We start from the raw sequence: 134577 nt of genomic DNA, 5'->3' as shown, positions 1-134577 counted from the left end.
CCCTGATAGGTGGAAAGACAAAGTGTAATTAAAGCAAAAAAGAAATAAAATAAAATAAAATAAAACAAAATATCTTGTCCTTAAAATGATCTGAAAGCTCTACACTCCCCCTAGTGGTAAAGGTTCATTTTGTAGCTAGGAACAAACAGATGTACCTAGAGAATGGAGAAGCAGCATTAGGGAACAGGAGCTGCCCAAATCCCATCAGATAGAAAGCATCAGATTGCACATCTGGAAAGTCATCTTTCATAGTTTAAATCTTTCACTTTAGAAATTATGTAATTTAAGCCTCAGAAATTAAGTGATATGTCCATGGTCCCAAAAGATTTTTTCTGGAATTTGTACCCAGGTCCTCTGAATCCAAATCCAACAATATTATGACTATATTATGCTACCCCCTCCCATTACCCAACAAACCTTTATTAGGTATCTATTATGTGTAAGGCACTTTGTTTGTTCTAGAGATACAAAGGTGAAAGATGCCTCTGCCCTTTATTTTTTTTATCCTTCTTGACTTTTCTGTTGCATTTTGACATTAGTCCTAGATGGACTTACCTGGATTTTTGTAAAATTGCTGTCTCCTGTTTTTCCTCCTTCCTGTAAGATTAATTCTTTTAAATCTTCTTTGATGATCATCATCTTTTTCCAATTCAATGTTTGGATATCCCCAAAAGACTCAGCTCGTGACCCTCTTCTCTCTTCATACAATTCCCCTTGGTGATTTCATCAATTCCCATGCAGGTAGCTCTTAGATCTATATGTACAGACTCAGTGTCTCTTCTGAATTATATTCCCCCAACACAAAGTCGAAAATAATTGTTTCAACATCAATAAATCAAAAAAAAAAAAAGAAATCCAAAAAATTTTCTACCCCCTCAAAAAAAAATCACTTCCTAATTTTGCCTATTTCTAAGAGCAGCACAATCTATCTAATTACTCAGGCTCATAACCCACATACTTATTCTCAGGTTTTCAAATCTACCTCCCCAATATTTCTCATATCTGTTCCCTTATCTCCATTCATATGATCATGTTCCCAATTCATACTCTTATCATGTCTTCCCTAGAATATGACAACAGCTTCATATTTGAACTTCCTACATTCACCCTTTCCCTAACCAATTCATCTTCCATATAGCTACCAAAATATTATGTTTATCATATCACTTTCTGCTCAAGAAACTCCAATGACTCAGTCTTGTTTCTACAGTAAAGATAAAACCTCCCTTTTTTGGCATTTAAACCCTTCATGATCTTGCTCCACACTACCTTTCCAGGGTTATTGTGTATTACTCTCCCTCATACACTCTTTGTTCCAGTCAAACTGACTTAATTGCCTTCCCTTTTACAAGGACATTTCCATCCTTCTTAGAGCATAGTCCTTCCTCACAGCCACCTTGTAAAAACCTTACTTTCACAACTCAATTCCAGTACTTCCTACCAGAAGCCTATCCTAATCCTTCCCAGCTGCCAGAGAAATATCCTTGTATTTACTTTTTTCCCCAAATATTTTGCATTTACTTTATATGCACAGTGAGAAATGGTACAATGTGGAGGGTACCACTGATTCTGGAATCAATCATTTCGACCAGGGTCCAAATCCTGCTTCTAATATTTACTGCCTACATAGCCTCAGCCTGACAACTCCCTGAGCCTCAAAAATTAAAGAGGTTGGGATAAATACTCCCTGAAGTTCCTTCTCTACTTAAAGTTTCCAATCGTAAAAGCCTTTGTGATTTTCTATCCCTCCCAAAGAAAAATAATACAGCCTCCTTCAAGGCAGACATGAACTGATTTTTTTGTCTTTGATATCCAACACCGAAGAAAATAACTAGCACACAGTAGCTACTTAACATATACTAGTCTAATAAGGTCTGAAGCATTCAGTACATCTAATGGCATTTCTCCATGGAGAGAGAGGTTTCACAGCCTCTATCCAGCAGAGCAGTGACAATGTGTCAAAGGAAGTTTTAGAGAGACTCTGGAGCATGTGTAAATACTCTGTAACTGATTCCAAGATGGTGACTAAGTGGATGGGAAAAACCTTTTTGATTGCCTGCAGTTGTGGAACTAGAATTGGGGGTAACATCAAATTCTTTCATTGGCTTCAACCATTCTTTTCAATTATGCTCCCTTGGTTTGATCTTTAATCAATAGAAGTTATTAAATGGAACTGGGACATTAGTCACTGATGGCTGACAGTAAGGAAAACACAAATGGATGAGAATCAAGTGAATGATAGTGGAAAAAAGACACTCCCAGCCTTTCAAGAGGACACAAAGAATCTAGAGGGCCAGAAATAGGCTTCCTGACCCTGGATGAGTGAGTCCAGTTCTTAGACACTTGATAAATATGCAAGTAAAGCAAGCAAGCCCTTTGATCCCAAGAATGTTCCCCCAAAATTCATCTCATGTCCAATGAGAATAATCCCATCTCCTGCTGTTCAGGATGAAAATTGGGACAAAGTTAAGAATTACATTCCTTACTCCCTTATCCAGACAGGAAGGAGAAAGAAGAGAAAGTTTTTTGGCTTTGGTTGCCAAATTTTAAAAGTAAAAGTAGCACTTTATATTATTTATCAGCTTTGTCTTTTTGGAGGATTCTGTGGCAGAGTCATAGAGGCAGCTGCCACCAGTGTTTTTCATTTGCTTTCTTGCCTGCTCCTATAGTGATAAACTGGTGACAATATGAATTTTTTTAATTTTTTAATTAATTTTATAAGTATAACTTTTTTTGACAGTACATATGCATAGGTAATTTTTTTTACAACATTATCCCTTGTACTCCCTTCTGTTCCAAATTTTTCCCCTCCTTCCCTCCACCGCCTCCCCTAGATGGCAGGTATTCCCATACATATTAAATATCTTATAGTATATCCTAGGTACAATATATATGTGCAGAACCGAATTTTGTTGTTGTTGCAAAGGAAGAATTGTATTCGGAAGGTAAAAATAATTTGGGAAGAAAAACAAGAAAAAATGCTAACAATTTACACTCATTTCCCAGTGTTCCTTTTCTGGGTGTAGCTGATTCTGTCCATCATTGATCAATTGGAATTGGATTAGCTCTTCTCTATGTTGAAGATATCCACTTCCATCAGCATACATCCTCGTACAGTATCATTGTTGAAGTGTATAATGATCCCCTAGTTCTGCTCATTTCACTCAGCATCAGTTGATGTAAGTCTCTCCAAGCCTCTCTGTATTCCTCCTGTTGGTCATTTCTTACAGAACAATAATATTCCATAACATTCATATACCATAATTTACCCAGTTATTCTCCAATTGATGGGCATCCGTTCATTTTCCAGTTTCTAGCCACTATGAAAAGAGCTACCACAAACATTTTGGCACATACAGGTCCCTTTCCCCTCCTCAGTATTTCTTTGGGATATAAGCCCAGTAGTAGCACTGCTGGCTCAAAGGGTATGCACAGCTTGATAACATTTTGGGCATAATTCTAGATTGCTCTCCAGAATGGTTGGATTCTTTCACAACTCCACCAACAATGTATTAGTGTCCCAGTTTTCCCACATTCCCTCCAACATTCATCATTATTTGTTCCTATCATCTTTGCCAATCTGACAGGTGTATAGTGGTATCTCAGAGTTGTCTTAATTTACATTTCTCTGATCAGTAGTGATTTGGAACACTCTTTCATATGAGTGGAAATAGTTTCAATTTCATCATCTGAAAATTGTCTGTTTATATCCTTTGATCATTTATCAATTGGAGAATGGCTTGATTTCTTATAAATTAAAGTCAATTCTCTGTATAATTTGGAGATGAGGCCTTTATCAGAACCTTTAACTGTAAAAATGCTTTCCCAATTTGTTACTTCCCTTCTAATATTGTTTGCATTAGTTTTGTTTGTGCAAAAGCTTTTTAATTTGATGTAATCAAAATTTTCTATTTTGTGATCAATAATGATCTCTAGTTCTCCTTTAGACACAAATTCCTTCCTCCTCTACAAGTCTGAGAGGTAAACTATCTTATGTTCCTCTAATTTATTTATGATCTCGTTCTTTATGCCTAAATCTTGGACCCATTTTGATCTTATCTTAATATGTGGTGTTAAGTGTGGGTCCATGCCTAGTTTCTGCCATACTAATTTCCAGTTTTCCCAGCAGTTTTGTCAAATAATGAATTCTTATCACAAAAGTTGGGATCTTTGGGTTTGTCAAACACTAGATTGCTATCTTGCCCTGTGAACCTGACCTATTCCACTGATCAACTAGTCTATTTCTTAGCCAATACCAAATGGTTTTGGTGACTGCTGCTTTATAATATAGTTCTAGATCAGGTACAGCTAGACCACCTTCATTTAATTTTTTTTTTATTACTTCCCTTGAAATTCTCGACCTTTTGTTCTTCTATATGAATTTTGTTGTTATTTTTTCTAGGTCATTAAAATAGTTTCTTGGGAATCTGATTGGTATAGCACTAAATAAATAGATTAGTTTAGGGAGTATTGTCCTCTTAATTATATTCGCTTGGCCCATCCAAGAGCACTTAATGTCTTTCCAATTGTTTAAATCTGACTTTATTTTTGTGGCAAGTGTTTTGTAATTTTGCTCATATAATTCCTGACTTTCCTTTGATAGATATATTCCCAAATATTTTATACTATCGACAGTTATTTTGAATGGAATTTCTCTTTCTATCTCTTGCTGTTGGATTGCATTGGTAATGTATAAAAATGCTGAGGATTTATGTGACAATATGAAATTTGAATGAAAATTTTTTCTCCCCTTTCTCAGTTGCCCTTTAGTAAGTGGCACTTGGCTCATGGTTAGGCCAAGCAAATATAATGAAGATGACAATATTCCCCAAACTAATCTATTTATTTAGTGCTATACCAATCAGACTCCCAAGAAACTATTTTAATGACCTAGAAAAAATAACAAAAAAGTTCATATGAAGAATAAAAGTTCCAGAATCTCAAGGGAATTAATGAAAAAAAAGTCCAATGAAGGTGGTCTAGGTGTACCAGATTTAAAGCTATATTATATAGCAGCAGTCACCAAAACCATTTGGTATTGGCTAAGAAATAGACCAGTCAATCAGTGGAACAGATTAGGTACAAAGGACAAAAAAGGGTACATTTATAGCAATCTAGTGTTTGACAAACCCAAAGATACCAACATTTGGGATAAAAATTCATTATTTGAAAAAAACTGTTGGGAAAACTGGAAATTAGTATGGCAGAAATTAGATATGGATCCACACTTAACACCATATACCAAGATAAAATCAAAATGGGTCCATAAAGAATGAGACCATAAATAGATTAGAGGAACAGATGATAATCTACCTCTCAGACCTGTGGAGGAGGAAGGAATTTATGACCAGAGGAGAACTAGAGATCATTATTGATCACAAAATAGAAGATTTTTATTATATCAAACTAAAAAGTTTCTGTACAAACAATACTAATGAAAACAAGATTAGAAGGGAAGTAACAAATTGGGAAAATATTTTTACAGTTTACATTGTTGGTAGAGTTGTGAAAGAATCCGGCCATTCTGGAGAACAATCTGGAATTATGCCCAAAATGTTATCAAGCTGTGCATACCCTTTGAGCCAGCAGTGCTACTACTGGGCTTATAGCCCAAAGAAATACTAAAGAGGGGAAAGGGACCTGTATGAACCAGGAGATCATTATACACTTCAACAACAATACTGTATGAAGATGTATTCTGATGGAAGTGGATATCTTCAACATAAAGAAGATCCAACTCACTTCCAGTTGATCAATGATGGACAGAAACAACTACATCCAGAGAAGGAACACTGGGAATTAAACTGTTAGCACTACTGTCTTTCTACCCAGGTTACTTATACCTTCGGAATCCAATTCTTAACGTGCAACAAAAAAAATTGGATTTACACACATATATTGTATCTAGGTTATACTGTAACACATGTATGGAATTGCCTGTCATCTAGGGGAGAGAGTAGAGGGAGGGAGGGGAAAATTTGGAAAAATGAATATAAGGGATAATGTTATAAAAAAATTACTCATGCATATGTACTGTCAAAAAAAAATTTATAATTATTAAAAAAAAATACAGGAGGTTTCTTACTGGAAGTGGTCCAGGGGTGACTGAGTATTACAGAAAGAGAACAATATGTGTGTGTGTGTGTGTGTGTGTGTGTGTGTGTGTGTGTGTGTGTGTATACATGGAAACAGAGATATAGAGACAGAGTGAAAAGAAAGACACGGAGAGAGAAATGAAGAGACACACTGAGAGAGACACAGAGAGAGAGAGAAACAGAGAGAGAAAAGGAGGGAGGGAAAGACAGGACAGGAAGAGAAAAAGAAAGGGAAAGGGAGTGGGATAGGAAGACACACAGGAAAAGACAGAATCACAGCCAGAAAGAGAGAGTCTGAGAGAGAGAGAGAGAGAGAGAGAGAGAGAGAGAGAGAGAGAGACTGAGAGAGAGAGAAGAGAGTGATGTGTGTGTGTGAGAGAGAGAGAGAGAAAGAGAAAGAAAGAAAGAGACATAGAAATGTGTTGCTATATTCAATTGTTACCTTTATATATATTAGGCTAATGTATCATAGGTTGCAGAACTCCAAAAAAGCAGTGACATTTGTGTAATAAAAAATGTAAATTAATGGCCAAATTTGTGACAAAGTTGAGAAGTTATGAGTATAAAATAAAATATTTATTGATCTTTGAAAAAAAAAAAAGTAAGTGGCACTTGGGAATAAGAGCTTTCAAACCAGGGTCTAACTCAAAAGACAAAGTTATAGCACTTTCTCATGAAAAATAGTCTATTGTCTGCAATCTCCCTGACCTGCTTCTTGTCTCAGAAATATGATAGTCCCTTTTCCCCTCTTTGGAAAAAATGTATAAGGACTTAAGAGGGAAATTTTAGTTTTTATTTTCTTCTGATCCATTATTACCTCCAATTTTTTTTAAAGTTAAGTAGGAGCAAAGGGAAGGAATTCTTATCATGGGATTCTTTGCTCAGTGTTAAGAAAAGAAATTCAGAACTTCAACCAAAAGGAACAGCACCTTATTTATAAGCTTGCAATCAAAGTTATATGATAGACAATTCCTGGTAAGAGTTAAGAAAGAATGATTAAATTATGTCTATCTTGCTGGACACATACCAGTATGCAACATTTTGAATTATTCAATAGGGATATCATAGTTCATGCACTAGAAAGGACTTTAGAGGTCATTTAGTCTAATCCCATCACTTTAAAGATGAAGAAACTAAGGCCAAAACAAGACAACAAATAAGGTTCATATTATATTTACATTTATTTATTATATTTATTATTTTTATTTATTATATTTATATTATATTATACATGGATATATTTAACATAACCAGAATTCAAGCCCAGTTCTTTAATCCAAAGAGAGTGCTCATCTCATCATACCATGTGTGCAAGGTAGTACAAATGGGAAAAGAGAATTATAGGAGCTAAATCCCTGTGCCCTTAAAGCTACAGATTTGGAGTTAGCACAAATGGGTTTTTTGTTTGTTTGTTTGTTTGTTTTTCACTCCAGCTATCTGCTGGGTTGCTGCTCCTGCTGCTATTACTGCTGCTGCTGCTACTACTACTGTTACTGCTGCTACTGCTGCTACAGCTGCTTGTTCCAAAATGGAATTCTTGCCCTAGAACTGATTGATGGGAGCTTTATCTATCTGGCCCAAGAAAAAACCACATTTCTTTATCTAGTTCATCTTCTAATCTGCTGCCTGGCAAATATGTCCCACTCCCTTTCAATTCCTTGCAGTAGAAACTGTAATCACACAACACAACCAGAGCTTCCAGAAAGGATGTGTCATTCAACTGCTATTACTCAACTCTCCATTCCTCTGACATCCCAGAATAAAATGCCATGCCCTCCCCATGACTTCCTTATATGTATTGCTTATCCTGTTAGAATGTAGGTTTCCTCAAGGAAGGAGCTATCTCTATTTTGTGTTTTTCCCTAGCACTTGGGACAATGAGTTCCACACAGTATATGGTTATTAATGCCTTTTCATTTATTAATTCATTTGTCATAATTCTAATTGAGAATAGGTATGGTCAGAATTAATCCTATTCAGGACAAATTATAATTTATCCTTGAGAAAATCTTTTCATCCCTGGTTATTCTAAAATAAGACTAGGACATAGTTACAAGATTATCACATCTGAGACCAGAACATTAAAGCAGACAGGGAAATTACTGAGGCATTCTGGGAATAAACCACTTGGGATTTCTTGTTTGAGATCAGCATACTGAATTGCAACTCAAAGTTATTCCAGGCATTTCAATGAAGACAAGGAAAGAACAGATTTTCTTAGCTAGTCAATTATACACACCACTGCACTCTCTACCAGGAAAATGTTTAAGGTAGCCTTCAACATTTGGTACAGTGGGCTAATAATTTCATCTCTCTTAATCTCAGATCCTCATGTGTGAAATGAGGAGGTTGGGCTAGGTTTTCTCTAAGGTCTCTTTCAGTTCTAAATCTCTTTTTCTTAGGATTAAGGATCAAAGAGTATGTAGGTGATTACTGCAATGATCTAGCCTAGACATCAAAAGAGCAGTTTTATGACAAAATCAACTCCAGGGAAGTTGGAGGCACAATATAGATTCATTTCTACAGTTGAGCAAACTGAGGTAGTAAGAAGCAGAATCAAGATTCAACCTCAAGATTTCAGTATTCAAACTCACTGCTTTTTCCATCATGAGTCATTGTCTCCATTTCAAATGCTAGTGCCTTCTTGATGGCAATTGACTTCAGCACAGTCAATCAAAATACAAAGTCAATTTTGGAAACTAGGACAGTAGTTGTCAGCCTTTGTTTTCCCCCAACAGACTCTTGGGGACATGCCTAGACTCTCTCCTAGTCCAATGAGATAATGTTTATAAGGCATTTTTCAACTTTAAAGAGTTATATAAATGTCAGCTACTGTCACCACCATCATCATCCTAATCACACTGGCACCTATTTACCAGAAACTATATTTCTCAAATGTTGTACCTTAAATATCAACAAAAATAGAAGGGAGCTCCCAAAGCTCTATCAGATTGAGATGAGTCATGGCTAATATTTCACCCTCTCTTCCATATTATATACATTGTTCCTTCACTACCTCCCATGAATGCTTCCCTTTATGACCCATTGAAGCTCTAAAAATAGGGTTTCTTAACGTTTTGTGTATCATGGACTCCTTTAATGCTAAAACCTATGGACCTGCAGAATAATGTTTTAAAATACATAAAATAAAACACGTGGGATGACAAAGGAACCCAATTAATTCTATTAAAGTATCCAATACTCCCAGATTAAAAAGTCCTAACAAAACAATGGTGCTTTCTGATGGACAAAACCCCTTAAATAGGAGCCAAAGCCTAAGGTTCTAATATCCACAATCTGAGTGACTTTAGCCAAGTTGTTTAACCTGTGTCTTCTTACTTCCTACATATAAAATGTAAATACTGACAGCTGGCCTCTACCTACCTACATCACAAGGATACTGAAACATAAACGAATTTAACTTGGCAAGTATTTTTGGAACATTTTGTAAAAGTATGTTTAATTCCTTCATGAGGAAGAATTTTTTTTTCTTTTCCTTAGAAATAAGGATAGGAACTGGTCCTATGATTTCACTGGCATAGATCTAGAGAGGTGCTCAAAATGTCTTTTGCATAAAATTTGGCAATGATTGGTTCCTCCATTCCCAGCTCTTGGGGCAAAATTGATGAGACCTTGGGAGAGAGTCCTTCTTAAAGGAGGAAGGTAGAAGACCAGGGATTTCTCTTCTCCCAAACTCTCAACAACTCTACTTCCTAGAAGGCCTGGATGGAAAACTCTTCACCATATATTAATGATGAAGCTTTGAGATCTTAGTTACATAGGAAAATCTCAGGTGAGGAAAATCCTTTCTCTAACAATATAGATGTGCACCTGCTTTACAATGTGCAGTCTTTGAGAGCTTCCATGCTCTAGAGTATTGAGAAGTTAAGTGCTTTGCCCACTGATTCCCTGTGGGAATCAGAGGTGACACTTCCTGACTTTGAGACTAGTTCTCTATCCTCTATAGCAGGGTTTCTTAAATTTTTTCCATTCAAGACCTCTTTTTTGCCTGAGAAATTTTTGCATGACCCCAGGTATATAGATATATAAAATTCATATACAAATCAAACATTTGTTGATAATAAATTATAATGTCAAATGTCAGGACCCCCACATTCAGTTACAGGACCATCTTGACCAACACTTTAAGAAGCTTTGCTCTAAATCAGTGAGGATCAAACTCAAGTAGAAGCAAGGGCTTCTGATTCATACAAAAGGATCCCTGTGAGTTGCATGTTGACTTGGTTTTTAAATGCAGTGTTATCTATGTTTTACCACATTTTTTACTAATTAAAAAAAACTTTCCCAATTTACATTTTAATCTGATTCATACCATACTCAAGAGTCCTCACACTGCATATTTGAGGTTTTCTTTATATTATTTAGTTAGAGAACATAAGTACTTTATACCTGTTAGTCTTGGTGAAACAAGAGTCCTGATGATTTCAACAAAACAAATTCAAATTTCCTTATTCAAAAAAGTCTGATTTCTTCAAGATGCCCCAATGATATTAGATTTCAGGTTCAGAGAACTTGAAAGGGAGATACTATAGGCCAATGTCTGGAGATCTGATTGGATAGGATATTATCGTATAGAGAAGTTCTATAGGAATCTCTACTTTTAAGAAAGACCCATCCCTGATACTCCGGACTTAACCACCATGGCCCAGGATGAGTTTCTCTCTCTCTCTCTGTTTCTCTCTCTCTCTCTCTCTCTCTCTCTCTCTCTCTCTCTCTCTCTCTCTCTCTCTCTCTCTCTCTCTCTCTCTCTCTCTCTCTCTCTCTCTCTCTCTCTCTCTCTCTCTCTCATCAGTTTTCAGCAATATTTTATGTGTTATCTTCCCTCATTAGCATGCTTTTCTTTTTTGCTTGCATTTGTGTACTCAGAACTTAAAATATGCTCCACATAGTAAGTACTCAACAAATAATTGTAGATTTTATCTACTTCTGTCAGTTAATCAGCAAGCATTAAATATGTGCCAGGCATGGAGGCAACAGGATAAAACAATATGAGTCTGAAAAAAGAAAGCAAAAGCTAAGTTATAACTGAATCAAAAAAGATCCATGAAGATCATCAATCTCCTAAAGATTCAAGGTGGAACTACATTAGTACCCACTTCTTCAAAAACTGAGGGAAGTTCAATAATTTTTTTCTAAAAGTCTGTTCTTTCCCCTGTAAATCCTCTGCTCACTTATTTTGCCTAATCTTTCCTATATCCTGAATTTTGCCTCAAATATAATTTTGTCTGGTTAGTTAGAGATAAGCATAATTTAAGTTACAGCAAAGAACCGAACAGCTTTACTGAATGTTAAAGCTATTTCTAACAGGATATCCTGGCATATATTGATCGGATTCTTAACTTTTTACCTGATTAAAAACTCTATAAAGCAGCTAAGAAGAAGACTATTTGGACTTGAAGACCATTATGTTATTCCTAGCTTTTAAAAAAGAGGTTATTATAACATGGTATAGCAAATGAAATCTCCAGAGATAAATGAGCTTAGGGAAGATAAAGCAGAACCTATACTAGCTGGCCAACTGTCTCTCCACAACAATATCCATAATTATTAACATTATAGATATTTACAAAATTGACATAAGGTAATATTGAGTGGGAATGCACTGCTAAAAGTTGTTGGGAGGAATCAGCAAAGTACTTCAATAAGAAAAAGGTAATATTTGAGCTCAGACTTGAAGGAGAAGAGGAATTCCTAAAGACAGAAATGAAGAATGAATACATTTCAAGCATCTGGCACAATGGATGCAAAAGCATAGATGCTGAAAACAGAGAGCCATGTGGGAATGGCAAGGAAATGAATGAGCTGGACAGAACTAATATTGAATAAGGCCCCAAGGCAGTGCACTCTCTTGAGTCAAGAACACCGGGTTTCAGATCCAGAATCAAATACTTACTAGCTGAGTGATCCTAGTCAAGTAATTTCATCTCTTATAGACTGTTGCCTCATCTATAAAATGGGTATAAAAATAGCATCTACTTCCTAGAGCTGTCATGAGCATGAAATATTTATTTGTAAGGTTCTCTGCAACCCTTAAAATACTCTAGAAATGCTAGCTGCTGTATTGTTATTGCTTGAAAGGAAGGTTATTCCAGCTTCATCAGAGATGTAACACAGAAATCTTGAAGCTTGTGAGGAGAACGTGGGGCCCTCTCTCTCTCTCCTCTCTCTCTCTCTCTCTCTCTCTCTCTCTCTCTCTCTCTCTCTCTCTCTCTCTCTCTCTCTCTGTCTGTCTTTCTCTCTCTCTCTCTCTCTCTCTCTCTCTCTCTCTGTCTCTCTCTCTCTGTCTCTCTCTCTGTCTCTCTCTCTCTGTCTCTCTCTCTGTCTCTCTCTCTGTGTCTCTGTCTCTCTCTCTGTGTCTCTGTGTCTCTGTCTCTGTCTCTCTCTCTCTCTCTCTCTGTCTCTCTGTCTCTCTCTGTCTCTCTCTATCTCTCTGTCTCTCTGTCTCTCTTTCTCTCTCTGTCTCTCCCTTTCTCTCTCTCTCTCTCTCTCTCTCTCTCTCTCTCTCTCTCTCTCTCTCTCTCTGTCTCTCTCTCTCTGTCTCTCTCTCTCTCTGTCTCTCTGTGTCTCTCTGTCACTGTCTATTTCTCTGTCTCTGTGTCTCTCTGTTTCTCTCTCTCTGTCTCTCTCTCTGTCTCTCTCTGTCTCTGTCTCTCTCTGTGTCTCTGTCTCTATCTCTGTCTCTGTCTCTCTCTCTGTGTCTCTGTCTCTGTCTCTCTGTGTCTCTCTCTGTGTCTCTGTCTCTCTGTCTCTCTCTCTGTCTCTCTCTCTGTCTCTCTCTCTCTGTCTCTCTCTGTCTCTGTCTCTCTCTGTGTCTCTGTCTCTATCTCTGTCTCTGTCTCTCTCTCTGTGTCTCTGTCTCTGTCTCTGTCTCTCTCTCTCTCTCTCTCTCTCTCTCCTCTCTCTCTCTCTCTCTCTCTCTCTCTCTCTCTCTCTCTCTCTCTCTCTCTCACACACACACACACACACACACACACACACACACCACACACACATCTGGGTTACATGGGGTCGAACGACAAAGCGAGAGCTTTGGAGACGCCGCTGCCTCCGACACCGCCCTTCCGAGCTGTCCCTGGAGCCGACCTTAGGAGCTGTCCGCGGGCCCTGAACTGCCTCCATGAGTCAGAGAAGTCCCGTGGACACAGAAAGAATAAGATGGATGGTATCTCTGATTGTGATTGTGGTGAGCTGGAGCCACCTGATCACTAACAAAAGCATCTTCCGTAAATCAACAGCTGCTAGAGCTTCCTAGTGAAATACACAGTAAACAAAGGAAGAAAAGAAACAAAACCAGCCTAGTGCCTACTGGCCCCCTAGAAATGATGCTGCTCAGGACCAATCCAACACTGAATGAATCTGCTCTGTGAGGAGAATGTTCAGAAAGGCCTATTGTGTGCTTATTTATTCACTTTTTTGTTCAATGTGCATTCGTTTAGCCCAGGAAAGCTGAGTGCCTAGTATGTCATTTCGTTCCCTTTGAATTTCTTGAGTGTTTTCTTTAAATGTCTGCAGAGTTGCTGCCCCTATCTCGAGCTATGGATACTGCAATCTTTCTAATTCTCAGGATGAGTTAGGGCTTACAAGCTGTAAATTTGAAGGTTCCCTTCATACACATGAGATGAGTATCAAGAAACCATCTTGCAGCAGAAGCAGAATTATTTTTCTCCCTTTTTGAAAGAGCTTTTTTTTGAGGCCAGTTTCCTCCTGTGTTTACACAATTTCACCAGTTTGAAAGGAAAAAAGTATATTAAATATTTCAAAATGGCAGAAAAGTCTGAAAGTCTCATGCTCATTCATGCTTTGATCTAGACTCTCACTTAAAACTTTTAGGTTGTGGTGGCAATGGTTTGGTTTTTCTTCTGTGACAAAAAAAAAAAAAATAGTGGATGTGAAGAAAATTGTTCTTACAGATCCCCAGAGTGTTAAATATGCTTTACAAGAAATCAAAATTATTAGAAGACTCCATTATGACAACACTGTGAAAGTTTTTGAATTCTTGGGCCAGTGAGAAGAATGGGGGAGGGGAGCAGAACATGTACTTTAGGGGAAGATAGTTTAGAAAGCAGAGATAACTTGAAGCTGGGAGACTGAGATGTAGTCTAAGATTACAGATTTAGAGCTGAAAGGAATTACAAGTCATCTAGTACACTCACCCCTTCTTTTTACAGATAAGCAAATAAGACCCCGGCATATAGATGACCCAGAGTCAACCCAGTATCACAATTAGGTCCTAAACTAACATGAGCAGCCTTCCTGAGCCAGAGAGGATCTTCCCCCTCCCCCAAAGTTGACCTTAGGTATAGGTAAAGGGGACATGGGAAGCTATCTGGAGGTGTGGGGCCTCTCCAAAGAATATAAAGGATGTGACTTCCTGGCAGCTTTTCAGAGAGCTTCTTATGCTAGATGGAAAGAATAATTCTGGAGAAGCTTTTGCTGAGTATTGGAGAAGAGAGCAGGGACATCCAGTTTGAAATGCCCAGCAGGCAGATGGGGATTCCAAATTCTCTAAGGCATAAGATAGATAGCTCTTGATGTATTCTGCACAGCTATAATTAAATGCATGTAAGTGAGAAGTTCAACAATGAAAAAATATGAAGCAGAGAAGGGGTCCCAGGACAGAGCAATGGAGTACATCCATAGTTAGGAGACAAAATATGAATGATGATTCACTCAGAGACAAATACACAGAGAGAGAGAAAAGAATAGAGAGACAAAGAGAAAGACACAGAGAGAATCCAAGTGAGCATTAGTATCAAATGCTACATAGAGGTCAAAAAAGGATAAAGATTAAGAAAAGAAAAATGGATCTGTTAACTAAGAAGTCTTTTGTTACATAAATTATGTCATATTGCTTACTGTCACAGGGAGCGGGGGGAATAGGGAAGTAGAAAGGGATAGAATTTGGAACTCAAAAAATTTTAATATTTAAAAATTGTTTTAAGAAGCATTTGGGGGAAAATAAAATACTATATTCAAAAAAAGCCATATGTAACTTTGGAGAGACCACCTTCAGTTGAGCAATGATATCAAAAGTCAGATTGCAAATGGTTAAAAGGAAAGGAAGTAGGGAAGATACAGCTTTCTAGGAGTCTGGGAAAGAGGCATTGGACAATCCCTAGAGAGAATGGGGGTGGGATGTCTCTGTAAAGGTTTTTAAAGATTTGCTTTGTAGCAGCAGAAATCGAGCAATCAATAGAAAGGAGAAAATTGAAGATTATGGAGAGAAGGGGGATGGTTGTAGAGTAAATATGCTAGGAAAAAATGTGGATGGAGACAGAATCAGTAGGACATATTTCACAGATGATTTCAGAGTTATGAAGGTGTAGTCCCACGTTCTATCCCTGACATAGTTGCTATATACCCTCTTAAGGCCCTGAATCGACTTCTGATTATAAATTACAGTATATAGATGATCTGTGTTAGTGAATTGAATTTCTTCACCAAAAGTTCCCTCCCACACAGAAATCAGATCTGAAAGTACATCCACACATACAGGGTTCAAAAGTGGATAGAAACAACAAATTTTGCTAGAACTACAAAAACAGATATTGCAAAGAATCCAAATGAAGCAATTCTTGCCAATTTTCCCAGTAAGCTATTGATCCAATGGCCTATCTAAATTATATTCAGGTAATCCAGCATATGTCTGTGTATAGAGAAGTCTAATGAGATTCCTCATCAAGTGCATTTGCATACATTAACATTATCAGTCATACAAAATGGAAGCTTTATTGTGGAAGCAGCCTCATTTTGAATGGGTTGTCAGTCAACTGCCTCCAGGTTTGGCAAAGTGAAGTTTGTTGGCAGAGAAAATATTCCAACCTGCTTTCCACTGTCATATATTTGACAAACACGATCATATAGCCAGGTGCCTTTTTAAGCTGTCACTGTGTCCCTAGCATCTGGTGTATCAATTAAGCAAAGCAGCCATTAAGAAAATGGGCACATTATTTCAACAGCTAATTAAACTAAGTTTATATTATATTTTATGCATATATGCATAATATATATATATGGTTCAATCCAATTTTTCATTCAGTTTTCCAGACACTAATAGAAGGAATCACATCAGTAATCTGCCATGAATGGATGATGTGCACAGATATGTCCTATTAAAATCTGCACATCCAGGTAGATTTTATAATAACCAATTTTAAGAAACGGTTGCTGCTTTTTAAAAATTCTACAATTCAAAATAAAGAATTTTCTCAACATTCTGAGACTGAGAAATGTATCCTGGATATTGGAAGCCAAATCTTTTAAATATTTATAAAATGGATTTTTGTGACTGTAGTCATACTACAAAGAGAAGTCAACTTTAATGGCAACTAGTATAAATTTCAATTTCTGAAAATGATGCCATTCTCATGTACCCCAAAAGATATCTCAGGGAAGCTAGATAGTACAGTGGATAGAGTGCTGGAGAAACAAAGTCCTAAATTAAAAACTAGCTTCAGACACTTATTGGGATCCTACTTAAGACGCATAACTTCTGTTTGCCTCAGTTTCCTCACCTGTAAAATAGGATTTGTTGTGAGAATCAAATGAGATCATCGTAAAGCACTTAGCACAGTGCCTGATAGATAGTAAGAGCTATATAAACATTAGCTATTATTTATTGTAGAAGGTGAATAAAATGGAACACACACATGCACACAGAATTATCTAGTCCAATTTCTTTTTGCTTCATTGATTATAAAGAACATCAACTGTTCTGCAATTTGTATTCCTAATGGGGGAAGAATTGTTTCTGGGACAGAAATTAAGCAATTTACCCAGAGCTGAGGAAGGCACTCCTCCTAAAACCAAATAAAGTCTGTCTAATCCTCTACCACCTGACAATCTTTAAATCCTTGAAGAAGAACATTACCATGTTCCCCATGATTTTTCTCTTGTCCACTACACAGCCCTAGTTCTTTCTACCACTTCTCACATAGCATAATCTTCATCATCCAGCTATCCTCTCTAACTACTCAATATTCTTCCTTCACATGGTACCTGGCACATAGGAAGAACCTAATAAATGCTTGTTGACTGATGTCCCAAACTACAGGACCACAACTTCACCATATATAGTCTGAATACCGACAATACCCACAAATTCTCACTTCCTTTTTCCTGAACAGTTTGCTTCTCAATGCAGCCCAAGAAGATCTCATTAGCATTTTTGGCTGCCACATCACAATTCTTACTCATATTAAACTTGTAATGCGCTAATCTCGCCCTAGATCTTTTTCAAATTAATATTTGAATTTTTCAAAAATTATGTGCTAAAATGAATAGGAAATTTATACTTGTAATAAAATTTCTTTTTAATATTCTTTCTTCCTACCCCAAGCAAATGTTATTCAGCCTTTAACAGTATGCTTGGTGTAAAGGAAAGATAAAGAATCAAAGAGCCTAGGTTCGAATCTTGCATCCACCCCATACTACAATATGACCTTGGGCAGATTGTTTCCCCTCTTAGAACATGGGTTCCCGTCTGTACAAGAAGAGGTTGGACTAGATGCTCTTCAAGACCCCCTTCCAGTTCTAAATCACATGACCCTATGGAGAGCCAAAAGGAGTTTGCATGGATGAAGAGGATTATAGACAGGTGTCTTGCATGCAATGCAAGCAAACAGAAAATCCTTCAGGGAGTGGGAGCTGCTGATCATTAGAATGGACTCTAGTGAAGAGGTTAGTAAGTGACAGCTCCAAGGGGAAGAGAGGACTTCTGAAAGAATCCTGATCTCCCTTTCCCAACAAGGAAAGATGACTATTGCTCCTCCGGTGTGTGACAAGTTCTTTGAAAGATGAGGGCAAGACAGTGCAGCGCTGGGTTTATCCTTGCGGACGGAACTGGTGATGTGGAAAAGACCCGGCAGGGCAGTGATGTTTCTGTCAAAGCAAGAGCCGAGTGTCATTTGTGAGGCAGCCTGCCTGCATCCAGCCAGCATTCACATAAGGTACAGTATGCAAAGTAGGCAGGAGATGGACAGTTTGGCAGCCACTCAAGTTTCTTAGATCCTGCGGATTCCTGCCAACTTCTCTGCTGAAGAAGAATTGTGTTAATTAATGGGAAATGTGTGTGAATAAGGTGAAAGCCACATGACAAATGCAACACGTCCCCTACAGAAGAATTTTATCTTGCCTGATGGGGAGGGGCAAAAGCACCAGTCAACAAAACTCTTGTCATTGCTGTTGCTGCTCTCCCTCTGCAGTACTGGCCAGGATTTCTTTTGCCCATAACAATGATGCATTGCTCCTAATTTGTCCACGCTCTCAATTTAATTCCATTCAAGCCAACGGATATTTAATAAAGTTTTTACTAAGTGCCCAGAAGAACACTGACTAGCCCTGTGTGGCTTGGGATCAAGGGCACATTCTGCTCTACAAGGGCATCTGGCTGGGGTTAGAGGGCAGTCTACAATTGTCTATAGTTTTTTTCTTCTTTGTAAATGACCCCTTTGGGTATGGAAGCTGTGACTTCCACTCTGACAGAGCATTGGACTAACTATCCCCACTATTACAAGTAATAGATGTAGCAATTTATTTCTACCCTGACCTAAGGTGGCATTATGTAAGGGTGAAGTGGTATAAAACTCAAATTCCAGCCTCTTATTTTATACCTGAATGAATTCAGGCAAATTACTTCACCTTTCTGGACTTCATTTTCTTCAACTATAAAAGGTTGGACTAGATCACCTGAGAAATTGTTACTAGACCCTAAATATTTAAGTGTATAAAGTAGATATATAATTCAAATATTTACTGGTAACAAATTATAATTTTGCAATCTCCACATTCTGTTATGCAATCTCTTGTGAGGTTCCTATCCACAGTTTAAGAAGCTTTGGATAAAATGATCTCTCAACACCAACTCCATGATGCTGAACATAAAAGAAATGGGCTCAAATCTTGACTTTAACAATTATCACTTTTGGTCAATCAACAATTTGATTGAATAAAGGTTGTGGCTTTGATCAATTAACAATTCTTCAAAAAACACTTGCAGAGTGCCAGACAGAGTATTAAGTACTTTGGATACTGGGCCAAACAGTCCTTACCCTCAGGGGGATTACAGTCTAAAGAAGGAGACAATAGTGTAAATAACTAGGTATATTCTGGATACACACCACCTAGAAAGCTAATCTCAGAGGGCAAGACATTAGGAGCTGGAGGATTTCTGCCCAGAATGTTTATTTTAGGGAAGAGTCCAGAGCAGCCATCCCCAATTATCCACCTAATCTATGCTCAGGAGCCTTTTCATTTTTTCAGCTCCTCTGTTTTGTTTGGATCTCTAACACCCCACCCAACCCCCAGGGTTAGAATGAAAGCTTCCTAAGAAAGGGTAGAAGAAAGGAAAGGGAATTAACATTTATATAACGTTTATATATATGTATATATATATATATATATATATATGGCTTACTTTGTTCTAGGCCATGTACTAAGCACTTTTTTTTTTAAACAGCTTTTACTTCATTTGATCCACACAACAATCCAGTGAGTTAAGTTTTACAAATGAGGCAACTGAAGGAGATGGATTAAGTGACTTGCCCAGTGTCACATAGTATGGGACTAGTTTTGAATTCAATTCCTTGAATCTACTGCACCACCAATTGCCTCTAAGTCAGGGATTCCTTTTTTTGTTTTTGTATTTATCCAGAATGCTTAGCACAGTGCCTGGCACAGATTGGATGCTTAACAAATCATTACCAACTGACAGACTTACGTGTCCTAGTAAGTAATAAATAAATAAAGAGTGAGTCAGACATTGTTGGACACAATCAGTATGTTGGTTTGTTTTTCTTGACCACTTATCTATTACAAAGATGAGAAAGACTGACTTTAAAAAAATATATATATTTTCTTTTAAAAATCTAAACCCTGGCTTCAAAGCTCAGGTATTTACAATCCTCAATACATGATGCTTCTTAACTAGCTTGCTCACTGATTCACAACTACAAATGGGGGGGGAGGGAGATCTGCCTTTAGCTCCCTACTATTGGCCAAGTTAAACTAACAGATAGGCCTAAGGCAAAGTAGAATCTAAAAAATGTTTCTGTCTTCCTGTTTCACAGTGCTGAGTCATTGGATCTGCACAGATCCCTCCCTCCTGTAAAATCATCCACACAACTAGGTGTTTTTCCCTCACAAGCAAAAAATGAGAATTCATGGCTTAATCTCTAGATCAGCCTAGATCAGGTTTCTACATAATTATTTGGTTGATGAAAGCTCATTGATTTGAGATGGGGGTAGAAAAGGTATGGACACTATGATTCCTTGGTATTAGGATCTCCCAGGTGAATAAACTCTCTTCGAATGGGATGGGTTACTCAGGCAACTTAAGGATCTTAGAGAACTGTATACCCCTAGTGCAGCTAGAGGTTAAGTGATTTGCTTAGAATCCTACAGCTAATGTGTGTCAGGGGCAAAATTTAAATACAGATCTTTTGAATTTTGAGGCTGACTCTCTGTGCTGCTTTTATTTTAGGTGATCATCAAAAAAAAAAAAAAAAAAAAAAAAAAAAGTCCCACAACAGAAAGGGAGCTCCTGCCTCCAAATAGAGTTATTCTTAGAGACAAGAATATTATTTCAGTCTGGCATTAAGCTGACGTGTTTGGAGTTCAAGATCCTGTCCTGTTATATTACATGTTTGTGGATCTTGAGCAAAACATTAATTTTTTTTTTGATCTGAGTAGTTTCTTCATCTGTAAAATGGTGATCTTTTGATGTTAGATGATCTTTCCAGTCTGTTCTTGCATTCAGTTCTATGAATATTTTCCTTTTTCCTTAAAAACCAAGGTGGGAGGAGGGAGAAAGCATTTACAGAAATTCAACGGGTCTTGAAAGAGCTCCATTTTTCAACATCACTTTATACATGAATATTTTTCCTAATTCTCACAGGTATTAGTGCCCCCTCTTCCCCCCCAAAAAATATTTTACATATTCTTCCTACAACAATGACAATAACAACAACAATAATAATGATAGCTAACTTATTGTGCTTTAAAGTTTACAAAATGCTTTTACTTATGCTATTTCATCTAATCCCCACATCAACTCTGTTCTGTAATATTATTATTTTTCCCCTTTTGTAAATGGGGAAAGTGAGGCTTAAAAGGTCATTCAGCCAATAAGTGACCTAACATCAAATGTCACTGTGGAGCACAAGGGAGGTCTTAACCTTTCTTAATCTCTCTTCAATTCTCTCTGGAATCCAGAAAGGGACAAAGAAAAATCCTCATAGATCAGCCCTGCACAAAGGCAGGACTTTCCCTTCTAGTATAGATAATTTTTCAACATTGATCCTTGCATAGCCTTGTACTCCAAATTTTCCCCTCCTTCCCCCCATCCCCTCCTCTAGATGGCAAATAATCCAATATATGTTATACATGTTAAAATGTATGTATATATGTTATGGAAATAAAAAGCTTTAATACAATTAAAAAAAAAAAAAAAGAATTTAAGATGCTGACTAAAGAGAAAGTCACAGTGAAAGCAAAAAGTAGAGGAAGATTATCAGTACCCATACAAGGGTAGAGGCCAGAAAGAGGGAGTAACTAGCTTCCTCCTTACCAACATAACAGCACTTTACATACCCAACTACTAAAGAAGAAAATGATTTAAAAAGATAATATGAATTAAACAACATAATAAAATTTATATTATGATGATACTAAAATGGGTATTAAAATATAAATTTATGTCCCTAAATGCTCATATTAACCCAAAATAAGGAAAGGAAAGGAAATTGACAGACTTTGTAGTTTAAAAATTAGAAAACCAACAAATTAATACTTCTAAAATAAGCAGAAGAGATCACTAGGATCAAAGCAGAAACTAATAAAAATGAAAACAACTTTTAAAAATTAATACTGAAAACAAAGTTTTCATATTCATAATCATTAGCTAAATTAACCAAACTATAATAGCCATCCTTTTTTTTAATCACTGAAAAATATGAGAGTGGAAGTTTTTTTTTTTCTTTAACCTAATAGAAATTATTTATTTGAATATACCCATTTATGTACATAAATATGCATGCCTATATGTATATATATACATACACACACACACACACACACACACACACAAACATACATACATGCTTATAGTTAGTTATGTAAAGGGGAAATCTTGGCATTCTTCCCACTAAAAAAGAGTTAGGAGCAGGGAGGAAATTAAGCAAAGCTTCCTATTCTCATCATTATTATTCAAAATAGTTCCATAAATGACAGCTATTAGACAAGAAAAATAAGATAAAGAAATAAGCATTGTTAAAGAGGAAGTTAAGCTTATCTCTATTTATAGTATGTGATAAGAAAATTTCTGAGGATCAACAAAATACTTAAAGAAAAATAGTAACCAAATATAACTAAATAGTGTGCTATAATATAAACCCACAAAATCATTTTTCATTACTAATGAAAAAAGTGATAGAAAATTAAATATAATTTTAAATAATGATGAAATATATAAACCATATGGAAATTAACTTACCAAAACATACAAAAATGCATATTAACTATACAACATTTTTGGCAGAAATCATGGAAAAACTAAAAAATTACAGAGATAATTAGCATTTGGGGTAAAGCCAAGTTGATGTAAGCAATATAACAATGCTTTCCAAATTCATTTATAGATTTAACACTATACCAATCAAAATGTCAGTGGCATAGAATTAGATAAAATTAGAACAGAATTAAAAAAAATAAGCTGTCATAGGAAATAATGAAAACCAAAAAAATAAAAAAGGGGACTAATAGCCACAGATCTCAAATTATACCATCATTTGTCCATTGTTTCTGATGACCAATAAATACTCTAGTTGGAATTGCAGGGCATAGCAAATGACTTGTCCTGTGATTTAGCAAGATTTTGGATTATGAAATGGGATAGGATTTATTTCAAGGATACTGGTGATTGCACATGTATCATCTTCCCTTCTGATATGGACAAGGACATCGATCATTTAGTTCAACACAGACCAGTTCCCTGTTCCAGGGTATGGAGTATAGCTCATGTTTCTAGAAGTCAATCTAGTCCCACAGGATGAGTTTTAATATTCTTCCATGGCAATCATGGGATATATCAATCAAAGCCCAAAAATATACTGGAGTTTCAGGATTCAGTTACAAGGCACTTCAAAAGAATTTGTAAGCTTGGACCATCTCCAAATCAAGCAGCACAAATTTTATTATGCTATTAACAATGGATTAAATTCCAAAAAGGAGTTAATCTCACCATTACCAAGGGAGAAAACAGAAATAACCTCAAGCTATAAGACACGGAAAATTCCTCATGAACTAACTGTGCTGTAAGTCAGTCAGAAAAGGAAAAATGGGAATAATTACCTAATGCCATAAAGAAGGCTAAATTCCTAATGACCTAGCAAATAGCAGGGAGGAGGGGAGAGCATTATATAGTCAAAGATAACCTCTGAGGTTGCAATGCAAAGAATTCAGCAAGATCCCCCTTTAACAAAGATCTACTTAAAGTCCACTTAAATTTGACTTAAAATTCAACAGAGGCCTTCTCCTGTCAATGCTCCTCTCTATGACCCATTTGGCTATCAAGAACCAAAGATTCCATCAACTATATGGAAAACTATTATATATCTGGGTCTCTTCCATTAGGGTTCTTGGTAAGGAAACTTAGAGATTAAATAGTAATATACCTGATATTCCCATAAATTTAGAAAAAAATCATCAAAATTATCTCATACAAAATAAAAAACTGCTCTATGGAATTGATTAGGTAACAAGTTAAAATCAAATGTGTAGTGCAGCATTCAATACAGTTAGAATCACCACCAAAAAAAAAACATTCAACAAAAAAAACTATGAGAATTAAATTATAGTTTGCTGAAAAATGAGAACAGAACAACACCTCCTCCATATTTCACAAATTCCAAACAGATCAATGATCCATTTTTAAATTAAGAAAAACAGTCTTACACTTTGAAAATAATAAGAAAGTGATAAATTCTAATAAGTCATGACTTAGAGAAACTTGTGAGACAAAATAGCTTTATCTATGTAAAAATAAAAAGAATGTATCAAGAATTTAAAAGGGGGAGGGAGGAACTGGGAAAAGTTTCTTGCAAACATTTTTGGTAAAAATCTGACTTCCCAAACTTTTATCAATCCAAAAAAGCCATTTTTTCAAATGAAAAGTGAAAAAGTAGTCAAAGCATATAAATAGGAAAATCTTAGGGAAAATACAAGTTATCTTTTTTTAAGTCACCTTAAAAAGTTTTTTAAAGTTCTCTTTTTGAGAAATGTAGATTAAAGTTACTCTGAACATCTGACCAGTGCCTATCAAGTTGGCAGAGATAACAAAATTCAATAATAGAAGGGCTGTGTTAGGAGAGGTACATTATTAACTGCCAAAGGCACTGAAAATTTGTCCAATATTTTCAGAAAAGAATATAGAATTATGCAATAAAAATTACCAAAATGTGCATGTCCTTTGACATCAAGAAAAGAACCATATTTGCATTATATATATATATATATGTGTGTGTGTATATATATATATATATATAGTATATTATCATTGTTTGTTATAGCAGGAAAAATTAAGTTAAATGGATATCCATCAGTAGGACTAAACATTATGTAATATCACTATATAGAATATTATGGGGAAAATAATTTTGAGAATTCACAAAAATGTATGGCCATATAAAGTAATGTAGAGTGTTTTCCTGTTTTGTTTTCTCTTATAGATTCACTAGTTTTATTTTTTACATTTATATATATGAATATCTATTTGTCACTGTACTTGTCTATGAGAATTTCAATTAGTCAAGAAAGGTGACCAAAGAGGTATTATGAAAAAGAGAAAATAGAATCTCTATCTGATTATTTACCCTCCTCTAATCGTCCTTTCTTTCTGAGTCAAAAGTCATACAGGACCAGGCATAAAATCAACAAATCCCCTACTGTTACAGTCAGTGGCTAATTAGTAGAACATGTTCATCCCTGTTATCCCCTGGTCAGCTAATTTCATCTCAGTATTCTCTTGAGATAGCCTGGCACCATGGTTTCATATTTTATTTCCATTTTAAACCTTCCTCTGCTCCGCTTTCACCTCCAAAGCCACTACCAACACCATTTTTTAAAAGTAAATAAACCCTCCAGATTGGAGAAAAATAAATCAAACTAGCCCAGCCTTTCTCTTTGCCTTACATCATTTTTTTTTTTGCCTCGTGCCAGCCAGCATCAATCCTCTGTGTCATATACAAGAGCTTCAAAGTAATCCCTTGAGAGTGTGTCATAGAGTGAGAATCTGTGCCAGAGTCCACCCTTAGAGGCTACTCATTATGCAAAGCAGGTTCTAGAACGACAGCTTGGCAAGAATTCAGATGCCTCTGATCCTGCAGACGCCTGCCAACTTCTATGAAGAGAAAGTATTGTGTTAATTAATAGGAAATTCCTGGGCAGTAGGTGTCTAATACATACCTAGTACAAAATACTACCTAAGAAATAAAACTACAGATCTCTTGAATACATAGTCCACATATATATATATATATATATATATATATATATATATATATATATATATATATATATATATATATATATATATATAAAATGATTATGATGTGTCAAGCATTCTGTTTGGGAATACCAAAAATAATAATAATAATAAAAAGAAGAAGATTAAGCCACTCTCTGAATAGATCCACAGTAACTTATGCAAGTCCAAGGAAAAGGATAGATTGCTCTTCTGCTCTTCCTCTAGGACATGGATTTTTATTCATGAACCCCTTTGGTAAAGTCAGTTAAAACCTAAGGATCCCTTCTCAGTATATTGTTTTTAAATAATTGGAGGAAATATTACATTTCAGTTGAAGATCAATGAGAATAAAGATTTTTCCCCATCCAAATTCATAAATTCCCCAAAATCTCTCAATCAACCCCCTTCCATGGACCCTAGTTAAGAAACTCTGCTTTAACTACAGAAAATCATCCCAGGATAATATACCATAATCAAGTAGGATTTATACCAGGAATGCAGGGCTGGTTCAATATCAGGAAAACTATTAGTATAATTGACCATATTAATAACCAAATTTAAAAAAAAACATATAATCATCTCAATAGATGCAGAAAAAGCATTTTATAAAATTCAATATCCATTCCTATTAAAATCACTTGAGAATATAGGAATAAATGGACTTTTCCTTAAAATAATCAGTACCATCTATTTAAAACCATCAGTAAGCATCATATGTAATGGGGATAAACTGGAACCATTCCCAATAAGATCAGGAGTGAAACAAGGTTGCCCACTGTCACCATTACTATTCAATATTGTATTAGAAATGTTAGCTTTGGCAATAAGAGTTGAGAAAGAGATTAAAGGAATTAGAGTAGGTAATGAGGAAACCAATCCATCATTCTTTGCTGATGATATGATGGTATACTTAGAGAACCCCAGAGATTCTACTAAAAAGCTATTAGAAATAATTCACATCTTTAGCAAAGTTGCAGGACACAAAATAAACTCACATAAGTCATCAGCATTCTTATATATCACTAACAAAATCCAACAGTTACAGTTGCAAAGAGAAATTCCATTTAAAGATATACTTTAACTAACGATAATATAAAATATTTAGGAATCTATGTGCCAAGGGAAAATCAGGAACTATATGAGCAAAACTACAAAACACTTTCCACACAAATAATGTCAGATCTAACCAATTGGAAAAATATTAAATGCTCTTGGATAGGGCAAGCAAATATAATAAAGATAGCAATACTACTTAAACTAATCTGTTTATTTAGCGCCAGTCAGATTCCCCAAAAACTATTTTAATGACCTAGAAAAAATAACAACAAAGTTCATATGGAAAAACAAAAGGTCAAGAATTTCAAGGGAACTAATGAAAAAAAAATCAAATGAAGGTGACCTAGCTGTACCAGATCTAAAATTATATTATAAAGCAGCAGTTACCAAAATCATTTGGTATTAGCTAAGAAATAGATTAGTTGATCAGCAGAATAGGTTAAGTTCAAAGGACAAAACAATCAATAACTTTAATAATCTGGTGTTTGACAAACCCAAAGACCCCAGCTTTTGGGATAAGAACTCACTGTTTGACAAAAACTGTTGGGAAAATTGGAAATTAGTATGGCAGAAACTAGGCATTAACCCAAACCTAACACTGTATACTAAGATAAGGTCAAAATGGATTCATGACCTACGTATAAAGAATGAGATTATAAATAAATTTGAAGAACATAGGATAGTTTACCTCTCAGAACTGTGCAAGAAGAAGGAATTTATGACCAAAGAAGAACTAGAGATCATTATTGATCACAAAATAGAAAATTTTGATTATGTCAAATTGAAAAATTTTTGTACAAACAAAACTAAGGCAGATAAGATTAGAAGGAAAGCAATAAACTGGGGAAAATTCTACAGTCAAAAGTTCTGATAAAGGCCTCATTTCCAAAATATATAGAGAATTGACTCTAATTTATAAGAAATCAAGCCATTCTCCAATTGATAAATGGTCAAAGGATATGAACAGACAATTCTCAGACAAAGAAATTGAAACTATTTCTAGCCATATGAAAAGATGCTCCAAGTCATTATAAATCAGAGAAATGCAAATTAAGACAACTCTGAGATATCACTACACACCTGACAGATTGGCTAGAATGACAGGGAAATATGCGGGATGTGGGAAAACTGGGACACTAATACATTGTTGATGGAATTGTGAATATATCCAGCCATTCTGAAGAGTGATTTGGAACTATGCTCAAAGAGTTATCAAACTGTGCATACCTTTTGATCCAGCAGTGTTACTACTGGGCTTATATCCCAAAGAGATCTTAAAGAAGGGAAAGGGACCTATATGTGCAAGAATGTTTGTGGCAACTCTCTTTGTAGTAGCCAGAAACTGGAAACGGAGTGGATGCCCATCAGTTGGAGAATGGCTGCATAAATTGTGGTATGTGAATATTATGGAATATTATTGTTCAGTAAGAAATGACTAGCAGAATGATTTCAGAAAGGCCTGGAGAGACTCACATGAACTGATGTTGAGTGAAATGAGCAGGACCAGGAGATCATTATATACTTCAACAACAATACTATATGATGATCAATTCTGATGAGATGAACAATGAGATGAATCAAATCAGTTCCAATAGAGCAGTAACGAACTAAACCAGCTATACTCAGAGAAAGAACTCTGGGAAATGACTATGAACCACTATATAGAATTCCTAATCCCTCTATTTTTGTCTGTCTGCATTTTTTATTTCCTTCATAGGTTAATTGTACACTATTTCAAAATTTGATTCTTTTTGTACAGCAAAATAACTGTATGGACACGTATACATATATTGTATTTAACTTATACTTTAACTTACTTAACATGTATCAGTCAACCTGCCATTGGGGGTGGGGGTGGGGAGAAGGGGAAAAATTGGAACAAAAGGTTTTGCAATTGTCAATGCTGAAAATTACCCATGCATATATCTTGCAAATAAAAAGCTATAATAATAATAAAAAAGAAACTCTGCTTTAGGAATTCTCCCTCTTCCTCTATTTCCTGTGTCTTCTCATCTTCTCCTTTCTTCTCTCCTACACCCCCACCCTTTTTCTCTTCCTTTCCATCTTTCTTTCTCTTTTCCTTTCCTTTATGAGTTCTTTCAGACTGGACATTGCCAAAACAGGGCTTTTGACTATAAATTCAGCAATAAAAATCACATGTTCTAATGAAGCCTCTTACCTAGATATGAGGAACTGCCTCACTGAAAAACTGGGAGGCAATTTTGTCAATACTGCTCCTGGATCTCAACTTCTTGGATCCATTTCTCTCCTCAATAATCAACTAGCAACTTCTCTATCAACTCTATGAAACTCCCAGGACCCCTCATTCCTTACCTTCTCTTAGAAAAGGACTAGACCATGGAAATATCTAAAAAGGTTTAACCATATTATCTGATGAAAAGATTTAGCATTTTTAAAGGAGGTAAAGTTTCTGCCAAAAGAATGAATCTCTATCAGCTAAATTTTAAGTTTCAGTGAGCATGAACTATGACTCAACATGACTTTCAACAATAAAAGAATCTAGGTGTTATGGTGGGATGGAGCACCCGTTATATAGTCAGGTAGCTCTAAAGCTTGAATGCTACCACATGCACTTAATAGTTGTACCATCCTGAACAAGTCACAACTTCTTTTTATCCTCAGTTTCTCATCTCTAAAATGGCATGCACTTCATGTTGTTTTGTTACATTTTCAATGCATTTCATTGTTATGAGGATCAAATGAACTTCAAAGCATTACTGGATTATTATTATCATTGTTGTTGTTATTATTGATTAGAGCCAATGACTAAGAACAAAGAGGTTTAGGAATAATTGCTACTAGGGAACCCATTGGCTCTAGACTTTGCCTGTTCTATTCAGTACATCCAATAAGGAGACATTGTCCCAAAGCATTCTATGGGTTAAAATGAGTTGAAAAACAAATAAACTTAAGTTTTATGATAAGACCATATGCAGAGGTCCTAAAAACCTGGTAGAGTCCTTTCCATAATTACCTCAACCAATTTCAGTCAAAAGATTAGGTATTCCCAGACAGTTTAAAAATATTCTATGGATCTGTACTCTTAACATTACAGAGCTCACAAGCCCTTATCAATGGGCTCACATTTAATAATTAGCCAATAGAAACAATTAGCTTACAGCAAAGACATTGATTTAGTAAATACAGTAAAAAAAAAAAGTATCTATAAAACATCCCCATGAACCACATACTTTCTACAAATAGTGTCAGAAGTAAGAGAAGTCACAGAGTATATATATATATATATATATATATATATATATATATATATATATAGGCACTGATAAAGGGCACACTTCAAAGAAAGAAGTGGAAAGGGGGGCTCCTTGAGTTTTCAGAACCAGGAAAAGTGGAGAATCAGGTGATGGTGAAAACTCCAGTAGAGTTCACCAGCTAGAAGGTTCTGGGCTACCTATGGGGGATTACATTGACTAATTTTCTTAATTCTCCTAATGGCAGATTTGAAGACATGAAGGCTCAAATCGTATCACATAATCACCTACTTGGTGTTAGTAATGAGGAAAGTACATGATTGAAGTTACAAAACTTAGGTTCAATTCCTGCCTGTGTAATCTTGGGCAACTGAACTCTCTATACCACAGTTTTCTTTCCTATAAAAGGAGATGCTTCAATTGGATGGCCTTTGAGGTCCTTTCACAAGAACTTTATGCTTCTGTGCCTGGGATGGCCACCCAATTGAATTGCAAAGTCTTCCTCTCTGAATTAGGAAAGACTCATTGCTCAGACCTTGTTATTTCATTCCATTCTCCTATATGAGGAGAATCTCTTCCTTCAGAACACTGTAGCTCATTTTGAATACCAGGACTTGCTCTAGCCCAGTATTAGAACAACAGTGTCAAAACAAAGGTCTAGAGAAGGGGAACAATTAATTCTGAGTTCCCAGAAATCAATTCTTGCTTCAACCAAGCTTTAAAGGATATCTAATCATCCCATTCAGCTGATTCCCAGAAAGCTGATCAAAGTTTTCTAAGAAAACTTATGGCTCCACTCCATTCAGATCTAGATGACTGATCAAATTACTGCAGAACTCTTGAAAGGTGCTGACACATACTGTAGGCTGCTGCTGAAGCAGCTCAGACCAAATCAGGGGGCCAAGTTGAGCAGCACACCCTTCTGGGATCTCACTACTGTTTTCCTCTTATCACTGCTTAGTCACCCAGCGTTAATGAGGTGTTTCCCTCAAAGGCACGGAAACTTAGGAAAGAACCTACATCCTGAGCAGCCTCGCCAAGAATCAAAAAGCAGAAGACAACATGAAATTACAGAATACCAGGGGAAAAAATAATAAATTTTAGCCATTGTTGTTGGGTTTCTTTTTTTAATCATTCAGCAGATCCAGGCAAGTTTTGCTGGAATGAACTATCCTTCCATCTCCACCTCTAGTAAAATTCTCTTTCTTCCTTTAAAGTACAGTTCAAGTACCATTATCTGCATAAAATTTATGGGGGGTTTTCTGATATATTGAAATACCAATGACATCCCTCTCAAATCTCCTTGCACTTATCTACTTCATATAGATTTACAATGATTAGTTTTAGTCATATGCACCTGTTGCTTTCTTCATTAGGACATACTCCTTAGGAGTCTGAGTTGTTTTTTATTCTTTGTATTTGTATTTCTAATACCTATCACAAGTACTTAAGAAATACTTTTTGATTGATTGAAGAGTATGATAGCTATGAAATGTACCATACATATGATCCCACCCAATGGTTAGTCTAAATCCTGAAAGACAAAAACAGTCCCTATCATCAAAGATCTGACCTTCTCTCTTTTGATAGGCAAGAGGGGAGTTGGTAATTATGAACAGAAACAATTTTTTAAAAAGCATATATAAAATACAAAGTAATTTGCACCAGGAAGGAGGGCACTAGCACTTGTGGGGCTCAGGGTAAATGTCATATAGGAGTTGTCACTTGAACTAAACCTTGAAGGAAGCTAGGAATTCTAGGAGATGGCTTGATGGAAAGTTGTGGGTCAAGAATGGGGATAAGGGAGGTCATACAAGACTCCTTCCGCTTAGTTCTGCCTTTCAGGGCCCAGCTGTGACTTTGTATAAGCCAATCCTAGGACAGAACAAAGCTAATCACAGTCTTATAGGAACTTTGGGCCAATTTGAGTTAAAAGAATCAGAACTAATTCTTGATGTGATCACAGATTGGGAGTTGGGATGCCTGCTATAACTATGTTATTTGGCATAAATCACATAACCACTCTGTGCCTCAGTTTCACCATATGAGAAAATATGTTTTTTAGGCTTCATGATTTTTTAAGTTTTTTCTAGCCCTAAAATTCTATGAAATCTATGTGATTTGCTAACTCATTTTAGAGAAGATCAGGCTTCTCTTTTACTAAATCTTCTATTAAGTAATCACATGAGCTGATTTGATTATTTTTTTCTTCTATCCAGGCCTTCAGAGAGAAACCACCTACTTAAATGTGGGCAGCAAAAAGACAAGGGCAAGTAGTTTAAAGTCCATCATTCATTATGATTCCTGTTTTTGAAGTTCTAACCCTACATTTTCTCTGATTCACTTAGACATCACCCTAGTTCCCATCTTACTTATCACCTTTTTCCTGACTCTTGATATAGCCTCCTAATTAGTCTCCTTTCATCAAGTCTCTCCTGACTTCAATTTATCCACTCCAACAGAAGTCAAAGTTATTCTCCTAATGCACATTTCTGACACCATTACCTTCCTCAATAAACTCCTGGAGCTCCCTATTACCTGTGGGATGAAATCTCTGATTGACATTTAAAACTTTTCACAACCTGATTTTTTCCAACTTTTCCAGCCTTCTTCTTCTTCTTCTTCAATCAGCAAAATTGGCTTTATTGTTATAGAAACATAAAACTCTGCACATCTCATGTTTCTGTGCCCTGAACCATCAATAAGCATTTATCAAAAACATGCCAACATGTCAACAATATATATTTATTAAGGACTTATATGTCAGATACTGATACAAAGTAAAGGAAAAATAGTTCCTGCTCTCAAAGAGTTTACATTGTAAATAACATGTATACAATTGTGGACCTATAAGAGGTAGATAGGGTAAAAAAAGAAAATTAGCTCAGAGGGAAGGCACTGGGAGCTGGAGAGGAAAGCTTGGAGGTACTTAGAAAAGCTCCTATAAAATTAAGACACAAAGGGACATCCTCACAGCGCACCAGGGCTTAGGCATCAGGACCTGATGTGGGCTCCCTCAGAGCCCCTCAGGCCTCTACTTTAACAGCACACATGTGATGGGTGGTAGAAGGTGAAGGGTTAACACACAGTTTAGACTCCCCTCTGTAAAACCCAGTATTCAGTCAAGGACATCCTTTAAATTCCTTTCCTCCAGCACATTGTTTGTGAGCCCATAAATAGCTCCTCTTCAAACACAATGCTGAAAAGCCCAAAGTAATAAAAGAAACAAAACTGTTTCAGGCCCAAAATGCTTATTGTATTTGCCCAAGCTTTAGGGTTCAGTCAGTTCTCAGCTTAAATAAAAGGCCAAAGTATTCAACTAAAGCAATCCCATTCTTGAGATTCCAATGAAATGGGACATTCTCCTGGAGATGTTGCAATTGCACTTTAAGTGCTAGTGAGCTGCTTCTTGATAAATAGAGATTGTCATGCTAAAATATCCCAATTATATCGGGCATATTTAGGGAAGGCTCGGACTAGAGGCAAGAAAGGAGTTCTGTTCTGTTTTGTTGTTTGAACAAGCTTCATATCTGTGAAAATGTCTAACTAGTAGTTTGTGAGAAAATAAAAGGAAAAACTACAAGAAATCTTCCACTTGGGGTCTTAATGAATCATTTGCTTTCTTAGAGCCTTAACCTCCCTGTGTGTAAAGGGAAAGAGCTAGAGTAGAGACCCCAAAGGCCTCCTCCCGTTCTAATATACTAGGTACCTATGAATATATATATATATATATATATATATATATATATATATATATATATATATATATATATATATATATATATTTCATGCCACAAGCTTCAATAGGGAGGACCTTGTGTTTATTATGAATTATAGACTTGGATAGATTAATATTACAAAATATGCCACATGACTATCTCATCTATCATTAAAATATCATCCAGTGTATAATGATGTAATCTTCTGATTCTAGATTAATGACATTAAGGTTTGAATGGAATTCAGAGATCATTTTGTAGGATTTAAAGTTAAGAGATGCTTAAATGATTATCTAGGGCAAGATTTTTGTGGCACCCTGATGTTATCTGATAAAGCCTATAGATCCATTTCAGAATGTTATTTATAAATGTATAAAATAAAATGCATAGAATTACAAAGAAAATCAAAGATTAGGAAATATGCAGATGCATTTTTTTCTTCCCTCCAAGTTCATATTACCCTGAAGTCTATTTATGGACCACTTGAGGGTTAATATCCTCTAATCTCTTCCAATCTCCCACCTGAGGCAGTTATGTGATACAGTGCTGTCCCAGTGACCCCATGAATGCTGGTTCCAGAGTCAGAAAGACAAGAATTCAAAACTAGCCTCAGACATTTACTAGCTGTGTGGCTATTTAACCCTCAGTTTCCTCAAAAACAAAATGGTTTTAATAATAAATAAAATAATAAGAGAAATTTGTAAAGTGTTTACTACATAATAAGAGTTTAATGAATACTGGTTTCCTTCCTTACTTCTTATCTTGTGGGTGATATCACTGAGGCCCAGAGATGTTCAAAATTACACAGGGGAACTCAGTTTTTCCGACTCCAAAGGCAATGTTCTTTTCCCAAAGCCAAGTTTCCCCTAGATCCTAGCCTCTTCATTTTACAGATGAAAAAAATGAGACCCAAGGAAGTTGCATGTACAAGGTGTGTGTATGTGTGTATATACATACACACATACAATATAATCATATACAAACATATATACACACATATAAAACATATGTGTATGTTTTGTGTGTGTGCATTGCCTATGTGTGTGCGTGATGGTATATGTATATGTGCATGCATGTGTGTACAGCATGTATATGTATATGCCCATTTGTGTACATATCTATATCCATCTGTGTGTATACATGTACACATCTTTTTTTGTTTTTTTTTTAATATATATGGATGGATGGATGTGTACATATATGCATGTATGGGTACATATATATTTATATTTAATGGAGGGAGGACTACTTAGCACACCTTTGGATTTGCATCACAATCTTCCCATTAAGTCTCAACCAAATAGAACAAGAAAAGAATTGCCATGTGACCCTACAGTCCCAGTGTAACAGCTCTCTGTAAACAGAAAAGAGTTTCATCAAAACTAGAACAAAGAGACTTCCATAAAATAGTCTGAGCATTCACCAAAATGGAAATTCCTCATTTGGAAGAAACATGTCAAATCATGGACAGCTGAAGAAATGGATCTTAGAGACTAAGACTTGTACCATGTCCAAGGTCGCACAGAGAGTAGACAGCAAAATTGGGATGAGGATCCAGGTCCTGAGAATACAGGTCACTGCTGCCAGTAAAAACAGTGGCAACTTAGTAGACTTAGTAGATCCAATGAAATGGAAAAAAAGTTTTTCATTTTTTTCCTTGATGTTGCTCAGAATAAGGGGGGGTGGGGGGGCAACGAATTCCTGTGATGACTTGGGCGATGACAGCCGGCGATGCAGATGGCATGTAAAGGCACTCCCCATGTCTGGGGAGTGGGAGGATCCTCCTTCAAAAACAGCCTCAAGTATTTCACAAGGGCACTTCAGGATGCCTATTGCATGGGAAATTTTCTTGACAATTCAGGATTGTTCTCACTGCCTAGAAGTCTTAACCACCAGAGGGAGCCTGGGCCCTTCCAGAGAAGTAGGCTGCCTTCAAAAATTTATGATTACCCTGAGATACAAAGAGAGCAATTCAGACCCTTAGGAGGGCTAAGATTTTCCTTCTTCCTAACTCAAGCATTTTCTTCCATGGAATGAGAGATACCATCCGGGGATCAGCAAGGAATGCGCTTCCCCTTAGGAGAAGAATGGGCCCCAATCAATCACAGATGGACTAATTGTGCTGGTGGTTCAGCAAGGACACAGGAAGGGAAAAGCTGCAAGAGTTTGTGGTCTGTGTTCCCACACTAGAAAAAATGGTCAGAATCCTGCCCATTTCCCTTGTATCTAAATAGATCTTCTTAAGAACCCAAGTCACTCATAGTCATTGATAACATGATTGGGGGGTGGGGAGGAAGGAAGTAAATACCCACTTTTGCATAGCATTGTACTGGTTGTAGAAGTCTTGCAGTGCTAGACAATCTAAAGGGTATGCTATGTATGTCTCCCTACCTCTCCACATGCATGCATGCATGTATATCTCTGTGCATACATATACACATATGTACATGTGTGTATGCGTATATATATGTATATATACACACACACACATGTATGCACACACACACTCACAAAGGTAGTGCATAGGATACCAGCTCTAGGAATCAGGAGGATCTGAATTCAGACGTCACCTCAGTTACTAACTACCTGGGTGATCTTGATCAACTTACTTAATCCTATTTGCCTCAGTTTCCTCATCTGTAAAGTGAGAAGGAATTGGCAAACCACTCCAGTATCTTTACTAGGAAAATCTCAGATGGGGTCACAAAAAAGATGGACATAAATGAAATAAGACAATAACAAGCAACTGCATATATACATATATTTTGCCTGGGGTCTTGCCTGATGCTAGGCAAAGATGGATAATATAAACCCATGTAAATTAATGAGCAAATGTATAAATTAAGAACTTATTGGGCAGCTAGAGTGTCGGGTCTGGAGTCAGGAAGACTTAATTTCCTGAGTTCAAAACTAGCAAACCAGATTGATTCGAGGAAACAGCAATGACAACAAGGACTTATTATGACCCAGGCTAAACAATATGGACACAAATACAAAAGTGGGAACCTGAACTCCAGGAGATTGCAGTGCATGTGTATGTGTTGGGGGGGGAGAGTTCCAAAGTGGGGGACAACAAAAATTGGGGGGAGATCCTAGGTGGTCTAGGATTGAGAGTGAAATCAAAACATAAAGAATTATACACCTTATGTACATGGTATGGTATTATTAATTTGATTACTGCTCCAAGAACAAGAAATAGAAAGTATGGCAACAATGGCTGTGGGGGGGGGGGGGAGAGGGAGACAGTAAGGGTGGCAGAAAGTGCTCAAGTCATCAGACAGCAAAAAGATTGCAAGGTGGGAGACTGGGCAGAATGGGAAGCATGGCCTCCCATGAGTGAGTTTAGATAGAGAGAGAATGTTATACCTTTGTGTTCACTCATTAGTCTGGACAGCTCAGCCCCAGGGTTGAAGTAGATTAACTGCCCCAAGGCAGCAGCAGAATGAATCATCCTAAGAAAATCATCCTAAGGAATTATGGGATAGAATGTGAAACTTCTCATGAGCAAAAACCAGCAGTGAACAATCAAAAGAATGATGGACTTGGAGTCGAAGGATCCTGATTATTTAACCTGAGTAGACCTCTGTTTCCTCATCTGTAAAATAACTGGATTGGATTCAATTGCTACAAAGTCTCTAAATCTATGAACAGGTCAGTTTCCTCATCTGTAAAATGAGAATCCCTGTAGAACCTGTCTCAGTAGGTGGTTGAGGATCATATAAGAAAATGTTAAAAAAAAAAAATCTTTTGCAAATCTTCAAATAGAATACTTTATCAACTATTCCTAAAGATAAAATTATATGGATAGATTCATAAAATAAAATTCAGACTTGAGGTCCACAGTAATAAAAATAGCCAGCATTTATATAGTGTTTTAAGATTTGCAAAGCACTTTACAAATACAGTATCATTTGATCTTCACAACAACCTTCAACCCTGTGAGGTGGCTGCTATTAAAGGTAATGAAAATGTCCAGCTGCCTCTGGCTTGAGCCAATCAGGCCTGCCCTTTTCTAGCTAGAGTGACCCTTACAGCTGTGTAGCCTGGGCAAGTTACTTAATTTTCCACATGAAAACTAGTCCCCCACATTTAGCATGATTATGTTCTATTCAGTTTAATTCAAATCAGAGTTAGTGGCCCTAATAGTTCTGAATGGTTATAAATATGCTTCTGCACTTGACGGGATTCTTGCTGTAAATGAACAAATGTCTATATATGGGAATAGGGTATGAAAGAGGCAGTATTTGCATTTATGTACAATAGATCATGTGTATTTTTGTGGTGGGAAACAAAGAATGAATCATGAGGATGATTTATTAAGACACAGGATGAGATTAGCAGGAAATCCCTGTTTCATTTCCAGTTAGGAAAGACCTCATTAGAGGCGATGCATTTCAAGAGTTGATTGAATAGCAGCTGATATTTTGTACAGTGTTTACAAAGCACTTTGCATACATTCTACCATTTGACCCTCACAACTATCCTGTGAGGTGGCTAGTAGAAATATTATTATCTCCACTTGACAGATAAGAAAACTGAAAATGAGAGAGATTAAGTGATTTGTCCAACTAAAGGACAGAGTCAGGATTTATATCCCCAGCTTTTTTCATTAAAACAGAGCTCCTTCCCAGCTGGTCAAATGCTACAAGAGAGAATTTGGTAAACTAGGAGGTTTGAAGCATTCCAGGCACAACATAATTCCCAAAAGAAGGCTTAGAGAAAAATTGGGATGATCAAATTAAAGAGACAGTATCTGGAAGGAACAGAAACTGTGGTCTGGGTCGAAAGTATGTCTGCAATTCTGATTTAAGAATGGGATAAGTGATAATAAGGGTGATAAGGCTGAACAAAGATACTAGTAAAAACACCTTGAAACTTGTGGTAAATTTGTGAGTCCTGAATTCTGAAGCTGGTAAAAAAGAAAGATACATGGAAAGATACTAAGCTATTAGCATGACCAGGGACAGGGAGGGAGGGAAGGAGGGAGGGGGGAAATCTATAGAAGGAAGAGGAAATGTGGCAAGAATTCATAAAGGATTGCATAGAGCTAAAAGCAATGACAAGTAGTAAAAAAAAAAAAAAAAATCCAAAGCTTCCTGCTCAAGAGATGAGAGATACTCTAAGGATGCCTTGTGTGAGGGGAACCTAGAGCACAGGAAAGAACCCAAATAGCTCTGTCTTTGTTAAATATGATGCTGTTTTTAATAATTTGGTGATAATGAACCTTGAAGTCAGCCCAGATATCATCCTTCTATGACCTTCCTGTCCTCTCCCTGTCTTACACAGGGAGAAGAAAAGGGGAAATATTTGCCCAGAATTCACTGGCCTGCTAGAACTTGGTTCTCTGGATCTGGAACAAATAGAATTACTCTACTGCTTTCTGATTCTCTTTGTCCCATTTATCTGTCCAGACTTCAGGCAGAAAAGAAAACAGTCTCTAATCCTGACTTCGAATTTTCTGAAACAGCAGTTGCTTTCCTGAACATTCACTTTCAAGCCTATTTGAGTATAACATAAGGAGCTCCCCTTCCAAGTGTACCATTGGAGCAAGGTGGGTTACAAGGGTACCCAGAAACCCACAGGTTCATCACATGGTGAGGGACTCCCTTTTGTTGTTTTAAGGCACTGGTAAAGCAACAGAATGTTTGGTTCATTCATGTAAGGCAAGCCCCTTATCATTTATATGTAGCTTCCAGGCTCTATGAATAGTTATTTCTCTGCAGGCTGATCTATCCCTCTCTAAGAGAAACTTGAGAGAGGTTAAAGTGGGACTGAGACTGCCGAATATTTGCTCTTTCCTCCCTTATCTTCGTGGGGCACAAAACTAGAACAACATCCACTAAACGTTATGGATCTATGGAGACGTTAGATTTCAAACAAAATCTGCTTCTGTGGTTATTGGTCCGTAGCTTATACTCTATCTCAGCTCTCTCCCAACACACGCTGGTTACACAATAAACCATCACAGATAATAAGTAGCAAAGCCATTTAGCCAAACAAACAGAAGTTATAGAGATTAAAATATGCCAGAAAATACATGAAAGAAAGATAGGACCCAATTTTATCTGAGAAAATCTCTCTCTGAAGTCACTAAAGAATAGGGATATGTCGAACAGCTGGTTTCCCCAACATGTCTGTAGCTTCCAACATTTCTGACCCAAAGATTGTGTCTAAACACTCACTTCTCTCTCCCAAGTGTTTCTCTACCAGCTCCACTCCTTATGAGGCATTCAGCATTCTCTTCACCACACAGGAATCATATCTCCTCCTGTAGAAAAATACAAATCACTTGTACACAAGCCAAGTTACACAAAGAAGCTCGGAGCTGGATCCCTCCTGTTGTTGTTTTTTGTTGTTGTTGTTGTTGTTTTTTAATATGCCCTCATAGGCAAAAGGGTACCCTCAAGAATGGGCCATATGTGTAATAAAATCCCTAAGGAGGTGTATGTAATGTGGTGCTCAGTTTATGGAAACATTTACCTAGCCCCTTGATAAGGTCTGGTTTAAAATAGCATTTTGTCTTGGCACCTGGGGTGCCACTTCTCTGGCCACTCTCCATATGGGAGATTTATTCTCTCTTCAGAATCCTAAGATGATCCAAAGATTTTTATTATTATTTGGTTCTGGTTCACTTTCTCTCCATTGTGAGAATCCAGTGCAGAATCATCAGCTCCATTTAAAAGGAAATGTCTTTGTCTCCTAGAGAAACAAAAGTATCTTCCTCTCCCCAAAATGGAGACATTTGTGTCATTAGTCAAAGCAGATACATTTAAAGGAAAAATAGATGCATTGTTATTATTATTATTATTATTAGTGATATTAAAAACAATACAACAACAACAAAAATAAGCCATTGAGAAATGAATTGCATCTAAGGAAGCAGCTTCCTAAACTGTCTGCAATGGCGATCAGGATCAATTGAAATCCAGAGAAGAAAAGCATATGTCCAAGATGATATAGTATAGTCTGTGTCTGACAAAACTACCAGACTTCAGAACGAGAAGAGTAAGATCCTTCAGTCCCACTCTTTTGGTGGGAAAACTGAGGTCTAGAGAAATTAAGTGACACAGGAACATCATCTTGTAATATTTGAGAATGTTTTAGCTGGGAGGTTTTTGTATAATCACAAACCTAGAGCTGGAAGGCAAATCCTCCTCACAGCAAGCCAGGAGAGGAAAGAAGCGGCAAACATCTAAAGCCACATTGCACCAAACTAACATGTCCCAAAGGATCAGTTTCCACTGATGTTTTCCAAGACTTTCTCCTATGGAAAAAGAAACAGTCAACCTGGAGCAGCAGAACAGCAACTGAGAGAAGCCATTTAGAGTGACCCCTTCCTTAGGAAGGAAGACCCCCAACAGGTCATTTGCATAATTAACATTAATGGAGTCAAACATTTCAAATAGAAATGGGAGTCATTTATATGTATGTAAGGATTCCTTGAGAGACTGACAGTTTTAAAATGTAATCATATCTAGGTTTTATTACATTTTATTGATTTTTAATAATATTTAATAATTTAAATTTTTGAAGAATTAATAAATTTAAGAATATTTCCCACTTACTTTTTAATCTGGTTCAGAATGTACTCAGGAGTACCGGGAACTGCATGCAGCTCACAAGCCACAAGTTTGACATCTCTAGTCTGATTGGCTGGACTTGTTCAGTCATATACAACCCTTGATGATGCCATCTGCAGTTTTCTTGGCAAAAATTCTGGAGTGGTTTGCTATTTCCTTCTCCATCTAATTTTACAGGCAATGAAACTGACTTGTTCATGGTCACACAGTAAGTGTCTGAGACTGGATCTGAACTCAGGAACATGCGCCTTCTTAACTCTTGGCTAGGTAGTCTATCCTAACTGCCCTTATCATGTCTATATAAGTGCACAAGAAGCACCTTAGCTAGAAATATAACTCAACTTGACAAAATATACCAATTGGAAATACATTTTTTCCTGACACATTAGTTTGTATTAGGACCCCCTTTCTATATTATTATTTTTGCCCCAATATTGCTTTATCTTCACATAAGTGCAACCTATGAGTCACTGAATCAATGGAGGATCACACATTTAAGGCTGGCAAGGATCTTAAAAGATACGGAATCCAACTCAGGCTGATAAAATTGAGACTCAGAAAGGTTCTAAGCAACAGAGTCGAGATTCAAATTCACACCTTCTTACACCGTAGAAATGGCTTTTTTCTGCTGTAATAAGTTTATCTCTTGAAAATAAACTCAAGTAAGTAGTTATTTCTTTTTTAAGTTATAACAGTATTTATAACTATGAGAAGAGAGAAGGAATTCGGACATTTCCTTCTGGCTTAGCTGCCCACATTTTATATTTTTCAAAGTTACCTAGATCATTTACTTTATGGCAATATAATAGGCTCCTAAAATTACCCTTCTGAAGGTCATTAAAATCGCAATGATTTAACATGATATGGGTCCTATGGAGAATTCATCTATTGAAGGACTTTGAACTTTAGCAATCCCAGGCACTCCAAAGGCCTATTAATCTTTTTTCAATAGAAAATCTTAGATTGTCATAGGAATTGTTTAACATGAGGACAGTTAGATGGTGAAGGGATAGAGATTTGGATCTGTAAGAAGCAAGACCTGAGATAAAATTTGCCTCAGATAGTTACTGGCAATGTGAGCTTTGTCAAATCACTTTATACCTCTAGCGTCTACCTCCAGGATTGTGGTAAAGATCAAATGAAATTAAATAAAGCTCTTTCTAAACCTGAAAGCATTATAGAAACTTTACCAGATCTTATTGTCATCATCTTCATTATTATTTAAATCAGCATAAATGAGATAATATTTTAAAAGTGCTTATTACAGTGCCTGGAACATAGTAGGTGCTTCATAAATACTTTCCCCCTTTATTCCCTCATTAAATTAGTCAAGAATGGATACTACCATGATAAAGGAAAAAAGCAACATCTGTTGTATACCCCTAGTTGGGAACATGGTGAACCAGATGTCCCCTTAGGAGTCCCTAAATGCATGTCATTAAGAAAAGATAATGACTTACTGTTATGAGCTGGACACCCTCATTAGATTAATTCCACTATCCAGCTGTCAGGCTGCTGAATGTCATTTCATTCACTCTCTTTTGACAGGGTATATTAAGAGAAAAAAGATTTTCTTTTAAATGCCTTCCCTTACTGCACTAGGGTTCATTATCTTACTGGTCTTCTGCAATGTTTTCCAGGCAACCTAACAAGAACTATCGTAAGCTTGCCATGACTGTGCACCATATGGTGCTTATTTTCAAATGATGAGATACCTGCTAGATGACTTAATGGCATTGTTTGACTCTATGGCTATGAAGCCTTTCCATAGTTTAGAAGCTTGGGCTAACCTCTCCAATTTCCCTAAAGAAAGTCTCTAAGTAAAATCAGCAACTCCATGAACTTGTGAAGACTAGATTCCATTTCCCTTTGGACCTTAGAGATGTTAATTTCTAGTCTCAAAGAAATTTTGTCGAAAGGACCACAAATAAAATGTAGGTATGATCATTTCATATTTATTGTTCAATTCAATTCACTTAGTATTATTAAACCCACTATGTTTAGTCCAAAACATATGCTGAGAATACAAAGAAAAAACCCAATAGTGGTCACCCTTTCACTTCACTTGGGGACATATGGATATAAGAATGACCTGAAGATTTAGTTTTATTTGTCATTAATGCACTAGATACATGGAAGACATTACTAAGCAAAAGATAACATTGCACCAAAAAATAACCTTTAAAAGATTTAGCATTTCTGATGTCATATAACAAAGATGGAAATATCTTAGCTCTTTCTTAAAATGTCCTAATACTATGCTATGCAATTAAAGGGTGCTTTAAAAATAACAACCCTAACTAAATATAGATGAATGGTTGAGACAACATAATGCAATGGAAAATCAGTCTAAAGTAAAAAAAAACCTGCGGTTCAAATCCTGCCTCTTTCTCTTCCTCTATGACCTTGGACAAGCTACTTCATTTTTCCCTCAGTGGCTTTCTTCATTTGTAAAATAAGAGGATTAGACTACATGGCCTGAGCCCCTTCCTGCTCTAAATCTATATCTGTATAAGACTGTATTCTTTTCTTTGAAAAGCAAAGCAGCTTTAATGAGCTAGTTTAGTGTATTTTTCCTGTTAAAAGTAGTAAATATAACTTTTTCAAGATAGTTTTTTTTTTCTTTTTCTACTCTTTTGGCTATTAATTTGTTCACAAACTAAACAAATCCTTTCTCTGAATAGAAAACCAACCCCTGAGTTCTTCAGTGAGCAGAGGGTCTGTGTCCCAAAGTCAAGCATGAATAATTGCCTGGTTATTTTAAGTCTCCCAGCCTGTTTTGTCAGGAGGATATTCCCAATGCAATGATTAATTAGCTATTGCCAGTGGAAGAGGCAGCTTGGGCCTTACTCTTTATTTTGGTTTAACTATTCAAATTTAGCTCCCTAGAGGAAGGTCTAAATTTCCATACATTCCCACTTCTTCCACAAATCATTGTTTCAAGGTCCATAGAATAACTTAGTGGGAAGATTAACAAGTCCCAAATTTGACTACCAGATACCATTATTCTAGTTCTGGAGCCCCGGTCGATGTGACAGCCTTGCACAGACCAATCCCAACATAACTATTTGCTAGTAAGACAAAATGAGCATCTTGCAGAAACCTACCCATTTTACCAAGGAAGCAGCCTTCGTAGTTGGCTACATACACATGTAGGCAGTGGAAAACCAATGGTGATAACTTGGAAAAATGATTCATTAAGCATTCTTAAGAATTAAACAATCAAAATACAAAAATGTCCCATTTTCCCAGGACAATGGGAAATGAGTTTTGTTTTTCACATAGTTGAGTTTTCCATGGAATTACACAATGCTAAAATGGAAAGAAACTTAAAGTTCAGCTAATCCTCTAATACCAAAACACTGTTTTTATTTTAACTATGATGAGGAAAATCTTTCTAAAATGTATCACTTTTTCCTCCCTTCTTAACCAAAAGCTACTGAACATACTTAAAACTTTTTATGATGATCAAGGTCATCATTTAATTTATTGATTATTCTGTATGTGTCTATGTCAGTCAATTAGTATGATGGGGGGGTAATTGGGGGGAAAGGAGAAAAGCAGAGCAGAATATTGTCATAGAGTTCAAAAGACCTGGATTAAAGCCCCTGGGTCTACTACTTCTAATTTGTTGGTAGAGAATTAATCTGACCACTTTATTCCTCAGAGTCCTCATCTGTAAGAGGGGTACATGCACTATTTATTAGTTAGTTGTATAAACTAGCACTCCTTTTTTGAGGGGAAAGAGGCCAGTCTTGCATTCCCCACTAATAGTAGCTTCCCTGTAAAAATCCTGTATGTACAGAGTTATCTGCATGGTGTCTCCTTTATTAGAATATGAGTTCCTAGACAGCAGGGACCTATTTTTGCCTTTGTTTCTCTTCCCAGCCCTTAGCTCTTTCTATTCCCAGTGCATAGCACACATAGCAAATTAATTCTAACTTTTTTCCATTGCAGATTGTCATTTTCTGTCTGCCATTATTGTGCCTTACCTCCAGTGACCCCTATCTCCCTTCTGGATGTCTGCTTCTAATCTGCTGTGGACTGGGAGATTCCATAAATGAGCTGATTCTAACAACTGAAAGTATATAAGAATAGATAAACTCTTGAGTGAGAGCTTACAAGTCTTGCCCTGCAGAGTCAAGTGTGTAATGTTTGTCCTGACATTCTATTACAATTCTTTTGGATGCTCCATCAGTGACTGGTTTCCTCCACAACTGACAAGAGACTATGGTTCTTATTGGAAAGACTCTCAGTAATCTCAATCGTGGCTATATGATTGTGACCATATAGCAAAAAGCTCAAAAGGCGGGGAGGAGGGGGGGGGAGATCCAGCCTGAATCCCCAGCACTGCTGAGATATCGTTATGATGTAAAATTTTAAATTCTTAAAGACTTAGGCAGCAGTCTCACACATGCATCAATATTAGCTTTTCTAGATCCAAGCAAGTCCTCTCTTTTATACTCTTATTTCAACCTGTCCAGAGAATCCTGTATAGAGTTCCCCCCCACCAAAATAGGAGAACTATGGCCACCACAAGCCTATTTCATTTGCCAAGAGAAAACTCACCAGTAGTGAGGCTTGTTCAGTAATTTTCAGTTATGTCCAATTCTTCATAACTCCATTTGGATTTTTCTTGGCAAAGATACTAGAATGGTTTGCCCTTTCCTTTTCCAGCTCATTTTACAAATCAGGAAACTGAGGTTAAGTGACATGCCCAGGATCACACAGCTAGTACATGTCTGAGGCTAGAATTGAATTCTGGAAGATGAATCATCCTGACTTCAAGCCCACTGTGCCTCTTAGCTGCCCTTGTGAGATCTGTTGCTGAATCCACTTATACGAGTTCTTGGCTCTGAATTTATAAATTAGCATTCTTGGCTGTTATTTATAAGTTCCAAAGTCATATGTAAGGAGGTCAGTATTAAATCAGACAGACAACAATTCACTGCCATATTTTGAATATTGCCACCTGCCAAAAATGAGTAGTGGTATTAACAATCTATAAGTTCACTGTTCATTGTCAGGCAAGGAAAATCAACAAGAATGAATATGTCCAATTCTAAGGTTTCATGTCATAGTAAAACACTAGAGTTTCTCATGGAAGGTGTTCAGGTGATTTGAGGAATTGGGAAATTAATAGATTTTTTAATGGCTGCTTTTAGCCATAATGTTAGTGGAATTGGGCTAATTTGAGTTAGTTTTACACCTTTGAACAACTGTTGATGTAGCAAGATTTTTTGGAAAATACGTGGAGTAGAAGTCATTTTGCCCTACCCCTCACTCTGCACCCAGGTAGATTGACATTGAACCCAAGGGCACTAAATATATAAAGACAGTTGTAAGTCTGGCAGAGTCCCTGAGACTCCAGGCAGCTTTTTTCAAATTACTTTTCTCTCCTTACCAATAGCTTTTATCTCCTTTTATCTTCCTGGAGGATTCCTTTTATTATTATTTTATTATCTTATGGATTGCTTTTACCTTGAGGTTATTCAATGTGTTTTTATTAAAGTAATTATTTATTTGAGCCCTCAGGCTTTGAGCAGACATTACATTAGATGTAGGCGTGGCCCCATGACTAGGACAATAGCCTAGATAGGAATCTGGCAGTTCCTACAAAGGATGCTCTAAGAGCAAATGTGAATGTTATATTGTATCCAAGCCTCCTAGCCTGTTTTGCAGTGAATGGAGGCAAGATCATCTGTAGAATGGAAAGTTTACAAGAAGGAATACAGGCCAGGATAAGGCAATAGGACCTCAAACTCAAATTAAGTCCCCAGAATGTCACTTTCCATTGGGAGAGTGGTAAAAGTTGGAACCATAAATTAGAATATGGTAGTGGACCATAAGAAGCCACGAGTTCATAGTATCTAAGAACCACTGCTCCCTAACAATAAAAACATTCCATGATGGTTTTGTACACTTGGATCGAGACAGCATGCAGGTTCCAAGAGAGAAACAGGTGCATTTAAAAACTGAGACGTGGGCACCTGAAGGTCCAAATACCTAGAACCATTTATCTGAAAAGCAAAAGAAAAGCTCTGGGATTTGTACACAGACATCCAGAAAATGTCTGGAGAGAACAAGAATGTAACCCACTAAATAGACCACTTTACTCACTATATACAGGTCTGCCCAACCAAAGAAACTGAGCAGATATTGAGGACCAGGTAGATTAACTTACTTGCCCTAGGTCATATGGGCAAAATAGATTGTAACCTAAATTCTCCAAGTCCAAATACAATATTTCCCCATAATATCCAGAGGATCTCAGAGTCATAATTTTAGCATCAAATGGCACCATAATTATTCTTCTAAGCCCATTATCTTCTCAACCTGAAGGAGTTCCATGGCCATCTTTTTAATTGCATAATACTAAGAGGGCTAGAGATCCCAACTCCTTCCTGGGTAGAAGGCTGAGCTTGAGACTTCATGACAAGATTAGATGAGGACCCCAGAATAGATTGAGAACAAAAGTAGTACTTTGTAGCTTCTGAATCTCTTAAAAGTTTCAGCACTGATGAGCCCAGTGACACTACAATTTAAGATCCTAGAGCAGTATCATTGACAAGTGAAAGGACTGGCATACATGACCATCACCTAAAATTTGGAACAAAAGAACTTGGGTGATCTCAAAGTACATGCGATGGCCCCTGCCATAGGAGCTGGTCATCCTCACGTCTTAAGAGAGGATAAAGGCTGTCTTTTTCCTCCTCCAACTGAGATTGGTACTCATACAATCATAGTCATCATCTAGTTAAATCCCTTCATTAACAGAAAAGAAAAACTGAAGTGCAGGAATTAAATAACTTGTCTAAAGTCACTTCAGTAATAATGAAGCAAGGATTGTAATGGGATCAAGAACTCTTCTACTATCTTACTTTTTACTCTGTTGCTTCCATAAAGTCCTACCGCTGATTTGCCCTTTTAAGTCTCATATAATGAACTGACCTCCTGATGTGCTCTCTCCCAGATTACCTTCTTCTATAAAATGGAATAATACTCACACCTTTCTCACAGGGTTATTGGGAAGAAAGGGCTACCTATATATCTTTGTGACCTTGGTGAGAGGACCATGACTGAAATCTAGTTGTGAATTCTAGTGCATTGCATCCCTCACCTTCTTACATAAAGCTAGAGAATTCTGAAAAGAAGTCAAAATTTAATTTAAAACCTTAATCAATGAACAAATGTAATCTATATCAAATCTCAGGGAGAAAGGAGAGAAAGGTGGAACTTAAATTTTTAAATGAATATTAAAAATTGTTTTTACATGTGATTGTAAAATATAAAATATTATTTAAAAACCTTACTCTGCAGCAAAATTGTTAATCATACAGCCATAATTCAATATCTCTTTCAAATAACTCAATAAAACCATTTCCCAAGCCTCCCATTATAGTCAAGCTACTTCTTATATGAGATTGAATAACATGGAATATTAAAGCATTTGCCAAAGCCTGGAACGCCCAGCATCCCAAACCAGAAAGTGACTACATTGCCTCTAGAGTTCTTTCAGGTTCTACTTGCTAATTGGGATAACTCAGAATGCTATATAATTTCCAAGAGCTTCATTTTTCATCATTTTTTGATTAGGGACTACAAGCATCAGCTCACGACTTTAAGCAAAATATAAACATAAGATATTATTATAATATTTAAAATTAATCTTTTTATAAGAAATTCAGAGAGCAGCATGACGTAGTGGTTGAAGAGTTGGCATTTAAGTCAGGAAGGCCTCTGGCACATACACTCTGATCATGTCACTGAATTTTTCAGGGCTCCAGCCAACACGTATTTTGGAGATGGGGTCAACCTGTATTGATAGAGAAGCAGTTTCCTTATCTCTGTATTCACAGTACTAATGAAATCCCAGATCTAGTTCCTATCCCAAAAATAAATGCAGGGAATTCGAATGCCTCAATTTCTCCCTTGAACTCTCATGCTTTAAAGAGAGTTAAACATTTCTTCAGTGTTTTGTTCTGGGGGAGGGAGGCCGTTTCAAACCTTTCTGGAGGATGCTGTCTCAGTCATCTCCCTTCCTAGAAGAGATGCTCAGATGATGAGTTAGTAATGGGGAAATCCATGCACGACTTCGCCCCAAATCTCTCCTAACCAACTTTTGTTCCATCAACATGACTGTTACTCCTCTGAATGTCTCTTTAATGGGGAAGCAGTGACGTCGGAGCCCAGACAGTCTGACGTGGGTGAGAAATGAGACCAATTTGTAGAACAAAGGCCCCAGATGGCATCATGTTCCACATGACTGGCCCTGAGATGGATTACCCCTCCACCGAGTTCTGCTTGGAGGAGAATGACGAATTCTGGGCAGACAAAAAGAGCAGAGGCATCTCTTAGTCGGGGGCCAAAATATATTCTGGACAGGATTTGTCCAAGTTCCTAGAACCCAAAGCACCAAAAAACTCATCTGAGTTCCAGAATGTTGGGAGATATTTGGAAGAACACAATCTATTTCTCTTTTCCAGTCCCCCATAATATTAGTGCCTCCCCTCTGTGATTATCTCCAATTTATCCTGTTCATACCTTGCTTGTATCTAATTGTTAGTATGTCCTTTTCTCTGTTAAACATTGAGCTCTCCGAGAGTCAAAATTGCTTTTCCCTTTCTTTGTAAGCCCAGTACATAGTACGTGTCTAATAAATGCTCGTTGATATGGATAATTATTATCTTAGGACTGTACTAGGAAAAGAATAAATATAATGCTTCTTTGATTGAGAGAGTGGGTTTGGGGCACAGTGATAAGGGGACCAGCCGATAAGTGTAGAACTGTCCCTCTATATGACAAGGGCATTTCTGGAAATGGTGCACTCACTGAAACACTTAATTCAGAAACCGCATGTTAATTCATTGTCCCACCTCTGAGTTTTCAGGATTCCTCACTTATTTCTTCCTATCACCACATTTTTTAAATGAATTTCAGCAACTTTCCAAAACAGAATTTTTAAGCATTAAACTTAAGCATTTTTACATAATATTATTGATAATAAATTTGAATTTCCTTGTAAGTGAATATTTACATTTCCCAGGTATGTTATCAGTGGAGACACATCTTGCATTCTGATTTTTTTTACTTATTACACACACACACACACACATTCACATACTCACTCCTCCATATATTTGCTTAATGACACATGGAGGCCAAGGAAAAAAAAGACTGGGTCTGGGCAGGGAACCTGGCTCTGCTACTGGCCAAGCTGCCTCACTTGTACAAGTCTTACATTCCTCATCTGCAAAATGAGAATTTATAGAGTTAGAACTGGCAGGGATGATAACAAGTCATCAAGGCCAACTCCTTCATTTTTACAGACACAGAAACTGAGAGAGAAATGAGGTCATCTGCCTAGATTCATACAATTAAAGACTTTCTGAGGGAGGCTTTGAACCGAAGCATTAACATACTCTTGCCACAATTCCAATTAAGGTCCTAAATGTAAAATCAGTACTCACCCATCTCATATCCTTGGAGTATTCAAAGAATGTCATTTTAACAGCATAATATTGTTCTTTTTTGTTAATATATTATTGCTTGCTCTACAATTTTCCTGTTATTGGATATTTGGGTTATTTCCAATTGTCCCCCATTCTATCATGAATGAATCTCTGTGAAAAACTACTCTTTTTTTCTTTAGGAATCGTTTTGTAAGTGATACATCCATTCCTTCCTCCTCTACCACTCCAAACAAAGAGCAAAACAAACGTTAAGATTCATGTGGTAAACCACATTTTGTATTGCTAAATTTCTCTGCTGGGATTACTAGTGCCACTAGTAACGTGTAATGTACCTGTCTCTCCATAGCACCACTGACCATGGGCTTTGTCATCGTTATCTAGTTTTTCTAGTTTAATTTACATTTAATGTCATCGGCAAGGGGCCTTTCTATATCAGAGGAGTCCCAGCTCCTGGCCTGCCTTTGAGGGAAATAGTGTGACTCATCAGCAGGTCTGCAAAATACTATCCATTGACTGACTAGGTAGAACAAGAAATAATTTTAAGTCAATATGTGTTTGTGAATCTCCTGTAATTTAGTATTTCTTTTGGGGATAAGGAAAAAATGACCATCACCTGATTCATAGCCTACATTAAGTACCTTTCTTTGTCCCCTTTTAGGGAAATCCTAAATGTGAGCTAAGCATTAAATAATCTGTCACTAAGATACCAAGGTGATGCTCTAATAAGCCAGGCAGTGGTCCTCAAACTTTTTTAAATAGGAGACCAGTTCACTGTCCCTCAGACTGTTGGAGGGCTAGACTATAGTAAAAACAAAAGCTCACACTCTATCTCTGTCCCTCAGCTCATTTGCCAGAACCAGGAGAGCTGCATAAATGTCCTCAGCGGTCCCATCTGGCCCACGGGCCGTAGTTTGAGAACCCCTGAGCCAGAGAGTGTGTGGAAAAGGTGTCTGACCTGATCAACTATGAAAGACTTAGCTACTGTGCCCAATGCAAGAAAGACAATTCCAAAGGACTCATGCTATCCAACTTCAGAGAGAGAAATGATGAACTCTAAGTGACAATTTCTTTTTCATAAACTTTTAAAATAAAGCGTCATATATTTTTAAATAAAGAAAAAAGTTTCATGTTCTTTATTTTTCTTGCTCTTTTGCTCTATGGATAAAATGGAAATATGTTTTGCATAATTTCACATGTATAATTAATATATTGTTTGCTTTCTTAGTGAGTACAGGAAAGGCTAGAAGGAGGGAGAGAATTGAGAACTCAAAAATTTTTAACAATGTTAAAAAGAAAAAAAAATACACTTTTTAGAAAAAGAAAATGAGTCTGATCCTTCTCCTCGAGGACAGTTTCTCTTAGAACTGGACCCAGATTGGACTTCATTCCTGGGTCCAGAGCAGAGAGCAGATACCTTAGGGAGCTCCCTAAGCCCAGGAATAGTTTTTAAACAACTTTCCTAGGAGCTGGCACTTGTTTTCCCATCTCTGTTTCTGATAGAGCTCAGTGCAATGTGCCTCCTTCCAAGAACAGCTGGTCTTTTCACTATTATGTGATTCACTTCTTGCTTCTCGGTCCTTAGAGTGGCTGTGATCAAGGTGCGTGCTGTTACTAACACACTTCTCTGTACACAAGTCGTCAACAATTAGTAATCAACCAGAGCAGAGCAGCTGGGGCACCAGCTGCCAGAAACTCAGTTCCAGAGGTGCCATTAGCCCTCTAAGTATTTTCCCAGTTCTATCCCCTCTTCCGTATCGCCCCGTCTACAGACAGCCTCCTGCTTTAGGAGATGGGCTAGCATATTCAATAAGAACACACGAAGTGGGAAAAGGGGGAAATTGTTTTCCCTGAAAACCTGATGAGAGACTGACCTGAGACTTTTCAGAACAGGAACGTTTCCAGGACACCCAAACATTCCAGATCAGTCCATTAAAAACAACAAAACACCTTTGTTTCTTCTTTAAAGAGCTCATTTATGGTGAGAGTCTCAGGGAAGAGTAAAAAGGATCACTTATTAAAGAGGAAGATCACATAAAGAACTGTGCTTCTGCATAAGATACAAGAAATGATGATTTATTGATGTGATTTATTAGGTGTCAAAAGTCCCTCTACCCAACCCACAATGAAAAACATAGTCCAGTGTGGGCTATCATAATATTTGGATTTCAAGCATTACAGATTAATTAATTTTGAGTATAAAGTAACTTTTTTTAAAATATAAAGAATCCTAGGAAGATTAACAGAAGACTTAACTGTTAGTCATTAATATCTTAGTAATGATTTACTCAATATTTTCAGAGTTGTTATCCCTTTTATGAAAGAATAGAAGTTTTAATAAGTAGAAAATGAAAAGGTCTAGAGGCAAGAATGGACTTGGTAGTTAGAAGTTGCTAGTGCTTTGGGGAGGGACATAGGGGAGACATATCAGAGGGTAAAAGAGAAGGGGAGAGGTAGGAAGAAGAACAGAAATAAGCTTTATTTACTAAATAAAATAAACATTTACTAAAATGTCCCTCCTCCATGACTTTGATCACACAGTGGTGTACTAGTAGTAGTAGGTGATATCTAAGGCTCTCTCCAATTTGAAATCCCATTAAAACCACTTTCAAATTTTATTCAGTAGATAAAGAAACACTCAGGTCAACTCAGACTATTGGAATTAGAAGGGACTTCATCGGTCATTAGTCAACAAGTCAGTCAACAAACATTTATTAAGCATCTACTAGATGTCAGGAACTATGTTAAACTCTGAGCACGCAAAGATACAAAAACAGTCTTGCCTTCAAAGAGCTCGCTATCCAATGGAGACAGACAATATGCAAACAATTGCACCAACAAGATGTATACAGCAAAGCTCCGAGATGATCTCAGATAAAAAAGTATTCAACTTTAAAGGGATCTGGCAAAGACTTCTGGCAGAAAGTAGGATTTTAGCCAAAACATGAAGGAAGTCAGCAAAAGAAGGAGGCAAAGATAAAGCAAAAGAGTATTCCAGACATGAGGTATATATAGATAGTGAAAATGCCTGGAATTGTGTCAGGTGGAATATTTTGTGTGAAGAACGGCAATTTGGCCAATGTTACTGAGTCATCCTGAGTCATAGTTTTACAAGGAAGGGAGGAGACAGGTCAGGAAGTGCTTTAGAAGCCAAACAGAGGATGTAACATTCGATTCTGGAGGTAAGGGAATTACTGGAGGGTGTTTGCTTTGATTGGCTTTTTGAATAAGGAAGCGCCATTCCTTATTGCTTTTTAGACTTGCATTTTAGGAAGTTCAATTTGACAGCTGAGTGGAGAGTGGACTAGCATGGGATGCAGGGAAATCAACCAGTGGGATATCCCACTAATGCAAACATCAGGTGATAGGAGCATGCACCAGGATGGTAGCCATGTCAAAGGAGAGAATAGGGAATATACAAGAAATGCTGTGAAGGTAGAAATGTCAAGAGTCCGCAAGTGACTGAATATGGGGGATGAGAATGAGGAGTCAAGGAAAATACTCAGGTTGTGGGCCCAAGGCTCTAAACAGTAACAGTAAAGGGGGGATGAATGAGAGGGTTGGGGGAAAGATAGATAATGAGCTCAGTTTTGGACATTTGAATTTAAAATATCTACAGGAAATTCAATTCCAGATGTTCAATGGGCAGTTAGAGACCCAAGAAGAGTTCAAAGAAAGGTTAGGGCTGCCTAAATAGGTCTGAGAATCACCTCACAGAGATGAATATTGAGTTTATAGGAGCTGATGAGGGCACCAAGTGAAATGTTTGAGAGGGAGAAGAGGAGCTTTGGGTGGATGGACACTGGGTATTACCTGGATGGAGATCCAGCAAAGGGAACTGAAAGGCTGAGCTAGACAGCAAGAAGGAGAACCAGGAGAGAGCAGCAGCATGAAACAGAGAGGAGAGAGTCACGGCACTGAGGGTGAGTGACAGTGGCAAATGCCTTCTCAAGGAGCTTAGCCTCAAAGGGACGAAAGATACAGGAAAATAGCTGAGGACAGGGGAGGGACTGCTGGCAGACCAAGTGGGGATTTTTTGAGAACTTGAGAGACATAGACATGAATCTCATTTTATAGATAAGGACAATGAGACCCAGGGAGTTAAATAATCTGCTAAAAATTACACAACTAGCCAGCAGTAGTCTTAGGATCACTTTCAAATCTGGTATTCTGTCTACTATATTACATTACAGTGTCTCCCCAATCTAGAAACTTAAGGATGAAGACTATTGTTTTCTCTTCCAATTTCCCGTTCCAGCCCTGAACCTAAAGGTCCCAGAAATCTTCCTCAGCACTTAGAGCCTCCTCTTCTTGAAACATCAATCCCTCAAAAAAGCTTACCCCCTTCTGCCATTGGTGACCTTCTTCTGGAGCCTCTATTTTACACAGAGAACAAAGCTGACCTTCATCCCTGCCCTCTCTGCACCTAGTTCCTAAGTCCTAAGTCTATGTCCCTCATACTGGGCACCTTCCAGTTATTAATTATTAATAGCACTTCTCATTAGTCCCATCCTTGTTTTTTAACACCTTTTTTGTATAGTCTCTCCATGTTAGAATGTAAGCTCCTTGAGGGCTGTCTTTCCTTTTCTTTATATATATTTACATCCCCAGCACTTAGCATAGTTATTATTATTATTCCTTTCTATTTCTATCCTTCTCTTTCTATTTTTTCCATCAAGAGGAAACTAAAAGAATAAAAAGTGGCTTACTTTTCTTCTTATTAGAATTGTCACTGATATTGATGAGACTGTGTGGTACATTAAAAAGAATGCTGGGTTGGGAGCAAGGGTTTCACTTCAAATCCTAGTCTCCTCACTAACACCTGTATGACACCTGTATGACATATGGGCCAAGGCACTTCAGTGCAATGGGACTCAGTTTCCTCATCAGTAAAGTAACCTCCATCATCCCTTCCAGCTCTTAAATCTAAGAAAACATGATTTTGGACTCAATTATGTTTCTAGATTATTGCACAACACCAGCATGGCTTACAAGATGGCCTCAAACAACACTGAAAAAAATCTGATTGATGTGAATTCAGAGAAGGTGAAACATGTCTTCTGCCTTTTGGTAGAGTGTGGAATGGGACATACACTTTCAATTATGGTGAAAATGGATTTGTTTTGCTCAACTGTATTTTATGTGATGAGAGATTCTCATGGTGAAGAGGGGGAGGTCACTAGGAAATGATGCTGACATTTTTTAAAAAGAGGGGGGAAGTGCCGGCTGATATAAATTAGGAATAACACTGGTGACATCTAGGCTCTAGATAGTAAAAGCTGCACAAAGTTCCTTTGGGGGAAATTATCCCAGAAGGCATTGAGTGTGTGTGTGTGTGTGTGTGTGTGTGTGTGTGTGTGTGTGTGTGTGTGTGTGTGTGTGTGAGAGAGAGAGAGAGAGAGAGACAGAGAGAGAGAGAGACAGAGACAGAGAGAGAGACAGAGACAGAGACAGAGACAGAGAGAGAGAGAGAGAGATACAGAGAGAGAGAGAGAGAGAGAGAGAGAGAGAGAGAGAGAGAGAGAGAGAGAGAGACAGAGAGAGAGAGAGAAAGAGAGAGAGAGAGAAACAGAGAAACAGAGAAAAAGAGAGAGAAAGAGAAAGAGAGAGAGAGAGAAAGAGACAGAGACAGAGAGAGAGAGTGAGAGAGAGAGAGAGAAAGAGAAAGAGAGAGACAGAGACAGAGAGAGACAGAGAGAGTGAGAGAGAGAGGAGAGAGAGAGAAACAGAGAAAAAGAGAGAGAGAGAAAGAGACAGAGACAGAGAGAGACACAGAGAGAGAGAAAAACAGAGAAAAAGAGAGAGAGAAAGAGAAAGAGAGAGAGAGAAAGAGACAGAGACAGAGAGAGACAGAGAGAGAGAGAGAGAGAGAGAGAGAGAGAGAGAGAGAGAGAGAGAGAGAGAGAGAGAGAGAGAGAGAGAAACAGAGAAAAAGAGACAGAGGAAAAGAGACAGAGGAAAAACAGAGACACAGAGAAAGACAGAGACGGAGACAAAAAGAGACAAAGATAAAACAGAGACAGAGATAAGGACAGACACACAGATACAGAAACAAAAAGAGACATACAGAGAGACAGAGACAGACACACACAGACAGAGACACAGACAGACAGAGATATATGGACAGATGGACAGATGGACAGATGGCCAGAGAGACTTCATTGTGATTTGGCTTGACCCAATCTCCCAAGGTCCTTCTCCTCCACTGGACAGCAAACCTCTGGGGATTAGGGTTACCCCTCTCTTGATGCTCTGCTTGAGGAAAATAGAGCGGTCAGCCTGGACCCGTTTTTGGTGGGGAGTGGATGGGATTCCTTCCTGCAGAACTTTGTATTATGAGAACAAGAGCCAAATTCCTCCTCCGAGGCCTATCCCAGGCCACATTACTAGGAGGTGATCAGCATCTCCCTGGCACCCAGTCTGTTTGCTCAATGCATTTTTAGACTCTGAGTCACCACCTAGAGACTCTCGTCCCTGGTATCTCTCTCAATTAAACTCAGTTTAACGTTACCGGGGCTGCTCCACCCTCCAGATGAGCTTTGTCATCCAGGCTCCTAGGTTCTGCAAGTCAGTCAGGGAGCAGAAAAGAATAAAGAAATGGTTGTAAGGAGCTGGCCACTCACTCATGGTGAGCTCCAGAGCGTCTCCCCAGGAGGGTCCTAGATGTCTCACAAATCCCTCAGTGTGCTCAGGCACAGATGGGCCCAAGCAAAGTGAAGAAGGGTTGAGTTTGTTTTGAGATCTCCAGTGTCTTTTCTCTTTTTTTTCTCTCCTCCCCCTCCCCTTTGCCTTCTTGTTCTCTTCACCCTATAATGTCTTGGATCCCTCGATCACAATCTCCTATGAATGGCTGGTGAAAGTTTCAGACAGGTGGAGAGTTGTCCTTGCCGTCAGGAGGACCAGAATTTTTGAGTCTCACCTCTGGAACAAGTCACTGAATCTCTCCAGGCCCTGAAAAAGTCGCCTTTCAAAACAACAACAGTAACATTGCACAGAGGTTGCTGGGTAACATTGGTAGCCTTACTCAGAGTTCCCTATAGAGAAGCTTCTTAAACTTTTTCCACTCTAAAGGGGTCACCCTTTTCTCCCAAGAAATTTTCATGAAACCCTGAGCATATAGGTATATAAAGTAGGTATACAAATCAAATATTTGCTGATGAGAAATCATTTTTTCATGACTTCCACATTGTTACAAAACCCCATATGGGGTTGCAAACTACAGTTTAAGAAGCTGAGCCGCACAGTAAAAACACCACAGGTACCAACTTCCATCAAAACAAAACCAAAAAAAGAATATATTACTTTATTTTTAAAAATGATATCAAGAATCATAGGGTTGTTATGAAGGCCAAATGAGAATATGTATGAATATATATATATATATTCTATATATAGATAGATTTTCAAAATACTTTGTACATATATATGTGTGTATACATATAGATATATAATAGAACATATATATATATATGTATATATATATATATATATATATCATATATATTCAGCTATAACTGTCATTATTCTTCTCCATAACACTATTGCTAAAGTGTCATGGACTTTACTCAAAACTAAGAGTCATCAAGGATCCAAATTTCTGTAAATTGGGAATAGAGCCTCTCAAGATGAATATTTTACTAGGGGTGGTTGGAGCAGGGCTTAAAATAAGAATATAAGGGATAGATTCTAGGAAGGATTGAGACTGAAAGTAGATAGAGTTTTGTTAGTCACATGAAACCCTATTTCTGTTCAGTCTACCATTGAATAAAGCAAGAATAGTAATACTCCACCTAACAGCAAGAAGAAACTTCTCATCTTACCTTGTTATTAACTTGCTATGTAATTTTGAATAATTTCAAATCCTCTCAATCTTAATTCCTCTATCTATAAAGTTAGGGGATTGGACTAGAAAATCCAGAGAGCCTTCCAGCTCTGTTCATTTTTTACCCTATGCCATGGCACTAAATATAGGTTTGGACCCTTTTGTGTTTTACACACACACACACACACACACACACACACACACACACACACACACACACAGTACTTATACTATACATACTACCCCATGGTACGTGGAATAATTTGTCACTGTCTTTTCTTAGAATTAGGTAGCATCATCTCATCAATCAATATGCATGGGCCCAACACATGGGAATTCAAGGACAAAAAAAGCCAATTTTTCCTTAACTTCAAAAAGTTTAGTCTATTGAGAGAAACAGTATGTATCTTAATATAAGTAAATGCAGTGAGTTTGCATGAGGGATTATGATGCTCTGAACAGAAATAAAGGAGTTTAGAAGTTAGGGTTTTGAAAGAAAGAGGAGCTCTACTTTGGACATGTTAAGTTAGAGATGCCTATAGAGTATCCAGCTCAAAATGGTCAATAATTGGCTGTTGGCCACACGTGAGGAGACAAAGTAGGGCTGGCTATAGAGATGTGGGTCATTTTTATAGATGCTCACTGCAGCTAATCTATAGAGAGATGGATTTTTTGGACGTAGCAGTTTTCATTGACTGCTCACTAAGTCACAAAGGGCAGTGATTTGTATTCATTCACGTAAAAACCATTTATTACAACGTCTCATGTGTCATGGGCTGGGGACACAGACTGACCTCCAGGACCTCACAACATATGCTCTTATGGGTAAATATACTACAAAATAACTGGGCAGAGATAAGGAGAATGCAAGCAGCAAAGAAATCACAGAATCTGGCACTATCAACGTAAGGAGTGTGTGTGTGTGTGTGTGTGTGTGTGTGTGTGTGTGTGTGTGTGTGCGTGTGCGTGTGTGTGTGCCCCTGGAGAAGAGCTATAGATTAGGCAAGTTCCCAAGACCTTGGACCAAGAACAGAGAAGAGCTGGGGAATTACAACTCTCTCTCACGAAGCCACCAATAGCTGTGGCTTTGCCACATCTTCTGAACCCTTCCCCATTGTCTTGGGTTTGCCTTTATAAGAGATGGCAGGACCTGACATGCTCCCAGCTGCCCTAACTGGCCACTTCTCCGGACTGGCAAACAAGCACTCGGGGGTGAGACAAGAAGAGGCATTATTGCAGGACGTACCCTTGTCTTCCCATTCCCCTTTGGGATTGGATTCACAACTTGAGGCAATAACCTGAGAAGCACACCATGATCTCCGTGGAGAATAATAGTCTCTTGGCAGAAAGCTCATTCTCGGTGGATAGAGAGGATTCCTGGAGCAGGTGTGACTATTTAACTCTGGAAGACAGTTGTACTGTATTCATTGATGCAGATAGTTTCCAAGTACATTTACATAACGGTCATTCTGGATGACCTTGTCAGTCCCAGGTGGCTGTCTCATTAAGGCCCTTATGGTGCTTTCTGAGCTGAGAGAAGAAGCATTAGATCAGGAACATACAGCAACTATGGTATCTGGGTAGCTCACACCACAGGTACTAACCTAAATTAGGACACAAAAAATAATCCTTCTCTCTCCTCAGTCACTTCCTGCTAGAAAGTCAGACACTAAGGATAGTTCATTAATATTTTATTTTTCTTTTTTGTTATGAACTTTTCATTAACACAAAGATTTCAGTAAAGAACTAAAATAGAGAACTGCACATGAAACCGATCTTCTGTTATGTGTTTTTAAAACACACGTTAAATTTAACAGTGGTAACAAAATTATCTTATTTGTGTCTTTTTCAGAACTTTATCTTCTTCTGAGTATTCTTGTAATGTTTTATTGTTGCTCTTTTCTTTTTTGTTGTTTTTCATCTCTGTCCCTACTCACTAATTCACCACCACCCCACTTCCCACAGAAGCCCTTCCTTGTAACAGATAAAAATAATCAAGTAAAACACATCAACACATTGGTTGTTTGAAAATCTCACTTGATGTTTCTAGTTCATCATCTCTGCCAAAAGGCAGGAGGCATATTTTATAATATTAATAAGTAATATTTATTAACTATTGGACATAGAACTAAGTACTTTACAAACAGTATCTCATTTGAGGCTCATAACAACCAAGGGACCTGGATACCATTATTATTCCTATTTTACAGGAGAAAGAGGCAGCCAACACTTACGTGACTTACCCAGCATCACACAGCTACTAAGTATATGAGGTTGGATTTGAATTCAGTTCCTGGTGCTTTATATACTGCTAGTTACCTATAACTTTATGGTCAGTCTTTTGAAATTATAGTTGATCAGGTAGTTCATTAATTCTTTAAGTACCTTGAGTATACTATCTTTCAGAGTAGAACATTAGTACCTATACCTGAGGGAATTTGACAGCATACTCTATTTCTACTTATCTACTCCTGAAACAGAGCTTCCAACCTTCCCCTCCTTCTCACTAGATGCAATCTGATGCCAACTGGTTTTCTTAGACTAAAACTTCCATAGCAATAGCCTCTAGGGACTTGTGTGGAAAAGACTTCTTCATTCATGTAAAAGCATCTTCATTTGGTAACTTAGGAGTGCGGTCAAAGAAAAGTTGTTGAGTGGCTGGCAAAAATAGACACATGGACCATATTGTTTGAAGATTTATTTATTCATTGATGGTGAGAAAGAGTAACAGCAGAAGAGATTTAAAAAGAGAATCTTTGACACATTGGTTTTTTTTTTTTATCAGCTATGCTAATATTGAACAGTGGAGGACCAAAGATATATAAATTACAAATCACAACTAAAAAATCAACTTTATTTAGCATTAAAAACAGAGTCTCCAGTGATCCTAATAATAGATGATATTTTTAAGGATGCCAAAGACAGAAAGTTTTATATATATCAAAATATTTATAATTGTTTCTTTTTCTTTTTTTCCTTTTCCTTTTTCTTTTTTTCAGTAGCAAAGACCTGGATATAAACTGGATGCTTATCAAATGAGAAACTGTGTTTTTAAACCATGGTATTTGAATACAATTGAATATTATTATGCCATTAGAAATAACAAATTTGAGGAATACAAAGAAACATGGGAAAACATGAATAAACTGATGCAGTATGAAAACAGAACTCAAAGGCAAAGTTCACAGTGCCTATAATAATGGAAATTGAAAGAATGTTCAAGGAAAAAAAAACAAACTTGGAGCAATTATAATATTCAATCTTATTATTTCAGAACAAATAACGAAACACATTTCTTTTCTTTTAGTAGAAAAATGGAGACCCATGAAGACAACATGCTGCATTCTTCATCAGAAAGGGCCATATTTGGTTTTTTACTTACTTGTTTTATCTTTGTTACAGGCAAGGGTTCAATTCCTGAGGGAGGGAAATGGAGCAGGGTACACATAGAAATGACTATGGTTGAGTGACTAGGCTACAAAAATATTCATTAATGGTTCAATGTCACTTTAACACAAAGTCTCAATTGGCACAATGTTCAACATTTTTTATCAATGACCCATATAAAAAGGCAGATATGGAATATTCCCCACATTTGTGGATGACAGAAGTTGTAAGGGAGACCTAATCACCTAAACCTCATTAACTGCCATGGTTTCAATTATCAACTCCATGCTAATGATGTTCAGTTCTACTGATCCAGCTATAATCTCACTCCTACTCTTCAGGCTCATACTTCAGCTGTCTCATAGACATCTTAAACTCAATATATCCAAAACTGAACCTGTTTTCTTTCTTTTCCTTCCCCTTGACAAATGGCTTCCTGGCTTCACTCTGCCAACCTGACACCCCTAGAATTTCTTTGTATTTTTAGAGCTTAGCACAATATAGGACTACACAGCCCCAGAAGTCCTTTCTGGTGCTCAAATTCTGTGATTCTCTTTTCTGCTAAGGCTCAAGGTTGCTGACATGACTTAGCCTATCTTATCTTCTCATAGGGAAAGTTACTACCAAGATATGACAATCTCTTCAAAACAAATACAGTACTGTGAAGACTATTGTCACTGTGCCCATAGTGTTAGAAATCCATTTTCTTATTTCTATTTGTGTGAGTCAGTTTTGCTTCCAGGTTCCAAGAGCAGAGGTATAAATATCCAACAACCTTCTGAAAATTGGGACTTCTTGCTAGTCTCCAAGTCCAAACAGGTAAGAATGGACATAAGCACAATGATGACAAATGACAAATTATTATAACTTATAGTCAGAAGCCATAATACAAATGATAAGGGCTTATTTAGGACAAAATAAATCCTTTATCTTCAAGAAATCTGTTTTTGAGTTGGGACAGTGAGTTTTAATTCTGACTGTGCCATGCATTAACTGGTTACTTTTGGGAAAGTAATTTTAGCTCCCATGGGCTTCAATTTATTTTGCAATCAAGTAAGGGAATTGGGTTAAACTGCTTCTAAGATTCTAAGTTTCCTTCCAACTACAAATGTACAACTCTACAAAACAATTTCTTTAAACCACATAGTGGCATTTAGATTCACTTTGGTCCAATGATTACTTGGGTCAATATGGCTAACATAAAATTGCTGTAGCTTGTACTAGAAAATACTGTCAAATAACAGCCTAGAACTTCAGTAAAGGATAAAAAGAAAATGAAAATCTTCAACACAGTCTACCTATCCAAAGACTGCTAATATAAATACTGAACTCGCCATGCTGTACATAAGACCAAAGGTTTAAGCCTTGACACAGCAGGTGGTCTTCAGAATGCTACCATGAGCATTTTCAGGACACCCAATTGGCTGTCTAGTACCTTGACACATTCAAGCACCATGAAACTTCCACCACCAGAAAGTAGGGGGAAAAAACCAACACAAAAAGATCATCAATGAATCCCTGCAGGACCCAAGGAAAACCCATCCAAGAATAAAGGGTAGAGGCCCAAATGAGGTCACCTCCTTCTGTGAGCTGCAAACCCAGCCATCTAGGAGACTCAGCTAATGGCTCATTACTTTCCAGATGGTAAGAGTGTCTTTTATAGTTACCTTTAGTTTCCTCCATTTTCCCCAAACTCTCAGCTAATGAAACAATTTCCCACTTACTCCATTACTCTTTACCATGACTATAATAGAGCGCAGTCAAGTGCTTTTTAAAAATCCACTTCATCCCTTTTGCACACCAGAGTGGTTTTGGCTTTTGAATTCCAACAAATTAACGAATACTATAACCTTCAATTCAATTAAAGATATGGCAGGAGCTTCTCACCATGCTTTCCTGCTTGTATCTTTTACCTTTCAGCTTAAAGCAACACCCCATACACACACCCCTAGCCCTATCTCTCCTTTATTATGACACTTAGCCCTCTGAACTGACTTCCTACTGTTGTAGTGAAAGCTGAAAACCACCAGGTGTCACAAGGGGATGAAACATCAAAAGGTCCTTTAAACTAAGGTTTAAGATTTCAAGGGGCAGCAATAAATTCAGGCCTAAGCTGAATCAAAGGACCATATTTTTAGACCTAGAAGGAATCTTAAGAGATCATCTTGTCCAATTTCCTTATTTTAGGGATGAGAATGCTGAAGCTCAGAGCATTAAAGTGATTTGCTCACTGTGATACAGACCGGAAGCCGAACTGGAAATCCAGGTATTTTAACTTTCAGGCAAGTGTTCTGCCACCATACTATGGTTTTGTCAAAAACACACACACACACACACACACATATATATATACACACATTACTAGACAAAGCGGGAAATAGGAGAGAAATTAATAAATATCATCTCAGATAACAAAGATAATAAAAGTTACTAGACAAAGAGGATAAGAAAGTAATAAATATAACCTCACATAACAATATATAATATATATTCATGTTAATAGACAAAGAAGAAAATAGGAAAGAAATTATTAAATATCATCTTGGATAACAATTACAAAGACAGGGTATTTATTATAGGAAAAGACCTCAAAGAGTAATGTATGATAGTGCCCCATTTGAGGTATCCGAGAGGATAGGTTTTTTTTTTTTTTTAAGCTATTCTTTTTTATACCGCTTTTAATTTTCAAAACACATGCATATATATTTTTCAACATGCACCCTTCAAAATCTTATGTTTCAAATTTTTTCTCCCTCCCTTCCTCCCACTCCCACCCTCAGACAGCAAGTAATACAATACATGTTAAACATGTGCAGGTCTTCTATAGATGTTTCCATAATTAGCATACTGCACATGAAAAGTCAGATCAAAATGGGGAAAAAAATGAGAAAGAAAACAAAATGCAAGCAAACAACGACAATAACAAAAAGTGAAAACACAAAGTTGTGATCCACATTCAGTCCCCACAGGCCTCTCCCTGGGTGCAGATGGTTCTCTCCATCACCAGACCACTGGAACTGGCCCGAATCACCTCGCTGTTGGAAAGAGCCACGCCCTTCAGAGTTGATCATGGTGTAATCTTCTTGTTGCCCTGTATAATATTCTCTTGGTTCTATTCACTTCACTTAGCGTCAATTCACGTAAGTCTCCCCAGGCCTCTCAAATCATTCTACAAGAGAGAATAATATTGCAAATAATTTAATCTTATTCCTTTATATGGCAAAACTTTGAATTATGACTATTTGGAACAAAAGTCTTCTTAAAATATGTGGATACAGTGTCACAAACAGTATTTCCTTGATAGTGATGCTTGCCTTCTGCTAAAACATAATAACACCCTCAAACCTACTAAGATGTTTAATAATCTCAATAGCTACCTCAAAAGCTAAATAGTCCATAACCCAAAAAGCTAAATAGTTTACTGCTGTTCATTTTGTTATTTTATATTTTTTTATTTTCTCCCTTATTGTCATAATCCTCCTACTCCATTAATAACTCCTTTATTTTCATTTATAATATTCCATTAATATATTATGGATGAAAATAAATAAGTTATGTAGTCAAACAGGAAGCCTCCTAGAAACACCTAGCCCAAGGTGTATAGAATGGAGGAGAGAAAAAGCTGTTCTCTAGTGTGCTGTTAGTTTGTTTGCTTCAAATACTCCTATAACCAATTTTCTGTTTTTAATGGGAAAACAAAATGGGGTAACCCATTTTGTTAAAACTATGAGCAATAGAAAAGTGAAAAGGCCTTGATGATGACCTTAGGGTCTTTCCTATAAGTAAAATATATGAACTTTACCATAGGGACTTTGTGATAATTCATTTTGGCTAATTGATGGACTTTCTGGATTATCTCCATATTCTCAGCTGGTTTAAGTTGCTAGATGTTGCTAATTTCAATCAAGTCTAACTCTGGAACTCTATCTGGGGTTTTCTTAGCAGAGATACTGGCTTGGTTTGCCATTCCCTTTTCTAGCTCATTTTAAAGATAAGGAAACTGAGGCAAACAGGGTTGTCACATACACAGTGTTACACTGCTAATAAGTCTCTGAGGCCAGATTTGAACTTAATAAGATAAGTCCTGACTCCAGAATGACTCTATCTTCTTTCCCATCAAACTACCCAAGTTGCTGGATGGTATCTTTAAAATAAGTGACATTATTGTATTATAGGTGAGAATAAAAGAGTTAAGTTTTACAAGAATGGTCATATTTCATTATTTTGGGGCAGATGATATATAAATTGAAAAGGGAGAGAAAAGTTAGAGGGGAGAGTAAAAAAAGCAAGTCAGAACCAGAGGAAAAAAGCAACATAATAGAAAAAGCAAAATGTGGTAAAGATGAAAGGAAAAAAATTGAAGTTAACCAGTAGTTTCCGTATTGTTTTTCATGTCCCTCAAATCTAATCATTTTCTCAAGAAAACCCAGTGAATGATAAGAATGTAGAAGGCAAGAAAATCTTTCATCTTTTAATTGGTCCCCATGAGCCCATATAATCTTTGTATATGTAGTCCACATAACATAATTATTATTTTTTTATACAGGGACACTTAGGAAAGGGTCATAGATTTGGAGCTAAAAGGGACCTTAGAGATTATCTAGTCAATTTCCTCATTTTACAGATGAAAAAACTAAGGCTTATCACAATACTCTCATCCTAGGAAGAAAAGGTTTTACTCGGGACAAAATTCTCTCTTCTTTGCTTAAAGGCAGGAAATGGTAAAGATCTAGTTTCAGTGTTTGAAGGAGACTAGAAGTGATGGAGACGATACTACATCTCAGAAACACTCTATCGATCACTTTAAATTATTCCAGGATTAGACATAGCAATATCTAGAGCAGTTCCTGAAGAGAAGTCCTCCTAAGCCTATTTCTAAAGGCAAGGCCCAAACAATCTTGAGCCAGTTCTAACCATAAGATCCAAGAGTCTGAAACTAGAAGCTGCTTTAGAACACATCTAGTTCAATCCTTCCCTTACACATAAGGAAGAAGAGGCAGAGGAAGGTTAAATGATTTGGCATGCCTTTATTCCTCCCTACTCAAAACATGAGGCAACTCACTTCCTTTCTTTTTTTTTTTTATTATTATATATATATTTTATTATATATATATTTTTATAATATTATCCCTTGTATTCATTTTTCCAAATTACCCCCCCTCCCTCTATTCCCTCCCCCCGATGACAGGCAATCCCATACATTTTACATGTGTTACAATATAGTCTAGGTACAATACATGTGTGTGAATATCATTTTCTTGTTGCACAATAAACATTAGAATCCGAAGGTACATGCAACCTGGGCAGACAGATATTAGTGCTAACAATTTACATTCACTTCCCAGTGTTTCTTCTCTGGGTGTAGCTACCTCTGTCCATCATTGATCAACTGGAACTCACTTCCTTTCTTTCTTTGGAACAGTAGATAGAGCTCTGGGCCTGGAGTCAGGAATTCCAATCTGGCCTCCACTTACTGTGTGACCTTGGAAAGTCACTTAATCTCTGCACCTACTTAGAAGCCCCTACTTTGGGAGATTGGCCTTCAAATCAAATGAGAAAATTATTTCTTAGCAAGTAATTCAGTGTTTGATGCATAGTAGGTGCCATATAAATGTTTATTCCCTTCCTTTTTCTTCTCTAATCTATTGGGTTAATTTTGCAGATGTTGGCTATTCTAACAGAAGCATTTTTGTTTGACCACAAGGCCAACAGCAATAAAAAGGCCACTCTCCTCCTTGCAGCCCTCTCCTGAGGCTCTAGGTTCTAGTGGATAATTTTCATTCTTCATTTATTCATTCATACAAGCTAAGTCCTGCCTTTCCCTGACTTATAGCACACATCTGTCAATATTTGTTTGACATATACTCAAGTCAGGACACAAGAGTAAGGTGGAAGATCGCCAGAAAGTCTCCTTATCATTTCCACACCCTGTGGTGCTCCCAGTATGTCTGCTTGCTTGTACGAGGCTCCCCTCCTTCCTTAGGCCACTAGTACATTTAGTTTGAGTTACATGTATGTAACTTAGCTTTTTTTGTCTGCTCCTCTACCTCTCAGCTTTGAATCCCTAAGGATTGATGAGAACCTGCTTACTTGAACCTGGTTCTCACTTGTTACTTTGTGGATCTGGATCTCCAGATGCTAATTTGGATCTGGAAATCCAAATGCTAACAACGACCTCAAAGAAATTAATTCAACATTTTTCCCATTGTGGTTGCCATGTTTCAGCTCAAAACTGCTTCTTCCCACTTATTGTCCCTATTCCCCACTTAGCTCCCTCCTAACCCATAATAGAAGGAAGCACCTGCTCTTCAAACTTACTCCCCCTTTGCTGCCATTAATATAGCTGTTTCCTTTCTTAGTCAGAACACAGCCTTCTCTAGCTATATCCCTGAAATTATTACTCTGGAGAGTTGCTTGTCCCTTCCTTCTATTTGAGATAAGTGAGGCTTTTCCATGTCTGTTTTATTTTTTAAAGCAATTTTAGGATGAGAGACTTTATCCTTTCTTTTTTTAAACAAAAAACAATCTTTGGCTTCAAACTCATGCTAATCTAAACCAATAAGTGCAGTTTATGGGTTTTGTTTCTCTGTTTTGGAAGAACCTGGGTTGTTTTTTTTCTATTTTCTGTTTAATTTAACTTAATTTTTCAATTTATGAAAATTGATTTATACTTCCTCCCATCTCCATCATTCCACTGGAAAAAAGAAAAACAAAAACCTTTGTAACATAGCATAATCACACCAAACATCCTAAAAATACATATCTCATTCTGCTTCTTGAGTTCATCTCTTCTCTGTCAGGAACTGGATATCATCCTTCATCAATGGTTTTATGGAATCATGGTTGATCACTGAATTATTCAGAATTTTTAATTCCCTTGAAGTTGTTTTGTCTTTATACCATAGTTATAGACATTGTTCTGGTTCTGCTCACTTCACTCTGTATCAGTTCATATAAATTTTCCCAGGATTTTCTAAAACCATCTTTTCATTATTTCTTACAGCATAATTGTATTCTATCACACCTAGAAATAAAAGACAACTCTGTAAGCCTACAAATTGTACAGCAGGCAGGCATTGTTTTGTGTGGGTAGATGGATCCTTGTCCCTACACTGGTTATATCACAGGTCTTGAAAATGTGGCATATTATGGAGACAATGATAAAGTAAAAATCAGTCCCTGTTCTCAAGAAGCATCCATCCTTTTGGTTTTCCTTGCTGGACATCAGCTACCAGTAAAGTCCCTCCAACTACTTACACTCTGCTGGGCCTAGCAACCACCCTGGGCTCTGCTTTCTCTGCTTATCTGCTTCTCTTTGATTGCTTGCTACCAGTCTTCCCATGCTCCCTCTCTCATCTACTCATCAGTTTAAATATTCTTTCAATATTCAGCCTCTTCCTGCCTTTGGATTGACGTACCATGCTCTTAGTGATTTCATGAACATAAATCCAGCTTCTGAACTGAGAAGTTTTCTTAAAAGAAAACAAAACATATTCTTTCTCTAATACCATGGAAAAGGAGCCATAGCCAAGTCCTTAATGCTTGCCAAATGATATACCTTCTTTAGTGGAGCATAAGTAACCATGGTGAAGAGCTAGGGAAGAAAAGAATTATTTCTCTTTGACCTTGAAAAGTATAACAGAAGCTTGGAGCCCTATTGCATAACAAATAGTCCTTATTATAGGACATTGAAGAAATAGGAAGAAAAAAGGAAGATTTAACATGACATGCCATCCTTGATTTTTTGGGGGGAGGAAGGGAGAAGAAGATCATTTTGAAGAACTATCTCAAACTGTGACTGTTTCCATAATTTACTTATGCTGCTGCCCTCAGTTCAGAATAAGATGGTTCTAAAAGCCAAGAAGTACCATTAGATAGAAAAGATAAAAGGCTACCCTTAAGGATACTGATGAAAGGTCAAGTTAAATATTAGCTAAAAGTCAATTTCAGAGAAAAACATTTAAGTTTAGTTTTGTGCCAACATGGAAATTTCAGAGTATAAGTCATTGCTGCTTCTTTCTTCAGGATACCCCTTTCCTGGGCATTTTATGACTTGTTAACCCTTTTGATAGAGAATGAGGAAGACAATAGAGGAAGTGAAATTCAAATCCATTTACTTTATCTGCCCTGCAAAGAATGATATATCAGTCATAATAAAATTGTCACTTTGAACCGTTTGCGTTTCACTTATCCACACTTTTTAGATCCCCTCCTTGTCCATCCATCTCTGTTTTCTTGATTAATCAAAAGCTAACTATTCTAGGAGAACTGAAAGACAATGAGACACTTCTCTGGTGGCCTGACATGACCCTGATGCTTAATCCTGTTCACTGGTTCCAAAAATAGTTTCATTGTGGAGGAATTTCAGAAGGAAGTAATTAGTATCTCCCAAATAAACCTGGAAAGGTTGTGATCATTCTGGATAAGATTTATAAAAATAACAAGTTATACTTTTCTATGTTGGTTTTCCCTGAACCATAAGAATTTGGACAGATATTGCTTAACTGTCAAAAATGTCAGATCCAATCATACAAATATTGGTACACCAAAATTTCATTTTGTTTGGTGATGAGCTCAAGGGATATTGCACATGTTAGGGCCAGACTTCAAGAAAACTGCTGAATGACCAATACCCTTTCTTATGCCAATGTGAAATTCATTCCACCCTGCACCTTTTTGTCACTGGTGGTGTGAGATGAACCTTATTATGACATTATCCTTGGGTCCCATGTCATAGGTTGGAAATTAAAGTGAATAGCAACTAAATCGTAAAGTCCTTTTGGGTTCCCATTCATCAGCATCCCTTGGCTAGAAACCAAGATTTGCATTCTACTAGATTTTATAGCAAAGAGTATCAACATGAGATTATGCTATATTCTTATGAATTATTAAGGTGTATTTTGGTTTAACAGCATGAAAAAACCTATAACTGGGATTCAAAATGGTGAAAGTAAAAAAAAATGGAGCTTAGTGTATGAATAAATGATTAATTTCTAAGAGATTTTAAGATCCTTTGTCTAATCTCATTTCTAATTCTAATTTGATTCCACTTCTGTGGAGATTTTGAGAGGTCATAAACTATTTAGAATTCTAACTATCTACAAATAAATGAAAATGTTATTTATTTCCGTGACAATCCTTATTAAAAGTATTCATTATATAGAAGAGAACAGAAGGAAGTTCAGAAGGAAATACAGACAAGAAGGATAGTTTTGAAAGTAGCATGCAGCATTTTTACTAAAGTAAACTATATAGGACACAAATTTGATGTTTCACATTTAATACTCTTTCTGTTCTATTTTGTATGTGGAATTTTTTAGTGTTCATTAAATTCAAAATAAAAAATATCTTTAAAAGTATCTATTATATTCTCTGATTATCATGCTACATGTTTTTATGTTTTTATTGATGGCAAAATGGATAGAAAACTCATCTCAGAGCCCATAAGAACTGTGTAATCACTGGCAAGTTATTTAACCCATGCCCACGTCATGGTGAAGGAATTAATCTGTAATGGTAGAAAGAGAATTTCTTCATGTTGGAGTTCCTTCTACAAATGAATCAGGTGAAGTTTTAATTATTACTTGTAAGGTTTAGCAAACTCTGTTCAATTCATGCCCATGTCCTCCCATAAATTTTCCATAAATGATCTGCCAAGTGTGCTGGAGACCATTCTCAAGACCTTGTGAAATCCTGTTAAATAAAAACAAAAAGGATATAGGAAAAAAAGAATTGCAAATAATGAAGAAATTGAAAGACATGTTTAATCCACTGGGTAAGGTCAATAGCTAAACCTGTCCTGTCCCAACCCCTCCACTGACCTCCAATCTTATACCTCTTTTTGCCTTTTAGCATCCTGAACCTCTTTAAGCAGCTTTAAGCTCAGAATCATCTTTTTTAAATGCTTTTAAATGGTTCCAAAGGGTATAAATTCCATCAACATACAGCTATCACAATTAAAAACAAAAACAAGTTTATGGTTGTCAGGTTACTGCTCTATTCTAACTATTGACTGAGAATCCTTTCCACTATGCACAGGTTAAGTAGTCATGTGGCCTTTGCTTAAAGACTTCTGGAACTCATTGTCTCCCCAAGGCAGCTCATCTCATTCTCACACAGCTCTGAAAACATTCTTTCTCAGAGCAAATCTGAATTCATCTTTCTGTAATTTCAATTCATTGCTATTAGTTTTAACCTCTGGAGGCCAAACAGAAGAAATTAGAAACTTAAAAGCTCAAGTTTTGGGACACCCTGTACTTGAAGACAGTTATGTCCTTTCATGTTATTTTTTTCCTGGCTAAAAATCACCAATACAAGCAACTGCTCCTCTTATAGTGTCAAGTTCTGAATGCCCTCCAGTTTGCCAACAATCTTCCAAAAAGGGGGTGCCTAATATTAAAAACGTTACTCTAAATGTAGTCTGATCAGAGCAGACTATGGGACAACACGTTTCCCAGTCTTGAGCACTTTACATTTCTTTTTTTTTTTCTTCCCTGAGATAATTGCGGGATAAGTGACTTGTCCAGGGTCACACAGAAAGTGTTAAGTGTCTGAGGCCAGATATGAACTCAGGGCCTCCTGACTTCAGGGCTGGTGCTCTATCCACTGTACTACCTAGCTGCCCCACACTTTATATTTTTTAATAGTCTAAAGTAATCTTAGGTTTTGGGATTGCCATTGTTCCTTTTGATACCTATTCTTCTCAAAGACCCAGATTTCTTGTACTGAAAAAGTTAACTTTTTTCCATTCCAAGTATAAAAAACCTTTACATTTTTTTTCTTAAATGACATATTGTTCATTTATCATTATTTTATATTTCTTTCTCACAAATGTTTGCTCAGTTTTACTTAGATTTGGAGTTTCTATGTGAAGACCTGGTTTGTAGTCCTGATTTTGTCACTACAGAAAACAAGTGAATTTCGTTATCTGTGTCTTGGTTACCTCAGCGATGAAAAAGAAGGATTTAGAATTGGACTAGTAGAGAATCTTAAAGCATTTCTGATCCTAAAATGCAGTGATTCTAAGTCTTCAAGGGATGGGAAGTGGGGATAAAGAACATTATCTAAAATACTTGAGCCCACAGAGCTATCTCTAATTCAAATGGAAAAGATCTTTCTGCTTCTGCTAGAAAAGTAAGGAAATAATCAGGTTAAACCACCTATAGTTACAGGAAACATAGAACATCATTTCCTAGTACTGACCATTTTTTAAGCAATAATTTTAGAGTATTTAGAAGCATGAGAGCCTTTAGAAATTATCTAATCCAATCTTTCCATTTTACAGAGATGGAAAGGATGGATCATGGAGCAGAAAAATAATTTACCCAAGGCCACATAGCTAATAAGCAGTCTTTAAATTCAACTCAATTTTACACAGATTTATTGTGTTCCTACTATATATCAGGCATGGAGGACACAAGACCACAAATGGAATTTGGGTTCTTTTTTGAAAACCATTCAAGATGTCAATGTCTTTAAGACACAACTTTAAGAAATTTTGAAGAATTGAGTTATTTCACTTTGGGTCTTTTACTGATTGTTAGAGCAATCATAAGTACTCATAAAACAAGCAAATTAATGCCAGATAATTGAAGCATTTTTTAACCAACCATGTTGGTGAGATTTATGTAAAAACCTCCAGGAACAGGGTAATGAAATTTTGAAAGTCTCCTAAAATAACCTTACAATGTATGACAGTGAAGAATTTGTGTGTGTTATACAGACATCTGCTATGCAAACAGAAGGAATCAAGGTGACCTCAAGGACATTTGGAACATTCATTCTTATAAAAGTAACTCAAATGAGTTTTTCTGACAACTATTTAATCTTTCTCTTTTCAAAATCCAAGTAAACAATTAAGTTTTATAGAAAGAACCCTGATTAAATCCATGATGGGAAATTTGATATTCTGAGAAATTTCATCATGCTCAATTACAAACATGTTTGAAGCAAAAAAAAATTTTTTTAAACTCATTATTATTGCATTATGGATTTTCTCATAATAACTTCCTCATAAACCAGTCATAGCCAGGGCATGGCATATAGGGTTTTGGCAGAAGACACCAACATACAAGGAAGTATTTGTTTTCAAATGCAATTTAACATAGAGAATGCTGGACTAGGTGGATTCAAATTCTTCCTTGGACAGGTGTTAGCTATGTGATACCAAAGAAATAACTTCTCTGCACTTTCAGTCTCTTCATCTATAAAATGAAATCACTGGACTTGCTCTCTTCCAAGGTCCCTTCCAGCTCTAAATCTATGGCCCCATTTAAAAAACCTACTAACAGAGTTGTCTACCAGAATATATTTAACAAGTATGCTAGCATTTTATCATACAGTTTCTAACTATTGAATCACATTAGAGCTATTTGTTTCATTCTTATTTTGATAACTACTAGAGTTCCACAAACTCTATGGGCCACATTGGTATTCTAAGTTGTAACAAACATAATAGTATTTTACATTTGTGTAAAACTTGACATAATGTAAAGAGTACTGGGCTGGGAGCCAGATTTAAGTCTGAATACATGGTACATTGGAAGAACTTATATGTTAGAAGATATGGGTTCAAATCCTACATCTGATACCACCTGTGTGACCTTGATCAAAGTCACTTAATCTGCCTTTGACAGTTCTTTGTTTCCTCATCTGTAAAATGAAGGGGTTAAATGAATTGACCTCTTAGGTAACTTCTTGTAATCTAGAGATCTATAATCTCTCTGCTCTTATGTGACTCTGTGACTTTTGCTAAGTCATTTAACCTTTCTAGATCACATTCTTCTACTTTATAAGATGTTGAAGTAGATGAAACTGAAAGTCACTACCAGGTCTAATTAGACCAAGGACCTCATGAAAGATCTAGCTTACTTCATGTAAGGCCCATGATGTCCCTGCAGATAGGAAAGGCTGGTGAAACTCAGCAGTTTATGACAATATTTAACTTCATTGTCATTATCAAGATGACTAAGTGGTTAATTAATTCAATAAAGATTTATGAACTCCCTATTTTACACATAACTCTAAAGTAGCTGTTACACTGATAACGGGCAACTTCTGACACAGAGAAAGGGACACCTAATCTATGGATTAGAATTAGAGATCCAGGGGACAGAAGTATTTAATCCAATTTTCAAGACACCCCCCCCATTTTACCAATGAGAAAACCAAAGCCTACAGAGAGTAAGTGACTTACTTTAAAGATCATTAAGGACCCTCTGACTCTCAATCCCATATACCTTCCACACTACCACAGACATCCTGCTAATGCTAAATAATGCTAAATGTAGTCAAAAGCCTGTGAAAGTCCATCTTTCAGTTATGGATACAATATATAAAGAGGCACAAACTGCAGAAGTGAAGCGACTTAGAGAGACTAGAGTGTACTTTCTCCCTCACTTTCCCAAGACAGCAAGCAATCTGATATTGGTTAAATATGTGCAATCTTTTAAAACATAATTCCATATTTGTCATGTTGTGCAAGAAAAATCAGGCCAAAAGGGGAAAAACCTATGAGCAAGGAAAAGCAAATGAACAAACTACCAAAAAAGAGTGAAAATACTTCAATCCACATTCATTCTCTCTAGATGTATATAGCATTTTCTACCCCAAATCTATTGGAATTGTCCCAAATTACCTCAGTACTGAGAAGAACTAAGCCCATCACAGCTGATCATCACTCAATCTGTTACTGTGTACAAGGTTCTCCTGGTTCTGCTCACTTCACCCAACATCAGCTCATGAAAACCTTTCTGGGCTTTTTTGAAATTTAGATGTATGACTCTTACCAGGTAACTTAGCCTGTCTACTTCAGTTTTATTTTCCAGATGTTTTTGATTGTGCCCTACTCTGTGACTTCCGTGTGGGATTTTCTTGGCAAAGATACTTGAGTGCTTTGCAATTTCCTTCTCCAGGTCATTTTACAAATGAGGAAACTGAGCCAAACAAGGTTAAGTGACTTGCCTAGGGTCACTCACTAATAAGTGTCTCAGGCTGGATTTAAATTCAGATCTTCCTGACTCTAAGTCAGGTGTTCTATCCATTGTGCCATCTACCTTCTCCCCTATTTCAGTTAACCCATCTGTAAAATGGGGATAATAACCCTTGTCTCCCAGAGTTATTGTGAAAATCAAATAATATAATAAAGCATTTAGTAAAATGATCAGCACATATTAGATGCTAAATAAATGTTTGCTTCCTTATTTCAATATAAATTCAGAAATGGGATGGTGTAGTAAACAGAGTACTGTATTCAGATCAATAAGACATGGGTTCAAATTCTATGCCCAGATGCTTTGACTTGAAACTTGAAACAAATCATTTTATTTCTATCTCCATCAACCTACCTATAAAATCAAAATGTTGAAAGTTATGTCCCCTCCGGTTCTAAATCTATTATCCTAATAATTTCATTGTGACAGATTTGTAGTGAGTGAACATGTTTGCTGTTGACCTAAATTGAACTTTTATTTTTCTTTTTTCTAAAGATAGTATATTATCCCCTACTTTTCTCAAGAGCTTAAAAAGGTCTGCATTTCTTTATAAAAGGTTGGATTCTTTAAATATGATTGAAGAGTAGTGGGAAGAATGGAACTTATATGAATCTACTGGAAAAAGTTCAATATAGTTTTGGAAATATGTCACTAAGGTCTTTTTGGATTGAATTGTACCTATTTTATGGAATTGGCATCTACATAGATGTAGAATTTACCAGAAACGGGGCATTTTCTAGTAATGACTCATACTAAGTTGGCAGTTGTTTAAATATGTCAACCAATTATTGCTTAAAATCGCAATTAGAGAAACTGACCCAAAAACAAAAGGAAAATTACCTTCACATAAGCCTGTTAACTACTGCAATTAGGCCTTAGCCTTGTGAAAGCCAAATAAATATAAAAAAATAAGCTTTGCCAAATTTAAGGAAAAGAACTCCTTTTAATCAGACCACATTTTTCATGTGCTATTCTTTCATACATTTTCCTTAAAATTGGGAAAAGACATTATGCTAAAATTAGTTTATGCTAAAGTTTACAAAATGTAAAAGTATCCCCTCATTAAACTCATGCTGGACAATTTCAAAATTGGGAAATTTGATTCATTATTTGTTGAAACTCCACTGGGAACAAGTATATATACACATACACACACACATACACACACACTCATAACAAATATGCTTTGTTCAGCAAAACAAACTCCCAAGTTTGGCCAAGTCCAAAAGTTTCATTCTGCACTTTAATTCCATTTTGTAAAAGGGGAATGACATGTTTTACTTTCAGTCTTTTGGACTCAAGGTCTATTATTGCATATGATCAATTCTAAAAGCTTTTAAGTTGCTTTTCCTCTATGATGTTCTTTATTTTTCTCCTAGTTCTGCTTACTTTACTTTGTAACAGTTCATAAAGATCTTTCCAGTTTTCTCTGAATTCATCAATTTCATCATTTCTTATGATTTAATATTCTGATTTGCTTAGCCATTCCCAAATAGAAGAGTATCTTTAGTATTCCATTAGTATTATATGAAAAGAGGTTATATACATATATATACACACACATATATATACACACACATTATATATATGTAATATATATAAAAGGAATATGTATATATGTATATACATATTCCTTTTTTTATGTTTTTTGGGAATGGACATACTAATAGTATCTGAATCAAAAGAGCATGCATAGTTCAGTCATTTTTTTTGGGTAAAGTTCCAAATTGCTTTCCAGAAAGGTGACTGGTTATTTCATAAAATCGAACAAAAGGAGAGGAGACAAAAGACATTTCAATTTTGTAAGATGACTTAGAAAAACTTCATTAACAACTCCTTTTTTCAGAAACAAAAGTCAAACCAGGATTTCATTTTATTTACTATTATAAAAAACACATTTTTGCAAATTTTGTCATAGGTGGTCAGGGTTCACATGGAAATTGGAGGATACAGCCAAGCAATCTTTAATTTCTTTGCTTGAGCTATGAACAAAACTATTTTAATCATTTCACAGGACAGAAAATCTTTTTAAAATACTTGCTAGCAATAGGAAAGATGTGTGCTGCAAACAAAACCAAAGGGTAATATAAAAAGGAAGAATTCATAATATTTGTAAAGATAATATAACAAGCTGCAAAAGTCCAAACCTATATAAAATACTGTTTCATTATGAGTTTCACTGAAGAAATTCTATTTGTATAATTGCTACTTACAACTCATCAGGAAATCCAAGTTAATGCCTTTTAATTTTAAAATTTATTTATTCAATATCATTAACACATGTTGACATTAACATTTAAAAAGTACCAGGAAGAAATTTCATTTTGTTTTGTTTAGAAAACAAATTTTACTCTTCGATTATTCAAAATATTTCTTAGAAACTTATCTTTTATTAGAACACTTATGAGCCAGGATATTTAAATATCCCTATTAAAGAATGGTATTTTGTAGGGCAACTAGGTGGGGCAGTGGATAGAGCAACAGCCCTGAAGTCAGGAAGATCCCAGTTCAAATTTGATCCCAGACACTTAACACTTCCTAGCTGTATGATCCTGGGCAAGTCACTTAACCCCAACTGCCTCAGAGGGGGAAAAAGAATGTTATTGTGGTTATTTGTTTCAAAACAAACAGCAAAATGTTAAATGTATAGCGGGCAATTTCCAGTGAATTCTTTTGCATAGCTGGAGAATTTTTTAATTAAAAAATAGACAATTCTTTTTGTACAGCAAAACAACTGTTTGGACATGTATACATGCATTTAATTTACTTACATATTTAACCTGCCATCTGGGCAGGGGGAGAGGAGGGAAAAATTAGAACAAAAGATTTGGCAATTGTCAATGTTGTAAAATTACCCATGCATATATCTGGTAAATAAAAACTATTAAAATAAAAAAATAGACTACTATAAATCATTTTCTCTTCTGTGAAATTATAAGAATTACTAGATGGTCTCAGGCAACTCTCAGGTCCATTGTTTTGTGAATCTCTATACTAAACTGGATAATATATTAATTGTAAAATTCTCCAAACATTTACAAATGAAAATTATCTGCTACTAATAATTCTGCATTTTATAGATCAGAATGTGAATTAGGCCAAGCTTAAATAATAGCACTTCCAAGTTATAGTACACTGAGAATCTTCCAAGCAGATTAGTTATCTTCTCTGCAACTTAAGTCTTAAGAGAGTTGCCAAGAACACATTGTGGTTAAGTGACTTCTTCAGGGTCATATAGTCATATGACAGAGGCGAGATAAACCCACATATTGTCTTGAAAACATTCTCTATCCAGTCTACCTAGAATAACACTGACAATATCTTAGAAAAGGCCATTGTTATATTTTCCTCGAAATCTATTTTGACTGGCAAAACAGCTAAACAGCTTTCAGCAATATTTAAAAACGGAAATAGAGAATCACTACCAAAATCTCACTTCCATAAAATTATATAAATTAAGTGAACCCACTGTGAAGAGAATCAAGAAGAGATATGTTATAACTTTAGCTTCGTTCTTTTGAGGTTTTTCAATCCTGAAAATGTCTTCCTTCTGAAAAGTTTTTCTTTATCCTAACTTCCTATAGTAGTTCAAATTTTATCCATTTTCCAAGGCTCAGTGTAAACCCCGTTTACTTTATGAACCAATTTTGTCTCCCTTAGCTTGCAATGATCTTTAGGATGACAGATCCTAAAGGTGATCAAGTCCAATCCTGAGGAAACTGAAACAAAAGGAGGTGTGGTAACTTGTACATCATACAAGTCTTTACTCATGTCACCTAATTTTATGCTTGACTTATTTAAATATAACACCTTTAAAAAAGAGAATGTTAGTTTTTCAAGGCAATAGTTTCATATTTTGTAGCTCCTACCTACACCTTTCATTGAATAATACAAAGTCAGCAAGGTGGAATGGACTATGATACAAAAGTTCAGTTTTTCAGTCTTGATTCACCTCTCTTATACATCAATTCACTGAGCCTCTTAGTTACAGAAATAATTTCCCTAGGCTCTCGGGCTTATTACAACAGTATAAGTTCTTAGAATGGAGTAAAACACTGGGCAAATGAAATACATCAGTGATAATTGCTAATAATTTTCTCAGTTACATTCTGTATAGGGCATAATGGATTATTTTGTTAAGATCTGGGTTGAATCCTGCCTCTGACTCTAATTTTTATGTGGTCACAGATAAGTTATCACTTCAGTCTATTTTTCTCATCTACATAGAGGTTAATACTTATGATACTCATCTTCCAAGATTGTTATAAAGTTAAAACAAGTTAACACAAAGTGGTTTTCAAATCATAAAATGTCAGTTGTTAGGTGCATCAATATGAAAATTATAATACCTTTAGGGCATTTAAAGTCATAATTATAAGAAAATGATACAGGAATCTTCTCCCTCAAAATATATTTACCAAGGTAAGAACCATAGTCTATATTTTCACGTAGCTGTTGATTTCCAAACGTGTTTCTGCTCATTAAAAATTTTTAAGTCCTACACAATTAATGCTTTTCAAGAGTATAATGCTATCAGGAAAATGAACCTTATGTAAGGAATACCATCTTGTGATTGGGACCAGTCTATACAAGAAATGAATAACAAATTTTTATTTAGAAAAATCCATTCCATAATAATTTACAAGTTCTGTTATGAAATATGTAACTCACAAAATAAACTTCATATTTTACTTATACTGGAAAAATGTTGAATAAAAATAACAACAAAAGAGAAATTTTAAACATGTTTATTGGCATGTACAAAGTTTCTGGTTTCAAACAATACAGAACTATTTTCTGAAATGGTAAAAATTGTACTGCTATTATCTATTCAAATATCAATTCTGAAAAACACTCTTATATTAGGGTAAGAAATTTCACTTTTCCTTTGTTAATATTTTGTAATGCTTATCATTTATTAACACTCAATTATAATCTAAAAAATGCCTACAATATATTTGGCTTTCAAGGTCTATCATCCCAAAGATCCAAATGGATCTACACTGTTAAAGCAAGTTGGAGAGCTAAGCAATTGTCTAATTAAATCTAGGCAGTTTAGACCGCCAATTCAGGTAATTCTAACCAAGTATGATTCCTTCAAGACAAAAATATTGGTCTAATCCTGTTGGATGAGTTCATCATTCCCTGGGGTCAAGTTAGGCATTTTTAGAGGTACATTAACTTTCTAGTCACTAGAATATCAATAAATGCTAACAGATGTGGTACCCAACAGCAGCACTTGGCTATTCCAGTTGCCAAATCATTAATGGAAACCAGAAATCTTAGCTCAGTTAACAGGGACAAAGAACTACTCCAGTCATCTTTCATAAGAAAAGCCTTGATATATGATGACCACCACAACATAGCCTGAAAGTCTATGCATTTATGTATTGCTTCCACTGAGCTGTTTAGTTAAGATCCTGAAAAGTGTTTGCAGGCCATAAATATTTAATTCTAAAAAATATGCAAAAGTTACTGGAAAAAATGGCAATTTCATACATAATAAAATTTTTGAACCACACATTAGCAGACAAATACGTGTTATTTTTGCTTAGAAAACTTTCATGAAATGATTTTGTATAAGTGTTTCTATATGACCCTTTAAGATATTCACATCAGGGGCACAGACATGATAGTTTGGATCTTGTTTTTTTGTTCGCTTTAGCAAGGCTTCATGTGGTGGAGGCAAAGCATTATATGAACTCAGTAAACAAAGTTGGCTAGATGAAGCCTCATTTATTTCTTTAATCCTTAAAGCCTGCATGATAGCAGGAGCAAACTTAGAGTAATGAGCTGTAGAAGCTAGGATCACTGGGCAAGTTTTGTCTTGCATTCTATCTGCAACTACTTTAGCAACTGCAGTGTGAGGGTCTAAAATGTACCCTGATGTGTGATATGTAGAATTAATAGCAGCCAGGCAGTTCTCTTCAGAACACCAATCAGCTATGAAATCCCGCTGAAGCTTTTCAACTAGGATCTTTTCTAACTGAAAATGCTGCTGACTTTCTAACTGATGAAATAATTTTGTCATCAATTTTCCATCTCTATCAGTCATAAAATGTAAGTGTCTTTCCAGGTTAGAAGATTTCAGAATATCTATCGATGGAGAAAAACTCTGTACCAGTTTCCTTTTCCTTAGATCATAGTGTCCTGTTTTTATAAAATCAGTCAAAACATGGTTTTGATTAGAAGCACAAATAAATTTTCGAATAGGGATTCCCATCATTTTGGCATATACTGCTGCTAATATGTTTCCAAAGTTTCCTGTGGGAACACAGACATCTACTGGGCTTCCAAAAGAAATAAATCCTTGACTAACAAGATCAAGATATGCAGAAGCATGATAAATTACCTGAGGAAGCAGTCGGCCCCAGTTTATAGAATTAGCTGAACTCAAGATTGTTCCATATTCTACTGTAAGAAATCCAGTAAAATCTGAATCATTAAACATTTTTTTAATAGCTGTCTGGCAAAAATCAAAATCTGACTTGACACCTACTGCCCACCCATTTTCTTTTTGACTTCCAATTATCTGTTCTCTCTGAAAATCACTTACTCCATCTTCAGGAAAGAATGTGACTGCAGCTATTCTTTGCTTATCACTGTGAGTAAGACGACTAAAACCATTTAACACAGCACTTCCTGTGTCCCCAGAAGTAGCTACAAGGACCAAATAATTACAAGTTCGAGGGATACAGTGTGCAAAAAGATGTGGCATTAGTTGTAATGATAAATCTTTAAATGATCCTGTAGGTCCATGAAATAATTCCAAAATGAACTGATTGCCTGAAAGGTGTCTTACAGGAGCAATTTTAGAGCAGGCAAAGTTTTCTCCATAAGCAGTTTCAATCATTTCTCCCAACTTGAAAGCAGGTATGTGAACAGGATGTATACATTTCTCCAATATTACCTGTGCTCTTTCTATGTAAGTTGCTCCTATTAGGCTTTTCCATTCTACACTACTTAATTTTGGAAATTCCTTCTGAGGAACAAAGAGCCCACCATCAGAAGCTAATCCCTCAATAACAGCATTACTGAAGTATTTTGTGGAAATTTTTTCTCCAGGGTATTTGCATTTATATCTGGTTGAAACAAATGTTTCTGAGTCTACATCTTGATACCTCTTAATTTCCTCAAAGGCTTTATCAGCTATTACCTCTACAGATGCTCCATCTTCACAAAATATACGAATATCATACCATTTTTTATAGAATTGTCTCCTATATTGAAGTATTTCTTTCAGAGGCATTCCAGCGTTCTGGCCCACAATTCGATCAATCTTCTTTAAACTCAGACGATCTATTAAATCTGCTATAGGTACATCCAGATATATAATTATTCCACTTTTCTTCAGATGCTGCATGGTAGCATCATGCATTGGATTTGACCCAGAAAGGGAAATTACAATTCCAGATGCAGAAAAGTTTAACAGCACTTTTCCTTCCTCTTCTAAAAATTGCTCATTACCAACATCCTTCAATTTTTCAGCCACAGTCATATTCCACGTTATTTCAAGGATATTATCCACATCTATAGCACCACAACCTAGTTTTTGACTTATTATTTTGCCCACTGTTGTTTTCCCAGAACCAGGAAGTCCCATCAGTATAATATTTTTGTTTCCAAGAGAATGAGTCGAGAACCATGACTTCCTGAATTCTCTAAATGCAAAGGTCCTTGGAAGAACCAACTTTAGATGTCTATTTGCTTTAAAATGCATAAGAGAAACAAATGTCTTGGTTATTAGTTTCAAATGCTGATGCCGACTAATATGAAGCATTGTCTTTGAACTTTTCTGTCCAGGCCAACCTGTAAAAGGGCTTACACCCTTATCAAAAACAAATTTTTTTTAAAAAAAAGGACCATTAGTTACTAATAGCAACAACTACAAAATCATGTCAGATTGAAGAAAACAATCATAAATGTAAATCAAAGCAAAATATATAAATCCTCCAAATTTGGGAGTTTAAGTATTCTTAATAATTTCAAACAACAAAATGCTAAATCTTTATATAAAGTTTTTTTAACTTTTTAGGATGCATACCTGAAACTTAGGATTTTAAGTATTCCTAAGAATTTCATACAATAAATTAGTAAATCTTTATATAATTTTTTAACTTTCTAAGATGCATAACTGAAAATATTTTGTAATCAACATTTTATAGTTTGTGAACTGTTTTTTAAAATTTTGCTAGTATAGGATTAATATTTTTTTTGCTTCCTTACCTGTATATTCCTGGATTATCTGAAATGAGGAGACATATAATACAAAAATAGGGTAGCATGCTAATTACTTATAATAACATAAAAAATGAAGGGTAATTTCTAAACTTACTTATAAATATTTCTTTTGTTACATTAGCTGCAGGCTAATTTTATTGTCAAGTGTAGTCAGCATTCAATTTGCTTCAATTAAGAATCAACTATACCAAAAGTATTTCTTATTTCAACAGTAAATTGAGTTTTTAAAAGAAAAAAAATTATTATATTTTAACTATCAGGTCAAAATAATTTAATAACTTTTTAAATCAGTATCTAATATATATTCCATTTTTCCTCAACTTTTTTTTCCTTTTCCTTTTTCTTTTTTTTTTAACTTTTTTTACCTTTCATGAGCAGGTATCATTCTCTCCAACTAAATGGTGACAGATTTGACAAGAACTCTATTTCCAAATGTGAATGGAAATATACTAGAAAAGAAATAACAGTTTCTCTAATTTGCAGACTGTGCTTGATATATAGGAAAAATATTTCATATATTTCATAGCATTCTTACTTAAGCTAGCTGTTTCCAAATGTAGTCAGAAAGACCCAGATTCAAATACTATTTCTTTTTCTTACTGTATTATTTTGGGCAAGTCAAAACCTCTTAGAACTTCCATTTTTTCATATGTAAAGGGGGAAGGAGGAAGTAGATTAGATGACCTCTAAACTCTCAACTCTAAGCCTGTGATCAATACAAAAGCAACAAAAATTTTTCATCCAAATTTTGCTCAGAAATGCATAGTTTTAGTACCTTATTTCTAGGGTAAAATAGAAAATAACGCATTTATTTATCATGAAATCTCTCTTAAAGTATACATGACAAAGTAAAAATAAAACCTAGTTACTACATAGTTAAGAGCATTGATATTATACATTTTCTTATCATTTATCTTAAATGTGTTCAACATTGAAAACCCACAAAAGACAGTAAATATGGGATGAATAACATGGTAATTATAACTAAAACAAACTATAGATTGGCAATGAGGTAAAAATGTCTGGAATAATCTTATTTCTGCAATGATCACCATCTGTTATTTAAGTTGCTCCAAATTATTATGGAAGGAAACATGGAACCAAGTCAAATCCTAAACCTTTTCCAAAGTGACAGCCCAAGCATCTAAATATAATTCTGGTGGCAGAGGGCAAAGTTTCCCATGCAAAGGTTGTTTTAGATCTAGATGGATCCCATAATTTCTCATTCTTTTTAGGATACTGATTACCTTTGGAAATAGCACCAATCAACTATACAGTAATGTTCTGTCCCTGTTTTAGAAACTATTTCAAAGTAGTTAAAAGTACTTATGCCATCAGTCAAAAGTAGCCTTGCATAATTGAATTATTGCTTTTGTTCTTTATAATACAAACTAGAATTCAATCAAAGAATATTAAGGTGCTACATTATATTTTTAACATACTCTAAAAACAACTTAGATGTTTTCTCCTCTATTTCTCATTTACTGGATGTAGACAAAATCTCACTCAGTAATACCTTAAAAAATACAACCCAAGATTTCACTGGTATAAGCACTTAATTCACTAACTCATATTATGGGCCTTTATAAGTCTTTAATAACTGTGACCAAAAGATTCATTACTCTGCAGACAATTTGGGATAAGTCTCTTCAAACTTAGCAAGGGTGGTCCCTGGATAACAAGTAATCCATTACTGAGCTTTACTTGAAGCCTTTTCAACTTAGTGGGGACAAATACAAACTCTGCAAGTATGACCTTTAAGAACTCCTTCCATGATACAGTAATGTATCTAAAGATGAATTTAGTGAAGGAGTCATTAATTAACACAATTCTATTCAAATAACTGTAAGTTGACCTTTGATTTAACAAATAAGCTAAATAGGATAAGAAGGAATTCTTTCTTCTGTGATTATTCTTCAAGTGGTATATAACATTTCACTTCCACCAACCAATATGTACAGTAACAAAGTCAGGAATAGATCTTAAATGAACTGTGTAGCTTTCAAAGTGAAGGCAGTCTTTCTTTATAAGCCTGAGTGTTTAAAACAGAAACATACATTAAAATTAATCTAAGTTAGCAGTATATAAGGTTACATCATTTTCAAGATATTGTAAAGTCTACTTTAAAATGTGAAAGTTGAGACATAACATGAAAACACTGAATTTACCTGTTTCTATCTCTACCTAACTCTATCCTGCTAAAAATCAAGATATTAATCTTATATATTCAAATGGAAACAAAAAATGTCACAATGTGATCGAGATTGACCACATAAAAATGAGAATATCACAAAAACTATAAGAGAAGAAAGAGGAAGAGAGGGAGGCTTGATTATGTACCGTTTAGGGAAGATAGTAAAGTCCAAGAAGATGGCAAAGAAAGGAATCAAAGTCTTAAATGCCAAAAAGGAATTTATGAGACCCTTTAGATAAGTCAGCGGAGTTTTAGTTGATATGGTCAGGTTATCCTTTATGAAAATTACTTTGGCAGCTATGTGGAGGATGGTTGGGGAAAGCTGTCTTGAGGCAGAAAGACCAATTAGGGCACTACAATAAGGACCAACTTAGTGGGCTGCTTTCCCATTCCAATAAAATCTCATAATTTAGACCATGGGCATTCCATGTGTTTCTTTTGTCAATTCATCCTTTTGGATAGTTTCTTTATCTCTATTGAGAACTTTTATTATTATGGGAATGTATACAATCTGCACCATGCCATGTGGCAACAGGGGAACCTGGAAAATTTCACTATCCATGGAAAAACTCTCCTCCCTTTGGACCCAGAATAATATAATACTACTCACAAAATTGTGAAGTGCCATTGGTGAATAAAGATTACTATGTTTCATACTTCACTTTGTAATCAAAGGAATATTTTTATACCTCTGGAGTTGAACCTAAGAAGAAATAATCTTACAAAAACAAAGATACAGATTTGAAGTTTACAAAGCAACTTATGTGTACTATCCAGTCTGAGACAACAACCTTGGGAGGTTAACTCTGTAAGTTAGAATTGATTTAATTTTAAAATGGGGAAATAAATGACATACTTATACTTGCTGAGGTAGTAAGTGTTGGAGAAGTTCAAACCCAAGTTTCTCCTCCATCCAAATCCAGAACTACTACTACTACTGCCTCTCATTGTGTATGTGGCTAACATATGCAAGGCAGATACTTTCTGGTCAAATTTTTAATGCTAGTTTCTTGTCAAATGCTTCTATTTTCTTAATAATCAAGAAATAAAGATTAAGAGTAAGTTCTGCCACTGAAAAATCATTTAAAAAAGACTGTCCTTTCTCTTAGTATGATTTCATCAAGGACAGTCTTGATACTTCCTAAAGACTTTCTAACAATGGTTTCAATTGATTAAGTGAACAACGTGAGGCAACCATTACTAATGTCCTCACAATTGCATTTTTTTAAAAAATAAAAATAGCATTCTTATTTTCCTCACTCTTCTTTCAGATCTTAAAAATCAATCCCTCAATACTTTCAACATTGTCATCTCAAACATAAAATAGAAGATAATAGTAGAAGTCATGAAAACCTGATTTTTGAATCCTACTTCTGACAAACTATGACCTTAAACAAGCTCCTTAATCTCGAATACCTATAATACCCACCTCACAAGTGTCCTTGTAAAAGGCCCAAATAAGGCAGCATCCATAAAGCATTTTGCGTATTCAAAAAACTACACAAATGTCAGCTATCAGTTGATTTATCTAATCCTCCTAACTTATCTCCCTTAGTACCATGTCTTCCTCTTCATTATAACATTGATGATTCAGATGGGATGGGATGAGATGGGATAGGCTTTACTGAAACAAGTCTTCAGAGAAACCCTGTGTGTTGGCCCATCTGAATTAAACATGTGTTGAGGTCTAGAGTCAGCAGGGTATAGTGAAAAGAATCATGAGAAATTTAGATAGGGACCATAGACATTATACAGTCCATTCCCTGAATAGGAAACTGTAGCTAGGAGTCAATTGATGAGGACATGAAATATGGTTCATCCACATTTATTTTTTTTACCACTTTTCTCTTATGCCAAAATCATGTTTGATCCCTTTGATTGCCATCCAAATCAAGAACAAGAGGAATTTTAATGCCCTTTCCCACTTTGTGTTCCCTAAGGCTTGGTCCAGGACTCTCTTCTGTTTTCCCTCTATATAATCTCATTTGGTGATCTGATCTCCCAATGGTCTATCATTTCTTTGGAGATGACACCCAGATCTTTACATCTAACCCAGATCGCTTTCTTGAAACTGTTTCACAACTGAGATAGAAATATAATGTCTCTTCATACTCATCTGAGAAAATGTTGAGGTCGATGCAGAGGATTCAAGGTCAATACAAAGTTCAGGAAATTGGCAAGGTAAGTCCATGTTTACAAAAAGAAATATAGATCTACACTGAATTGGAGCAGTATGAGATGGCTAACAACACAATTGTCCTCATGGGCATTTACTAAAGGTGGTTATTAAAATTAGGAAAAAATCACAAAAAAGGTCTTTGAACACAAAGCCAAACCTCACCAAATAGGAAATAAAAAGGGCAAATATAAGAAAACTAGCGAATAATTATAATTACATGACTAATTAGATTGCTAGCATGAAGAGGGGAAAAAAACAAATGGGACTGATCTATTGTCATTAAGAATAAAAAGAGATTCTAACAGATCTTTTCCATTTTTATCTATTGCCCTACTTTCATCTATGAATAATCTCAGAAGCAAAATAATCACATATTTAGTGTTGGAGACCTAACATATTTTATAGATGAGGAAATTTGTTCAGGATCATAGAATTAGGGCTTGAATCCAAGTATACTTTATTTCAATTCCAATACACTATCCATCACACCACACTACTTGTATAGTTATCTTCCTTAGGATAACCCAAAAACTTGACCTTGTAAATCAAGTTTCCATAAACATCTCAAATTCATTATGTCCAAAACAAAACTAATTACTTTTTCTCCAAACTCCCATTCACTCCTTCAGAACTTTCCTATTGAAGGTTCCATAACATCATCATTCGTTTCCTATACCCAAAGGATTAGGTGCTCTTTATCACATGATAATTTCTTGCCTTTTGCCTTGCTATTACTCATGACTGGAATGCTCTTCTTCCTGAACCCCACTTCCAGAGGCTTCTTTCAAGGTCTCCACAGGAGACCTTTCACTGTTTCTTATCTCCCTTCCTCAGCCTCTACCTTGTCTCTAAGATTATCTTCCATTTAATAATCACAGCATTTATTTACATTTTATGTATCTTGTGGTTATTTTATGCAGTCTCCATTAAGCTTCTTGAGGACAGGGACAGTATTTACATTATTTATATCTTTCTGTACCTTTTTTTTTATTCTCCAAAAGGAAATAGTGAATTCTCAACATCTGAGTCTTTTCCTCCATAGTTAGCTTTCTTTTCAATTTATTCCACTGCTCAATGACCAGGTTTTAGCTGAGCTCTCTCTAAATTTTTCATTCCACTGTGGCATTATTTTCTGAAGTGATTTGACTTGTAAAGCTGTATTTTCTATCTTTAGCCACAATCAAATAATTCATCATTCAATACTCAACCTATTGATGAACTTCTGATTCTTCTTAAAAAAAATGAAAATTTTTCCATGTGCTTTTTCATTATATTTTCTTTATAGCATAATATTACAGAGCTCAAATTTACACACACACACACACACACACACACACACAAATACCACTTTAAGGAAAACAAGACTGCAAGAAAATAAGAGAATATGTAAGATTAGGGATATTAAAATTGATCTAATCCAATTCTCTCATTTTACAGAAATGTTGGCAGATACTAAAAAGGCTGACACTTCCTTAAGGGCATATCATAATAGCAAAATCAGGCTTGGAAAATATCTCCCAACTCACTAGCCAGGACCCTTTACAAATATATCTCAATAATAAAACAGTAGTTACACTGAATTACAGATAATAACTCTGTATTATTTCCATATATGTACACAACTTATTCTAGGACTTGAATGTTCTAGATAACCAATATTAATTATATTTTATTTTACTACAAAGCAATCAAAGAACTCTAAACAAAGGAAGTCAAGTACAACATTAAAGTATCTATCAAATTACATATTTCTTTCCTGTGCATATAAACTTAGTTTATCAAAAAACATATTTTGATGATCATTACACTTCCCAAAAGGCAAGTATCATTCAGAAAATTATTTTAAATGGACCAAGATGAATTTTATTCACCATAATTAAATGAATTACCTAATTTTAAATTCTCCAGTGTTCTTCACAATCTCATTTAGACAAAATATTTTCACATCAATATAAAATCTTTGCCTTTATAAATTCTTCCCAAAAGGCAAGTATCATTCAGAAAATTATTTTAAATGGTCCAAGATGAATTTTATTCACCATAATTAAATGAATTACCTAATTTTAAATTCTCCAGTAGCTCTTCACAATCCCATTTAGACAAAATATTTTCACATCTATCAATATAAAATCTTTGCCTTTACCTATTCTAAAACAGGGGTACTTAACTTTTAGGGGAGGAAAGACTTCCCTCATGGAAGTCTGGTAAAGCTCTGGGGACCCCTTCTCAGGAAAAAAAAAATTTTTTTGTTGTTTTTTTAAGAAAGAGAAATGGAATGAAACAAATGCTAAATTTCACTTAGAGAAAAATAAAGGTTTTTCCACATCCAAGTTCATAGATTCCCATGACAGACCTCTGCAGGAGCCCACAGACCTCAGATTAAGAATCCCTATTCTAACATATTAACAAAAACCATCAACTATAGTAACATTGACCTTGGAGACTTGTCCCTACTAGAATCATTCTACAATGAAAAATGGTATTCTTTTATTTTGGAAGATCTTTTAAGTGAAAAAGATGTTAATAAGTCATCTAAATCTTTTCATCTTATTCTATGCTTTCCAAGGAACAATTACATAACAAAATATAAAGTTCCACTGCTATTTCCTCAGCCAATCTCAAGATCCCCTCTATAATTCCCATGGTTGTTCCTCAAATCCAAGAGACACTGATGCTACCAGACATCAGAGGATGAGCACAGGGCAGAAGTACAGACCATACCTGCCATTGCAACTGCATTTGGGGATTTTATACACCAGTAAGATCCACTGAGTTTGCTATGTCCCTTCACCGGGAGGCAATAAGTGATTAAGGCTCTTCTGGTGCTTTTACCTGGTTGGTTGTTTTCTATTCTTAAATCAAATTGAAAAGATTTGGTGACAATGCTATTCAATGTTTTTTTTTTGGGGGGGGGGGCAGTATTACACTAGACTGTTAACTGTCATTACCCAAGGGGGATTGAGAATAAGGTAGAGATGGTATATTGGCTGTGGTATGTGTGTGTCATATATATGATGTGAAGATACATTATGAAGCATGGGGATAAATGTGAGGTTTGGGGGAAGCTGCTGAAGCTGAAAAAAAAAATCTTAAATTTTCCAAAATCTGAACTGGTTAAACTGACCTCAATTATGTTCCAAAAATAAATAAGAGGATGGAAGGAAATTAGGGAAAGAGGAAAGAAGGGAAGAAAAAAAAAGGGAGGGAGGAAGGAGAAATGAAGGAAGGAGGGAGGAAGACCGAAAAAGAAGGGAAAGGAAGGGAGGGAGTGGCTTGCATAGAAGGAACCACAAATTACATAGTCTTTGCACAACCTAGAGCTAACCTACCTGCTAAATTTTGTTTCATAATGCCCCTCATCCCTTTCAGGCCCAACGTGTTCCAACAAAGTCGAACATACTATTTAGGCAACCACAGTTCATTTATGATTCCTCTCTGGACTTGTTTCCTCATTTATAAAATGAAGGAAGCCTATATGATCTATGACTTTATGGATTCTTATTTCTTAGTATCTTGAAGTCTTGTCCTCTTCCACTTTAAAACATTCATGCAAGTTGTCACCCATTCCTTTCCTTCACACCTGCAACTTCTGGAATTCTTTTCTTCCCTAACGATCTGACACTCCTTCCAAACTTCTCCCAGATCATTATAATCTTGCTGAAAGCAATCTTTCCCTTGTGGAATTCTCCTAAAGAAACTTTGTAGTAGTAGCCAAGAAATTCTTGCATTCCAATGAAAAATAGATAATACAACCTAAGATAGCAAGATGAATGGGAAAATGTGCTTTCTATACACTATGGGATTTTAAAGGCAATTCCAATTGTTTGGTGGGGTCAACACAAATTCTTCCAATTGTATGGGTGATGTATTTCAAAGAAGAGAACACTAACCTACAATCATTAGGACATGCATATTTGAATTTTCCTAATAAAAGTATTAAGTTTTATGGAGCAACCTTTAATTAAGCATAAATCTCTTATGAGAAAGTACAGGATCGGATGACATGATGAAAAGACTCAAATTTTAACAATTCCACCTTCCTTATTACCACTTCAGTAAAGCATAAACTCTTTAATATTTCATTTGTTTATACCTACTGCCCAGAGATGTTTGAAAATGTACAATCAATTAAAAACTGAGTAGATGCCCATCAGTTGGGAAATGGCTGAGTAAGTTATGGTATATGAATGTGATAGAATATTCTTCTATAAGAAATGATCATCAGGATGATTTCAGAAAGGCCTGAAGAGATTTACATGAACTGATGCTAAATAAAGGGAGAAGAACTAAGAGAACATTGTACACAGCAACAAGATTATGTGATGATCAACTCTGATGGACTTGGCTCTTTTCCACAATGAGGTAAGATTCAAGCCAATTTCAATATACTTGTGATGGAGTCATGTGAATTATAACACAGTATGTTCACCTCTTTTGTTGTTTGCTTTTTTTCCTTCTCTTTTTTTTCCTTTTTGATTTGATTTTTCTTAGCAGCATAAATGTGGAAATATTTGGAAGAATTATACTTTCAATCTTTTTTGGATTACTTGCTGTCTGGGGGAGGGAGTGAAGGGAAGGGAGGGAGGAAAATATTAACACAAAAGATTTTCACAGGGTGAATGCTGAAAGGTATCTTTGCATGTATTTTGAAAATAAAAAGCTATGAAAAAAATTTTTCAAGAAAATTTTCAATCAATCAACAAGAACTTATTAAATGCCTACTTTATAAATCGTACCAAGTTAAGTGCTGGGGGTACAAAGACAAAAGTGCCCTTAAGGAATTTACATTCTAGCAGGATGACTTTTTTTTTTTTAATTTAACAGTAGTTTTGAGAGGGAGTGATCAAAAAAGTCTACATATAGAAAAAGTGACCCTGAAGCAGAGTTGTAAAGAAAACTTAGGATTCCAAAAGGCAGAGGTGAGAAAGAACATTTCAAATATGCACGTATATATGGAGATAAGAGGGAGAGGTGAGGAGAACCTCAATTATTACACATAAACTACCCATTGATCTTCATTAGGCTATTCTCTTCATTAGGCTATTCCCAAAGTACTGCCACCTCACTGCTGAAAAACATTCAGTGGTTCTTGACTGTATCTCTAAGGTTGACATTTAAAGTCCTTCCTAATCCGGCTTCAACATTCCTCCCTAACACAAGATTACATTTCACTCTACCCCTTTACAATGTTGCAGTGCTGTCTCTTTTGCCCAGCATGTTCACCCTCTCCCATACACTCTTTGCCTCTGCCTGCAGAATTCTTTTGAGATTAATGTAAAGTGTCATCCTACATGAGGCCTTTTATTAGTCAGTGCTCTCTACTTACTTACAGCACTGAAAATTACCTTGTATTTTACTAGAGGGGTTGAATTTACAGAAGAGAATATCAACTCCTTGAGGGCAGAAACTGTTGTTGATTTTATATCTTCAGCTTCCAGATATTCAGTAAAGGTATAGAATTTCTAGTTTTTGGTAAAATGATTCATTTTAAAATCCATAGAAAGATGAACTTAAGGTATTAAACCAAAGATATCAGCAAATAACAGAGGTAACTATTACCACCAACATGATATGGTCACAATTTTTTTTGTAAATCAAGATCATGTATTACATATACTTGCTGATCTTTTCAGTACTTTAGCTGATCTTTGATATGAATATCCATAACAATTTTTCCAATAATGCTCACTCTAATAAATGTCATGATGAAGAGTTGTTAAAATGTACATCCACTGATTAGGTTTTCAATACTATCAACTAATAAATTGAAAGGAACTATTTAAGCTCTAGGAATATCAGAAATTAAGTCAGAGGTTCAGAGGCTTCATGAATAAATTCAGCCTCAAGTCCTGCCTTTGACACTTCCTGGCTGTGTGACCCAAGCAAGTCACTCCTCTCTCCATGCAACAGGCACTGAGACTAGACCCTCCATAGAGGTGATAACCTGCATTGAGGGACGCACCTCACAACAGCTTTCTATATCAAAGAAATGAAAACTAGGTATTCCTTTCCCTCCCTTTCCCCACAAATTAATTCAATTAGTGATCATTGTGATCAGTGAATCATAATTCAACCTCATGCAAGTACCAGCTATAGAGAAAATTTTTTCTTCATGAGGCCTAATTCATTCTAATTAAGAAATTAGTTGGCAATTTTTTTAAATCTTGAAAGCTCATTTATTGATCCCATTCTATAATTAAGTAATAATTTTTACCTATTTTAAAACTATTTGCTATACATTACTTCATTTGAATCTCACAACAGTCCAAATACTAGAGGAATAAGTATTCCCATTTTGCAGATGGAGAAACTCAGAACCCAGGCTCAGAGGAGTTGTATGACTTGCCCATTTTCACACAGCTATTAAGTGTTAGGAGCAGCATTTGAACCCAGATCTCTTTTGACTCCAAGTCCAGAGGTCTTTCCACTACATCATTCTGTATCTCAGGAGAGAAAAAAAAATTAGTTGCTTAACACAATGTAATGTTTATGACATTTCAAACATATGCTTATTGTGCTAAAATATCACGTTTGCAGTTAGAAAAATATTCAATAATAACAGCTAGCATTTATATAGGGCTTAAGGCTTGGCAGGGTGCTTTACAAATATTATCCCATTTCATCCCATAACAACCCTGGGAGATAGGTGCTATTATCTTCATTTTACAGATAAGGAAACTGAGACAAGCAGAAGTACCTTGCTCAGGTTCACCCAGCTAGTAAATGTCTGAGATGAGACTGTTATTTCAGAGAGAAATCTCAGAACATTTGTTAGGGTGGTGATGTTGCAAGAGCAAAACTCTCTCTCCAATTACCCATGGATAGCCTGTTAAAGTGAGACTATTTTCCAAAGATTTCACAAGTACTTCTTATTCACTGTGTTCCCTCTAAAATCAAACGTACATTCATCTGTGTTATATGAACATAGTAAGCATCACTATTTTGAAAATATCATTAAAATAGTTTGAATACAAGAAAACTAAATGAAGTCCATTCTTGTTAACACTAACACCCTTATTCTTCAAGTGAGACAGTGAATTTCTTAATTTTTTGATGCACCAGTATCCCCAAGGGAAGGGTGTAATTGGGAAAATCCATTCAAACTTTACATTACATTGAACCACAAAAGAACAGTATCTTGAGGGACTCTTTCATATTTTGTCTTTGTGTCCTATGGCTCCCAGTTGAGTTCTTGTGGCATACTGGAGGTATAGTTAAATTTCATTCATTCAAAATGTATTGTATTTATTCAGAAATCCTTAAATTCAGTTATTGTTCCTCCTTTTCCTCAGTAATGTTCTTCTCCAGGATTAAAAAAATAAATAATATGTGAAGACTAGGAATAGGATGACATCGGTTTAAAATGTAAAAAGCCCTTAAGATAAGGTAAAAACAAAACCCACTACTACCATTCCAATGAAGTTGACTTACCTAAGATCAAGTCAGAGGTGAAATAGAAGCTGAGCCTTAATTTCAGTCCGATGATGGAAGGAAAGTTTTCTGAGTTTCTTCCCAATTGTGACCAAAATGATTAAGCTACCAGTGAAGAAATAGGAAAGTCAAGTCTAACTTCATATATTATTTAGACATCACAAATAAAGTCAACATTCAAGAGTCAAAATTCTAGTATATTGAGACTGTAATATGGTCCTGTCAATGATGGGAAAAAATTTGACTGGCTCATATAGAAAATGGTAAGACTGGAGTAGTGTTCCTTCCCTTACACACCTTCCCTGTTTGCAAAGTAAAGGGTATCTATCTATTGAGCTAGTGGCAATGGTATGATCCAATCCCCAAAGCTTGGATTTCCACTTTGCCATCCCAAGATTTCATAATTCTTTGCCTCTCTCTTATCAAGCTAATAACGGTCCTGTGGGATCACCTCTTACATCCCTGGGTAGTCTATCACCAATACTAAAACCACACAAGGTAACTGACGTACTGCAATAGTCATGGCTTTTTTTTAAGTGACACTGACAATTCCCTAATAACTTTCCCTGCCTGAATCTGGGACCACCATTTCTGTCTCTTTCCAAAATGAAATCTGCTCAAGGTCTGAAAGACAGATCAACCCCAGCTAAATCTATTCAGTCCAATTTCACTGGATGCTTCTCCGATAAGGCCCCAAATTCTGTCAGTGCACAGCAAGAACCGTTCTTGCCCGTGAAGCCATTTAAAAATGCATCCATGTGGAGGGATTTCGCAGACAATATAATATGGGGCCAGGTTTGTCTCCTATTCCTCAAGCACCCTTACTTACCTTAGAGGAATAACAATTAAAGCAGTAACAGGCAGCCTTCCTTCCTTGATGCTTTAAATGTTATTTTACCTGACTGTTCAATGCCTATTGCTAAGGCTGCTTCGCCTCACAAGATCGGGGGATGGGAGATGACTATTTGAAGGGGGCTTTCTTTCACCATACAAAGGAGGGGGCGCGATGGGGCAAGCGCGGGGCTGGGAGCTCGGCCCCCTCTAAAGGCAAGTTAATTACACTAAGACTAGGAGACCCCCCACTGCGCGGGCGGAGCGACTCCCCAAAACCCCGAGGGATCGGTCGGGGAGAGATGACACATCGGGCTCCCCGCAGTAAGGTGGGAAGGGGCTCTGAAGCAGCGGCAAGGCAGGGAGGGGGATCCTGAAGCTGGGAAAGGGGCGGGGCAGCTGAGAAGATTTGTGGATTTTCCGTCTGCCTTCCTTCTCAAATGACTCACCCAGAAAAGTCACCCTGAGCAGACGGGGGAAGAAAAGGGGAAAGGAAAAGGGGGCGTCCAGGGGTCGCTTCCGACGCTGGTGAACCTCCACTCGCCAGTACAGAAATCTCTTCGCCTCGGCCACGAGCTCCGACCCAGCCCCCCCACGGCGGCGGCGTGCGCCCGGGTAACGGCTCCGCCCCCTCTGCGCGGCGCTCATACCCCCTCCCCTGGTCCTGCTCCGCCCCACCCAGCCCTCAACGGTCCTGCGCTCTCGGATGCGACTACGTTTACGCATGCGCAGAGTCCAAACTCCATGCACCTGCGTTTCTCTCCCAGATTCATCCACATCCATCACCCTTAGAATCTGCGCCACCAGCTCCTGGTGGCCAACGCCTCACCCCTCCTCCCTTCGGCTTCGCTTCTATCTCACTCGTTTGCCCTCCCCCCCACCTCATTCTCCCGCACTTTCCACTGCGCCTGCGTCAGGGGCCTGGCCTTGATTTCAGTTTGCTAATTAATAATCATTTCTTTACGCCTGCGTACGGGCTCCGTTCTCCATGAGTAGATTTGACGTCTCTCTTCAGTCTTCTGAGAGACCGAAAGAACAAAATGCATATAGATTTTGGAAAAAGGGTATGTCGTTACATCCAGAGTCCCCAAGGGCTTTGGCGCTCCGGCGGAAGCAGGTCCTGCAGGAGAGGAGAGAACCCTCTTTTCTTTGCTCCCCCCCCTTCCACTTTGTGTTACCGGGTAACAGTTCCCATGGCAACCGCCAGGTCAACAACGCAGGGCCCCTTTTCCAGAGTGTGGCCACAGCTAGAACTATAGGAACTGGGCGAGGGAGCCAGCCGAGGCCGGGCGATGTCTGCGTGGGGAGCTGTGAGCTAGAGAGGGCACGAGGGCAGGCGGAGGGCGCTAGGAGAGGGTGAAGGGGGCAGAGCAGGGGGACGGGAGAGGAGGTCAGAAGGAGGGGAAAAGCAGCGGGTCCGAGGGCCAGGACACTGGGAGCAGGGAGGGGCGAGGAGTCACCTGGTGGCAATGGATTCCCTGTGCCCTCCCGAGAGCATTTATAACCTCATCCCCTGTGACACGAAGATCCCTCCCAAGCCCGCTAGGTATGTGGGTGCGCCAAGGTTCTTGGGGGGGGGGGGGAAGAGCCACTTACCTCCAGGAGTGAAGCCCCCGACCCGCCGTAGGGCTGGCTCTGCTGAGAAATCAAACAGAAAGAACGCGCGTACTGGACATGCGCACACGTGTGTGTACAAGTACATGTGTACGCACGGATCTGTGTGTGTGCGTGGGAGAGGCGCTTCTGGTCTCAGTGATGCTCCTGGGGTCTGAGCACAGCGAGCAATCCTTGTACTGTGTCGGAGAGATACCCGTACACAGGTGTATCTGTATTGTGTTACCTGTATAGATGTATACTTGTGAGTATGTATGAGCCTCAGGGATCTGCCCTTTTGAGGTCTGAGAACCAGGGAGCATCTATACTGTATCAGAGAGAATATGTGCATATACATACACGTGTGCACACCTGATAATGTGCATAGGTGCATACATGATGCATGTGTGTATGGTGTATATGCACATGTGCATGTGATACATATACAGGTGTGCACATGTCATGCATATACATGTGTACTGTGTTGCCTTTGTGTACATCTGTGTGTATATGTAGCTCAGTGATGATTTGTTCTTTTGAGGTCTGAGAGCACAGATAGCAGCATCTATCCTACATCACAGGTAATATACATCCATGTGTTCGTACACATGTATGTACACACGTATAGTATGTGTACATATATGTATCCCTGCCGTGTGTATGTGTCTCAATGATATGTTCTTTTGGGGTCCTAGAGAACAGGATCATAGATATTCACACACGTACATGTATAGTGAATCAGTGTTATATATGCATACATATGTGTTGTATGCATATATATGTCAATGATGATATATTCTTTGGATGCTATATCAGAAAGAACTTATATAATCATATATACATGTGTATATATGTATTCTGTGTACATTGCATATGTATATTGTCATGTGTATTATATATACATGCATATATTATATATTCATACATATGCATATATGTGTATGAATATGCATGTGTAACCATGATATTCTTCTGAAGTTTGAGAGCACAGGTAGCAGCACTTATGCTATATCAGAAATAACTTATATAATCATATATACATGTGTATATATGTATTCTATGTACATTGCATATGTATATGGCCATGTGTATTGTATATACATGCATATATTATATATTCATACATATGCATATATGTGTATGAATATGCATGTGTAACCATGATATTCTTCTGAAGTTTGAGAGCACAGGTAGCAGCACCCATACTATTTAGCATTCTGCATTTTTACAGAGAGAACAATTCCCAACACTGAAATGCCCATATTCAGGCACAAAAGCTCCGCCTTCAAGTTAGTATCAGGGTTAGCTGCTTTCTAATTTAACATCATTTACTATTCTATAAAATAGCATAATTTACATCCTTTTGTAGTAGTCTTATTTAGATAGAGGTTGAAAAATCAAATTTGACTTTACATCATAAAAAAGAAACTTGAAAGTTGGATTTTAAGACTGATTTGTGCATAACTGGTTCACAATATGAGATAATAATAAATTGCAAAAGTGAAAGTTTTTCATCTATAATTGATCTGTAATCAGTAGCTGAGGTTTTTGCTAAACTTGAGTGCTCTATCTTTTGTAAATGGTGAAATAAATGTCTTTAGTTTCTCTAATGTAAGGACTCCTCAATATTTACTCACTTCATTAGGAAGAGAAAAAAGAAAGCAACCCGAAGAGTTTTCTTTCTTAATCTAGCTTTTTTCTAAGGTTTTTTTTTTACCCTAAATAAGGGCCTTAGTCACATAACTGAATAACTAATATTTAGCAAAGTATAATTCCAGAAAGATTTAAATGAAATATGTACAGTTTTCCAAACTTCTTAATAGAGTATCTTATGCCTTTAAAAAAGAAAAAGCATAAGTTTTAATCATACCTTTTGTATTTACATGTCATTTCACACTCCCCTTCCAGATTGAACCCTCCTCTCTAAGAAAAGCAAGCAAAAATCCACAATAGAGGAATGACATCTAACTGCGAACAAGTGTGTTTAGTGTTATTATTTTTCCTAAAAGGAAAGTGTAGCAAATGAATCTTAGTTAACTTTTCAATTTGTTTGGAGTCTGGATAAATTGAGTTTTACAATAATTTAAAAATAATTTTCATTTAATTTAGTGCTCTTCAAGTCATAGGTCAATATTTGCCTCTTTAATTCAATTTAAATACTTATTGGGCACCCACTGATTTAACAGATATACTTATAGAGTACATATGGTATGGAAGATAATCCCCCCGTGTGCTATTCAGTAAATAAAGAAGTATAAATTTGATCGTTACCACTTATGACTTTAAAATCGATTTGTTAGAGGACATATGCATGAAAACTATATTATACAATGGAACAGGGTGAATTTAGAAACCATAACTGCAGTTACTGGGAAGAGAGTAGAAATTTTCCTGGAGGGGATGAGCTAATACATAAACAATGAAAAATAGAGAAGTACGAGCCTGCTCCTTTCCTAGTTGGAAATATGGGCTAAATAACAATATGAGAACATGGATTCAACAAAGAATGTTGAATAATACCATGTGGAGGAACATCCTTATAGAGTCAAATGTTAAATGTTCTTAACCTTTCCCTGATGAATCTTCTTATCAGTTCCCTAGAAGTCATAAAAGACATTTATCATAAGTCCATAATGACATCAGAAATGCATTTCAGAACTGAGAGTCAGGGCCAGCGCAGGCAGCCATATTCTAAAAATCAGCATTCTACTTTCCATGTATAATTTAGCTGCTTATCTATGAACATAAACTTGGAGCTGGAAGAGATCACATCTAATCCAACCTCAGTTTTCACAGGAAACCGGGGTTCAGGGAGGTCAAATTAGTTACCCAATGCCACGGAGATATTAAGTGACAGAGTCGGAATTTAATATGTTTGCTTTTCACCTGAAACTGGGCCTCTTCTGGTTAATTTTATTAGCTCCCACACTAATGTGTCTCTCTCCAGGATCTAGTATCGTAGAGATTTCCCCCATCTCAGATATCTGCCTCACTACCTGGAATTCAAGAGATGTTTTCCCTCTGCAACCCAGTTCCATAGTGTGTTTGGGAGACTTTGTCCTTTGGGATCTCTATTCTGTTTTCAACAGACTTGCCCTGTATTCTCAGATTTTTTCCTACTTCTTGACTTTTAATGAAAAATGGATTTCTACTAAAGATGCTCAAAATTCAGGGTGTTTAGACTAAGAAATATATAAGGTACTTGCGTATTCCTTTGGCACTTTTTGTATATCATACTATTTCTCCCAGTCCTCTCCATTGGTGGCTATTCCTTTCACTCAACTTGATCCTCAGACAGGAGGAGGGACATTTGTTTTTCTTCTTCAATCCCAGTTTATCCTTCTACCAACATCCTTCAATAGCATTTACTCATTTAAAATCCATTTTCCCCATTTTTATTGACAACATCTCTAGGCTTGCACAAGAATTTAGCATTGACTTGGTTACTGATTTGTGCTCTCTGGGTTTCCCTTATAAAGAGAGAGTCTGCTGGGTCAAGAAAGACAGTGACCCTTGGGCAGGGTACCGATCAGATAAGGGGCAGTGAGATGCTTCCACATTCTCCCTGCAGACAGCACCCATGTCTTACAACTGCCTTGACTTCTATTTAAGAGAAGAAAGTGGCCAGTTCTCTGCTGCAATTTAGACTCAGAGACTTGCCCCCTTACTCCCCTTGGTGGTGGTTGTATACTCATTGGTCTAAGATGAGGAAAGAATGAACATCAGATACAGAGATGTGCTCACAGCTGACATCAGTGGGCAAGAGAAGGAGCTAGAGCCCTTCTCCTAGTTCAAAATAATCCTATCTCACCTTCATCCTCCAAGAAGGAGAAAGATCAAGAAATGGCAAACTGAAAACTTTGGGGTGTGCATTCATTCATCTCAGCAACTCCTGAGAAATGGATTCTCCTAATTCCCGAACCAATCACAAAGACTTGTCATCATCACACAGTATGAGATCCCGAGTCGTCACAACTGGAAACTGGATCTCCAAGGTTTCCACAAGGTCACCTGTCCATCAGCATCATCCCGCCTAACCCCAAATAGTCTATTTCAAGGCTTATTCTCTCCCCAAAATAGCTTTTTTTTTTTTAATTGCCCTGCTTTTGTAGTTTTTAGCATTTTTTTTTTTACCAGTTTCATCTCATTTTGAGATTTGTCACTAAAGAGCTATCCAGGGCCATGCCATTCTTGGTCATTCATTCTCAGTTAAATTGTCCTTGCTTGCTGGTTAGCCAAGAGAAGGATTTATCTTTGTAAAGCTCAGGTGTAAACTCACATTATTCTCTTTAGACTAGAGTTTTTTTCCTCTAGAAGAATTCTTTGTATCTTCAAAATGTCATTTCTGAGAGTTGACCTTCTCTCCTTAGATCAACTTTCCCTGTAGAATTTTAGGCTGTGAAATCCACCTCTTTTCCATGGCCCTTTTGAAGTTTGTCTTCCAAAATTTTAGGGCATAAGTCAGACTTGTGCCTGGCTTTTCTCTCTTCTCTGCTAATAATTCTCAATAGAGTAATAGTTATTTACCCCCAAAATTTCCATCATCATTAATAACCAGTACTAGTAAGAATCACAAAATAATCTTGTGATCCCATATTTTGAAAAAAGTATATTTGTAAAATAATTATCAACAGAAGTCTTTGGAACTGAGCAAAACATAGAGAAATACGAAAAGTAGAATTGAATATGTAAGACATCTAATCAAATGTAAACAAAAGATTAACGTTTGGCCAATCTATATAAAACAAAACTTGGGGAAGGAATTCATTATTTGACAAGTGTATTTGGGACAAATTAGTTGATAATTTTGCAATAGATTTAGATTCACTCTTTATGTAGTATGCTTCAATGATTTCTAATTGGATAATAGATTTAAACTTTTTTTTGAAAACTATTAAAAAGGTAGAATTATATTTGGCTCAGTTATAGAAAAGAACTGATTTTTCCTTAGAAGAAATATTTAGAAAGAATTAAGACCTGACTATATGAAAATCTGTTCAAAACTGATGTAATTAAAAATAAGAAATTGGAGAAAATTATAGTAAAATTAACAAAAACTTTCTATTCAAAATATATAAGGAGCTATTTAAAATTTTAAAAAGAAATTCCCAATTCATGATATTCAAATAATCAAATGACATGAACAATTTTCACAACATATTGTTGACAACATATTAATAACTGCTTTAAAATGTTTAACCTTATGAATAATCACAAAGATATAAATTTAAACTATGTGTTCAACCTCGTTCTTATCAAACTGGCACACAGAAAATTTTAAAGCAAAGAAACTCAGTGTTGGTTTGTTGTAGAAAGCAATCTAGCAGTAAAAGTTAACAAAAATAATCATACCATCTGGCCAAATGCTAAGAAAATATTATACCATAAAATTTTTTTAAAGACAGTCTTTTCAAAGGTTTTTCATAATAGCAATATTGGTAATTACAAATAATTGGAATCAATCTAAGTATACAAAACTAAGGAGGTACTTAAATTGTGGTCCATTACCATAACAAAATTAATACAATTAAGAACAGGGATCATGAATATTTAAAAACCTGTAAAGCCCTTTAGAAAATACTTCCAAGAGAAAAGAAATCACGGAGCAGAGCCCAACACTTATTTCAACTGTAGGTAAAAAAAAAGTAATAATGAATGAACCACCACCACAACAAAAAACCCTTGATTTAAGAATGACTAAAAATTTATGACATTTTATCCATTGGAATTAATTACATTTAAATAATTACAGTATGAATTAATTTAAATTCATGATTTTAAAAAAATCATCAGCTCTTTTTTTTTGGTCAGGAATGACATTCCAACAGATGTTTAGATAATTGAAGGTCTTCCATTATTATTTTATCATGTTTCTCTTCCAGGCTTGTAATATGTTTCCAAAACATGTCATTTATTTTCTTTGTCTGGATGGTCTATAATAAACTCTACTGGCTTATATTGCTTCAATTTGTGCATTTTAAAATCTTCGCCTAAATGCCCGTACTATTATTCTCTTCCTTGGCTCCTGGATTTCATCCCAAGAGTTCTTAGTGTTTTGCTACTCTATTTATCTCCTCCACCCATCCTACAACACACACACACACACACACACACACCTTTTTTGCTTGTTTTTTATGCCTTAATTGTGTTCCAGTCAAAGGTTGCATTTTGCCAAGTCTCAGTAATATCTATAAGGTGAATTTTTTTTTCTTGAGATAAGTAACTCTAGCTAACATAGTTGTTACCAATTGTGGGTAAGCTGGCTCCTTTCTTAGATAATGTCTCCTGAAAATTCTAGGTACTTCTACTACTATTTTTCCTACATTTTTGTTACAGTCTGTTGGCATCTAGTTTGATAATTTAAGTTGGCAGTTTTCTTTTTCAGATCTTTCAGTTTAAAACTTTTTTCATTAGATTTTTAAAACTTGGGGAAAATACATTCTTATTGCCCTTTGCTGGGTTCAAAAGCCCATCATTCCTACTTATAATCCATGATCCAGGTTATTGCTGATTGGAGAAATCAAGGGAACCATTGTAAAGAAAATATCATATGAGCATTACTATACATGCATTTTTTGTTTGTTTTTTAATGATATGCTTTGAATCATATACTTTAGGTCTAATGTTACTAGATAGCCCATTTCTTGAAGTTGTGCTATTTCTAACATTTCATTCCCTGTTGAAATTACAAATGTTTAGAATTTAAAATATTTTGGTTTTTTCCATGTCAAAAATAAGATCATTTTATCAGAATAATTCATGTTTTTAAAAAATTGACCATTACAGTAATACTATATATTTACAACAGTAATGATATCAAAATTCCATGAACATGAATGCACAGAATTTAAATCAAATATGAATAGACAGATTTAAAGAAAAAGACTAGTTGGGGAAGGACAAATAATGTTAAGAAAGAATTTATTATTGAATACACTTAAATGGAAGAGTTCCTTGATGAATTTAAAATATGATTTGATTTTTTTTATAAATTTGACCTTAGTATAACTTTCAGAAATAAGACATATTGTAAGTACTGAGATAAAGCTTTCAGGAAAATGGAGAGCCCAGTTCTAAAGGTGTGGGAGGAAAAAGATGGTTTGATCAGAGTCTCTGCCCAAATGGTACTTCTGGAGAATAATGGCTGGATATCATTATGTCCAAGTCGTTCTTTTTTAAGGAACTTTTAATGTGTTACTTAATAAAGTCACTAGTGAACATACCGCTTCCACACAGATTCTGATCAGAACCATTAGCATATTTCTCTACTCTTGAACACATGGCTGCCCTAGACTTTAAAACCAGACTATGTATTAGCAATTTGGTTGTGTTTGATGACAGCTCCCTTACATAAGTACAAGAGATTCAATTTGCTGAAAATCAATACATTTTCACTATTAGAAATTGTTTGAATAAAAAATGATGAATATTTGGGCTTCTTTTTCATTCAAGATATGTATCAATATTTAAGCCAACTGTGAAAAATGAATTACAAAAAGGGAAAGCTGCATGGAAAACCATGGGGCCAGCAAAAGTTGAGGTACCTTCCCCAAAAGACTTTCTGCAGAAACCTCCAAAAGCACCAAAGCCACCACCCAGTAAGTAACTCCCTTTTTATATGTTGTGTTTAAAGTATGAAGCAAATATTATTTAATATTTTAAAATACTGGTGACTATTATATATGTATTAGATGGGTAATAACTTTTCACTTGAATATTAAGCATATAATTTACATTAGTAGGCAAAGGAAGATAGTAGACAAAGGAGAAAATATAAGTGATTTAGCAGAAGAAATCACAATAAATGGTGGGGGTTTCAATATTGCCCATTTTATAGACATTAATAAATACTTGGCATATCTCACTGATCTTCCTAAGATGCTCATGTCTGAAACTTTCCCATGGCTAATTCTTTGGCCATTCCTTGAAAGTTTTCTTTCCCATTACCCATATTCTATATCTTTTGTATTTACTTGGTACTTTTTTTTTACATGAGCAGTTTACTTTACTTTTTACTTAAGCCTTTGGACAATTTAATTCCATAAACTTATATTAATGTGCAATATTAGTTACACTAGGGTGAGTACTAGTATACTAGTAGTGAGAATGCTAGGTTCAAATCTTATCCCTCTATAATTCTTATGTCTGAGCATTACTTAACCTCCATACCCATAAGGTTTTTTCAGCTACAAAATGGTTTAAAATAATCAAGTACTTATTAATGCCTATTACATGGGCAATATTGAAAAAGACAATTCTACAAATCTGCTTGAAGACAGGCTTTAAAATACCTAACAATTATATGCAAAATGTATATATTCATATGAGGATACTTTGTTGTATTGTTTAAAATTGCTACAGTGGCTTGGGCTTATTAAAGGTTTAAACACTGTTCAATTTATTTGTGGATTTTTATAGCTTTTTTCCTCGGACATAGTTATTAGATTTTTAAAACCCATTTCATCCATAATTCTGAAAAAAAAATTATTTCACACTTGTGTGGTTTTATTTTATATTGAATAATAGCCAACAATTATGTAGCACTTTAATGTTTGCCAACCCCCTTTCATGTATCTCATTTGATCCTCACAACATCTCTGAGATAGGTGCTATTATTATCCACATTTTACAGACCAGGAAACTGAACTTAAGAAAGGTTATATGCTATATTCAAGATCATGAGTGTTCAAGGCAGCCTTTACCCTTGGATCTTTCTGAGTCCAGTGCTCTCTCTACCAGGACACTTAGCTACTAGAAAAACAAACTTCATTGCTTTAATTTCATACCTCATATGCTTTACATTTTATATTCAATATTTACTATGATTTTCAAGATTTATTATGGTATATTTTATTTCATATATTATATTATCTTTCATTTCTAGTTTGTTTCCCTTAAAATATTTGTATTTAAAGCTTTGTGTTTGTAATACTGAAGAAGAATTTTATATTTAGGTGAAAAAAAGCTCGATAAGATTCCACCAAAAAAACCTCCTGTGCCACTGAGGACTGATCATCCAATTATGGGAATTCAAAGTGGAAAAAACTTCATAAACACAAATGCAGCTGATGTCATTATGGGGGTGGCCAAGAAGCCTAAACCCATTTATGTTGACAGAAGAACTGGAGACAGACATGGCCTGGAACTTTCAGGACTTGTTCCAAAATACATCAACAAAAAGGTAGTCTTGTGATAGGTGTTGTTAAAGACTTAAGATTCATGAATGGTTTAAATTAGCATTAATAATTATTTCATATATGTATATATATTGTACTTTGAAGGTTATAGTAGAAAAAGAGATCAGCTTGGAAGTTAGAAAAAGATGAGTTCAACTTTGATTCATACTGGGCACTTTACTCTTCACGATATCCCTAAGCAGCATCTCCAAGACAAATGAGTAGCAGAACAGTTGCTGATCTGTATAGATAGAGGGAATTTATTCACTAAGATTTCTTTACAACCATGAAATCCCAACTCAAAAGAAATAAAAAGTTCTATCAAGGGACCTACTTCCTAGACTGCCAACTTTCCATTGTATCTGAATTTAACCCAAATATATAATGGAGTATATTTATCATTAGGAACCATAATTGAATTCCATACTCAGTTGAATAAATGAAAACCAAATTGTCTGGCATCTTTCCAAGTATATGGAAATTTAAATAGTTCTAATTAGCATTCAATGATTATGACTAATATAAATATTAAAAGATAAAGCTATGAGAAAAATTTAAACTAATTTAATAATTTTACAAGAATTTAGGAACAAAATGATAGAAATATAGGGAATGCAACTAGAACTACTTGGTCTATCAGTGTGAAAGTTATGCATTGGAGAATAAAGAATTTTCATTACTTAATAGGATGATTTGTTTGTTTTTGCAGAGAATGGGGGGACAAGACCCTGAAAATATATGACAAAATGTCCATTGTCTCAGAACAGTGAAAAATATTGTACCTTTATCTTATTATTTAGAAAGATAATTTTAATAACTGAGTTTTGTGGAAGAAGAATAAAAATGCATAAATATACTTAATTAAGCTTATGTGGCCTGCTTTCCTCAGGAAAAAAAAAGTTAAAACATCTGTGCATTTGGCACTGGTCCCATTCATCTAAACTTTCCAAATTCACAAATAATTTATCAAGTTTATACAGACATACAGTTTATTACTTTGCAGCAATAACATGCAAAATTCAAGCAGTAATACAGATAAACAGGAAAAATATTAAGAGGAAAGCCAGAGATTATTTTCAGAATTAATTTCTAACTCTCAAATGTTTTCCAACCTAACGATTTTATCAAAAGATTTTAGATAGTAACAAAGTATTCATGTTGAAGACTTTATTATTACATCACATATATGAATCCATAAGGACAAACAAATATCTGTGGATCTCTGTGTCATAATTTCCAGGAATAATAGTCCTAGGGATCAAATTTATATTCTAAGGGTACTAATACTATATTAATCTAAAATTTGTGCTTAAAAAGCAAAAGTACACATTCTATATCTGGCCAAAATATAAAAAAATTGTTGACACGAATGTTGAAAATTACCACTTAAATCTGATATCTTGACAAGTTGGAGCCAATTAATACACTGACAAAGTCAAAAAACTTTGGGAGACTGAAAAACAGAATGTAACATTAAGATATGAATTTATCACAGGCAGCATCTTGGGATGGGGGTGAGAGGAGGGGAAGGAATCATCTATTATAATTAACATGAATTAACAAAGTCAGTTTTTTGATCATTTTAAAAAAGTATTTTTCTTCCAACCTGGTATTTTTATTATGCTCATAGAAGATTTCTTAAGAAATGTAACTGTAGAAATAATCAACTTTGAAATAAAGTTAGTAATCTTTGTTAATGTCAAACTGAAACATAAAATAGAGAAATGTGGTTATTAAAAGTGTTTATCTTTTTAATTGAGAATATAATAAGAATTCCAAATAGAAGAGGAATCCTATATACGTAAAAGTAGATAGGTGGTACAATATACATCAGTGTGTACAGTGTGTGTGTATGTGTGTGTGTGTGTGTGTGTGCACGCATAAAGAAGGAAGGAAGGAAGGAAAAAAACATGTTCCTCTTCTATTTTAAATTTTTATATTATCTGCCAAATAACATTTTATGTATTACTAACTTTATTTCAAAGCAGGGCAACAGCAGCTAGATCACTCAGCCTACATTTGGGAAGGTCATAAACATTTGCTATCTGTGAGACTTTGAAAAGTAACTTAATATCTGTCTGCCTCAGTTTTCTCAAGTGTCAAATGGAATAATAATAATAATAATAGGGGCATACATTATTTGTAGTCTGTGCTATTAAATGGAGTGCCCATGTGGGTAATGTCAAGGGTATTTGACATATTGGTGCTTTGACCAGGTCCTAGGATTCATTCAGAGCATTAGCACTGAAACTTTGTGAAATGTAAAAGAACATTTGCATATAACTTGTGTGAAGAAGCAATCAGTTAATAAACATTTATTAAGTGCCTCTTGTGTACCAGACATGTATTAAGCTCTGAGGAGGCAAAGAAAGGGAAAAGATGGCTTTGTGCCATTAACAGGAAGTTTTTGCTACATGAAGCCTAAAATTGTCTTTGTAATTTCCACCTATTCCTCTTAAGTTTGCCTCATGGGACCAACTAGAATAAATTTAATCTTTCTGACAGATGACATTCTGTCAGATATTTAAAGGGAGCTGTCAGCCATCTCCAATCAAATATTTTTTACTTCAAGCTAACTATCCCCAATTCTTTCTTCTGGGAGTCTCCTATGCCATTCAAATGAAAGACTCTCTGTGGTCTCTTATTTTAATCAGTAAATCTGTCCATCAGTAAATAAATTCCTACCATGTGCCAAGCACTGTGCGAAGGGCTGGAGATACAAAAAAAAAGACATAAGACAATATCTTCCTTCCTATAATTTGCTAGGTAGAAAATTTGCAAACAAATGCATGTAAAGCAAGTTATATACAGGATAGATAAGAAATGTTAGAAGAGGGAAAGCACTAGAACTAAGAGGGGTTGTGGAAGATTTCCTACAGAATGTGAAATTTCAATTGGGACTTAAAGAAAGCCAGGAAAGGTCATAGGCAGAGGTAAGGAGGGAGAACATTCCAAGTAGGGAAAACACCCAAAGAGAGAATGCCTGGAGCTGAGAAATGGAGTGACTTGTAGAACAAAGAGTTCAGGGAGTATGGTGTAGGAAGACTAAAAAATAGGAGTGGGATTGGGTTGTGAAGAGCTTTGAAGGCTAAACAGCATTCTGCATTTGATCCTGGAAGCAATAGGAAGCCACTGGAGTTTATTGGGTAGAAGTCAGACTTGCCCTTTAGGAAAATCACTATAGTCACTGAAGGCTATTGCAGTAATCTAGTCATGAAATGATGAGGGCTGCACTAGAGTAGGGGCAACATCAGAGGTAAGGAGGTAGGTGTGTCGAGAGATCATGAGGAATCTAGAGTGACTCCTAGGTTGGGAACCCAAAGGACAGGGAGGATGCTGCTGTTGTCTCTGTAATAGGGAAAAGAGAAGGGGGGTAGAATTTGGAAAGAAAAATAATGAGTTCAGTTTTGAACATAGTGTTAGATTTCTTCAGACTTTCCAGTTCAAGATGTCTAAAAGACATTTGGAGATGTGTGATTGGAGGTCAACAGAGAGACTGGGGAGGAGAGAGAGATTTCAGAATCCTCAGAATAAAGATGGCAGTTAAATCCATGGGTGAGCTAATGAGATTACCAAATGAAGCAAAATAAAGGGAGCAGAGAAGAGGACCCAGAGCAGAACCCTCATGAAAATACATGGTTAGGTTAGGAGGCGTGATCTGGAAGAAGATCTAGCAAAGAGATAGCAGTATCCTACTTAGAAGAGAGTTTTTAGGAAGAGTGACCAGAGTGTCAGAGCTGCAGGAGGTCAGGGAGGATGAGGATTGAGAAAAGGCCATTGAATTGAGAAAAGATTAGTAATTTCAGAGAGAGCAACCTTAGTGGAATGATAAGGTCAGAAGCCAGAGAAGAGAGCAGGAAGAACGAAAGTAGAAGTATCCATCACAAATGGCTTCTTCAAGGAGTTTCATTTTAAAGGACATAAGAGACATATAAGAGTGATGGTGGAGATGAAAGGACCAAGTTGGGGTTTTTTCAGACATGAGCATATTTGAGGGTAGGAAGGTATAAGCCAGGAAACAGGGAGAGACTAAAAATAAAGGACTGAAGGTGATGGAAAGAGCAATCTGCTGCAGAGGACAGAATGGAATGGGATCCGTTGGTCAGGAATAAGGCTACTTCATCATGGGAGAGGCGGAGGAGCAACAGGCATCAGAGTGATAAGGGATGGGGAAGAAGGAAGAAGAAAGAAGAGAGCTCACAACAAATGGCTTCAGCCATTTATGAGGCAAGGTTCTCAGCTGAAAGAGTTGGGTCAGGGGAGTCAGGGAGGTTTGAGGAGAAATGAAAGGTTCAGAAGAGCCAAGATAAGGAATGGAAAGTTAATTGATAAGGGATTTATAGTAGGATTGCCTAGCAACAGAGAGGGCCCAGTTGAATTTGTGTAGCATAAGTTTGTAATCAGAGTCAGAATGCTTGTATGATTTTCTCCATCTTTGTGTTTAGTAAGTAGCACATGTGTAGTACAAGTGAAGACAGAAGCAAGGCTGAGACTTGGCTGGATACAGTAAACAAGAGAGCTAGGGATTCAAGAGACAAAGGCAGTTGAGAGTTGAATTAGTTCACCAAAAAATCGAGATGGGGAATAGAGGAGAAAATTGAGGGGTCAAGGTATCAGAGGTTATAGTATTGATAAAGATTATGGTTTTATAAGGAAAGGAAGGAGGAAAGGAGAAAAGCCTGTTTAGATAAAAGGATTTTAGAATTCTTGAACATATTAGTGATGTATTTGTGGGTGATGACAAGATCAAAAGAAAGCTCAATCTCTTAGATAAGCTAAATGTCCATGCATAATCCATGGGTGAGCCCATCAGCTAACTTTAAAGAGGAGCTGATATTAGAGAAAAATCGGGTTAGTCATCTCTGCTTTCTTAATATACTAGAATTGATTGGTTCCAATGAGGGGGAAAGTCAAGTGGTACTATTTTCAATAAAGGCAAGAATCAAATGGGAATAATTAAGTCTTTAAGATATTTCAAGGCAAACAAATTCAACAATGTTTTTATTTTCTTCTCAGTTATTTATGGAATCATAGGACTTAGAAATAGAGGGGTCTTGGAGTTACCTAATCTAATGCCTTCATTTTATAAATGATGAGACTGAGATTTTGATAGCAGATAGACAAAGGGAAAACAGATTGAGATAGGCATAGAGTGATCATGTTTAAATATCTTTCTCAAAATCCTTTCAGGATTATGGCACTATTCCTGAATATATATGTAAGCGAAATGAAGAAGTGAAAAAAATGCAAGAAGAATATGATAACTACGTGCAGGCAAATCTGAAGAAGGCAGCCATGAAGCGTCTCTCTGATGAGGAGAGGGATTCAGTTCTTCAAGTGAGTATGGGGAGCATAGATTCACTGCAGTATCTCCAAAACATCCCTGAAATATTCTGGTCCTTCCGGTTTCATTTTTGAAAGCAGGAAAATATGCAGTGGAAACGGTATTAACTACAAAAGTTCTGCTACTTTTTGGAGAGGAAAAGTATATTTATTTATTTGTTTATTGCGTCAAGCTGTCATCTTCAATGTATCCTCTTTCTAAATGTGCTTTGAAGAAATATCATAAACAGATCTTGCCCTATGGATTTATCTTTTTGCTTTCATTCTTGAGCTTTTATTTTTCTAAATAATACCATCCTAGAATTAGTTATTTCTCACTAGATGGAGCTCTATAATAGATCTACAGTATTATGGTAGCTGCACCTAAACTGTAACATGAAACAATTTTTCCAGTTTTTTTTCTCCTATCATGGAATCTAACAGATTTAAAGACTCATCTAGGGTAGAAATTTTTGTACGAAAGACTTAGATGAGGCATATTTAAGTTACAGTGGAACCTTTAGATAAGCTAAGGGAATATTTTTTGTGTTTTGTTTCTATAGACTTGTGGGTACAGCCTTTATTTCTTCCTCATTTATTTTAGAAGTACCTTAAAATATATCAGTGTTAGCCTATACATATCTATCATGATCATACATCAACAAAAACTTTTTATTTGTAATCTATAGTGCTTGATTCTTTACTCTGAGAATTTTAAGAGATATAATCCATTCCTGGTGAGGTTATTGGATGGTAACAAGCCTTATAAATAACAATATAAATAATATCACAAAATAATACATGCGCACTGCAAATAAACAATAGATAGTACAAAAGTTAATTGGAGGGGGTAAGTATAGAGAGCTAATGGGGCAAGGCTTCATGTAGCATATGGAACTTTAGCTGATCCTTGAAACAAGGTAAGAGCTTAGATTAAGAGAGAGGAAGGTGGTGGAATAGAAAAGGAAAAAACCAGAAGCCAGAATATCCCTGGCATATTCAGGGAATGGTAAGTAAACCAATTTGGATGGAGGAGAATATCAGGGAGGCTCTGATGGCATGAGCTAGTGGAAAGAACATTGGACAAGAGCCTAAATATGGATTCAGTGAATCTGGCTTCAAGTCACAGTTTTACCAACTACATGATCTTGGGCATATTAACTTCATACCTGACAAATCTAGTTTCTTCATTGATTGATAAAATGGTGTTAATAATAATATACTATGGACAGAATGCAGCTCAAGGGAGGCCATGCATTTTGCAAATCTCAAACACAACATTAGCATTGACTGTAGCCATATTGGAGACTGTGGGTAAAGAGGTTGACCAGGCTTTATTGGGAAGGAGCTTAAATCCAAGTTGGAGTTTGTATTTGATATAGGCAATGAGAGCCACTGGAGGTTTTCCGACAGACTTAGCCAACACATATAAAGCATTACTTTAAGCAAATCAATTGTTTAATAATGGGAATGAAATGAAAGGTTTTAAAGTCCAGACAGTCTTCCCATTCTAATGGAGGAGATAATGCATGTGGAAGGTTTCAGCTGCAAGTCAAGTGGAGAGTTTCATGCTCCTTAGAATGAGGCTGCAAAGCAGCTGTTGCTACACAGGGCTCCTCCACAGGATGATGTTTTGGGGTCCTGGGCTAGAAGTAGTGTTTTCCCAAAGTTATTGGACTCAGATCCTGGGGGGAAATTGGTATTCTGGGCTATGCTATCTCCTGCCATTCCCTCACGGTGTCTTGATACTTGTCCTAAGCTAGCTTGAAGAAGGAGGGTAGCAGCTGACTAGCCCCTACTCCACAGGAGCTGCCTTTCTTATAGATGAGTGGGAGGGCTGGACTGGAAGTGGAACCCTTGTTTAGGGTGGTGGGGGAGAGAGGGAAGATTGCCCTTCTCATGGCTCTTGTACCTACCTGTCTAATCATGGTGGTACTTGTTGCTGCTGGTCATGAGAAAGTGGAACTGCCCTCTATAGGGATTTCTCCCATAAATTACAGCTGTGATATCTGGACTGGAAACAGATCTGGGGTGTGGAGGTCCTGCTCTTTACAGAGCTGTGAGGCTCAGGATTTGGGGCTCTCCATCAGGATCCAAGAAGAGATGGTGATCAAATGGTGGTGGATTTGTCTCACTGAGCTCATCTTGCCTCCTGTTTCTCTTTCAAGGTTCTTGGCTGCTTTGCCCTGTGTGTGATAAGTTAGTTGCATAACATAAATCATATGTACTTATAGATTAATTGTTTCACTAAGTGTTTCACTTGGGATTAATTGTATTACTTTTTTCCTATGGCATTTTATGTCATTACCAGTTATTGCTTATTAGATCTTTGCTCTAATGTTAAGGTGAGAAAATTTTAAATTAGTAGATCAAAAACACTTTTAAGTGTTTGTTCTGTGCCATCTGATGTAATGAGCAATGATATAATATACAAAGATAATGTAATAAAGCAAAAAAAAGTCAAAAGCAGCCCTTGGAAGTAAGGATTCTACTGGGAAAGGCAATATGTAAACATCTTGATATATGTAAGATATAGATGCAAATATGTGAAGGTAATAGGAAATGTTTCTGGGAAGACCAGAAAAAAGCCTCCTTTGAGCTGAGCCTTGAAGAAAGATAGAGAAATAAGAGGTTGAGGCAATGAGGAAAATGACTCCAGCCAGGAGATGGGAGGGGGAGTATATCATGTTCTAGGAACCACAGGTAGGCCAGACTAGCTGAATGGTGGTATGACTGGAGGGGAATGAGGTGTAAAAGGGGATAAAAAGGGGATAAAAAAGTTTGGGGAGGCACCAAGTGGTGAAGAGCTTTAAAGACTAAACACAAGAGTTTATATTTGATTTTGAAAGTCATATTCAACCATCAGAGCTCATTAAGCAGGGGTAATATGGCCAGACCCATGCTTTAGAAAAGTCACTATGGTAGTTGATAGGAAAGTGGGATTGAAGTGGGAGGAGATTCGAGTAAAGAGATCAATCAGAAAGCTACTGTGGTAGTTCGGGCCTGAGATGATGAGGGCCTGAGCTAGAAATAACACCATTTGGCACTAGATTGGACATGTGGGATTTATGAGAATGAGGAGTCAGGGATGACACTATGAGGTTTCAGACCTGGGTATTCTGACAATGGTGGTTCCTTTAACAATGATAGGAAACTCCTGAAGATGTAAAGGTTTGAAAGGAGACACTTCTGAATTAGACATGTTGAGTTTAAGATGCTTTGGGGACATCCAATTTGGGATACCCATGAAGTATTTGGAGATGCATTACTATTACTATTATTCTCAGCAGAGAGAGGAGAGCTACATATGCAGGTCTGGGAATCATTTTTGTAGAAATGACCATGATATGTATGGGAGCTAATGAGATCAGCAAGAGAGACAGTAGAGAGCAAGAGAAGTGGGTCTGGGACACAGCCTTACAGGGCACCCACAGTTAGAATCAGCAAAGGAGATTGAGAAGCAGTTGGACACAAATGAGGGGAACCAGGAGAGAGCAATGCCCTCAGAAAACTAGGGAGGAAGGAGCATCCCAAAGTAGGTAATTTGCAGTGGTAATGCTACGAGAAGTCCAAAGGAGTCAGGATTTAAGAAAAAAGCATTCAATTTGGCCCTTAACAAGTCAGAAAATTTTGGAGTGAGCAGTTTCAGCTAAATGATGAGGTGGGAAGCCATTTTAAAGAAGTTTGAGAACACCAAGTACACAAAGCTTTTTCCAGGGGTTTCACTAAAATAGAGATATAAGGAAATAGCCGGAGGACATGGTAAGACAAAGTGAAATTGGGGGTCAGAGGTTAGGTGCAATGGGGTTGGCTTGAGTAAGCATTATCCGAGACCAGACTGAAGGAGGAGATAGTCAAGGAAAATGTCAGACAGAGTGAAGGGAGACAAGGAGCAGGAACAAAGGGGAAACACTTGGCTAACAGTCACAATTTTAGGGGGTGAAATTTAGGCAGGGTCTTCAGCTGATAAGGGCAAGGAAGGTGCTCATTTGGAGAAGAGATGGTTTGGAAAATGAAATATGGATTCAAGAAGGAATTGAAGTTTTTCTTTGTTTCAGTGAGGGCCCAGTTGAGATTGGATAATAGAAACTTGTAATGGTCTCAGTCAGCAACAGTTTCATGATTTCCTCCAGCTGCTCTAGGAGCAAAGAGGAATTGTAATTATGACCAAAAAATATAATTTCTTTTCAGTGTGTTTTTCATATACATAATTTTTGTCTCTACAATGTTCAAGTGCCATCTTCACTAAATAGTAATGAAAGGAAGCTGAAAATTTTATTGTAGTCTCCTAAAATATAAATCTATAAAATTACTTGGAAATTAGAGAATATGATTCACTTTTGACTAACTCAGCTCAATTTTCTGCATTTTTCAGGTGAGAGAATATTTCAGAGAGAATGTTCTCCCTTGAAGTAGAAAGAAACCACACACACACACACACACACACACACAAACACACCCCACTCTGAATCCTCCATAATATGCCATTATATCTCTCCTGCAAATGAATTATAGCCCTACAGATACTGTAACCTAATGTGACCACTGACAAAGGAGTTTTATTATATCTGCCTTAAAATAGTTATAATAAAACTCTAATTATATTGATGCCTAGAGTATAAATGTGAGAGTTATCACAGAAAACATAGCCACTAGTTTTGTAAACCCCAAACAAAACCTTGAATTAGTCTCCCTTTTGGGGGATAGCCCCTCAAACACTTGGTTCCATGTCTTATGGAGATCTTTCCATATGTGGCATTTCTCTCTACAACAACCTATGTCATTTACTTTGAAATGTTTTGGAAAAAAACAATAATGTTTTTATATGTGTGTGTGTGTGTATAATATAAACAATACATATAATGCTTTTATATATATACACACACACATACACACTCCCCAACATAAACCTAAACCTACACTCCCTAAGGGCACCAGTGCAGCTCTTTGGCCACATGACCAGTCCATTTTCTATTTTGTCACACAATTATTTGATCACATCCTTCACTCTTTCCTCTTTTTTGTAGCTTCTTATTGGTTATATATTGTAACTTTCCAGCATTCATTTTTTTATTACCATCTATGTGGAGTCTGTTATTACTTCTAAAACAGCAGTGATGTTCCACATCTTGCTACTATAGAAGTTTGGGATCAGTAAAAATGTTGCATTCTCCAGAATAATTTTGCACACCACCTTCTTCCCTTTCAGCTCTAGACTCAATTCCTTATTCACAAATGTTGTCTGTCCCATATATAGAAAAGATTTTTAACTTGCTTTGTTTCATGAATCCCTTTGAAAGCCTGGTGAAATACAATGACTCTTCATAAACATGTTTTAAATACATAAAATAGGAAAAACAAAACCAATCATATTGAAGTACAGTTATCAAAATAGTAAAAATTTTAAATTCATAAACCCCAAGTTAAAAATCATTTGCGTTCAGATGCCAGTTCTGAGACACAGGCATTTTTCATCTGTTTGGTCTTTGTTTTGTAGGACAGGTCAAATTCCTTAGAGTAATTACAGATTTCTTTCAGGAGAACCTAAAATGTTAGGATTTGATAATGACATCAGCAAAAAGCATCTTAAAAACCTCACCACCCATAAGGAAAACCTTCCTTAACCTGTGTTCTAGATCTCCTCCTTCATAGAGGCAAATAATTTTGCTGAACATGCATCTTCCTGTTTTTCACCTTGCCCCATTTTTATTATCAGATACAATATGTCTGCTTTTATTGTCTATATATTTTTTAAAATAAGAAATGCAGGTAAAGAAAAAGAAAGATGCTCCCATCTGAGATAGGGGGAAAACGTTTGTAAAGAAGAAAGACTGAGAAAGTTTTTTCCCTTTAAATGTCAATATTTAAACTTAGGATCAAGACTGTCTTTTTAAAAAAATTTTTTAATATGGCTTTTATTTACCAGATATATGCATGGGTAATTTTACAACATTGACAGTTGCCAAACCTTTTGTTCCAATTTTTCCCCTCCTTCCCCCAACCCCCTCCCTCAGATGAGAGGTTGACCAATACATGTTAAATATGTTAAAGTATAAATTAAATATAATATATGTACAAAAATGCAGGCGGACAAAGATAGGGGTATTGGGAATTCTATGTAGTGGTTCATAGTCATCTCCCAGTGTTCTTTCACTGGGTGTAGCGGGTTCAGTTCATTACTTCTCTATTGGAACTGATTTGGTTCATCTCACTGTTGAAAATGGCCACATCCATCAGAATTGATCATCACATAGTATCGTCGTTGAAGTGTATAACGATCTCCTGGTCCTGCTCATTTCACTCAGCATCAGTTCATTTAAGTCTCTCCAAGCCTTTCTGAAAGTACTCTGTCTTAATGATGTAGAAGGTCAGAGAAAAATTCTTCTTAGCTTCTGTTTTTGGCATAGAGTTAAATTCAGTAAATCTTTATTAAGACCCTATTATGTGAATTATCTTAGGTGCTAGGGATGTGATGATGAAATGACATAATCCCTGCCTTTGAGTAGTTTACAGTCTTTGTGGTGAAGACATGTACACAAAGAGCTTTTAACATATACTAGAATATAAGTACTTATATAAGAAAAGTTCAAAAATATTGGTATGAGAAATTTGAAGAGGGAAAGATCACTTATATTATGGGTACACTTTGTGAAAAAAGTAAATCTTGAAAAAAGGGAAATATTTCAATAGTAGAGATTTTTCCAGGAAAAGAAAATAGATTGATTGCTCTTTCCAGGTGTGAGTGAAAGAATTCATAATGACAAATTTGAAAGAGAGAGTAAAGATTGGGAAGTGAAAGTAGCCAAGTTTTGTTAGAACATGAGATTATGAAAAGAAAGAATATCAGATGGCTAGAAAGGTGGAAAGTCAATTTATAGAAGGCCTTGACTGCCAGGATAATGAATGTGTATTTGATTTTAGAGATAGGGAAGAGAGAAATTTTTGTTGAAGATATTTTTAAATTTGAAATAGTCACTGAATGTCCAAACAGAAAGGAAAGGAAAGGTTGTAGTTTAGGGAAATGACAGAGGCTTGAAAGAAGATGGAAATGATCACTGAAGATATGGAATATTATGGAATATCCAAGTGACTATGATAGGGGGGGCAAGAGAAGCACATAGACAGAACTCTGGGTTATGCTCAGGTTTAGGAATGGAAAGAGGAAGACGATCTAGTAAAGGCTACCGAAGAGGAGCAATTGGAGATGTAGAATGATATAGTTTTGTGCTATTTGTGGGCAAATGGACTCAGAAAGAGGTAGGGTCAATATTAGTGTCTCCATGGGGAATCGGTATACTGTAGGAAATACTGTGGTGGGTCCTCAAATTTTCCAAATATGGAAAGTCCACAGGAAGAAATCTTAAAGGGAATTTATTTAATATAGCCTCCTCATTATTCAGATGAGGAAAGAGCAAGCCAAAAGAGCTCCAGATTCAGAACCTTTGCCCCTTTTTACAGCTCCAAGCTTCGCCACACACACACTCCCCAGAATCCTGCAAAGACAGTTTGCTTTAGTGTATTTCATATATTGTTAAACATGGGCATTTACGTTAAGTTTTCCAATATTACTGAAACCCTTTTCTTCTCACTTTGGACTTCTTTCCATTTTAGTTTTACTTTTCCCTCATATTCTCATTGATTTAAATGAATAAACTCTATCATCTGAGGAACTACCAGTTCTACTCCTCTTCCTTCAGTCTTTTCTATCTTATCATATTAATTTAAACCTGGAATTAAGTTGTTGAGATTTTATGGTATTCTACAAACATGTGGTGTCTCTGAAATTTGTAATTTAAAAAGCCATTTGGAAAGCTACTAAATCTGTTGAACTTTTGATAATATCTTAAAACCTTAATAAATCACTACCCCATTTTCTAAGCAATATTTAAAATTCTATGCTTTATTTATTTATACTTTTATGCAAATAAATATATATATTGATCTATCATAAGCTGTAAAATGTATTTATGTATTATGTAAAATAAGTTCAGATGATAGTTGAAAATCAGTTTTATATGGGACCCCATTAAAGATCTGTAACACAAAATTATATATCTATATGTATATATCGCATTTATATATACATATATGCTGTTATATATTCACATACATACATATAAAGAAAAACAAATTGTAGCTCCTAAGAGATCCATAGCTTTGAATTTACTGAGTTTTGTGAATGAAAAATACTAGAATAATAAATTAGAATGTGGATTATCATTAATAATATTTAAATCACTATGAAGTGATTTTAAGAAAGTAAATTTAAATCTTTTAGTATGGTAAAAGCCCTATTCTTTGGGCAAAATATATTATGTCCCAGAAAATTGAATTTTGGCTTTAGTTAAAAAAATAATCTCACCAGGCAGGTGGGAAAAAATAAATATTTTTAATGAGCTAGTAAAATTTTTAAAGAAATGAAGCCAACTTTGGAAATATAGCACTTCAGATCAGAGATCTATTTGCAGATATCAATTCTAAGCATTTTGAGATATTTTTGTTTTAAAATAAGTTCCATACTAAACTATTATGTTATTTCTAGGTTTAGATATATGCATTTGATTGACAGTTTTTTAAGTAGTTATGTTAAAAAATATAGCAAATAAATATTCCCAATGGGAGTTGAACATATATCCAAGGACAAAAATTGGCCCTCGTGCAGTATATTTGTTACTATTGTCAAGGACTTGATAAAAGCATACGAAGAAGTTTTCTTTTTACTATTCTTATCAGTTTTCTTTGCATTTTGTAAATTTACAGGGCCTGAAAAAAAACTGGGAAGAGGTACATAAGGAATTCCAATCCCTTTCTGTATTTATCGACTCCCTACCAAAAAAGATCCGCAAGCAAAAACTGGAAGCAGAGATGAAACAACTGGAACATGACATTGGTGTAATTGAAAAGCATAAAGTCATCTATATTGCCAATAAGTAATGAAGAATTGGTAGAATATAATTGTCTTACATCAGAAGAGCACAAGATGGAAAAAAATAAAATGAAATGCTAACTTGCTACTCAAAGAAAGAACCACAGTATTAAAAGAACAAAGCCATAGGCTTAAAATAATTATTCTTAAGAAATGTATAAAGAATAATGTGAGTTGTTCACTTTTATGAGATTTTTTTTACCAGTATGAGAATTTCCAAGTATGAGCAAATTAAATTTTGATGTTCTTTGTACCTGTTCTGGAGTTTTGCATCATTGATATTCCTCTATTTTAAGCAAGTTGTGTGTGTAAAAATGATTAATAATTTCTTTATATTGAGAAAGTCTTAGCTCAGTACCCTTGCCTTCATGTGGATTTCATGTCAAAGTTATTTTAAAAGATATAATGTGTAACTTTGTCAGTAGTGTTATCTGTCTCTCTCTGCATACATTCTTTACCCTACAAAGACTGTGCAAGGAACACACCTATTTTGAAAATGTAAGAGATTTAGGGGAAAGACATACACTCTCTTGCCCCTCTAAACAGACTTTCAATTTTAAAATCAATTGTCTGTGTCTCACTATCAAAGTGAACAGACCACATAATATAGTAGAAAGGCACTGGACTGAACAGTAAAAGATTTGTGTCCTACGCCTGATCTTGGGACCGACTAGCCAGGCAGTTTCAGCAAATCAAGTCTTGCCACTCTTAGAGTCTCATTTTTTTCATAAAATAAAAATAATTACCCTACCCTGCCACAGAGTAGTTGTGGTTGTGAGGATAAAATTAGAAAATGTATTTTAAATGTCTGCTATATCATTCCCAAGTTGTCTTTGTCATCTATGAATTTTCTGATTCCTTCCTTAGGTAAATAGCCTTACTATACCATATTGAAAGTTCTTTTATTTGGGAGTGAGGGAAGGGGAAGGAATGAGAAGAGAATGGATTTCCATTTAGTAGTATGTCATTAAGGATCAAGGAAGATGCTTAAACAAAGAGAACACCAGACTTCTCGCTATACTTTGTAAAATAGTGTGCTTCTATTATTCATATTACATATTCCCATGAAAATTGAATATTTATTACTACTTTTTCTTTCCCTCCATTTTCAAGCTAGTTACAAATGGAAATTCACTTTCTATCAGCTGACTAGTGGAGGTTCTTCAAGCACAATATGTTCAGAATTAGAAAGGAACTCAGGGCCATCTTGTTCTATCTGCATTTAAATTTAGAATCTTGAAGATCTCTAGTGGGAGTGGAAGAGAGGAAGGTAAGACAAAGTTCTGTATCTCTTGAAACAGACCATTCCATTTTTGAATAACTAGTTATTAGGCTTTTTATTTCAAAGATTTTTAATGGATTATATCCCTGGGAAGTAGGATACAAAAAGAAAAAAAAAAGAAGCAGGAAAATACCTATTCTACTAGGTACAGTAGGGTTTTACAGGCTTGTTTCAAATTCATTTTTAGTTATGAGAGTCCATCCTCTCAGACATACATTCAGACTCATTGATTTTAGGATTTTCTTGGCTACAAATGTAAGATCCCTGTCTTGAAATTAAAGTAACATGTCTACTCCACTTTTTTATGTCTCCAGATAAAGATCCTGTGTCTGATGAAGGAGAGACAGAGAATTCAAATAGCCAATGGCTTTATAACAGTTATAGTTGCAAACTGAAAGAGATTTATGTGGAAAGGAGATCACATATATGTTTTTCTTTTTAACTACAACTACAAGTCATTATCTAGGGTACTGAGAATACTAGTTACATGGAGTAACTACAATGAAATTATTTATTTAAACATACTCACCTTATCCGACTACTTATCCCAGTTGATGCTGTTATTGTCCAATAATTTTTTGATTTGTTTCCTCTTTGGAAGCTACATTCTTTGGAAAGTCCTATGCAAAGCACAATATCTGGCGAGTAACAGGCACTCAACAAATTCTTATTGATTAATTGATTGCCCTCCATGAAGACCTATCATTGCCCTCTGAGAGTGGATTTGATTTTTTAGGCAGCCAAAAGTCATCCACAATTAAATCTCAATTCAATAAATACTAACCTAATTTATACAAGGCACTATCCTAAATGTTGGTGATAAAAATGAGGCCATCTGATGGTCAAGCCAAGAAAAATCTGTTAGGTGAAGTAATAAAGGCAGAGGTAACTTTATGCAATGTATGATTTAGTGCTTCTAAACTGGCAACATGTTCCCATTCTGTGCGATTCTCGTCCATGTCATCCCATAAATGCTCTAAAAGGCAGACCTCTTTATGTGTTGTTTTATATGAAATGAAGCATGCAGATTGAAACATCACTTATCTCTCAACTGGAATACATAACTGGCCCATTTTACATTTTGTTCTCAATATCTCTGGTGCTTATTTGGAACAATGCCCAAAAAGGCAATCAAACTCTCATACCCTTTGATCCAGCGATGTCACTAATAGGTCTATATCCCAAAGAGACTGTTACAAAGGGGGAAAGAGCCACATGTACAAAAATATAGCAGCTCTTTTTGTGGTGACAAAGAATTAGAAACTGAGGCAATGCCCATCAAATGGAGAATGGCTGAACAAGGTGTGCTATATGAATATAATGGGATGCTATTGTGCTATAAGAAATAATGGTGGATTTCAGAAAATCCTGGAAAGACCTACATGAATTGATGCTGAATGAAGTGAGCAAAACCAGGAAAATAATTTTAGATAGTAACAGCAATATTGTATGATTGATTTAGCTCTTCTCAGCCATACAATGATCCAAGACAATTACAAAGGACTCATGATGGAAAATGCCATCTGCATCCAGAGAGAGAACAATGAAGTTTGAATGCAGATCAAATCATAATATTTTCACTTTTGAAGGAGAGTTTTTGTGACTTTTCACTTTTTTTCTGTTTCTTCTGTCACAGTATGACTAATGTGGAAATGTTTCCATGACTGCATATGTATAACCTATGTTACATTGCTTGCTCTCTTGGAAAGGAGGATGGGAGAAAAAATTGAAACTCAAAATCTTATAAAATGATGATTATCTTTACATGTAATTAGAAAAAATAAAATACTGTTTACAAAAAATTCATCTCTGATACTTCTCTTGCACAATTTTCTCCTGGAAACAGTGTCCACCAAAGCCTGTGATGTGCCTTTTCATCATCCTTTGAGTGAACTTTAATTTTTTGGATTCTCTGCTGTTCTATGATCTACAATCATACAACATTACCAAAAGAATATTTTTGATGGACTTGTGTCAAGAGTTTGGAATTACTAAAACACTATACAATTTTCTAAAGTCCAAGGTAGCCTGCTCTCCAATACCAATTCCTTTTCCAGTTAATTGTCCATCGTTGGCATCTATCTATACCTATATTGATCAAAGACTCTATAGATCCAATTACCTATCTAAATCTTTCTAATCTATTTGATATTTCTGTGTGAATAAGTTAGAATTCTTTTAACTAATTAGAGAACTCATTCAAGATATTCCCAATATTGGTAAAAAAAATTTCTTGAGACTTGATAAAAAATAAAATGTCTTCTGCATACAAGAACATCTAGAAATCCTCATCAGTTTTAAGAAATCCCTTTTCCATTTTTGGGATATTGACAGGATCAGATGCTTTTGATTAACACACTTCTAGTTTTATTCCTCATTTGATATTAATAATTAGGCATCAAAAAGATCAATTATACTTTCAAGGAAACTTATATGATCCTAATATCTCTATGTTGCTATGTTACCATAATGATTAATCTTAGGAGGGATCACACACTCCTTCAGCAGTAAGGCCCATGGGCCTTTTTCTAGAATAATACTTTTGATGTATAAAATAACACTATATAGGATTACAAAGAAAATCATATGATAAAAATATAGACAACATATTTCTTGTAAAGAAATAACTTTTTTTCTCACATCCAAGTAACTAAAATCTTTGCATGAACTACATGATGGAAAAGTTTTTACATCTTTTCCATTCACTTGTGGACTATACAGATGTAGTCTGCATCATTTGACAGTCAAAAGACCACTTGGTCTGCTTTCATACCTTGATAAAGGATGTCCTTACTACATTTGTAGAAGTATTCTCCAGAAGATTTTAGAGAGATTGGAAAGCAGATCTATAGGTTGGTATTACTGTTATCTTCTGAGTTGCCTCTTTTTTCAGTACTAATGGAGTTTGTAGTCTTTTCTCCAAGCATTTTATATCTTCCTTTGTTTCACAAAGCTCTATCCTTTAATGCCCTAAAAACTTGTTTCTAGCATACATCTCCCCTGTGATTGGGCCAGCTTTTTATTTTCTTTTGAGCCATCTCCACTTCTTCATACATCTATACACTTATTGCTGAAGATCATTTTAGAAACTTCAATTGGTCTTTTCTATTCTTCATCCCTTTTATTGTCCTTCCAGTTTCATCCTTCGATGCTCTCAGGATGATCTGGTTTAATTGGGTCTTTTGATTAACTTTCTATAAGTTTGATTTTCCCTCTTATGCTTCTCATTATTTGAAACAATGATACTTACTCCTCCTTAAGATTTTAAACATGCTCATACTCTAGAGTAGTGTTGCCCTTGGCTGCCACATCTCTCTCTCTGGCAAAGAGATCGCATGTGTTTGGGCTGGTGCAGTTTCTAGTCTCTTTTGGTCTCCTCTTTGTGCTAATTGATTTACATAAATTAAGCTTCCTTTTTAAATTATGCTAGTCTCTGCCAATGTCTGCTCTTTTACCCATTTCTCCATTTTTAATCATCAATAGCTTTTAAATATACATTGGGTGGGAATTACCTCAATTGTGCAGTATAATTTATATTGCATTTTATATGTATGTATACATAAACAACATTATATCATATTCTAATTTTCTGTTGATTAATGTCTGCCATAAAAAGCTAATGGTCTAATCGACCAGCTGATTTGGAAATGAGTTCCATATCATTAAACAGTTGTTTCTTCTGTATTAGGATATACTGTTTCATTATTGTAATATTATTTGAGTGCTCAGCGTATGTAATGACTCCCTCTTCTCTTTTTGAAAAAAAAGTTTTCACATATAGATATAAGGGTTCTTTCTATAATCTACATTCTTTTTATTTCTTATTTCTTATTTTTCTTCTTCTTTCTTATTTCTTAAACCCAAATCATATTGTCCAACATATTATTCACCATGTTCTCCTTTGTTCATTGAAGTTAGTATTAATAAAGTTTAAAAGTATATATTGATTTAACTTGAAAGGTCTCATTGAGTTCTTCACAGGATTTCTCTTCTTAACTTTCTCAATAGATGATGTTGCATAGACTGAAATTATCTTTCCAGTCTTATTTTTGCAAATGACCAAATGGCCCACAAAATAATATTTCTTATTGTATTTAGATATACCATAAACCAATTCCATGGAGACTCTTAGGAGAACCTATGAGCCAACCTTCTTTGAGAGGCACCTTTCTCTTGCCTGCTGATACCCTTAGTAGTAAGCTCAAAGTTGATTTGCTTCAGTTTCTCCAATAGTAATTCAACTTCTTGGTCATTTAGATGACCAGTTTGCAGGTGTACGTGTATGTATTTTGAACCAGACTTGTGATTTCGTTGTTACTTTGAACCTCTAGTGAGAAAGCATTTTTTACCAATGCAAGATGAGCACAAATTCTGATATTTAAAGTCTTCAAGCATTGTCTGGGGGACTGAGAGGTTAAATGATTTGTCTAGGATTAAATGGAAAAATTGTCAAAGAAAGAAGTAGAAATGATATCTTGGGTTTTAAAGTTGTCTTTCTATCAACTGTCTCTCAAGATTTTAGTTGCCTTAAATTATCTGTAGCTCTGAGTCTGTATCCTCCACACTCTTTTCCAAGACCTGGCCACTGTCATTGCAAAAATTAAAGGAGGAGACCATGATGAAGATTGGTTTGCATTTTCATTTTATGGATTTTCATAATCAAAGGATTTACTACCAGTGGCCAGCCCCCTAGGGAAGAGTATTCAATACTCACCTAGGCTAGCCCTCAGAAAGCAGACGCAGTGTGTTGGCCAGAGTACTTGAAGCCTTTCCACCACCAGGGAACCTGCCAAAGCTCTAATTCTGCTGGCATTCATCCATTCCACAATGAGACATCAGAGTAAGACTTTGCGGAGGGTCTGAATGGTGCTACTCTATAATTGCCAGTCTGCTCCTTTACCCAACTGAGTCTCTTAAAAAGCACCTAAAAGAAAAAAAGGGAATTGTCTTATTTCCATCTATTTCCTTTCCCAACTAAGGCAAAAAGTGGTTATTTCAGTCCCCACCCTTAAGCAGCTCCGTTATGGAACAACTCAGAGTTTCTTTTTTCTTTTTCCATTTTTGGCTTTAGAAGGTAGCTGACTATTCTTCTGGACAAGTCTCTTGTTTTATAAAGCCAACAGGCCCAAACTTTGGACCTCAAATAACCTAGAAGGTCACATATGGTTTCAGCTGCACAGCCCCTAAAAAAACAAACACACACTCTCTTCTTTCTCCTTCCCTCTTTCTTCCCCCTCTTTTCCCCTTTTTTCTCTTTCTTTTCTTCCTGCTTTCCTCTCTCCTTTTTTCTTTCTCTCCCTCCCCTAGATTTTCCTTAACATTGATATAGCAGAAGCACTGCAACCTAGTGACACACTTCCTGGCACTAATATTATTGTCATATAGACATTATTGGGTACAGACTGCAAAAGAATAAATCTTGGCTCCACAATGTAACATGATTGTAGAATTTGGATCACTAACTAACTACATCATCCAACTGCTTCAGCAATTGTGTAGTTCTGTAACACACCCAAAGTTAATGCATTACCCTAACACACCCATTGGGGGATCAAAATACAGTAGTGAATCCTGAGAGATTGTTGTTCATTCTAAGTATATTTTTATGATAATTACAATTTTTAAAATTTCCAGCATTGAAGTTAGGTTCTAAGTTTTTAAAAAATCTTTGATTAATCTAGTAATTGATGACTTACTTTATAGTCTTTTTAAAGGGTATGATAGAATTGTAAAGTGATCTAAAAATAAAAATGCAAGCAAATTGACTTATTATAAAATATCTCTCTCATTAACAAGCATAGGTATATGTAATTTTATTGTGTATCCATTTGTTGCTCTTCACAGATATTGCATTTTTTACAAATTAAAGGTTTGGCAATCCTGTGTCAATCACGTTTCTTGGGGCCATTTTTCCAACAGCATGTGCTCACATAGTTTCTCTATGTCACATTTTGGTGATTTTGGCAACATTTCAAACTTTTTCATTATTATATATTTGTTATGGTGATCTGTAATTGTTTCTGTTACTATTATAACTGTTTAGAGGTACAGAAAATTGCATCCACATAAATAAGAAAAGTGAACTTATATGATAAATATGGGATATATTCCAACTGCTCCACTGACTTGCCATTCCCTATCTTTTTCTCTCTCTTTGAACATCCCTATTCCCTGAGACAAAATTATTGAAACTAAGCCAATTAATAACCCCACAACAGATTCTAAGTCTTCAAGTGAAAGGAAAAGTTGACCCATAAGACTAACTTCACTGTAGTTTTGTTTTAAGAAACGGCCAGGCTACCCCAACCTTAAGCAACCTTGATCAGTCAGCAAACATCAGCATTGAAGCAAAGCTCTCCACCAGCAAAAAGATTGTGAATCATTGAAAATTCAAATGATCAGCATGTTTTAGCAATAAAGTATTTTAATTAAGGTATGTGCTTTTTTGGACATAAAACTATTGCACATTTAATAGACTATAGTGTAGTGTAAACATAATTTTTATATGTGCTGGGAGACCAAAAATATTCATGTGACTCATTTTATTGCAATATTTAGTTTATTGCAGTTGTCTGGAACCAAACCCACAATATCTCCATGGTATGCCTGTATTATTTTTTTTCTTGGACTTTTGGTATTATCACTCAAATATGTGAAACGGGAGCAAGAAAAAAAATATTGCTAGTATTGGTTCATTGTATAACATTTCAATGTATTTTTAAAGCTTCAGCCATACTATTTCATAAAGATGAAATGAATTCACTGTTCATGAATAGGCTGATAGATAAAAGATCTTTTGATTATCACCATCTTATTTAATGCAGTTATGGAAGATCAGGGAATGGATGCTATATTGACTTTGGGGAACTACAACCCTTCTTTTACCTTTGTATAGTTCAGCAGGTTTCTGTTTGAAGAATTTTAAGAATTAACAAAGAAAACTCCACTATGAAAGATGAAAGTCAAGAGCACAATCCCCTAGAAAAATACCAGACAAGGAGGAAGTGGGCACATGTCAGGAGTGGAACAGGAGGAGACTAGGCAGGAGCAAAATCAACCCAAAAAGAGATAGGAGGAGAGAGCCAAATAATGAGCTCGAGACCAGGTAGACAATCAGGTAGGCCAGGAGCACCATGTCTGCAGCTGATGAATCCTCTTTCCCTTGGGTGGTAGAGACTAAGGAAGTGAAAGAAAAGCTAGTGCTCTTTATAAGGCATGTACAGAAAATAGGAAGCAATTAACGCCTGAGGAAGTTAATACTTAATTCATTCTATATTTTTATAGTTATTCTATTTCAATGAATGCTTTTGCTTTGATTATGTAACCACTGAATTTGACTTGGTAAAAGAAATAGTTTTAAACTGTCAGTTATCATGACAGTACTGGGGAAAGGGTTGGATTGTACATAAAAGGGAATACAATGAAAAGGGACCCCGGGGGTCTAAACTGAAATTCAAGATTCTTTTAAAAATTAATTTCTTCTAAAATCAAAATATCAAGAACCTATGGAGCATTAGTGTGTTGGAAAATCCCTCATTGAATGAGATGGGTATCTCAGCATGTTAAAGGGATGCCCAAGATTCAGAAGGGTGAAATGTCTTACCATATGGTCTACATGGTCAGCTATATAATGGAACTGAAGTCTTTGAGAATCCAACGTCTGCACTCCGTCCATTTTGCTCTGCTGCTGCCTCTCCTAAAATCCAGATCACAATTTGAGTTGATCAGTGCTCTGGATAATAACATCATCATTATTCAAACCCATTATAAGGCAATAATGGATGAGTTTTATTTGCAAATTAACATTTTCCAGGGCAGCCTCTGTGTATTTTAACATAATAAAATTCAAATTTATAGTTGCATGTCCCCTACACATAATTTACTTATTTTCCTCTTTGGATAGCATTCCCTCTTTCCTCTGTCCTCTGTCTTCCTCCGCCCCTACATACACACACTTTTGCTCCTCTTTGGCAATTCATCTTCTTTGTGGCTTTTAAAAGCTGGCCCCAAATCCAGTTTACGGTGGAAGAGTTCCATGAGCTGATCAGCCCCTGTTAACACTTCAGTTCCATAATCTCTTCAGTGCAGATGCTCTGCTCTGGGGCCATCTCAGTGCCAGATTAAGGCTCCCACCCCGACAGGACATAACTTACTTACCCTACAGCCTTTTCCAGTCTTTTCGGGCCAAGGAAGCTTACCACCCACTTCTTGACTTATATCATTGTTAGCCTGCCCATTGTTGACCACTGCATCTTCTACCCCCTTTCCTAGAAATCAAGGAACCACCACATCCTAACCAGATTACCATATATCCCTTTGCTCCTGTTGTTGCCCACTGTGAGGTGATCCCCTGGGGTTTCTCTGGATACAAAACACCACTAATTGTTGGACCTCATGGGAATATATTGAATAATCTAATCACACACTAACAGACTTTTCTCTAAGCATTGACACTGTCTAAGCTCACTCCCCAACTGTTAGCATACTTTTAGCTCCTTGTTCTCTCTTTACCCTCATGATTCAGAATTTTCTTCCCTATTTTAATGTACAAACCCCTCTCTGCACCCCTGGCTGATCATTCCCTTACTCCTTTCCATCTCTTCCCCATCTTACCAATGCTCTCCTCCAGCTCCCTTCCACCAAAGTCTCTAGAATATTTCTTTTTTATTCTTAAACCCTTTTTCTCCATCTTTCCCATCTTCTACCAATCACTGAAGCTTTTGTCCCTCCTGATAACAATACTTTGCTCTTCTTCTTTCCAGTCCTAGCTTCAAAACCTTGATCAAAAAATTTTAAAAAGATCAAAATCTTGACCCTTCTTACTTTTCTAGGAATTCATGTGTTTATATCATCAATGTACCCAGTTATTCACATGTTGTTTCCATCATTTGTATATGAGCTCCTTGAGAGGAAAGGCTGTTTTTAACCTTCCTTTGAATTTCCATCTTTTAGTTCAATAGCTAGTACATATTAAGCATTTAATAAATGCTTGTAAAATGCTGATCTCCAGATTGTTACAGACTATTGGAACTATAAGTTCATAAGTTAGAATCCTCCCTGACAATGTCTATTAAATTCTCAGAATAAAGGCAAGGATGATGCCATCGTGCAAAATCAGACCCATGTGATAAAGTTAAGTTCATCGTTCTGAAAAACTCCCTCCAGTTGTTTCAGTTCAGAGAGATTTTTGCCTTCTCAGTTGAACTTCAAATTTTTATGTCTTTTATGTTTCATTTATATATCCCCAAATTGCTTATGATTTGAAAGAATTCTGAGCATGGGGGGCAAAGTTAGGACATTCATGGGAGACAAGATGATGAATCTACAGAAGCTAATAGGAATTTTAATATATAAATCTTTGAATTGAATAAAGTAGACTTTTTATAGTTTAAGGACAAGGAATTTGAATGACTACTTCCTTGATTTATAGAATCCAAGTATACTTATACACATGTATGTGTATATGTGTGACTGGTCAAAAAACCAAATCTGAGGTCGATGGGAGTTTTAATGGAAAATTACCAAGTTACAGATTATTGAAGCAAAAATTAATTTACAAATCAATTAGAGAATTTAGAAAGGCACATAAAATAATGGTTTTCACAGCTGCACATGCACCAGAAAAGATATTTGACCATCCATATGTTTACTGGCACTTAATTTATTAGAATTTTAATTTTTATTCAGGTCAGAACTCAGTAAGTAAATTTGGAAGAGGAGCTCGTAGTATAGAACATAATCTATATGCAGGTATCTTCATGTCAGAATCAGGGGTGGTGATAATGATCTAGGCTTTAACCTTGAAAGGGGAAATGAATCTGGGAAAAGGCAATATGGCAACAGGATATGAGACATGGAAGCGTGGCAGGGATCAAAAATAGGGCTTTCACAAAGAGTTTGTGCTCTACTATTTCAGTGTCCTAAGGCAAAGCTCCACTGGCCTCATGACAGTAATTACTGTATATCCTCAGTGTCACAAGCAATGTATCTGTGTTGGGGAATGAAAGAATATGTAAAAAGTAAAATACAAATTATAATAAAATCTGAGAAATTTAAAATTTTGTTAAAGAAGTAGTACTTAAATTAAAAACTTCTATTCTACCAGAGATGATAAATATGAAGAATTCAGAAATTCATGGAAAGATATATGAACTAATGGAGAATGAAGTAAGCAGAATCAGGAAAAAATACAATGACTACAAGAATATAAACAGAATCAAATACCATATGATTAAAATGATCAGATTTGGAACTAAAGAAGAATTTTAAAAATATGTATATCTTACTTTCTGCACAATTGAGGTGATAAGCTATGGATGGGGAAGATTAGATATACTCCCAGTATTAGTTTTGCTGAATTATTTTTTTCTTTCATATCTTTATTGCAAGGGATAGTTCATTAGGTTGGGGAGGCTAAAGGATATATTCAGAAATTAATGTGACATGAAAGCATAAAGTGTCAAAAATAATACAAATTTTTTTTAATTCTTATAAATAAATATCAGTTACACTAGATTATCCCTAAGATGCTTTCAATTCTGAGTTATCTACAAGAGAAGAGAAAGGAAGAAAACAAACTAGAAAGGGAAAATAAGAGAAGCAAAGGTGCAAATAAGAATGAATGGATTTAATCTTACTGATGTCGACACAGTAAAATTATAGCATTTGACATTTGCCAGGGACACTACAATTTGAAGACAACCGCTGATCTAGATCACATGGCCTAATTTCATTGTCCAAAGAAGAAATACAGATTGAGAAACAAGGCTTCCAAAATTTAGGAAGCTATCCCAAGGCCTAAGTGATGGATCTATGATTAATGAATCAGTTTCAAACATGGCTATTTGTGAGTTTTCCCAATTTAAATAAAAGAGCCAATAACACTGAGAATAGTGCTGGTCAATGGACAAAACTGATCTTGTCAAAAAGACAGGGATCCAAGTGCCTCCTCTGACACATACTGGTTCTGTTGGCTCAGGCAGATCAGTCAGCCCTTCTTTGCTCCCTGGGTTACTTGAGAATTCTAAGTCTGTAAATTGTAGAGAAAAAGCTGCTCGTCACTGGAAGAATGTTCTCAGCAGCACCTACTTACACTGATCAAATCAAAAGTCTATTTCTTTTATTATAACATGCATGGGTAATTTTTCAACATTGTCCCTTGCAATCACTTCTGTTTTCCAACTTTTCTCTTTCTTCCCTCTACCTCCTCCCCTAGATGGTAGGCAGTCCCATACATGTTAAACATGTTAAAATATATCTTAAATATAATATATGTGTACATATTTGTACAGTTCTCTTGTTGCACAAGAAAAATCGGATTCAGAAGGTAAAAATAACTTGGGAAGAAAAACAAAAATGCAAGTAGTCCACATTTGTTTCTCAGTGTTCTTTCTGTGGGTGTAGCTGCTTTTGTTCATCATTGATCAATTGGAACTGAATTGGATCTTCTTTATGTTGAAGATATCCACTTCTATCAGAATACATCCTCATATAGTATTGTTGTTGAAAT

General features: G+C 36.1%; 2 protein-coding genes across 6 annotated transcripts; one reads left to right on the top strand and one right to left on the bottom strand.

The window, feature by feature from the left end:
• Positions 1 to 64222: 64222 nt before the first annotated feature.
• Positions 64223 to 98480, bottom strand: THNSL1 (threonine synthase like 1). Of its 4 annotated transcripts, none has more exons than XR_012482185.1 (3): positions 98366 to 98480; positions 95939 to 96043; positions 64223 to 65071 (listed from the first exon to the last, which is right to left on the bottom strand). XR_012482185.1 is itself a non-coding variant. In XM_074266957.1 (3 exons), the coding sequence occupies exon 3, from the start codon at positions 83671 to 83673 to the stop codon at positions 81445 to 81447; it is 2229 nt and encodes a 742-aa protein (XP_074123058.1). In that variant the 5' UTR covers positions 83674 to 83721; positions 95939 to 96043; positions 98366 to 98480; the 3' UTR covers positions 80626 to 81444. The 4 variants fall into 4 exon arrangements, 2 of the variants coding, with proteins under 2 accessions (XP_074123058.1, XP_074123057.1); XR_012482184.1 differs by lacking the exon at positions 98366 to 98480 and adding an exon at positions 97219 to 97363; XM_074266957.1 differs by lacking the exon at positions 64223 to 65071 and adding an exon at positions 80626 to 83721.
• On the top strand, positions 97721 to 122037 carry ENKUR (enkurin, TRPC channel interacting protein). Of its 2 annotated transcripts, none has more exons than XM_074266960.1 (5): positions 97721 to 97833; positions 105815 to 105960; positions 107317 to 107543; positions 112729 to 112875; positions 121621 to 122037. In XM_074266960.1, exons 2-5 carry the CDS (start codon positions 105882 to 105884, stop codon positions 121792 to 121794), a joined length of 627 nt encoding a protein of 208 aa, XP_074123061.1. In that variant the 5' UTR covers positions 97721 to 97833; positions 105815 to 105881; the 3' UTR covers positions 121795 to 122037. The 2 variants fall into 2 exon arrangements, with proteins under 2 accessions (XP_074123061.1, XP_074123060.1); XM_074266959.1 differs by lacking the exon at positions 97721 to 97833 and adding an exon at positions 97999 to 98315.
• Positions 122038 to 134577: the final 12540 nt, after the last annotated feature.

This window comes from Sminthopsis crassicaudata, chromosome 5, assembly GCF_048593235.1.
Source record: "Sminthopsis crassicaudata isolate SCR6 chromosome 5, ASM4859323v1, whole genome shotgun sequence".
Taxonomy (NCBI): domain Eukaryota; kingdom Metazoa; phylum Chordata; class Mammalia; order Dasyuromorphia; family Dasyuridae; genus Sminthopsis; species Sminthopsis crassicaudata.
This window is presented reverse-complemented; position numbering and strand designations above follow the sequence as displayed.

Coding starts and splice junctions, on each gene's coding strand:
- THNSL1 (XM_074266957.1), bottom strand. CDS start 83,673: ATGCTTCATATTAGTCGGCATCAGCATTTGAAACTAATAACCAAGACA.
- ENKUR (XM_074266959.1), top strand. CDS start 98,239: ATGGATTCCCTGTGCCCTCCCGAGAGCATTTATAACCTCATCCCCTGT. Junction 98,316..105,814: donor ATCCCTCCCAAGCCCGCTAG/GTATGTGGGTGC, acceptor TTTTCATTCAAG/ATATGTATCAATATTTAAGC. Junction 112,876..121,620: donor AGAGGGATTCAGTTCTTCAA/GTGAGTATGGGG, acceptor GTAAATTTACAG/GGCCTGAAAAAAAACTGGGA.